Below are 144,179 nucleotides of genomic sequence, written 5' to 3' on the forward strand. Positions count from 1 at the left end.
TACACTGGCTGCAGGGCAGGCCAGCACCTCCAAGGCTTACAGGGCAAGCTCAGGCCATGTGTCCAATTTGGAGACCCAGAAGTTGAAGGGGGTAGACCCATCATTTAGTACGTGTAGGCGTGTGCACACATACTGCTCCACCATGTTGGTGAAATGCTGCCTCCTGCTAAGACGTTCCATATCAGCTGGTGGTGCTGGTTGTTGTGGCGTGCTGACAAAGCTTTTCCACATTTCGGCCATGCTAACCCTGCCTCCTGAGGTGCTGGCGGTGCCCCAGCTGTGTTGGCGACCTCTTCCTCGTCCTCTGCCTTCGCCTTGTACTTCCACTGTGCCCCCCGCTATCAGGTGGGAATGCCACCAGCATTGCGTCTACCAGCGTGTGTTTATACTCGCGCATCTTACGATCACGGTCCAGTGAGGGAATTAAGGACAGTAGCGTTTCCACCCAGTCTTCAGCACAAGTTAGAATGTGGGCAACTCGGCGGTTGTTGCGGAGACAATGCAGCATGTAATCGCTCATGTGTGCCAGGCTGCCCAGAGGAAACAAAAAGCTGTCCTCTGTGGGAGGTGTATAGTCTGTGTCCTCTGTATCCCCCCAGCCATGCACCATTGATGGCCATGAGCTGGTCTGGGTGCCACCCTGCTGTGAACATGGCTCCTCTTCCTCCTCCTCATCCTCCACCTCGTCATCCTCCAGAATTGTGCCCTGGCTGTACAATTGTGTACCTGGTGTTTGCGGGTGCAGGAACCCACCCTCAGAGCCACTTGTGAATAACTGGCCGGAAATGATCCCTCTTCCTCCTCCTCCTGTGCCACATCCTCTTCCATCATCGCCAGGAGCGTTTTTTCAAGGAGGCATAGAAGTGGGATAGTAAAGCTGAGAATGGCGTTATCGGCACTGGCCATGTTAATGGAGTACTCGAAACAGTACAACAAGGAACACAGGTCTCGCATGGAGGCCCAGTCATTGGTGGTGAAGTGGTGCTGTTCAGCAGAGCGACTCACCCATGCGTGCTGCAGCTGAAACTCCACTATCTCCTTCTGCTGCTCACACAGTCTGGCCAGCATGTACAAGGTGGAGTTCTACCTTGAGGGCACGTCGCATATGAGGCGGTGAGCGAGAAGGCCGAATTTACGCTGCAGCGCTGACATGCAAGCAGCAGGGTGAGAACGCCGAAAGCGCGCACAGACGGCCTGCACTTTATGCAGCAGTTTTGACATATCGGGTTAATTTTTAAAGAACCTCTGCACCACCAAATTCAGCACATGCGCCAGGCAAGGGATGTGCGTCAAACCGGCTAGTCCCAGAGCTGCTACGAGATTTCGCCCATTATCGCACACCACCAGGCTCATTGGCACCAACCACTCATCGGAAGTTGTTCAAGGCCCGTCCACAGCTCCTGTGCGGTATGGGGTTTGTCTCCCAAACAGATACGTTTTAAAACTGTCGTTTACTCCTTGCTGTACTGAAGTTGGTGGTGATGGTATTGCGCTGACCGGATGAGGAGCCGGTAGAGGACGAGGAAGCGGAGTAGTAAGAGAAAGCAACAGGAGGCAAACTGAAGCGCCCTGCAATCTTCGGTGGTGGAAGGAAATGCGCCAAACTGCTATCCGCCTCAGGCCCAGCCACTACTTCATTTCCCCAGTGTGCTGGAGATATAACGGCCCTGACTGTGCTTACTAGTCCACATATCCGTAGTGAGGTGCACCTTGCCACAGATGGCATTGCACAGTGCACACCTGATTTTGTCCCCCACTTGGTTGTGCAGGGAAGGTATGGCTCGCCTGGAAAAGTAGTGGCGGCTGGGCACGACGTACTGTGGGACAGCCACCGCCATAAGGCTTTTCAAAACTCTCCGTCTCCACCAGACGGAATGACAGCATTTCAAAGGCCAGTCATTTAGAAATGCTGACATTCAGGGCTAGGGATCGTGGGTGAGTAGGGGGATACTTCCTCTGCCTCTTCAGAGTTTGGGAGATGGAGAGCTAAACACTTCTGTGGGACATTGTGGAGATGCTTGGTGACCAAGGTGGTGGTGTTGCTGGCAGATCCTCTGTTTGCGGGGTGGCAGGTGGCACTGTCACTCCAGAGGTGGATGAAGAGGCCGAGACTGCAGCAGAAGAGGAAGCAGGAGGAGCCAGAGACCTTTCTTTGTTTTTTGAGGTGTCTACTCCACTGCAGCTCATGCTTAGCACTTAAATGCCTGGTGTCATGCCCGGCTCTGACTATGTGCGGAGGTCGGCCAGAATAGCAGCACGTGTTTAGTGTTTGTTTTGGAGTCGTGCTGGATCCGCCTCCCATCAGGTGCACTGGGTGGGGTCATTAGTTTAAATGGTTCTCAATTCCAGTGCTCTGAGCGGGTTATAGAAATCAGTCTGGCCTAGGAAGCAAGCTAGGAAGGAAGGTTGGGGTATCACAGAATTACCATTAATTCTAAAACTTCACTTTTAATATTCATAATTAAAATTTTAGACCCTTTTGATACAAAAATAAACAATAAACACAAAATAAAGCAAACAAAACTATATGTCACTTGTCTCCTAAATGGCAGGATGCCAAGTGAATAATCTATAGGGGCAATATCCCTAGTGTTTCCCCTATTGCTTTGGCCCTGCCTAGAAACGGAATAGCCACCCCGATAGGGGCGATCCAGTATCTCGTACCTCCTATAATACCCTGGAGGGCCCTGATACGGGTGGCAGATGGTGCTATTCCTATTTGAAGACCAATACTAGTCTACAAGTGAACCAAAAATAAAAAATTGTTATTTAATACACAGAACACCCCATTGTAATGACCGGCGTCACACAGGGAGGAAAACAGGGAAAGCCCTGCCCAAGGGAGAGAGAAAGGTGGTGACCCCTAACTCACCTTGCGGCTGGCACCTGACTGCCCTGACGTCCCTAGACGGGTTCCTCACCCGTGCGGCGATCACGTGCCTAAACCCTGGCTTTCCCTCAAATGAGCCCTAGATAGTGAATGGGCCGGTGGGATCGCTAGTCCGCACCACTGCACTAAGAGGGAAACACCAGGGAGAGGACAGACAAATACAAACAAACACAAACATCCAGGTGGGCGACCACAGCAGTCCACAAAGGTCCAACAGGGATCCGGAGGGTAGCGTTCTGAAACAACCATCCGAGAACGCAGCAACACAGCTCCAGTGGGTCAGAATAGATGTCCAGGCAGGAAGCTCTATCTCTGGCAACCAGAGAAGTGTGAGAGAGGAATATAAGGAGGTTTGGAAGTGCTGGACAAGGAACAGCTGAGGAGAAGGAGCTACGGATCCCTGAGTGAGCCAAAAGGGTTTGCAAAGCAAACCCAGAAAGCTACCATAAGGAAAACAGCCCTATCTTAAATAGAGCGTGCAGCCAACCGCTGCGACTTCCTGACCCCGGGTATAACGGAGTCAGGTGTGGTTCTCGATACCCTCGTGACAGTACCCCCCTCTCTACGAGGGGCCTCCGGACACTCAGGACCAGGTCTCTCAGGATGAGAGGCATGAAAAACCCGAACTAACCTGTCGGCGTTTACCTCAGACGTAGGAACCCACATTCTTTCCTCGGGACCGTAACCTCTCCAATGCACCAGATATTGAAGAGAGCGGCGGACCCGACGAGAATTAACAATTTTGGATATCTGAAATTCTAGATTACCATCCACGACAACAGGAGGGGGTGGCAGCGGTTATGGTTCTAGAGGTGGAACATATTTTTTGAGTAACGACTTATGAAAAACATTATGAATTTTAAAAGTCTGAGGTAACTCCAGGCGAAAAGCCACGGGGTTGATGATGGCTACAATTTTGTAAGGGCCAATAAACCTAGGACCCAGTTTCCAAGAGGGAACCTTCAATTTAATATTCCAAGTAGACAACCACACATAGTCATTCACTCCTAGGTCCGGACCTGGCGACCGTCTCTTATCAGCCATGCATTTGTATTTACCTCCCATATTTTTCAAATTAGCTTGCACCTTCTGCCATACCGATGAAAGAGATGACGAAAAACGTTCCTCTTCGGGAACCCCAGAAGACCCCCCCTCTTTGAAAGTACAGAATTGGGGATGAAAACCATATGCACCAAGAAATGGTGACTTGCCAGTGGATTCCTGACGACGATTATTTATGGCAAATTCAGCTAACGGTAAATATGATGACCACAACTCTTGGTTTTCAGACACAAAACATCTTAGATATGTCTCAAGGTTTTGGTTGGTACGCTCAGTCTGTCCATTCGACTGAGGATGGAAAGCTGAGGAAAAGGACAAGTGAACCCCCAAACGGGAACAAAAAGCTTTCCAAAATTTAGAAATAAACTGGGTACCCCGATCCGAAACAACATCGGAGGGGACCCCGTGAAGCTTCACGATCTCACTGACGAATACCTGAGCAAGAGTCTTAGCATTAGGTAGTGCGGGTAACGCAATGAAGTGTACCATTTTGCTAAACCTGTCCACTACTACCAAAATAACTGTTTTACCCGCAGACAAAGGTAAGTCAGTGATAAAATCCATTGACAGATGTGTCCACGGTCTATTGGGAATGACGAGTGGTAATAGAGACCCTGCAGGACGTGTATGTGAAACTTTTGCGCGCGCACAGGTAGAACAAGAAGACACAAAATCTAATACATCCTGACGCAACCTTGTCTACCAAAAACGACGAGATAATAGCTCCAAGGTTGCTTTACTACCCGGGTGCCCAGCAAGTGCCGAATTATGATGTTCCTTTAATAATTCGAAACGTAGGTTCAACGGTACAAACAATTTCTCTGAGGGGCAAGAGACCGGGGCGTCCCCCTGGGCCTCTAGCACCTTCCCCTCCAAAACAGAGTGTACCGCAGAGACAACCACTCCTCTTTGTAGAATGGGCACCGGATCACTCACAGTACCCCCTCCAGGGAAACAACGAGATAGTGCATCAGCCTTGGTGTTCTTTGCCCCAGGACGATAGGTAATCACAAAGTTAAACCTGGTAAAAAATAGCGACCACCTAGCCTGTCTAGGGGTGAGACGCTTAGCTGATTCGAGGTACAGGAGATTTTTGTGGTCCGTAATCACAGTGACTGGGTGGACTGCCCCCTCTAAGAAGTGACGCCACTCCTCTAACGCAAGTTTAATAGCTAATAGTTCCCTATTGCCAATATCGTAGTTCTTTTCTGCTGCAGATAGTTTTTTAGAAAAGAAAGCACAAGGACGCCATTTGGCAGGAGACGGACCCTGAGACAACACAGCCCCCACTCCCACCTCTGACGCATCGACTTCAACAATAAAAGGCTGAGAGACATCAGGTTGGACTAGTACAGGTGCTGAGGTAAACCTCTCTTTTAGAGAGGAAAAAGCAACTTTAGCAGCGTCAGACCATTTAGAAAAATCAGTCCCCTTCCTAGTCATATCAGTAAGCGGTTTTACAATAAGTGAATAATCTTTAATGAATTTCCTATAGAAATTCGCGAAGCCCAAGAACCGTTGTAGTGCTTTGAGGTTCTCAGGAAGATCCCAATCTAAAATTGCCTGGACCTTCCTAGGATCCATACGGAAACCTGACGCAGATAAAAAATAACCCAGGAATTGTATCTCCTGAACGGCGAAGACACATTTTTCAATCTTAGCATATAATTCATTCGTCCGTAGGACCTGCAGTACTTGTCTGACATGCGCCTCATGTGTTCTCAGATCAGACGAATAAATTAAGATATCATCTAGGTATATTACCACAAACCTGCCGATTAGATGACTAAAAATGTCATTAACGAAATGTTGAAAGACGGCAGGAGCATTGGTCAGACCGAAAGGCATAACTAGATTTTCATAATGCCCCTCAGGGGTGTTAAACGCTGTCTTCCACTCATCCCCCTCCTTAATACGAATCAGATTGTAGGCCCCCCTAAGATCAAGTTTGGAGAACCACCTAGCACCCGCAATCTGATTAAACAGGTCAGGAATGAGAGGAAGAGGGTATGGGTCTCGGATGGTTATCTGATTTAATTCGCGAAAATCTAAGCAAGGACGCAGGCCCCCATCTTTCTTTTTAACGAAGAAAAACCCTGCAGCCACGGGTGAAGAAGAGGGTCTGATGTGTCCCTTAGCCAAGCTCTCGGAGATATAATCTTTCATGGCTTGTCTCTCTGGACCCGAAAGATTATATAACCTGGTCTTGGGTAATTTTGCGCCGGGAATAAGGTTAACCGGGCAATCATAAGGACGATGAGGTGGTAACTTCTGACAACCTTTTTCAGAAAAAACATCCTCAAAATCCGAAATAAATGTAGGTAGGGTAGTTATGGAGGCGACTAAGCAATTGCTATTTAAGCAATTTTCTCTGCACTGCTCACTCCACTCCAATATCTCCCTGGCCTGCCAATCCACCACTGGATTGTGCGCTACCAACCAGGGAAGGCCCAGCACCACCGGAGTGGGAAGCCCCTCCAGAACATAACCTGAAAGCATCTCGTTATGGTGGTCCCCTACCCGATGGTGTAAATTATGAACGATGTGGGTGAGGTTTCTCTGAGACAGGGGAGCAGAATCAATAGCGAATATGGGAATGGGTCTCTGTAACGTACAGAGAGACAAACCCAAAGAGCGGGCAAAATTGGCATCTATCAAATTTACCCCTGCTCCACTGTCTAGAAAGAAAGAAATAGTCTCCGTCTTATCACCAAAAATAATAACCGCTGGCAACGCAAATTGCGATGTACGTATGGAGGAGACGTATACCCCCCGGCTGACATCCTCCACACAGCCTGGAGTTAGTAGTTTTTCCGACGGTCTTTTGTTTCTGAGGAAAGAAGGACAGACATTAATGAAATGACCCCTCTCCCCACAAAAAAAACAAACCCCACGCCTACGGCGAGCCTCAGGAGGACGGACCTGACGAGTAGTTCCTCCTAACTGCATAGGCTCGTCTAAGTCCGTACAGACTAACTGCTGCTTGGGAGGGGTTACCAATTTCTCCGGTTCTTTCAACCTGTCCCTAAGGCGTCTCTCTATACGGATAGAAAGGGACATAACCGCATCAAGGGAAACGGGGGTCTCATATAATGCAAGCGCATCCTTAACCCTTTCGGATAACCCAGAGCAGAACTGACTCCTGAGAGCCGGGTCGTTCCATTGAGTATCCGTAGCCCACCTACGGAATTCAGAGCAATAATCCTCTACCGGCCGCTCTCCTTGTAAGAGTCTCCGTAATCTTGATTCAGCCAGTGCTACTCGGTCAGGGTCGTCATATATGAGACCCAAGGCCCCGAAAAACTCATCCACTGACCGAAGAGCCTGGGAATCAGTAGGTAAAGAGAACGCCCAGGACTGCGGGTCCCCCTGCAGCAGGGAAATAACAACCCCCACCCGCTGATCTTCATTACCAGAGGAGTAAAGGCGCAGTTTAAAGTATAACTTACAGGCCTCACGGAACGTCAAAAACTTGTCCCTTCCCCCAGAAAATCTGTCAGGGAGAGGGACCTTGGGTTCCGCAACAACCTGGTTACCAGTAGCAACCGCTGGGCTTGCGGTCAGTTGTAATTGCTGCTGTTGCTGGAGGACCGACGCCTTCAATCCTACCACCTCCAAAGACAGGCCACAAAATTGTTTGGACAGAGCAGCAATTTGATCCATACTGGATTCTAAGTAGGTAAAAAAAATATATATTTTTTTTACCTACACAAAATAAGGGCCAGAGATAATGTAATGACCGGCGTCACACACAGGGAGGAAAACAGGGAAAGCCCTGCCCAAGGGAGAGGGAAAGGTGGTGACCCCTAACTCACCTTGCGGCTGGCACCTGACTGCCCTGACGTCCCTAGACGGGTTCCTCACCCGTGCGGCGATCACGTGCCTAAACCCTGGCTTTCCCTCAAATGAGCCCTAGATAGTGAACGGCACGGTGGGATCGCTAGTCCGCACCACTGCACTAAGAGGGAAACACCAGGGAGAGGACAGACAAATACAAACAAACACAAACACCCAGGTGGGCGACCACAGCAGTCCACAAAGGTCCAACAGGGATCCGGAGGGTAGCGTTCTGAAACAACCATCCGAGAACGCAGCAACACAGCTCCAGTGGGTCAGAATAGATGTCCAGGCAGGAAGCTCTATCTCTGGCAACCAGAGAAGTGTGAGAGAGGAATATAAGGAGGTTTGGGAGTGCTGGACAAGGAACAGCTGAGGAGAAGGAGCTACGGATCCCTGAGTGAGCCAAAAAGGGTTGCAAAGCAAACCCAGAAAGCTACCATAAGGAAAACAGCCCTATCTTAAATAGAGCGTGCAGCCAACCGCTGCGACTTCCTGACCCCGGGTATAACGGAGTCAGGCGTGGTTCTCGATACCCTCATGACACCCATCCCCCGTGTAGTGGAGGTAAGAAATTAGGAAAAAGACAGTGTACAATTATAACATGATTACGTATAACGTCCCTACACGTTTCGCCCTATTAATGTTGGGCTCCTCAGGGGACAAAAACCAAAAAACATACGGAGTGTTCAACACCATAGATTAAAGTAAGCAAAATAACAAAGTAGAAAATACACATGCGTGACCACAATACATTTAGCTTAGAGCACTGGTCACTATTTCTAGATAGATGTTAAGATATAACGTGTGGAAATCCAGCATTAAAAAGAGGCATTAAATATGCCAGAAGACCTTGTCGGTCTGCACACGAAAGTTTGTTTCGTCATCATCCAAGACGTTCTGTGATGGTCCTCCCATGTACTCATTTTGAAATGTAAGTGGTTGGGCATCAGTGCACTCTATCTCTTCCACTTCTGGGGCAGTGCTAGGTGGATGGCCCTGGGAAACCCTGCTAACAGAGTCATCAAAAGCAGAAGAGACTGCTGCATGACTTGGGGCTCAGACTGCTTGGCTGATTTGCAAGGGGGTGAGGTGAAAGACTGATGGACATGGGCTGCAGGTGCCAACTCTGATATTTCAGCGCAGGAGACTGGGTAGGAGACAATGTGAAGGAACTGGAGGCACCGTCAGCAACCCAATCTACTATTGCCTGTGCTTGTTCAGGCCTCCCCATTCGTAGAGCTGCATTAGGCCCGAACTGGAGGCACCGTCAGCAACCCAATCTACTATTGCCTGTACTTGTTCAGGCCTCACCATTCGTAGAGCCGCATTAGGCCCGAACAAATACCGCTGCAGGTTCTGTCGCCTACTCGCACCTGAGGAAGGGGTTTTACTTGTGCGTATAGCTGGTACAGATCGACCACGTCCTCTCCCTGCAACAGGAGCTCCACCAACAGCACCATGACCTGGGCCATGTCCCTTATTTGACGCTCTCCTCATATTTCTCAAATTTAGGATCATGCCCTAAATGGGTGTTTTTCTAAAAGCAGAATAGAACCACAGTATCTAAAGGGTGTATCTCACATGTACAGATGCAGACTAGGCCGCAATTAAAGTTTTTTGTCCAAAATGTGTTATTTTTAATAGCAGAATAGAACCATCGTATCTAAATGGTGTATCTCACACGTACAGATACAGACTAGGCGGCAATTTAAGTTTTTTTGCCCCTAAAGGGTGTTTTTTTAACTAACAGAATATGACAGCTGTATATAACGCTTGAATTTCATATGTGCAGATGCTGCAAGGGCTGTAAAATTGTGTATTTTGCCTGAAAAGGGTGTTTTTAAAAACCCAGAAAGTTATAGCTGTATTTCTAGCCTAAATTCCACACTGAAAAATGCTGCAAAAGCACCGGATGTTGGATATTGCCAAATAAGGGTGTTATTTTATAGCTTGGATCTGAATGTCACAAAAGCACATATACTGTGCTGGTGCACTGAGCTTGCATAAAATGGCCACCCTCCTAACTAACAGACGGATAAAAGGTATTTTTCTGTGTCACTGGGCTCAGGGCAGGGTATAAAGATTGTGCACTGCACCCACACAACTATATCTATGTAGATCGCTGAGTTCAATTGGAGTTCTGATTATAGATTCTGTCCTATTCTCTCCCTCACAGCAGCAGCAACCTCTCCCTACACTAGTAAGAGCAGAGTGGCGTGCAGTGCTAGGTGACTCCAGGTTATATAGAGGCTGGGTCACATGCTGCTCTGGCCAATCACAGCCATGCCATTAGTAGGCATGGCTGTAATGGCTTCTAGGGTCACACAGTTAAACGCTTGTTGATTGGCTGCTCTGCAGCCTTTTAAAAAAGCGCTAAGAAATCGCCGAACACCGAACCCGAACCCAAACTTTCAAACTTTTACAGAAATGTTTGGGTTCGGGTCCGGGGTCCAAAAATCCTAACGTTCGGTACGAACCCGAACTATACAGTTCCGATTCTCTCAACCCTATTCTTTAGCTCTGTATATACAAAATAATAGGGAGCTGATATCAGTGGTGCCAGGGCTGTTAGTACATCCAGTAATATTCTCAGCTGGCTAACTGCAGATATGGTCCAAGCTAAGTTAACTAACATAACTTATCTTAGCTCCAGGTCCAAATGGATTACACCCAAGAGTTCTTACAGAACTCAGTTCAGTTACTGCTGTGTCGCTGTCATAATTTTTTGAAATTCTCTAGACTGGTATAGTGCCATGTGACTGGTACAAGGCAAATGTGTTGCCAAATGGCTCTAGGCCCTCCACAGGTGATTATAGACCAGGTAAACCTCTTCTGTGGGTAAAATGTTTAAAGGACTCTTTAGGGACTATATTCAGGAGTATGTGACTGTAAATAATATCGCTAGTGATAACCAGCATGGGTTTATAAAGGACAGAAGTTGTCACACTAACCTGATTTGTGTTTATGAGGAGGTGAGCAGAAGCCTTGGCAGATGGGCAGCTGTGGAGGTAGTGAGGTGAGTAGAAGCCTGGACAGAGGGGCGGTTGTGGAGGTAGTGAGGTGACTAAAAGCCTGGACAGAGGGGCAGCTGTGGATGTAGTGAGGTGAGTAGAAGCCTTGACAGAGGGGCGGCTGTGGAGGTAGAGTTTCTGAATTTCGCAAATACATTTGATACTGTCTCTCGTAGATGTTTAATAGGTAACATAAGGTCTATAAGCTTAGAAAGTTTAGTTTGTGTCCAGAGATTTGGGGTCAATGATTACTACTCTGAATATTCACGGGTAAAAAGTGGTGACCCCAAGGTTCAGTGCTGGCTCCTCTATGATTTCATTTATTTATTAATGATATCAAGTAGAGATGAGCGAATCGAAGCTGATGAAGTGGAATTCGATTCAAATTTCAGGAAAAATTCGATTTGCAATGAATGCGAATTTCCTCGCACTTAGTGGTAACTAATAAAATTTTTCCTAAAATGGCTGCTGCACGTGTAAGGACATAGAAAAAGGAAGTCTAGGAAGGCGGCATCACCCAGACTGACATGAATGCAGCCAATCAGCACCCAGACAGTCCTGTGATGTCACAGCCCTATAAATACGATGGCCATCTTAGATTCAGACATTTTCCAGCGTTCTGAGTGCAGGGACAGCAATAGGAAAAACCTCATTGTGAATAGAAAAGCTGAAAAAAAAAACTATTCATAAGTGCTGTAAAAGGGGAGGAATCACTTCACAACATCTTAGTGCAGGGAGAGATGTCAGAAAGCGCTAGGGACAGTGCTAGAAAAGCGATTTACAAGTGCAAGAAAAGATTATTTGGGGATCCAAATAGCCATTATACACCTCTGTCATTCCAGCAATTTGTTCTTGTTATTGGGGTGCAAGTGTTATATTCAAAAGCGTTAAGTGGCCAATTTTGGTACAAAAACAAAAATATACACGCACTTCTCTGTTGCAGTTATTTGTGACAAAAGCGTTTATTGGCCTATTTCAGTACAAAAAAATATATACAGTAGAGCCCAAAAGTTTGGACACACCTTCTCATTCAAAGAGTTTTCTTTATTTTCATGACTATGAAAATTGTAGATTCACACTGAAGGCATCAAAACTATGAATTAACACATGTGGAATTATATACATAACAAAAAAGTGTGAAACAAATGAAAATATGTCATATTCTAGGTTCTTCAAAGTAGCCACCTTTTGCTTTGATTACTGCTTTGCACACTCTTGGCATTCTCTTGATGAGCTTCAAGAGGTAGTCATCTGAAATGGTTTTCACTTCACAGGTGTGCCCTGTCAGGTTTAATAAGTGGGATTTCTTGCCTTATAAATGGGGTTGGGACCATCAGTTGCGTTGAGGAGAAGACAGGTGGATACACAGCGGATAGTCCTACTGAATAGACTGTTAGAATTTGTATTATGGCAAGAAAAAAGCAGCTAAGTAAAGAAAAACAAGTGGCCATCATTACTTTAAGAAATGAAGGTCAGTCAGTCCGAAAAATTGGGAAAACTTTGAAAGTGTCCCCAAGTGCAGTCACAAAAACCATCAAGCGCTACAAAGAAACTGTCTCACATGCGGACCGCCCCAGGAAAGGAAGACCAAGAGTCACCTCTGCTGCGGAGGATGAGTTCATCCGAGTCACCAGCCTCAGAAATCGCAGGTTAACAGCAGCTCAGATTCGAGACCAGGTTAATGCCACACTGAGTTCTAGCAGCAGACACATCTCTAGAACAACTGTTAAGAGGAGACTGTGTGAATTAGGCCTTCATGATAGAATATCTGCTAGGAAACCACTGCTAAGGACAGGCAGCAAGCAGAAGAGACTTGTTTGGGCTAAAGAACACAAGGAATGGACATTAGACCAGTGGAAATCTGTGCTTTGGTCTGATGAGTCCAAATTTGAGATCTTTGGTTCCAACCACTGTTTCTTTGTGCGACACAGAAAAGGTGAACAGATGGACTCTACATGCCTGGTTCCTACCATTAAGCATGGAGGAGGAGGTGTGATGGTGAGGGGGTGCTTTGCTGGTGACACCATTGAAGGCATACTGAACCAGCATGGTTACCACAGCATCTTGCAGCGGCATGCTATTCCATCCGGTTTGCGTTTAGTTGGACCATCAACAGGACAATGACCCCTAACACACCTCCAGGCTGTGTAAGGGCTATTTGACCATTAAGGAGAGGGATGGGGTGCTGCACAGATTACCTGGCCTCCACAGTCACCGGACCTGAACCCAATCGAGATGGTTTGGGGTGAGCTGGACCGCAGAGTGAAGGCAAAAGGACCAACCAGTGCTAAGCATCTCTGGGAACTCCTTTAAGACTGTTGGAAGACCATTTCAGGTGACTACCTCTTGAAGCTCATCAAGAGAATGCCAAGAGTGTGCAAAGCAGTAATCAAAGCAAAAGGTGGCTACTTTGAAGAACCTAGAATATGACATATTTTCAGTTGTTTCACACTTTTTTGTTATGTATATAATTCCACATGTATTAATTCATAGTTTTGATGCCTTCAGTGTGAATCTACAATTTTCATAGTCATGAAAATAAAGAAAACTCTTTGAATGAGAAGGGTGTCCAAACTTTTTGTCTGCACTGTATATATGCAGTTCACTTTTGCAGTTATTTGCGCTAAACGTGTTTATATTCCAGTACAAAAAGAGAAATATATACACACACTGACGTAAATATTGGGGTTGCAGCGTTCGCCTGGCGTAACTATAGGGGCTGCGACCCTAAGCCAGGACAGGAAGAGTGGCGGCAGGAGAGGTAAGTTATTTTATTATTTTAGTCTGATCTGAGGTCTGATATGGGGGTCTGAAGGGTCTAATGGGGTAAATGGAGTCCTGATATGGGGGTCTGAAGGGTCTGATTGGGAGTCTGTTTAGGGGCATGAAGGGTCTTAATAGGGGTCTAAAGGGTCTTAATGGGGTCTGAAGGGTCTGATTGGGGGTCTGTAGGGTCTGATTGAGGGTCTGACTGGGGGTCTAGAGAAGACTAATAGGGGTCTTCAGAGGTCTAATGGGGGTCTGGAGAGGTCTAATGGGGGTCTGATTGGGAGTATGGAGGTCTTATGGGGGTCTGATTGGATGTCTGGAGGTCTAATGTGGGTCTGATTGGGGGTCTGGAGGTCCAAAGGGGTCTGATTGGGGGTCTAATGGGGGTCTGATTGGATGTCTGGAGGTCTAATGGGGGTCAGATATGGGGGTTTGGAGGTCTAATGGGGATCTGGAGGTCTGGTATGAGGTCTAATGGGGGTCTTATCTAAGGTCTGATATAGGGTCTGGGTCTGAAATGGAGGTCTAATGTGTGTCTGATATGGTGTCTGACAGAGTTCTAAAGGGGTCTGATCTGAGATTGGGAGTTCTCATTTGGGGTTTGATATGGGGTCTGATGGAGGTCTGATCTGAAAGGTAAGGGGGTATTTTTTAGTACTGACCCACTATCTGTATGGTACAAGTATGTTCAGGGGGACTGTTTCTGCAGTATAGTATTGGGGGGGGTAGGATGGGGTGCTAAGAAGGTAAGGAGGATGATGGAAGAGTAGGAAAGTAAGATATCTGTTTGTTAAACTCTTCAGGGATGAGACACAGCTGAAAAAAGTCACCATGGGGGTCTGGACTGAAGGGAGAAGATGAGGAAAGAGAATATCTACATCAGAAGAGACATCACCGGATGTAAGAGGTACATATGTGGCGCTGTGTGACCCTGTATGTTTTATAGCGTTGTATGTAATGTTTTCCAAGTATGTCTTTAAAGGGGTCGTCCGTTTTTTTTTCCGTACGAGCGCTGCCTTCTCTGCTCTGTTTACCTGCTCATCATTGCAATTGCTGCAGCGAGCAGGTAAACAGAGCAGAGAAAGCAGCTCTCATATGAGCACTGCCCTCTCTTCAAACAGCTGATCGGCCAGGGTGCCGGGAGATACTGATCTGATATTGATGACCGATCTTGAGGCTAGGTCGGTTCGAAGCGAACTTTGCGTGTTCGCAATCCGCCAAACATGCAAACATATGGAGATATTAGTGCCCGCCATATTCTTTTACTTTCTGAAGAACTTTGACCTATGACACATCCATCAGGTGGTACAGGACAGCCAATTGAGACGTTTCAGCTCATGGACATACCCCCAACTTATAAATAAACCTGATCTGGCCGCCATTTTACATTCTGTGTTTTGCCAGTGTAGGGAGAGGTTGCTGTGTGGAGCAGGGACAGGCTGTTAAGGACACCAAACGCTAGCTAATAGGGCCACAAAAGTCCTTTTAAGGACTGGTATAGGTGTGCTATTGATAGGTGTGATACACAGAGGGGTGCGATATACTTATAAAAACACATAGATCTATATAGTGATCACCTGGAAGTCAGGGGCCTAGGGGCTAGGGGCTTACAAGTGCCATTTTTATATAAGGTAAGGTTCCGGACGGGGTCGCTCTTATCAGGGCGGGTGGTCTGTGGTTAGGCTATCAGGGCCAGAATAGCACCCCCTGTAGGGCAATATCAGGGACAGTTCTTTGCACACCCTGTCCTTCAATACCACATCATCATCTAGCCCAGGGATAGATGTTTTTTGCTTTTTCTTCGGGATTCATGGATGTGCACTGGAACTCCCCGGATTGTGGGAGGACATATGGTTTCTGATTTAGTGCCGTCGAGCACTTGTTATTGCCGACCGCATCTATGCTTTTTGCTTAACTTTAATAATTGAATTTATTTTCATTTTGAGGGATATCTTTTCCATTTACACGTCCGCAAAATGGGTCCGCATCCGTTCCGCAATTTTGCAGAACGGGTGCAGACCCATTCATTTTCAATGGGGCCGGAATGTGCTGTCCGCATCCGCATTTGGGGATCTGCACTTCCGCATCCGTGCTTCCATTTCCGCAAAAAAATAGAACATGTCCTATTCTTGTGCGCAATTACAGACAAGATTAGGCATTTTCTAATATAGTGCCGGTGATGTGCGGAATGCGGAATGCACATTGACGGTGTCCGTGTTTAGCGGATCTGCAAAACACTTACGTACGTGTGAATGGACCCTCATAGTAACATTATTAAAGGTTACGTTTTATCTTTATGTATATTCTAATGGATTGCCTTCCGTGTACAATGTTATAATATACTTTCCATGTTAGACAGTATATTATAGGGCATCTGTATTGTGCGGCGGTTGTGTGCGGTTCTGCTGCGATACTGCAGGTATATAGAGGGACAAGCGTTATTGGAACAAATAATTTCTACTGGTGTGATATACCAGTCGCCCCCCCAAAAAAACTGATTGAAGCGGGGTGTTATATACCAATATACTTTCTTTATAGTGCATTTGGGTACTGTATAGTGCATTGCGCATGCGCGTACGCGAAAATTATATTGCTGATATTTTGCATTGAAAAAAATTATGAATGGAGATCGCTAATTCGAATAATACATCTGGTATGTCACTGTCCATGTTGTGGGACTATTTGTGCACTTCTAGTAATTATTTCTTGGCTGAAAATATGAGCTGAAGGTTTCTCAGGTTTGCCTGCCATTAAAATGAATGGGACCCGCCGCAAACTTGCGGTTCGCGAACATTTGATCGTGTTCGCTCCATCGCATTCGCGAACCGTCCCGGCAGATGTTCGTCCATCACTAGCATCAGTAGTAAAAAGAAGGACTGGAGGGAATGGGTTATGTTGAGAATTTGGTATGGGGGGGGACGTTTACATTTTTGCCTTTAGATAGCATAAAGGCTAGGTGCACCCCTGCCCCTTGCCATAAAGCACTGAGAAAAGGTGGGGGTAGGGGGGGGCCAAGCTGAACTCTTGCACCAGGGCCCATGAGCCTTTAGCTATGCAACTGTATACACAGTTCACTTTTGCTGTTTTTTGTGCTGAAAGCGTTTAGTGTCGTATTTCAGTACTACAAGAGAAATATATACGCAGTTCACTTCTGCAGTTATATGTGATGAAAGTGTTTAGTGGCGCATTTCGGTAGAAAAACAAAATGTATTCAGCGTTCAGCACTGCAGTAATATTTGTGTTTTAATATTGTGTGACGTATTTCAGTAGAAAAACAAAATATACTTGTGGTAGGGGCTGAGGTGTACATTGGTGTGGAGTCGGGAGGGATGCCTATCACCCTCCAAGATCTATCTGGCTGAACTGTGCCTGGAGCCAGTGCGGGGTAGGCCTGAATAAGTGGGCCACCCAAGAGAGTGGAATGAAAGAAAGAAGGGTCGGGAGGTGGGGCATGAAGCAACCGTCCTCAGGGTGAGGACGCGTGAGAGAGATATAGTCAGCAGCCCCGCCCACAAATACAGGCTGTAACCAGCCTTAATACTTGTGGTAGGGGCTGAGGTGTACATTGGCGTGGAGTCGGGAGGGATGCCTATCACCCTCCAAGATCTATCTGGCTGAACTGTGCCTGGAGCCAGTGCGGGGTAGGCCTGAATAAGTGGGCAAGAAGACTACCCACGCTGTAGGAGGGAAATAGTTAATTGAACCGAACGACACGGGAGGTAACAAGGGCCTGAGTGATTCAGGCCGGAGCTGGGCTGTTAAATGACCTGAGCGATTTGGGAAGGCACTGGGTAGTTAGTGACGTGACGGTCCAGGTGACGGCGGAAGAGCAAGCTTCGGTGATCCAGGATGAGAGAGGCAACGTGGGCCTGGGCGATCCAGGATGAGAGAGGCAACGTGGGCCTGGGCGACCCAGGATGACTGAGGTAGAGCGGGCCTGGGTGATCCAGAATGACAGAGACAGAGCGAGCCTGGACAACCCGGAATAACCGAAACGGAGCGAGCCTGGGCGATCCAGGAAGACAGAGGCAGAGCGAGCCAGGGCGATCCAGTATGACCGAGGTAGGGCGAGCCTAGGGGATCCTAGATGACAGAGGCAGAGCGAGCCTGGGCGAACCAGGATGACAGAGGCAGAGTGAGCCTGGGTGATGCCGAATTACAGAGACAGGGCGGGCCTGAGTGATCCAAGATGACAGGAGCAGAGCGAGCCTGGGCGATCCAGGGAGACAGGAGCGGAGCGAGCCTGGGCGATCCAGGGAGACAGGAGCGGAGCGAGCCTGGGCGATCCAGGTAGACAGGAGCGGAGCGAGCCTGGGCGATCCAGGATGACAGGAGCGGAGCGAGCCTGGGCGATCCAGGGAGACAGGAGCGGAGCGAGCCTGGGCGATCCAGGGAGACAGGAGCGGAGCGAGCCTGGGCGATCCAGGATGACAGGAGCAGAGCGAGTCTGGGCGATCCAGGATGACAGGAGCAGAGCGAGCCTGGGCGACCCAGGATGACAGGAGCAGAGCGAGCCTGGGCGACCCAGGATGACAGGAGCAGAGCGAGCCTGGGCGATCCAGGATGACAGGAGCAGAGCGAGCCTGGGCGATCCAGGATGACAGGAGCAGAGCGAGCCTGGGTGATCCAGGATGTCAGGAGCAGAGCGAGCCTGGGCGATCAAGGATGACAGGAGCAGAGCGAGCCAGGGCGATCCAGGACGACAGGAGCAGAGCGAGCCAGGGCGATCCAGGACGACAGGAGCAGAGCGAGCCTGGGCGATCCAGGATGACAGGAGCAGAGCGAGCCTGGGCGATCCAGGATGACAGGAGCAGAGCGAGCCTGGGCGATCCAGGATGACAGGAGCAGAGCGAGCCTGGGCGATCCAGGATGACAGGAGCAGAGCGGGCCTGGGCGATCCAGGATGACAGGAGCAGAGCGGGCTTGGGCGATCCAGGATGACAGGAGCAGAGCGAGCCTGGGCGATCCAGGATGACCGGAGCAGAGCGAGCCTGGGCGATCCAGGAAAACAGGAGTAGAGCGAGCCTGGGCGACCCAGGATGTCAGGAGCAGAGCGAGCCTTGACGATCCAGGATGACAGGAGCAGAACGAGCCTGGACGATACCGGAATGGAGAAACAGGCCGGCCAGCCCCGTGCCTGCCAACCATGGCTTCTCGGCTGGAGTGTACTGCAAAATAAATGAAAAATAGAAAACAATACATGCAATTATACCTAATTACAGTTGTAGATACCCCCAGGTCCGGTGTACTAAAGAAGAACTTGTACCAATTAGATTTATTATTAACATTATTCTTAAACACCGCTTTAGGAGAGCAGGGAAGAGAAGGAAGATGCGGGACCGGAGGACCGGGCGGGGAGCAAGGAAGGATGACAGAGGCAGCGTGGGCCTGGGTGATCCGGGATGACAGAGGCAGAATGGGCCTGGGCGGACCAGGATGACAGGAGCAGAATGAGCCTGGGTGATCCAGGATGACAGAGGCAGAACGAGCCTGGGTGATCCAGGATGACAGAGGCAGAACGAGCCTGGGCGATCCAGGATGACAAAGGCAGAACGGGCCTGGGCGATCCAGGAAGACAGAAACAGAATGAGCCTGGGCGATTCAGGATGACGGAGACAGAACGAGCCTGGGCGATCCAGGAAGACTACGGATGATGTGTGAGAGCGAGATAAGAAGCATGGAAAACAGACAAAAGATGTGTGCGTGATAGGAAGTCTGGATATAAGATGGCACTGCGGTCCTGTTCATGTTTGAAAAAAAATAATAATAATTTATCAGCACCCAAGTATAGACAACAAGCAATAACCAGCACCCAGGTGTAACACGGCGGTGCCACACGCATGTGCACAGGAGGGCGGCGCAGGACAGCTTGTGCCAAACCTGAGCATGCGAGGATGGCACTACAGCGGTGCCAGACGCATGCACCCAGGAGGGCGGCAGACACAGCCGCCAGACACGTGTGCACAGGAGGGTGGCACCACGCCACTGCGCCATAAACAAATGCACCGGGGCGGAAGACTTATGGTGTGATGCACAAGCACGGAAACAAGGGTAGAATTCCTTGTGGGGGGTGACCATGTGGACGGGTGGACTGGGGGACGGGGCTCCCCCGTCCCAAGTCGCAAGGTGAGCAGGAGACCCAGATGTAGGAGCAGGTATCGGCATGCGTTCCACGCTGGAACGCACGCCGATCCGACCACAAGAAGCCCGGAACATGGGGGCCCGGACAGGATGCTTCCGTAATGAGGGACCCGGAGGGGACAGAGCTTACCTGCCCTGGAGCCGCTGCCCTGGAGTCGTCTGGCCTGAGTGAGAGATCCGGCGCGCGCTCTACGCTGGAACGCACGCCGAGCAGGTGACTATTGGCCCGGGCCCGGCCGGATTCCGGCGTGCGCTCCAAGCTGGAACGCACGCGATCACATGACCGGAAGCCCAGGCCCGGCCAAGAAGCTCCGGCGCGCGCTCCCCGCCGGAACGCACGCCAGCCTGGGACAGCGCCCAAGCCAGAGGAAGGATGAGACCCTGAGGAGGGGGTAACCCGCAGGCCGGACCCTACCCGTCCCGCCGTCGCAAGAGGGAGGCTTAGTGCTCGGGTCCGGAGTGCATATCAAGCCAGGAGTAGGTGACCGCCGCTCGGAGGAGCCCCGGAAGTGACGCGCCGCGAACCGGAAGTGAGGAAGCAGGCATGAAGCAACCGTCCTCAGGGTGAGGACGCGTGAGAGAGATATAGTCGCGAGCCCCGCCCACAAATACAGGCTGTAACCAGCCTTAATACTCAGTGTATGCGTTGCAGTAATATTTGTGGTAAAATCTTTAGTGGCGTATTTCAGAAGAAAAACAAAATTTATTCAGCGTTTAGCACTGCAGTAATATTTGTGTTTTAATATTGTGTGACGTATTTCAGTAGAAAAACAAAATATACTCAGCGTATGCGTTGCAGTAATATTTGTGGTAAAATCTTTAGTGACGTATTTCGGTAGAAAATGAAAAATGTGTTTCCGGTTTAGGGCTCTTTCACACTTGCGTTCTTTTCTTCCGGCATAGAGTTCCATCGTCGGGGCTCTATGCCGGAAGAATCCTGATCAGTTTTATCCTAATGCATTCTGAATGGAGAGAAATCCGTTCAGGATGCATCAGGATGTCTTCAGTTCCGGAACGTTTTTTTGGCCGGAGAAAATACCGCAGCATGCTGCGCTTTTTGCTCCGGCCAAAAATCCTGAACACTTGCCGCAAGGCCGGATCCGGAATTAATGCCCATTGAAAGGCATTGATCCGGATCCGGCCTTAAGCTAAACGTCGTTTCGGCGCATTGCCGGATCCGACGTTTAGCTTTTTCTGAATGGTTACCATGGCTGCCGGGACGCTAAAGTCCTGGCAGCCATGGTAAAGTGTAGTGGGGAGCGGGGGAGCAGTATACTTACCATCCGTGCGGCTCCCAGGGCGCTCCTGGGTGACGTCAGGGCGCCCCACGCGCATGGATGACTTGATCGCATGGCACGTCATCCATGCGCATTGGGCGCTCTGACGTCATTCTGGAGCGCCCCGGGAGCCGCATGGACTGTAAGTATACCGCTCCCCACTACTACTATGGCAACCAGGACTTTAATAGCGTCCTGGGTGCAATAGTAACACTGAACGCATTTTGAAGATGTCTTCAAATGCTTTCAGTTCACTTGCGTTTTTCCAGATCCGGCGTGTAATTCCGGCAAGTGGAGTACACGCCGGATCCGGACAACGCAAGTGTGAAAGAGGCCTTAGCACTGCAGTTTTATGTGGTAAAGTCTTTAGTGACGTATTTCAATAGAAAACAAAAAAGTGTATTCGGCGTGAATGATATTGTTCCACTGCTTCATGTCCTGGAACAGATGCTCGTAAATCTGGCTGGTCAGGGGACTGGAGACATGGTGCCTAGATCTCACAGTCACATGAGCCCAGTGAGGGCAGAACTGGGAGAGGAGGGGGAGGAAGACATTGGAGTACAGGCAATGTGTAGCAAAATGTGTCATTTTTCTACTCAGAAGAAAGGAGAGGAGGAGCAGTAGCAGCCAAAGGAGCTACAGGGCGATGAAGAAGACCACAGAGGACTCAGAGACACTGTGGCAGTATGCAGTGGAGATGGAGGCCGGGAGTCCCTCAGGGTCACTTGCACAAATGGCCCGCTGCATGCTCACTTGCTTTCATAGTGACAGCAGAAATTTTACCATTCGGCAGAGGGATTACTTCTGGCTCTCCACCTTGTTGGACCCTCGCTACCGGTCCAAAATGGAGGCCTTTTTTAAACCCACTAAACCCGGGCTAGCAGTGTGGAATCAGAGCGAGTGTTTAGTGCGGCGGGGTTCCATAGTTACCCCAAGAAGAACTCGCCTGTCCACCCAAAATGTAGAGAGACTGACCTTTGTCCAGATGAATCAGGCCTGGACCAGCCAGGATTTCCACCCACCAATGCCTGATGCATCTGTTGCCACCTTAATCAAACCTTGACAAAAGAGACCAGTTTCTTCCGGCTACCTGCCTCAGCAACTACTCTGATGCTGCCATCCGCCTGATGCCACAAATCTGATGCCAAGTGCTCCTTCTTTCACCCACCTTCGTCAGTGGGTATTGGCATTGCTACCCACCTCCCCACTCTTTCACCGGGTCACTTTGTGGTCTCCTGTTGCTGCTGCCATCTCCACACTACGTCACCTTGCCATTTTGTGGTCTCCTCCTGATGCTGATGCTGCCTCCACATTAATAGTGCTTCCCGAGGGCTCCAACCACTCCACTGGACACCGTAAGCACTGCAGACCCCACGAACCGCCGCAGCTTGGTTGGGGTCTTGCCATCTCCTACCCACCTTGGACCTACGACAAAGCTCCAGGCTCCAGTGGGTGAACCTCTCTTCCTTCAGAGAGTGATGCATGAACAAGGAACAGGAACAGCTCTTTCAAGAGCTAGGGATTATAGCCAGGGGAGTATACAGCGTATAGCAATCCCCATACACATGAGACGAGGCTCTATGTTGAAAGTAAAACAGGAACTCTTTAATGACCACACAAGCATTGCCTTTTATACACATTTTCCAGCAAGGTTACCACCCCCATGGACCTGGTGGGGAACTGAGGACATAACATAGCAGCCAATCCTTTACAGTTTTACAGTTTAAATACAAAAACTATACATTCAACAAACACAATGGCATTGCCTGTGATATATTTAACAAAAGAGATGAACTCTGCCTGTGATATATTTAACAAACACAATGACTTAATCACTCACAGGCAGAAAACACACATTTTTCCCAACCACAGAAAACACCACATATCCCCATAAAAGTGACATCCCCTGATAGCCTCGATCTGAGTAAACAACCTATCCAAAAATTACCCAGATTGGTTCAAAGGTTCAGGAATGTCCTGGAAGTCTTATTTTTGCCCCACTGTGCACATGGTTCCATGCCCAAAATAGTTCCCTACACTCAACGGCAAAACACAGCTGGGCAATTTAATATTGCCGCCGCCACATGTGGACTCTGTTCCTATAAAGAGTCCAAGGGGCAGAAACAGTGCCTTTAAAATCTATTATGCCCAAATAGCGTCCCAGGGGCCATAGTCACAGCGCAAGAGGCTGGCAAGCAGGCCTCTCCAACTCCCAGTGACGAAGGTGCTTTCGTCACAACACATCTTTTAGGTGGGACAGGACATCCAATTGAGATGTTTCCGCATATGAACACACCCCCACCCTATACAAAGAACTCGATTTGGCAGCCATTTTACATTCTATCTTTTGCCAGTGTAGGGAGAGGTTTCATTTTGGAGCAGGGACAGGCTGTTAAGAACTTAGGGACACCAGACACTAGCTAATAGGGCCACAAATGTCCTTTGAAGGACAGGTAACGTTGTGCTATCGATAGGTGTGATACACAGAGGCCTGTGATATACAGTACAGACCAAAAGTTTGGACACACCTTCTCATTCAAAGAGTTTTCTTTATTTTCATGACTATGAAAATTGTAGATTCACATTGAAGGCATCAAAACTATGAATTAACACATGTGGAATTATATACATAACAAAAAAGTGTGAAACAACTGAAAATATGTCATATTCTAGGTTCTTCAAAGTAGCCACCTTTTGCTTTGATTACTGCTTTGCACACTCTTGGCATTCTCTTGATGAGCTTCAAGAGGTAGTCACCTGAAATGGTCTTCCAACAGTCTTGAAGGAGTTCCCAGAGATGCTTAGCACTTGTTGGCCCTTTTGCCTTCACTCTGCGGTCCAGCTCACCCCAAACCATCTCGATTGGGTTCAGGTCCGGTGACTGTGGAGGCCAGCTCACCATCACCCTTCTTCATGGTCAAATAGCCCTTACACAGCCTGGAGGTGTGTTTTGGGTCATTGTCTTGTTGAAAAATAAATGATGGTCCAACTAAACGCAAACCGGATGGAATAGCATGCCGCTGCAAGATGCTGTGGTAGCCATGCTGGTTCAGTATGCCTTCAATTTGGAAAAAATCCCAAACAGTGTCACCAGCAAAGCACCCCCACACCATCACACCTCCTCCTCCATGCTTCACGGTGGGAACCAGGCATGTAGAGTCCATCCGTTCACCTTTTCTGCGTTGCACAAAGACATGGATGTTGGAACCAAAGATCTCAAATTTGAACTCATCAGACCAAAGCACAGATTTCCACTGGTCTAATGTCCATTCCTTGTGTTCTTTAGCCCAAACAAGTCTCTTCTGCTTGTTGCCTGTCCTTAGCAGTGGTTTCCTAGCAGATATTCTACCATGAAGGCCTGATTCACACAGTCTCCTCTTAACAGTTGTTCTAGAGATGTGTCTGCTGCTAGAACTCTGTGTGGCATTGACCTGGTCTCTAATCTGAGCTGCTGTTAACCTGCGATTTCTGAGGCTGGTGACTCGGATGAACCTATTCTCCGCAGCAGAGGTGACTCTTGGTCTTCCTTCCCTGGGGCGGTCCGCATTTGAGCCAGTTTCTTTGTAGCGCTTGATGGTTTTTGTGACTGCTCTTGGGGACACTGTCAAAGTTTCCAAATTTTTCGGACTGACTGACCTTCATTTCTTAAAGTATTGATGGCCACTCGTTTTTCTTTACTTAGCTGCTTTTTTCTTGCCATAATACAAATTCTAACAGTCTATTCAGTAGGACTATCAGCTGTGTATCCACCTGACTTCTCCACAATGCAATTGATGGTCCCAACCCCATTTATAAGGCAAGAAATCCCACTTATTAAACCTGACAGGGTACACCTGTGAAGTGAAAACCATTTCAGATGACTACCTCTTGAAGCTCATCAAGAGAATGCCAAGAGTGTGCAAAGCAGTAATCAAAGCAAAAGGTGGCTACTTTGAAGAACCTAGAATTTGACATATTTTCAGTTGTTTCACACTTTTTTGTTATGTATATAATTCCACATGTGTTAATTCATAGTTTTGATGCCTTCAGTGTGAATCTACAATTTTCATAGTCATGAAAATAAAGAAAACTCTTTGAATGAGAAGGTGTGTCCAAACTTTTGGTCTGTACTGTACTTATTAGAGTTGAGCGAACACCTGGATGTTCGGGTTCGAGAAGTTCGGCCGAACATCCCGGAAATGTTCGGGTTCGGGATCCGAACCCGATCCGAACTTCGTCCCGAACCCGAACCCCATTGAAGTCAATGGGGACCCGAACTTTTCGGCACTAAAAAGGCTGTAAAACAGCCCAGGAAAGAGCTAGAGGGCTGAAAAAGGCAGCAACATGTAGGTAAATCCCCTGCAAACAAATGTGGATAGGGAAATGAATTAAAATAAAAATTAAATAAATAAAAATTAACCAAAATCAATTGGAGAGAGGTCCCATAGCAGAGAATCTGGCTTCACGTCACCCACCACTGTAAGAGTCCATTTTCATAAATTTAGGCCCAGCACCCAGGCAGAGGAGAGAGGTCCCGTAACAGAGAATCTGGCTTCATGTCAGCAGAGAATTAGTCTGCATGTCATAGCAGAGAATGAGGCTTCACGTCAGCCACCACTGCAACAGTCCATTGGCATATATTTAGGCCCAGCACCCAGGCAGAGGAGGGAGGTCCCGTAACAGAGAATCTGGCTTCATGTCAGCAGAGAATCAGTCTGCATGTCATAGCAGAGAATGAGGCTTCACGTCAGCCACCACTGCAACAGTCCATTGGCATATATTTAGGCCCAGCACCCAGGCAGAGGAGGGAGGTCCCGTAACAGAGAATCTGTCTTCATGTCAGCAGAGAATTAGTCTGCATGTCATAGCAGAGAATGAGGCTTCACGTCAGCCACCACTGCAACAGTCCATTGGCATATATTTAGGCCCAGCACACACACAGGCAGAGGAGAGAGGTCCCGTAACAGAGAATCTGTCTTCATGTCAGCAGAGAATTAGTCTGCATGTCATAGCAGAGAATGAGGCTTCACGTCAGCCACCACTGCAACAGTCCATTGGCATATATTTAAGCCCAGCACCCAGGCAGAGGAGAGAGATCCCGTAACAGAGAATCTGTCTTCATGTCAGCAGAGAATCAGTCTGCATGTCATAGCAGAGAATGAGGCTTCACGTCAGCCACCACTGCAACAGTCCATTGGCATATATTTAGGCCCAGCACACACACAGGCAGAGGAGAAAGGTCCCGTAACAGAGAATCTGTCTTCATGTCAGCAGAGAATTAGTCTGCATGTCATAGCAGAGAATGAGGCTTCACGTCAGCCACCACTGCAACAGTCCATTGGCATATATTTAGGCCCAGCACACACACAGGCAGAGGAGAAAGGTCCCGTAACAGAGAATCTGTCTTCATGTCAGCAGAGAATTAGTCTGCATGTCATAGCAGAGAATGAGGCTTCACGTCAGCCACCACTGCAACAGTCCATTGGCATATATTTAGGCCCAGCACACACACAGGCAGAGGAGAGAGGTCCCGTAACAGAGAATCTGGCTTCATGTCAGCAGAGAATCAGTCTGCATGTCATAGCAGAGAATGAGGCTTCACGTCAGCCACCACTGCAACAGTCCATTGGCATATATTTAGGCCCAGCACCCAGGCAGAGGAGGGAGGTCCCGTAACAGAGAATCTGTCTTCATGTCAGCAGAGAATCAGTCTGCATGTCATAGCAGAGAATGAGGCTTCACGTCAGCCACCACTGCAACAGTCCATTGGCATATATTTAGGCCCAGCACACACACAGGCAGAGGAGAGAGGTCCCGTAACAGAGAATCTGTCTTCATGTCAGCAGAGAATTAGTCTGCATGTCATAGCAGAGAATGAGGCTTCACGTCAGCCACCACTGCAACAGTCTATTGGCATATATTTAGGCCCAGCACCCAGGCAGAGGAGAGAGGTCTCGTAACAGAGAATCTGGCTTCATGTCAGCAGAGAATCAGTCTGCATGTCATAGCAGAGAATGAGGCTTCACGTCAGCCACCACTGCAACAGTCCATTGTCAGATATTTAGGCCCAGCACCCAGGCAGAGGAGGGAGGTCTCGTAACAGAGAATCTGGCTTCATGTCAGCAGAGAATCAGTCTGCATGTCATAGCAGAGAATGAGGCTTCACGTCAGCCACCACTGCAACAGTCCATTGGCATATATTTAGGCCCAGCACACAGGCAGAGGAGAGAGGTCCCGTAACAGACAATCTGGCTTCATGTCAGCAGAGAATCATTCTGCATGTCATAGCAGAGAATCAGGCTTCACGTCACCCAACATTGGAACAGTCCATTGGCATATATTTAGGCCCCGGCACCCAGACACAGGAGAGGTTCATTCAACTTTGGGTAGCTTCGCAATATAATGGTAAAATGAAAATAAAAATAGGATTGAATGAGGAAGTGCCCTGGAGTCCAATAATATATGGTTAAGGGGAGGTAGTTAATGTCTAATCTGGACAAGGGACGGACAGATCCTGTGGGATCCATGCCTGGTTCATTTTTATGAACGTCAGCTTGTCCACATTGGCTGTAGACAGGCGGCTGCGTTTGTCTGTAATGACGCCCCCTGCCGTGCTGAATACACGTTCAGACAAAACGCTGGCCGCCGGGCAGGCCAGCACCTCCAAGGCATAAAAGGCTAGCTCTGGCCACGTGGACAATTTAGAGACCCAGAAGTTGAATGGGGCCGAACCATCAGTCAGTACGTGGAGGGGTGTGCACACGTACTGTTCCACCATGTTAGTGAAATGTTGCCTCCTGCTAACACGTTGCGTATCAGGTGGTGGTGCAGTTAGCTGTGGCGTGTTGACAAAAGTTTTCCACATCTCTGCCATGCTAACCCTGCCCTCAAAGGAGCTGGCATTGACACAGCTGCCTTGGCGACCTCTTGCTCCTCCTCTGCCTTGGCCTTGGGCTTCCACTTGTTCCCCTGTGACATTTGGGAATGCTCTCAGTAGCGCGTCTACCAACGTGCGCTTGTACTCGCGCATCTTCCTATCACGCTCCAGTGCAGGAAGTAAGGTGGGCACATTGTCTTTGTAGCGTGGATCCAGCAGGGTGGCAACCCAGTAGTCCGCACAGGTTAAAATGTGGGCAACTCTGCTGTCGTTGCGCAGGCACTGCAGCATGTAGTCGCTCATGTGTGCCAGGCTGCCCAGGGGTAAGGACAAGCTGTCCTCTGTGGGAGGCGTATCGTCATCGTCCTGCCTTTCCCCCCAGCCACGCACCAGTGATGGACCCGAGCTGCGTTGGGTGCCACCCCGCTGTGACCATGCTTCATCCTCATCCTCCTCCACCTCCTCCTCGTCCTCCTCGTCCTCCAGTAGTGGGCCCTGTCTGGCCACATTTGTACCTGGCCTCTGCTGTTGCCAAAAACCTGTCACAAACAGACAGCTGAGAAGCTCTGACAGAGGCCTTTCAGAACCTCCTCCTTGAATTTCTGTGTTGTGGTATTCAGCTCCTCCTCTCGTCAGCCTCTCTCAGCTGTCATGTGTTAATTGCTTCCCTTTAAATGCCTCCCCAGAATGCTTTTCTGGGCGGCTTATATTACTTCCTGGAGTGTGTGTGCACGCTGATCTGTCCTCCTGTTTGCTTCAAAGTAAGTGTACCTTTATCTGTTAATATCTGTTTGCTGGATCCCAGGTGACCCTGACTCCCTCCGTGAACCTCCCTCTGAGTCACTTCGAAGAGACTGGCCTGAAAGTGCTAAAAATGACCCCTCTTCCTCCTCCTCCTCCTCCTCCTCCTGGGCCACCTCCTCTTGCATCATCGCCCTAAGTGTTTTCTCAAGGAGACATAGAAGTGGTATTGTAACGCTGATAACGGCGTCATCGCCACTGGCCATGTTGGTGGAGTACTCGAAACAGCGCAACAGGGCACACAGGTCTCGCATGGAGGCCCAGTCATTGGTGGTGAAGTGGTGCTGTTCTGTAGTGCGACTGACCCGTGCGTGCTGCAGCTGAAACTCCACTATGGCCTGCTGCTGCTCGCACAGTCTGTCCAGCATGTGCAAGGTGGAGTTCCACCTGGTGGGCACGTCGCATATGAGGCGGTGAGCGGGAAGGCCGAAGTTACGCTGTAGCGCAGACAGGCGAGCAGCAGCAGGATGTGAACGCCGGAAGCGCGAACAGACGGCCCGCACTTTATGCAGCAGCTCTGACATGTCGGGGTAGTTGTGAATGAACTTCTGCACCACCAAATTCAGCACATGCGCCAAGCAAGGGATGTGCGTCAAATTGGCTAGTCCCAGAGCTGCAACGAGATTTCGCCCATTATCGCACACCACCAGGCCGGGCTTGAGGCTCACCGGCAGCAACCACTCGTCGGTCTGTTGTTCTATACCCCGCCACAACTCCTGTGCGGTGTGGGGCCTGTCCCCCAAACATATGAGTTTCAGAATGGCCTGCTGACGTTTACCCCGGGCTGTGCTGAAGTTGGTGGTGAAGGTGTGTGGCTGACTGGATGAGCAGGTGGAAGAAGAGGAGGAGGAAGCCGAGAAGGAGGAGGTGGCAACAGGAGGCAAAGAATGTTGCCCTGCGATCCTTGGCGGCGGAAGGACGTGCGCCAAACAGCTCTCCGCCTGGGGCCCAGCTGCCACTACATTTACCCAGTGTGCAGTTAGGGAGATATAGCGTCCCTGGCCGTGCTTACTGGTCCACGTATCTGTGGTTAGGTGGACCTTGCCACAGATGGCGTTGCGCAGTGCACACTTGATTTTATCGGATACTTGGTTGTGCAGGGAAGGCACGGCTCTCTTGGAGAAGTAGTGGCGGCTGGGAACAACATACTGTGGGACAGCAAGCGACATGAGCTGTTTGAAGCTGTCTGTGTCCACCAGCCTAAATGACAGCATTTCATAGGCCAGTAGTTTAGAAATGCTGGCATTCAGGGCCAGGGATCGAGGGTGGCTAGGTGGGAATTTACGCTTTCTCTCAAATGTTTGTGAGATGGAGAGCTGAACGCTGCCGTGTGACATGGTTGAGACGCTTGGTGACGGAGGTGGTGGTGGTGGTGTTGGTGGTACATCCCCTGTTTGCTGGGCGGCAGGTGCCAACGTTCCTCCAGAGGCGGAGGAAGAGGCCGAGGCGGCAGCAGCAGAAGAGGCCGAGGCGGCAGCAGCAGAAGAGGTAGCAGGGGGAGCCTGAGTGACTTCCTTGGTTTTAAGGTGTTTACTCCACTGCAGTTCATGCTTTGCATGCAGGTGCCTGGTCATGCAGGTTGTGCTCAGGTTCAGAACGTTAATGCCTCGCTTAAGGCTCTGATGGCACAGCGTGCAAACCACTCGGGTCTTGTCGTCAGCACATTGTTTGAAGAAGTGCCATGCCAGGGAACTCCTTGAAGCTGCCTTTGGGGTGCTCGGTCCCAGATGGCGGCGGGCAGTAGCAGGCGGAGTCTCTTGGCGGCGGGTGTTCTGCTTTTGCCCACTGCTCCCTCTTTTGCTACGCTGTTGGCTCGGTCTCACCACTGCCTCTTCCTCCGAACTGTGAAAGTCAGTGGCACGACCTTCATTCCATGTGGGGTCTAGGACCTCATCATCCCCTGCATCGTCTTCCACCCAGTCTTGATCCCTGACCTCCTGTTCAGTCTGCACACTGCAGAAAGACGCAGCAGTTGGCACCTGTGTTTCGTCATCATCAGAGACATGCTGAGGTGGTATTCCCATGTCCTCATCATCAGGAAACATAAGTGGTTGTGCGTCAGTGCATTCTATATCTTTCACCGCTGGGGAAGGGCTAGGTGGATGCCCTTGGGAAACCCTGCCAGCGGAGTCTTCAAACAGCATAAGAGACTGCTGCATAACTTGAGGCTGAGACAGTTTCCCTGGTATGCATGGGGGTGATGTGACAGACTGATGGGGTTGGTTTTCAGGCGCCATCTGTGCGCTTTCTGCAGAAGACTGGGTGGGAGATAATGTGAACGTGCTGGATCCACTGTCGGCCACCCAATTGACTAATGCCTGTACCTGCTCAGGCCTTACCATCCTTAGAACGGCATTGGGCCCCACCATATATCGCTGTAAATTCTGGCGGCTACTGGGACCTGAGGTAGTTGGTACACTAGGACGTGTGGATGTGGCAGAACGGCCACGTCCTCTCCCAGCACCAGAGGGATCCACTAACACCACCACGACCATGTCCACGTCCGCGTCCCTTACTAGATGTTTTCCTCATTGTTATGGTTCACCACAACAACAAAAATATTATTTGGCCCAATGTATTGTATTCAAATTCAGCGGGATATAAATTTGAGGCCTAGTATTTAGGCGCTGGGTGACCGGTATGGATTTAGTGACAGAATTAGACTTGGAAATGCACAGTAGCGTGTGTGTGAAGTTATTCTGAATGACCCTATGTGCACCTTCAATATGATCTACCCTTTTAGGGATAGATTTCAAATAGCTCTGATACAGCAGAAACCACTAAATTTTAAATTGCTAAATTGGGAATTGTATTTCAACCCAGAACAAAAAATGTGCTTTGACGGACACTAAATAACTTTCCCAGCCACAACAGGACAGCGGTAACGAGAGATTTAGCGGGATATAAATTTGAGGCCTAGTATTTAGGCGCTGGGTGACAGGTATGGGTTTAGTGACAGAATTAGACTTGGAAATGCACAGTAGCGTGTGTGTGAAGTTATTCTGAATGACCCTATGTGCACCTTGCAATATGATATACCCTTTTAGGGATAGATTTCAAATAGCTCTGATATAGCAGAAACCACTAAATTATGAAATTGCTAAATTGGGAATTGTATTTCAACCCAGAACAAAAAATGTGCTTTGACGGACACTAAATAACTTTCCCAGCCACAACAGGACAGCGGTAACGAGAGATTTAGCAGGGATATAAATTTGAGGCCTAGTATTTAGGCGCTGGGTGACAGGTATGGGTTTAGTGACAGAATTAGACTTGGAAATACACAGTAGCGGGTGTGTGTGAAGTTATTCTGAATGACCCTATGTGCACCTTGAATATTATATACCCTTTTAGGGATAGATTTCAAATAGCTCTGATATAGCAGAAACCACTAAATTATGAAATTGCTAAATTGGGAATTGTATTTCAACCCAGAACAAAAAATGTGCTTTGACGGACACTAAATAACTTTCCCAGCCACAACAGGACAGCGGTAACGAGAGATTTAGCAGGATATAAATTTGAGGCCTAGTATTTAGGCGCTGGGTGACAGGTATGGGTTTAGTGACAGAATTAGACTTGGAAATACACAGTAGCGGGTGTGTGTGAAGTTATTCTGAATGACCCAATGTGCACCTTGAATATTATATACCCTTTTAGGGATAGATTTCAAATAGCTCTGATATAGCAGAAACCACTAAATTATGAAATTGCTAAATTGGGAATTGTATTTCAACCCAGAACAAAAAATGTGCTTTGACGGACACTAAATAACTTTCCCAGCCACAACAGGACAGCGGTAACGAGAGATTTAGCAGGATATAAATTTGAGGCCTAGTATTTAGGCGCTGGGTGACAGGTATGGATTTAGTGACAGAATTAGACTTGGAAATGCACAGTAGCGGGTGTGTGTGAAGTTATTCTGAATGACCCTATGTGCACCTTGAATATTATATACCCTTTTAGGGATAGATTTCAAATAGCTCTGATATAGCAGAAACCACTAAATTATGAAATTGCTAAATTGGGAATTGTATTTCAACCCAGAACAAAAAATGTGCTTTGACGGACACTAAATAACTTTCCCAGCCACAACAGGACAGCGGTAACGAGAGATTTAGCAGGATATAAATTTGAGGCCTAGTATTTAGGCGCTGGGTGACAGGTATGGGTTTAGTGACAGAATTAGACTTGGAAATACACAGTAGCGGGTGTGTGTGAAGTTATTCTGAATGACCCTATGTGCACCTTGAATATTATATACCCTTTTAGGGATAGATTTCAAATAGCTCTGATATAGCAGAAACCACTAAATTATGAAATTGCTAAATTGGGAATTGTATTTCAACCCAGAACAAAAAATGTGCTTTGACGGACACTAAATAACTTGCCCAGCCACAACAGGACAGCGGTAACGAGAGATTTAGCGGGATATAAATTTGAGGCCTAGTATTTAGGCGCTGGGTGACAGGTATGGGTTTAGTGACAGAATTAGACTTGGAAATGCACAGTAGCGGGTGTGTGTGAAGTTATTCTGAATGACCCTATGTGCACCTTGAATATTATATACCCTTTTAGGGATAGATTTCAAATAGCTCTGATATAGCAGAAACCACTAAATTATGAAATTGCTAAATTGGGAATTGTATTTCAACCCAGAACAAAAAATGTGCTTTGACGGACACTAAATAACTTTCCCAGCCACAACAGGACAGCGGTAACGAGAGATTTAGCGGGATATAAATTTGAGGCCTAGTATTTAGGCGCTGGGTGACAGGTATGGGTTTAGTGACAGAATTAGACTTGGAAATGCACAGTAGCGGGTGTGTGTGAAGTTATTCTGAATGACCCTATGTGCACCTTCAATATTATATACCCTTTTAGGGATAGATTTCAAATAGCTCTGATATAGCAGAAACCACTAAATTATGAAATTGCTAAATTGGGAATTGTATTTCAACCCAGAACAAAAAATGTGCTTTGACGGACACTAAATAACTTTCCCAGCCACAACAGGACAGCGGTAACGAGAGATTTAGCAGGATATAAATTTGAGGCCTAGTATTTAGGCGCTGGGTGACAGGTATGGATTTAGTGACAGAATTAGACTTGGAAATGCACAGTAGCGGGTGTGTGTGAAGTTATTCTGAATGACCCTATGTGCACCTTGAATATTATATACCCTTTTAGGGATAGATTTCAAATAGCTCTGATATAGCAGAAACCACTAAATTATGAAATTGCTAAATTGGGAATTGTATTTCAACCCAGAACAAAAAATGTGCTTTGACGGACACTAAATAACTTTCCCAGCCACAACAGGACAGCGGTAACGAGAGATTTAGCAGGATATAAATTTGAGGCCTAGTATTTAGGCGCTGGGTGACAGGTATGGGTTTAGTGACAGAATTAGACTTGGAAATGCACAGTAGCGGGTGTGTGTGAAGTTATTCTGAATGACCCTAATGTGCACCTTGAATATTATATACCCTTTTAGGGATAGATTTCAAATAGCTCTGATATAGCAGAAACCACTAAATTATGAAATTGCTAAATTGGGAATTGTATTTCAACCCAGAACAAAAAATGTGCTTTGACGGACACTAAATAACTTTCCCAGCCACAACAGGACAGCGGTAACGAGAGATTTAGCGGGATATAAATTTGAGGCCTAGTATTTAGGCGCTGGGTGACCGGTATGGATTTAGCTGACAGAATTAGACTTGGAAATGCACAGTAGCGTGTGTGTGAAGTTATTCTGAATGACCCTATGTGCACCTTGAATATTATATACCCTTTTAGGGATAGATTTCAAATAGCTCTGATATAGCAGGAACCACTAAATTATGAAATTGCTAAATTGGGAATTGTACTTCAACCCAGAACAAAAAATGTGCTTTGACGGACACTAAATAACTTTCCCAGCCACAACAGGACAGCGGTAACGAGAGATTTAGCGGGATATAAATTTGAGGCCTAGTATTTACGCGCTGGGTGACCGGTATGGATTTAGCGACAGAATTAGACTTGGAAATGCACAGTAGCGTGTGTGTGAAGTTATTCTGAATGACCCTATGTGCACCTTGAATATTATATACCCTTTTAGGGATAGATTTCAAATAGCTCTGATATAGCAGGAACCACTAAATTATGAAATTGCTAAATTGGGAATTGTACTTCAACCCAGAACAAAAAATGTGCTTTGACGGACACTAAATAACTTTCCCAGCCACAACAGGACAGCGGTAACGAGAGATTTAGCGGTATATAAATTTGAGGCCTAGTATTTAGGCGCTGGGTGACCGGTATGGATTTAGTGACAGAATTAGACTGGGATATGGCCAAAAAATAACCACACTATTGCTGGTTAAATGCACTTGGTGACGGGCGCAGCTTGCCCCTGATGTAGTATATGGCCAAAAAATGAACAGACTATTGCTGGTTAAATGCACTTGGTGTCACAGCTTGACGAACCACACTACTGAGGGTTAAATGCACTTGGTGACGGGCGCAGCTTGCCCCTGATGTAGTATATGGCCAAAAAATGAACAGACTATTGCTGGTTAAATGCACTTGGTGACGGGCGCAGCTTGCCCCTGATTTAGTATATGGCGAAAAAATGAACAGACTATTGCTGGTTAAATGCACTTGGTGTGATAGCTTGACCAACCACACTACTGAGGGTTAAATGCACTTGGTGACGGGCGCAGCTTGCCCCTGATGTAGTATATGGCCAAAAAATGAGCAGACTATTGCTGGTTAAATGCACTTGGTGACGGGCGCAGCTTGCCCCTGATTTAGTATATGGCCAAAAAATGAACAGACTATTGCTGGTTAAATGCACTTGGTGTGATAGCTTGACCAACCACACTACTGAGGGTTAAATGCACTTGGTGACGGGCGCAGCTTGCCCCTGATGTAGTATATGGCCAAAAAATGAACAGACTATTGCTGGTTAAATGCACTTGGTGACGGGCGCAGCTTGCCCCTGATTTAGTATATGGCCAAAAAATGAACAGACTATTGCTGGTTAAATGCACTTGGTGTGACAGCTTGACCAACCACACTACTGAGGGTTAAATGCACTTGGTGACGGGCGCAGCTTGCCCCTGATGTAGTATATGGCCAAAAAATGAACAGACTATTGCTGGTTAAATGCACTTGGTGTCACAGCTTGACCAACCACACTACTGAGGGTTAAATGCACTTGGTGACGGGCGCAGCTTGCCCCTGATGTAGTATATGGCCAAAAAATAAACAGACTATTGCTGGTTAAATGCACTTGGTGTGACAGCTTCACCCTGATGTAGGCTTTAGCCAAAAAACAACCACACCATTGAGGGTTAAATGCACTTGGTGACAGGCGCAGCTTGCCCCTGATTTTGTATATGGCCAAAAAATGAACAGACTATTGCTGGTTAAATGCACTTGGTGTGACAGCTTCACCCTGATGTAGGCTTTAGCCAAAAAACAACCACACCATTGAGGGTTAAATGCACTTGGTCGCAGCTTGGATGCACTTGGTCGCAGCACCGCACAAGACACAAAATGGCCGCCGATCACCCCAGAAAGAAGTGACTGACAAACGGTCTGGGCAGCCTAAAAACAGTGAGTGAGCATTTGAATTTCAGCAGCTCAATGATGCACAGCTGCAGATCGATCGATTAATCAAGTGAAGTCCTTTGGAGGAGCTTAATCTGCCTAATCTCAGCCCTACTGTCGCATCCGCAACCTCTCCCTACGCTAATCAGAGCAGAGTGACGGGCGGCGCTATGTGACTCCAGCTTAAATAGAGGCTGGGTCACATGGTGCTCTGGCCAATCACAGCCATGCCAATAGTAGGCATGGCTGTGACGGCCTCTTGGGGCAAGTAGTATGACGCTTGTTGATTGGCTGCTTTGCAGCCTTTCAAAAAGCGCCAAGAAAGCGTCACAAAAGCGCCAAGAAAGCGACGAACACCGAACCCGAACCCGGACTTTTACGAAAATGTCCGGGTTCGGGTCCATGTCACGGACACCCCAAAATTCGGTACGAACCCGAACTATACAGTTCGAGTTCGCTCATCCCTACTTATAATATATTTTCTAACATAGAAAGTATATTATAGGGCATCTGTATGCTTCCAGAAAATACTGATTAAGGGCTGCAATCTATCAGCTTCCACAAAATAGTGATTGAGAGTTTTCATATTCCTGCGTCCACAAAATTACTGCTTGAGGGTGATTTACCTTCTTCAACTAAAAACTGATTGAGGCCTTCCATATATCAGCTTCCACAAAATAGTGATTGAGTTTATTCATATACCTGCGTCCACAAAATACAGATTGCAGATTTTAATATACCTGCTTCAACTAACAACTGATTGAGACCTGCCACATACCTTCTTCCACAAATACTGCTCTTCTCTATGGACTTAGGCACAGGGTCATTTATAAAATGACAGGCAGAGGAAGAGGCAGGCTGTTCCGCAGAAGTGGTAGGGGTCGGGCAGGTGCACCAGGCTGGAGCTTAAGTGGGAAGTTGGAGAAGGCGCTTGCGATAACATCAAGGGGCTCACTCAGTCATCCGGCTCTGCACCCTCCTCATCCTCTGTCTCTGCACCCTCCTCACTCTCTGCTGTGTGCACCCCCAAAGACACCACCACCACCACCACCATAGCCCCTCTACTTGAGTCAGAGTTATTGTTTCCCCATCCATTCCCAGACCTTACCGATGCACAGCAATTCTTGGCATCGGATCAGGAAGAGGAGGTAGCAATGTCCGCCACCCAGCAGTCTGACAACAGTACCCAGATCAGCCCAAGGAGGGAGGTCCCCGCTGTTGCAGCCTACTCCGAGATTTCTAATGTTAGTGGTGGTGAAGGTGACGATGATGATGTGTCGATGGACGTCACGTGGGTGCTCACAAGAGAGGAGGAGGGGGGAGTTCAGAGAGAGAGACGGAGCAGCAGAGAGGAAGGAGAAGGAGAAGGAGGAGAAGCAGGCAGAACTCGCAGTGCATAAGAGGCAAAAAGTAGACTGCAAATGTATCTGGAGCGAGCCATCCACCATGCACGGTCACATCTTGCGCTCATAGGACGCTGGCACATGGCTCCGCAGTGTAAGCTTTTTTTAACGTGTCAGTTGCTGACAATAGTGTTTCCATCTGCAGCCTGTGCTGTCAACGCATAAGTTGCGGTAAGCTCAACATTCACCTAGGGACGACAGCACCTAGGCTCCCATCACCGAGCCCAGTGGCAGCAATGCCGTCAGAACCCACAAAGCCACACTCCTGGCGCTCCACGTCCTGTGTCTTCTCCTTCTCCACTCTCCTCCAATTTGTCCTCCACTCCACCTTCCTCTGTGCCGTCGTCGCGTTCATCTGGCACAAGGCAGGCTTCCGTGGACCAAATTTTTTCGAGCGTAAAAAAATGATGACGCCGAATAATCCTCTTGCCAAATGGCTAACCGCTGGCTTGTCGGAACTGCCATATAAATTGGCGGACTGGGAGGCCTTTAGAAAATGTGTGGCCATTGGCACACCGCAATGGAAGGTCCCCGAAAGGAAATATTTCTCCCAGGAGGGAATCCCTGAGTTACAGTGGGGGAAATAATTATTTGACCCCTCACTGATTTTGTAAGTTTGTCCAATGACAAAGAAATGAAAAGTCTCAGAACAGTATCATTTCAATGGTAGGTTTATTGTAACAGTGGCAGATAGCACATCAAAAGGAAAATCGAAAAAATAACTTTAAATAAAAGATAGCAACTGATTTGCATTTCATTGAGTGAAATAAGTATTTGAACCCCTACCAACCATTAAGAGTTCTGGCTCCCACAGAGTGGTTAGACACTTCTACTCAATTAGTCACCCTCATTAAGGACACCTGTCTTAACTAGTCACCTGTATAAAAGACACCTGTCCACAGAATCAATCAATCAAGCAGACTCCAAACTCTCCAACATGGGAAAGACCAAAGAGCTGTCCAAGGATGTCAGAGACAAAATTGTAGACCTGCACAAGGCTGGAATGGGCTACAAAACCATTAGCAAGAAGCTGGGAGAGAAGGTGACAACTGTTGGTGCGATTGTTCGAAAATGGAAGGAGCACAAAATGACCATCAATCGACCTCGCTCTGGGGCTCCACGCAAGATCTCACCTCGTGGGGTGTCAATGGTTCTGAGAAAGGTGAAAAAGCATCCTAGAACTACACGGGAGGAGTTAGTTAATGACCTCAAATTAGCAGGGACCACAGTCACCAAGAAAACCATTGGAAACACATTACACCGCAATGGATTAAAATCCTGCAGGGCTCGCAAGGTCCCCCTGCTCAGGAAGGCACATGTGCAGGCCCGTCTGAAGTTTGCCAATGAACACCTGAATGATTCAGAGAGTGACTGGGAGAAGGTGCTGTGGTCTGATGAGACCAAAATAGAGCTCTTTGGCATTAACTCAACTCGCTGTGTTTGGAGGAAGAAAAATGCTGCCTATGACCCCCAAAACACCGTCCCCACCGTCAAGCATGGGGGTGGAAACATTTTGCTTTGGGGGTGTTTTTCTGCTAAGGGCACAGGACAACTTATTCGCATAAACGGGAAAATGGACGGAGCCATGTATCGTGAAATCCTGAGCGACAACCTCCTTCCCTCTGCCAGGAAACTGAAAATGGGTCGTGGATGGGTGTTCCAGCACGACAATGACCCAAAACATACAGCAAAGGCAACAAAGGAGTGGCTCAAGAAGAAGCACATTAAGGTCATGGAGTGGCCTAGTCAGTCTCCGGACCTTAATCCAATCGAAAACCTATGGAGGGAGCTCAAGCTCAGAGTTGCACAGAGACAGCCTCGAAACCTTAGGGATTTAGAGATGATCTGCAAAGAGGAGTGGACCAACATTCCTCCTAAAATGTGCGCAAACTTGGTCATCAATTACAAGAAACGTTTGACCTCTGTGCTTGCAAACAAGGGTTTTTCCACCAAGTATTAAGTCTTTTTTTGTTAGAGGGTTCAAATACTTATTTCACTCAATGAAATGCAAATCAGTTGCTATCTTTTATTTAAAGTTATTTTTTCGATTTTCCTTTTGATGTGCTATCTGCCACTGTTACAATAAACCTACCATTGAAATGATACTGTTCTGAGACTTTTCATTTCTTTGTCATTGGACAAACTTACAAAATCAGTGAGGGGTCAAATAATTATTTCCCCCACTGTATATGGCCACGTTCAGCGTCAATTCACTATATCTCTGGCACATAGTGTCGGTGCAAGATACATCTGACCACAGACACGTGGTCTAGCAAACACAGGCAGGGAAGGTACATAACTTTTACTGTCCACTGGGTGAACCTTCTGATGGCTGTCAAGCATGTAACCGTGGCACCCGTGTGGATTTGGTGTCACCGCCACGGATTGCATACAGGCCTACCTCTCTTCTCCTCCTCCTACTCCATCCTCCGTCTCTTCCTCGGCTGACTCTTCCTTTTCCACTGCTACCGCCTCTTCCGCTGTGCCCCCCAAGCTCCCCAGAACCTATTTGATGTGCCAGGTGAGACGTTGACATGCTGTTCTGCGGCTGTTGTGCCTTGAAGTCAAGAGCCACACTGGTCCTGCACTGCTTTCAGCTCTACGGTTACAGGCCGATCAATGGCTAACCCCGCTCAATTTGACAGTTGGTAAAGTGGTGTGCAACAATAGTGCCAATCTGCTGAGTGTGCTGAAACAGGGCAAAATGACACACGTGCCCTGCATGGCACACGTTTTGAACCTAGTGGTGCAGCGATTCAATGCCAAATGCCCCGGGGTCCAGGACATCTTGCAGCAGGCCAGGGAAATCTCCATCAAACGTCTGATTTGTGACTGCTCAATGTGCTGAAACTCCACCTCGTTTATGCTCGACAGGCTGCTCCAGCAGCAATGTGCTGTTAACGAACTACCTGTACAAACTCTGCGGCAGGACAGGTTCTGGGGAGCTTGGTTTCTTTTCATCGCGCCAGTGGCTGCTCAGGCACGACACATGCAGACTTCTGCGGCCATTTGATGAGATAACCAAACTGGTCAGTCGCAGCCAGAGTACCAGTGACATTGTATCTTACGCCGTCTTTCTGGAGCATGCATTGCGTTGTGTCATTGATCAAGCCATCGAGGAGCAGGAGCTTTAAGATGAGGAAGTTGCAATGCTGAATGAATTCCCAGGGGGGCTACTCCATCTGAGACAAGTCAGCAGGAGTCTGAAGAGGAGTCAGAGTAGGATGTTGGCTGTGGAGAGGAGGAGAAAAAATAGCAGGCTTTGAAGGGGACTTCAAACTTTTCAGGGAATCCCTGGTGTTGTCTGTGGCTGGGGGTAGGGACCGAGGACGTCATTCTCCTAGACGATGATCAGGAACCATGGCGCTCAACCACTTTCAATTTAGTGCAAATGGGGGCCTTCAATCTCCAGTGTTTGAAGAGGGACCCCCGTATAAAAAGCATAAATGTCAAGTACTGGGTGGAAACGTACATAGACCCCCGGTACAAACACAAAATGGCGGACGTGTTTACGAGCATCACAGAGGGCTGACAGAATGCAGCATTTCCAAGGCCTTGCTGGGAGAGATACTTAAATCTGCTGTTGCGGGCACTGGCAGAGGAATTTTCACCCAACAGGTGCGGGTACCAATCCTACTGTGCCTGAAAAAAGAGGGAGGTTTAAAGATGTGTTGGTCATTTCGTATATGAGATCATTCTTGCAGCCAACCCATAGACAGCCTCCCTCCGGATCCAGCATCATGGAATGCCTAGACCGACAGGTGTCTGACTACATTGGGTTAATGGCCGATCTGGATGTTCTGAGAAGTGAAGAACCCCTTGACTACTGGGTGTGCAGGCTTGACCTGTGGCCAGAGCTGGCACAATTTGCCATGGAACTCTTGTTGGCTTGCCCCTCATCGAGTGTCCTGTCCGAAAGGACATTCAACGCAGCAGGGGGGATCATGACCGATAAGCGCACTCTCCTAGCTCACGACAGTGTGTACTACCTCACATTTCTAAAAATGAATGAGGCATGGATCTCGGAGGAATTCAACACCTGTGATGACCACGTGTAATTAAATTTCCTCATGCCAGCCCACACATATCCGCCACCACCCAGAACAAATAATGGTAAGTACATTATGTATATGAAAAAATGAAGGACGGCTCACCTCTGAGTTAAGATGGCAAGGTGCACCAAACTGATGTTGTACCCAATCACCAAAAACAATAGTAATATAATAAGAATGGGCACTCATATATCTAGTTCACAAAGTAGGCAAGCGACCCAGGCAATATACAATAATATATTAATTTATTATAACAGCGTATATGGACAGATAAATAACAATGATGTTACCATATACAATCGATATTGTAACCTAAACAGAGCTATATCCCTAATTTGAATGTAAAATGAATAAAACTCACATAAAACATGGAATAGTCCACTGTTATAGCTAATAAAAACCAGGGATCCGGTCCAGCTACAATAAATGGGACAATATATAGATCAGTTAGTGACTATTATCTAAAACAGTGGCTAACAGCAAATAATTCCCCAGAGATAATAAACTAAAGTAAATGGGGTGAATAACAGTTAAATCAATAGTGATATAGAACAATAATATAGTGTATGGTGTGATACCTATATAATAGATGGGGGTGTGAAGTAGAATGTGGAATAATTGATAAGAAAGTGTCTCTGGAGATTCAACAATATTGTGAATATTGCTGCGTCCCACTGATATTTCTATTCCTGGAATACAGTCTTTCTTTAATAATAGGACATATGATCTAAGAAGTCCGTTATATTTGCACAATTCTCTAAAGGTGCACAAAATCTTCAGCAGATATCTGCCTTGGCAACTTTTAAGCCCAGACCAGCCGACCACAGCGAACACAGCAGAATGGTTACACAATAATACAAAATGTATCTAACAATATTGCGCTGGTTCAAATGTAGCAGAGCCGAATTGGTTTACTCACGTACAGTCCTGCTCCCACTGTGGCGTCCCACGTGGTATAGATTCAGAATAGACTTGTCTTTAGGTAGCACACTCAAAGACTGCTTCGTTGTCTAATAGCAATGCTGTGTGCACCCGACTGTGAACGGGAGTACTAGCTGTATCACGCTACAAATCCACATCTGACACCTGGTGAGGAACAATTGGACCTGACAAAAATACTGGCTATAATTTTCATTATCTACTGGACTAAGAAAGCGCTTTCTAAAGGACAATTGAATCACGGTTTCCAAGGCTAATCCGAACCACAGCGTCTGACGGGTGAGATCCTTACCACCAAGTACTAATTCAGACAGGTGGAACACCCATTCCAATTAAAGAAATCAGATGTGGATTTGTAGCGTGATACAGCTAGTACTCCCGTTCACAGTCGGGTGCACACAGCATTGCTATTAGACAACGAAGCAGTCTTTGAGTGTGCTACCTAAAGACAAGTCTATTCTGAATCTATACCACGTGGGACGCCACGGTGGGAGCAGGACTGTACGTGAGTAAACCAATTCGGCTCCGCTACATTTGAACCAGCGCAACATTGTTAGATACATTTTGCACTATTGTGTAACCATTCTGCTGTGTTCGCTGTGGTCGGCTGGTCTGGGCTTAAAAGTTGCCAAGGCAGATATCTGCTGAAGATTTTGTGCACCTTTAGAGAATTGTGCAAATATAACGGACTTCTTAGATCATATGTCCTATTATTAAAGAAAGACTGTATTCCAGGAATAGAAATATCAGTGGGACGCAGCAATATTCACAATATTGTTGAATCTCCAGAGACACTTTCTTATCAATTATTCCACATTCTACTTCACACCCCCATCTATTATATAGGTATCACACCATACACTATATTATTGTTCTATATCACTATTGATTTAACTGTTATTCACCTCATTTACTTTAGTTTATTATCTCTGGGGAATTATTTGCTGTTAGCCACTGTTTTAGATAATAGTCACTAACTGATCTATATTGTCCCATTTATTGTAGCTGGACCGGATCCCTGGTTTTTATTAGCTATAACAGTGGACTATTCCATGTTTTATGTGAGTTTTATTCATTTTACATTCAAATTAGGGATATAGCTCTGTTTAGGTTACAATATCGATTGTATATGGTAACATCATTGTTATTTATCTGTCCATATACGCTGTTATAATAAATTAATATATTATTGTATATTGCCTGGGTCGCTTGCCTACTTTGTGAACTAGATATATGAGTGCCCATTCTTATTATATTACATTATGTATATACAGTGGCATAAAAGGCCTTTTCTGTCAGGTAAATGCCAAATTTTTGGGGCCTGTACTGGACGACAGTGATGAGAGGAATTTTGCTTATTGGAAATTGGAGATTTATGTATATATCCGTTCTCCGTCCCTTCTATTCTATTCCTAGCAAGTTGCCCTTGTTTCCCATATAACACGATTATTCTGTGTATTATTATACCTCTTCCAGTCCTTCATATACCCCAGGATCAACACACAGCCCTCGCAGATACTTATATATAAAGATAGTTTCCTTATAACATAGAGATGACAAAGCAATGGACATTATACATAAAGATACAGATAACACAATACATAGAGGACACCACCACACACAGCCACCTCCGTTCCTACCCACCCTGGATGCTAAGAAAATACAGTATATACAGTATAGACAGTAGATCCAGAGTGCAGCAATTAACAGTCTACTGGATCTACTCTTCTAACCAACTCACATCCAGTACCTGACCATTAGTAAATGTACATAAAGAGACTCATGCATAAACAGCATATATAATCTACTGGTAATACAATTGCAGACTACAAATATCTATATGTACACATATAAAGTCTACTGGGATATTATACTTATATACATACCCACATACGCAAACATATAACTTAGCTTGCTCCTGAAGTGCTGTTCATCCAAGGGTGTCCAGGAAGAGAAGCGAGAATGATTAATAAAAAATTATGGGGAATGTCACTGTGGTATTTTGCATTTGGAAACGTTAGACAGGAGAGGCCCTGCTGCCGCTTTGTTGACTCTAGATAACTTCTGTCTGATCGCACGTCCCTGTGACATCCACCATACATTTGGATATCTTCTCTATCAACTTCCGATGTTCTTTTCTGAGCCTACCATGTTGATAATGGTTATCAGCGAATCAGGGTTCCACGCCGGAGAGGGAGCGTGAGAGAGAGAGACCACATCCAAGGGAGGTTAATTGTTTCAAATTAAATATGATAGAATGGAAATATGGGACAAAGTATTGAAGCGGAAATGTGGGACAACTTGTTAAAGTTTAAGCATTGAATGACGTGCATGAATTAAAGAAGAATTTCAGAAATTTCAGTCCCTGTAACCTATGCAGAGCAGGGGTTTATTCACGTCCAAAATTGTAAAATGTCAACTCAAGAATGTAACAGAAAAATTACAGAAATTTATTAACCTGTCTACTTGGTAGAGCAGGGGTCTATGACAGAAAAAAATTGTTTAATGTTACTCGAAAATGTGAAAGAAAAATGTGTGAATTTTTTTTTAAGCTGTCAACTAGGTAGAGGAGGGGTATATTACACCCAAATATTGGTGAATTTCACCTGAAAATGTAACAGACAAATTAGTGTTTTGTTTTTTACCTTTTTTCAGACCACACATGGAGTACTGTGTACAGTTCTGGGCTCCAGTGAACAAGGCAGACATAGCAGAGCTGGAGAGGGTCCAGAGGAGGGCAACTAAAGTAATAACTGGAATGGGGCAACTACAGTACCCTGAAAGATTATCAAAATTAGGGTTATTCACTTTAGAAAAAAGACGACTGAGAGGAGATCTAATTAATATGTATAAATATATCAGGGGTCAGTACAGAGATCTATCCCATCATCTATTCATTCCCAGGACAGTGACTGTGACGAGGGGACATCCTCTGCATCTGGAGTAAAGAAGGTTTGTACACAAACATAGAAGAGGATTCTTTACGGTAAGAGCAGTGAGACTATGGAACTCTCTGCCTGAGGAGGTGGTGATGGTGAGTACAATAAAGGAGTTCAGGAGAGGCCTGGATGTATTTCTGGAGTGTAATAATATTACAGGCTGTAGCTACTAGAGAGGGGTCGTTGATCCAGGGAGTTATTCTGATTGCCTGATTGGAGTCGGGAAGGAATTTTTATTCCCCTAAAGTGAGGAAAATTGGCTTCTACCTCACAGGTTTTTTTTGCCTTCCTCTGGATCAACTTGCAGGATGACAGGACGAACTGGATGGACAAATGTCTTTTTTCGGCCTTATGTACTATGTTACTATGTTACCTGTCTACTAGTTATAGCAGTGGAACATCACACTAAAAAATTGGTGAATTTCACCTAAAAAAGTAACTGACAAATTAGTGAATTTTTATTAACCTGTCTACTAGGTATAGCAGTGGTATATAACACCCAAAAAGTAGTAAATTTCACCCAAAATGTTACAGACCAAAAATTAGAGAATCTCATCCGAGAATGTAACAGACAAAGTACTGAAATGACATAAAATAAAATAAAATATGTACAAATAAAAAAAAAAAATTATATCTATGAGGTGGAGGTCCATTTGGAGTATGAGTTTGAGGAGGCGGTGGATGTAGTGGTGTAGGTGGAAGCAGCGTTGGAGGAGGACGGAGTAGCCAACACTGTTTTTTAGTTTTAATTTTAATTAAAAAAAAAATAGGGTACACTACAAAAGAGTGTGAATTATCCAAAATACAAGAATGAGCAATTGCGCTGCAGTATAAAAATGGCTGGTTAAGGCCGGTATACATGTCTATTCTGCATAAAGTACAGACAAAACAAAGACTGGTTAATTTTAATGAACGTGAGCTTGTCTGTGATAACGCCCCCTGCCGTGCTAAACACACGTTCAGATAATACACCGGCTCCAAGGCGTAAAGGGTAAGCTCAGGCCATGTACCCAACTTGGAGACCCAGAAGATGAAGGGGACAGACCAGTCATTCAGTACGTGTAGGCGTGTGCACACATACTGCTCCCCCATGTTGGTGAAATGCTGCCTCCTGCTAAGACGTTCCATATCACCTGGTGGTGCTGGTTGTTGTGGCGTGCTGACAAAGCTTTTCCACATTTCGGTCATGCTAACCATGCCTTCTGAGGTGCTGGCGGTGCCCCAGCTGCGTTGGAGATCTCTTACTCAGTCGAGTACCGCCATGTGCCGAGCATAGCGATGCTCGAGGCGAACAGGTATTCAGCCAGCATGCTAGCTCATCACCATCACTAGTTACTAAGAGTTTTAACACCTATAACTACAACAGTGAACGCTGAATAAATTTTATTTTCCTACCGAAATACGTCACTAAAGGTTTCAACACTTATAACTGCAGAGCTGAACACTGAATAAATGTAGTTTTTCAACCGAAATATGTCACAAAAGATTTTACCACAAATATTACTGCAACGCTGAAAACTGAATAAATATTGTTTTTCTACCGAAATACGACAATAAGGGTTTTACGACATATGACTGCAGTGCTGGACACTGAATAAATTTTGTTTTTCGACTGAAATACGTCACAAAAGATTTTACGACATATACAGGGAGTGCAGAATTATTAGGCAAGTTGTATTTTTGAGGATTAATTTTATTATTGAACAACAACAATGTTCTCAATGAACCCAAAAAACTCATTAACATCAAAGCTGAATATTTTTGGAAGTAGTTTTTAGTTTGTTTTTAGTTTTAGCTATTTTAGGGGGATATCTGTGTGTGCAGGTGACTATTACTGTGCATAATTATTAGGCAACTTAACAAAAAACAAATATATACCCATTTCAATTATTTATTTTTACCAGTGAAACCAATATAACATCTCAACATTCACAAATATACATTTCTGACATTCAAAAACAAAACAAAAACAAATCAGTGACCAATATAGCCACCTTTCTTTGCAAGGACACTCAAAAGCCTGCCATCCATGGATTCTGTCAGTGTTTTGATCTGTTCACCATCAACATTGCGTGCAGCAGCAACCACAGCCTCCCAGACACTGTTCAGAGAGGTGTACTGTTTTCCCTCCTTGTAAATCTCACATTTGATGATGGACCACAGGTTCTCAATGGGGTTCAGATCAGGTGAACAAGGAGGCCATGTCATTAGATTTTCTTCTTTTATACTCTTTCTTGCCAGCCACGCTGTGGAGTACTTGGACGCGTGTGATGGAGCATTGTCCTGCATGAAAATCATGTTTTTCTTGAAGGATGCAGACTTCTTCCTGTACCACTGCTTGAAGAAGGTGTCTTCCAGAAACTGGCAGTAGGACTGGGAGTTGAGCTTGACTCCATCCTCAACCCGAAAAGGCCCCACAAGCTCATCTTTAATGATACCAGCCCAAACCAGTACTCCACCTCCACCTTGCTGGCGTCTGAGTCGGACTGGAGCTCTCTGCCCTTTACCAATCCAGCCACGGGCCCATCCATCTGGCCCATCAAGACTCACTCTCATTTCATCAGTCCATAAAACCTTAGAAAAATCAGTCTTGAGTTATTTCTTGGCCCAGTCTTGACGTTTCAGCTTGTGTGTCTTGTTCAGTGGTGGTCGTCTTTCAGCCTTTCTTACCTTGGCCATGTCTCTGAGTATTGCACACCTTGTGCTTTTGGGCACTCCAGTGATGTTGCAGCTCTGAAATATGGCCAAACTTGTGGCAAGTGACATCTTGGCAGCTGCACGCTTGACTTTTCTCAGTTCATGGGCAGTTATTTTGCGCCTTGGTTTTTCCACACGCTTCTTGCGACCCTGTTGACTATTTTGAATGAAACGCTTGATTGTTCGATGATCACGCTTCAGAAGCTTTGCAATTTTAAGAGTGCTGCATCCCTCTGCAAGATATCTCACTATTTTAGACTTTTCTGAGCCTGTCAAGTCCTTCTTTTGACCCATTTTGCCAAAGGAAAGGAAGTTGCCTAATAATTATGCACACCTGATATAGGGTGTTGATGTCATTAGACCACACCCCTTCTCATTACAGAGATGCACATCACCTAATATGCTTAATTGGTAGTAGGCTTTCGAGCCTATACAGCTTGGAGTAAGACAACATGCATAAAGAGGAGGATGTGGTCAAAATACTTATTTGCCTAATAATTCTGCACTCCCTGTATTACTGCAGCACTGAACGCTGAGTACATTTTGTTTTTATACCGAAATATGTCACTAAAGGTTTTACCACAAATATTACTGCAACACAGAATGCTAAATATACTTAGTTTTTCTACTGAAATACATCACTAAAGATTTTACCACATATATTACTGCAGCGCTGAACGCTGAATAAATTTAGTTTTTCAACCGAAATACGTCACTAAAGGTTTTACCCAGGCCTCTCGTCAGCACCCGGCATACCCGGGCAAGTGCCGGTGCCTCCTGCTCCTGGGGGGGCCCACTGAGCTGCTATAAGCACTTCCATCAATGACACTGATGTCATTTCACTTACGCAGTACCCCTCTGGTGGGCCCTCTCATAGTCACATGAGGCCAGCTGCTGCAGAGCTTCAGACCCGCCTCCTATTTACTGAGCAGCAGGTTACCTTACCAGCTTTAGACACGCTCCCTCTACACAAGACGTGTTGCCTGAGGAGAGAGACCGCAGGGCTGGAGCAGAAGTGTGAACACAGTCTATGAGTCTGCACTCTGACTGTCTTGTCTCTGTGGGTCAGGAGGGGGGTCAGGGAACTCTCCCAGCTGCTGCTGGATGCTGAAGACCAGCAGCTTCATGCTATTTGGTTGTTTTACTGCCTCATTAAGCAGTTTGCCTCCATGACACCTGCCTGTCCTATCCTGTCCTATCTCATCCTCATGGAGCCCTTGCTGTGTCCTTTCTTTCCTCATGTATCCAGATCTCTGCTCCACCCTCCTATCTCCTATTGTTGCCCTGCACAAATCTCCTGCCCCAACTTCTTATATGAATCCCCCTCAGAGCCCTTACACCTACTTGCTGTGTCCACCCCTCCTGTACATCCAGGGCCCCTGTCTCACTCCTCTGACTCTCATTATTGTGGCTTCGGAACCGCATTCACCATAAGGACCTTCTAACGTCACAGAGTCATGTGTCTGTGCCCCCCACCCCGTACTGTGCCCCTCAACCCATATTGTGCCCCCTTATACTCTGCATTGTGCCCTCTTACCACAACCCTGTACAGTGCCCCTAGTCACTCACTGTACTGTGCCCCCTTATATCCTTTTATCCGGTCACTGTACAGAGGTATAACGATCAAAAAAGAGGGTCAGTCAGCACATCCCAATGCACAGATACACGCTTCCATGGCTAGAAACATACAGCATAAAAGGGACAATGCAGCAGCACTCTGCAAACACAAATAAGGTTGAATAATGCCATAATTATAGAAAACATTCTGGTGCTAATGCTACGCCTATATTGCAAACGATTAATTAGAATAAGTATAAAGCTGTAGCCTGCTCTCATTACATTCATTAAAAGCCATTTGGCACCAGAAGAGGTATAGAGTAGGCTCAGCATGCATGTTGGTACTTGCATCCCTGGATTTAATGGAGGCCGTTATGGCACTTCTGCACTCCCCTCTCCTGCGATCCAGCAATGATAGGTATGTGAGGGAGCCACTGGGGGGTCATTACACAGTATAATGAACCCCAATGACCCTCCATTTAGTATAATGATTCCCAGAGCCCCCATTCAATATAATGACCCCTGTGAAAACATACAGTATAATGACCCCCAGTGACCAGAGTTGAGCGAACACCTGGATGTTTGGGTTCGAGAAGTTCGGCCGAACTTCCCGAAAATGATCGGGTTTCGGGATCCGAACCCGACCCGAACTTTGTCCCGAACCCGGACCCCATTGAAGTCAATGGGGACCCTAACATTTCGGCACTAAAAAGGCTGTAAAACAGCCCAGGAAAGGGCTAGAGGGCTGCAAAAGGCAGCAAAATGTAGGTAAATCCCATGCAAACAAATGTGGATAGGGAAATAAATAAAAATAAAATAAATAAAAATTAACCAATATCAATTGGAGAGAGGTCCCATAGCAGAGAATCAGGCTTCATGTCACCCACCACTGGAACAGGCCACTGTCAGATATTTAGACCCCGGCACCCAGACAGAGGAGCGAGGTCCCATTGCAGAGAATCAGGCTTCATGTCACCCAACACTGGAACAGGCCACTGTCAGATATTTTTAGGCCCCGGCACCCAGACAGAGGAGAGAGGTCCCATAGCAGAGATTCAGGCTTCATGTCATAGCAGAGAATCAGGCTTCATGTCATAGCAGAGAATCAGACTTCACGTCACCCACCACTGGAACAGGCCATTGTCAGATATTTTGGCCCTGGCACCCAGACAGAGGAGAGAGGTCCCATAGCAGAGATTCAGGCTTCATGTCAGCAGAGAATCAGGCTTCATGTCATAGCAGAGAATCAGGCTTCACGTCACCCACCACTGGAACAGGCCATTGTCAGATATTTAGGCCCCGGCACCCAGACAGAGGAGAGAGGTCCCATAGCAGAGATTCAGGCCTCATGTCAGCAGAGAATCAGGCTTCATGTCATAGCAGAGAATCAGGCTTCACGTCACCCACCACTGGAACAGGCCATTGTCAGATATTTAGGCCCCGGCACCCAGACAGAGGAGAGAGGTCCCATAGCAGAAATTCAGGCTTCATGTCAGCAGAGAATCAGGCTTCACGTCACCCACCACTGGAACAGGCCATTGTCAGATATTTAGGCCCCGGCACCCAGGCAGAGGAGAGAGGTCCCATAGCAGAGATTCAGGCTTCATGTCAGCAGAGAATCAGGCTTCATGTCATAGCAGAGAATAAGGCTTCACATCACCCACCACTGGAACAGGCCATTGTCAGATATTTAGGCCCCGGCACCCAGACAGAGGAGAGAGGTCCCATAGCAGAGATTCAGTCTTCATGTCATAGCAGAGAATCATGCTTCATGTCACCCAACACTGGAACAGGCCACTGTCAGATATTTTTAGGACCCGGCACCCAGACAGAGGAGAGAGGTCCCATAGCAGAGATTCAGGCTTCATGTCATAGTAGAGAATCATGCTTCATGTCACCCAACACCCGAACAGGCCACTGTCAGATATTTTTAGGCCCCGGCACCCAGACAGAGGAGAGAGGTCCCATAGCAGAGATTCAGTCTTCATGTCATAGCAGAGAATCATGCTTCATGTCACCCAACACTGGAACAAGCCACTGTCAGATATTTTTAGGCCCCGGCACCCAGACAGAGGAGAGAGGTCCCATAGCAAAGATTCAGGCTTCATGTCATAGCAGAGAATCAGGCTTCACGTCACCCAAAACTGGAACAGTCCATTGTCAGATATTTAGGCCCCGGCACCCAGACAGAGGAGAGAGGTCCCATAGCAGAGAATCAGGCTTCATGTCATAGCATAGAATCAGGCTTCACGTCACCCACCACTGGAACAGGCCATTGTCAGATATTTAGGCCCCGGCACCCAGACAGAGGAGAGAGGTCCCATAGCAGAGATTCAGGCTTCATGTCAGCAGAGAATCAGGCTTTATGTCATAGCAGAGAATCAGGCTTCACGTCACCCAAAACTGGAACAGTCCATTGTCAGATATTTAGGCCCCGGCACCCAGACAGAGGAGAGAGGTCCCATAGCAGAGATTCAGGCTTCATGTCATAGCAGAGAATCAGGCTTCACGTCACCCAAAACTGGAACAGTCCATTGTCAGATATTTAGGCCCCGGCACCCAGACAGAGGAGAGAGGTCCCATAGCAGAATTTCAGGCTTCATATCATAGCAGAGAATCATGCTTCATGTCACCCAACACTGGAACAGGCCACTGTCAGATATTTTTAGGTCCCGGCACCCAGACAGAGGAGAGGTTCATTCAACTTTGGGTTGCCCCGCAATATAATGGTAAAATGAAAATAAAAAGAGGATTGAATGAGGAAGTGCCCTGGAGTACAATAATATATGGTTAAGGGGAGGTAGTTATAAATGTCTAATCTGCACAAGGGATGGACAGGTCCTGTGGGATCCATGCCTGGTTCATTTTTATGAACGTCAGCTTGTCCACATTGGCTGTAGACAGGCAGATGCGTTTGTCTGTAATGACGCCCCCTGCCGTGCAGAATACATGTTCAGACAAAACGCTGGCCGCCGGGCAGGCCAGCACCTCCAAGGCATAAAAGGCTAGCTCTGGCCACGTGGACAATTTGGAGACCCAGAAGTTGAATGGGGCCGAACCATCAGTCAGTACGTTGAGGGGTGTGCACACGTACTGTTCCACCATGTCAGTGAAATGTTGCCTCCTGCTAACATGTTCCGTATCAGGTGGTGGTGCAGTTAGCTGTGGCGTGTTGACAAAACTATTCCACATCTCTGCCATGCTAACCCTGCCCTCAGAGGAGCTGGCTGTGACACAGCTGCGTTGGCGACCTCTTGCTCCTCCCCTGCCTTCGCCTTGGGCTTCCACTTGTTCCCCTGTGACATTTGGGAATGCTCTCAGTAGCGCGTCTACCAACGTGCGCTTGTACTCGCGCATCTTCCAATCACGCTTCAGTGCAGGAAGTAAGGTGGACACATTGTCTTTGTACCGTGGATCCAGCAGGGTGGCAACCCAGTAGTTTGCACACGTTAAAATGTGGGCAACACTGCAGCATGTAGTCGCTCATGTGTGCCAGGCTGCCCAGAGGTAAGGACAAGCTGTCCTCTGTGGGAGGCATATCGTCATCGTACTGCGTTTCCCCCCAGCCACGCACCAGTGCTGGGCTCGAGCTGCGTTGGGTGCCATCCCGCTGTGAACATGCTTCATCCTCATCCTCCTCCTCCTTATCCTTGTCCTCCTCGTCCTCCAGTAGTGGGCCCTGGCTGGCCACATTTGTACCTGGCCTCTGCTGTTGCAAAAAACCTCCCTCTGAGTCACTTCGAAGAGACTGGCCTGAAAGTGCTAAAAATGACCCCTCTTCCTCCTCCTGGGCCACCTCCTCTTCCATCATCGCCCTAAGTGTTTTCTTAAGGAGACATAGAAGTGGTATTGTAACGCTGATATCGGCGTCATCGCCACTGGCCATGTTGGTGGAGTACTCAAAACAGCGCAACAGGGCACACAGGTCTAGCATGGAGGCCCATTCATTGGTGGTGAAGTGGTGCTGTTCCGCAGTGCGACTGACCCGTGCGTGCTGCAGCTGAAACTCCACTATGGCCTGCTGCTGCTCGCACAGTCAGTCCAGCATGTGCAAGGTGGAGTTCCACCTGGTGGGCACGTCGCATATGAGGTGGTGAGCAGGAAGGCCGAAGTTACGCTGTAGTGCAGACAGGCGAGCAGCAGCAGGATGTGAACGCCGGAAGCGCGAACAGATGGCCCGCACTTTATGCAGCAGCTCTGACATGTCGGGGTAGTTGTGAATGAACATCTGCACCACCAAATTCAGCACATGCGCCAGGCAAGGGATGTGCGTCAAACCGGCTAGTCCCAGAGCTGCAACGAGATTTCGCCCATTATCGCACACCACCAGGCCGGGCTTGAGGCTCACTGGCAGCAACCACTCGTCAGTCTGTTGTTCTATACCCCGCCACAACTCTTGTGCGGTGTGGGGCCTGTCCCTCAAACATATGAGTTTCAGAATGACATGCTGACGTTTACCCCGGGCTGTGCTGAAGTTGGTGGTAAAGGTCTGTGGCTGAATGGATGAGCAGGTGGAAGAAGAGGAGGAGGAAGCCGAGTAGGAGGAGAAGGCAACAGGAGGCAAATAATGTTGCCCTGCGATCCTTGGCGGCGGAAGGACGTGCGCCAAACAGCTCTCCGCCTGGGGCTCAGCCGCCACTACATTTACCCAGTGTGCAGTTAGGGAGATATAGCGTCCCTGGCCGTGCTTACTGGTCCACGTATCTGTGGTTAGGTGGACCTTGCAACAGATGGCGTTGCGCAGTGAACACTTGATTTTATCGGATACTTGGTTGTGCAGGGAAGGCACGGCTCTCTTGGAGAACTAGTGGCGGCTAGGAACAACATACTGTGGGACAGCAAGCGACATGAGCTGTTTGAAGATGTCTGTGTCCACCAGCCCGAATGACAGCATTTCATAGGCCGGTAGTTTAGAAATGCTGGCATTCAGGGCCAGAGATCAAGGGTGGCTAGGAGGGAATTTACGCTTTCTCTCAAATGTTTGTGAGATGGAGAGTTGAACGCTGCCATGTGACATGGTTAGGATGCTTGGTGACAGAGGTGGTGGTGTTGGTGGTACATCCTCTGTTTGCTTGGCGGCAAGTGCAAACGTTCCTGCAGAGGCGGAGGAAGAGGCCGAGGCGGCAGCAGAAGAAGAGGTAGCAGGGGGAGCCTGAGTGAGTCCCTTGTTTTATAACGTGTTTACTCCACTGCAGTTCATGCTTTGCATGCAGGTGCCTGGTCATGCAGGTTGTGCTAAAATTCAGAATGTTAATGCCTTGCTTCGGTCTCTGATAGCACAGCGTGGAAACATCTCGGGTCTTGTCGTCAGCACATTGTTTGATAAAGTGCCATGCCAGAGAAATCCTTGAAACCGGCTTTTTGGGTGTTCGGTCTCAGATGGCGGCGGTCAGTAGCGGGCAGAGTCTCTTGGTGGCGGGTGTTCTGCTTTTGCCCACTGCTCCCTCTTTTGCTACGCTGTTGGCTCGGTCTCACCACTGCCTCTTCCTTCGAACTGTGAAATTTAGTGGCACGACCTTCATTCCATGTGGGATCTAGGACCTCATCGTCCCCTGCATCGTCTTCCACCCAGTCTTCCTCCCTGACCTCCTGTTCAGTCTGCACACTGCAGAAAGACGCAGCAGTTGGCACCTGTGTTTCGTCATCATCAGAGACGTGCTGAGGTGGTATTCCCATGTCCTCATCATCAGGAAACATAAGTGATTGTGCGTCAGTGCATTCTATGTCTTCCACCGCTGGGGAAGGGCTAGGTGGATGCCCTTGGGAAACCCTGCCAGCAGAGTCTTCAAACAGCATAAGAGACTGCTGCATAACTTGAGGCTCAGACAGTTTCCCTGATATGCATTAGGGTCATGTGACAGACTAATGGGCTTGGTTTTCAGGCGCCATCTGTGCGCTTTCTGCAGAAGACTGGGTGGGAGATAATGTGAACGTGCTGGATCCACTGTCGGCCACCCAATTGACTAATGCCTGTACCTGCTCAGGCCTTACCATCCTTAGAACGGCATTGGGCCCCACCAAATATCGCTGTAAATTCTGGCGGCTACTGGGACCTGAGGTAGTTGGTTCACTAGGTCGTGTGGCTGTGGCAGAACGGCCACGTCCTCTCCCAGCACCAGAGGGTCCTCTAACACCACCACGACCATGTCCGCGTCCCTTACTAGATGTTTTCCTCATTGTTACCGTTCACCACAATAATAAAAAAATTATTTGGCCCAATGTATTGAATTCAAATTCAGGCCTTTTTTTACAGACACCTAACACTATCTGGCTATCTATTTAGGTACCGTATTACACTAATACAGGCACAGCAGTAACGACAGATTTAGCTGAATATAAATTGTAGGCCTAGTATTTAGGCGCTGGATGACAGGTATACGTTTACGGACAGAATTAGACTTGGAAATGCACGGTAGCGTGTGAAGTTATTGTGGATGACCCTATCAGCACCATCAATCTAATATACCCTTTTATGGATAGATTTAAAGTTGGCCTGATACAGCAGAAATCACTGATTTAGAGAATTGCTAAGTTGGGAATTGTATTTCAACCCAGAACAAAAATATATCCTTTGCCAGACAGCAGACAGTATTACAATTTGCTAGCCACAGCTGAAACACCAGATTTAGGGTACTGGTATTTTGGCAATTGTATTTCACCCCTCAATAAAATAGCAAGCACAGCCAAGCCCCTGATGTAGGATATAGCAAAAAAAACAAAACACACTATTGATGGTTAAATGGACTTGGTGGCAGCTTGTGCTGGCGCACCACAAGACACAAAATGACCGCCAATCACCCCAGAAAAAAGTGACTGAAAAACGCTCTGGGCAGCCTAAAAACAGTGAGCAATTGAATATCAGAAGATGAATGATTCACAGCTGTAGATCGATCATTTCATTAAGTGTCTTTGCTGAGTAAATCCCTGTCTAATCTCGCCCTAACAGCAGCAGCTGCATCCTCTCCCTACACTGATCAGAGCAGAGTGACGGGCGGCGCTACGTGACTACAGCTTAAATAGAGGCTGGGTCACATGCTGCACTGGCCAATCACAGCCATGCCAATAGTAGGCATGGCTGTGATGGCCTCTTGGGGCAGTTAGTATGACGCCTGTTGATTGGCTGCTTTGCAGCCTTTCAAAAAGCGCCAAGAAAGCGCCGAACACCGAACCCGGACTTTTACGGAAATGTTCGGGTTCGGGTCTGTGTCACGGACACCCCAAAATTCGGTACAAACCCGAACTATACAGTTCGGGTTCGCTCATCCCTACCAGTAACCCCTCCATACAGTATAAACCCCAGTGTGGGGGCCACTGGGGGTTATTATTCTGAATGAAGGGTGACTGGGGGTCATTATTCTGAATAGAGGGCCACTGTGGGTTCATTATACTGTGTGAAGGGCCACTGGTGGTCATTATACTGTATGGGGGCCAGTGGGGGTCATTATACCTTGTGGGGACATGTAAATGTAAAAAAATGCCTCAAGGGGGCCCACTAGGATTTATCACCCAAGGGCCCACATGAAACTGTAGCCGATCATTGTTTTACCACTAATTACTGCAACAGTGAACGGAAAATAAATTTTGTTTTTCTACTGAAATACATCACTAAGGATTTTACCACATATCACTGCAACAACGAACACCGAATAAATTTAGTTTTTCCTACCGAAAAACATCCCTAAGATTTTTACCACATATAACTGCAGCGCTCAACGCTGAATACATTTTGATTATCTTCCGAAATACATCACTAAAGATTTTACCACATATAACTGCAGAGATGAACGCTGAATAAATGTAGTTTTTAGACTGAAATACCTCACCAAAGATTTTACCACAAATATTACTGCAGCGCTGAACGCTGAATAAATTTAGTTTTTCGACTGAAATATCTCACTAAAGATTTTACCAAACATAACTGCAACAGTGAACGCTGAATAAATTTTGTTTTTCCACTGAAATACGTCACTACGGGGGTTGCCACATATAACTTCAGCGCTGAATGCTGAATAAATTTAGTTTTTCTACCGAAATACGTCACTAAAGAGTTTACCACATATAACTGCAGCACTAAACACTGAATAAATTTTGTTTTTCTACCAAAAAATTTCACAAATATTACTGCAATGCAGAACGCTGAATATATTTAGTTTTTTGACCGAAATGCGTCACTAAAAATGTTACCACAAATATTACTGCACCGCTAAACGCTGAATACATTTTGTTAATCTACCAAAATACGTCACTAAAGATTTTACCACATATAACTGCAGAGCTGAATGCTGAATAAATTTAGTTTTTTTACCGAAATACATCACAAAAGATTTTACCACAAATATTACTGCAGCACTTAACGCTGAATAAATTTTGTTTTTCGACTGAAATACCTCACTAAAGATTTTACCACAAATATTAATGCAGCGCTGAACGCTAAATAAATTTAGTTTTTCTACCAAAATACGTCAATAAGGGTTTTGCCACATATAACTGCAGCAATGAACGCTGAATACATTTAGTTTTTCTACCAAAATACGTTACTAAAGATCTTACCATATAAAACTACAGCGCTGAACCCTAAATGCATTTTGTTTTTCTACCAAAATATGTCACTAAAGTTTTTACCACATATAACTGCAGCGCTAAACGCTGAATAAATGTTATGTTTTGACTGAAATGCGTCACTAAAGATTTTACCACAAATATTACTGCAGCGCTGAACGCTGAATACATTTAGTTTTTCTACCAAAATATGTCACTAAAGGTTTCACCAAATATAACTGCAACTGTGAACACTGAATAAATTTAGTTTTTCTACTGAAATACGTCACTAAAGGTGTTACCACGTATAACTTCAGCTCTGAACGCTGAATAAATTTTGTTTTTCAACCGAAATACGTCAGTAAAGATTTTGCAACAAATATTACTGGAATGCAGAACGCTGAATAAATTTAGTTTTTCTACCGAAATACGCCACTAAAAGCTTTCACCACATATAACTGCAGAAGTGAACTGCACATATATTTTTCTTTTTGCACTAAAATAGGCCAGTAAACGCTTTTAGCGCAAATTACTGCAAAAGTGAGCTGCATATATATTTCACTTTTTATACTGAAATAGGTCAGTAAACGCTTTTCGTGCAAATAACTGCAGAACTGAACTACGTATATATTTCTCTTTTTGTACTGAAATTGGCTAGTAAACTCTTTTAGTGCAAATAACTGCAAAAGTGAACTGCGTATATATTTTTATTTTTTTGTACTGAAATAGGACACTAAATGCTTTCGCCACAAATAACTGCAAGAGTGAAGTGCGCATATATTTTTCTTTTTGTACTAAAATAGGCCACTAAAAGCTTTTTAACATAACACTTTCACCCTAATAACAAGAACAATTTGCTGGAATGATAAACCTGTATAATTGCTATTTGGATCCCCAAATAATCTTTTCCTCCACTTGTAAATCGCTTTTTTAGCACTTTCCCACTTTCGCTTTCTGACGTCTCTCCCTGCACTAAGATGCTGTGAAGTGATTCCTCCCTATCCTTTCACAGCACTTATAAATAGTTATTTCAGTTTTCCTTTTCACAATGAGGTTTTTCCTATTGCTGCCCCTAGCGCCTTCTCATGTCTGTCCCTGCACTTAGAACACTGGAAAATGTCTGAATCTAAGATGGCCGCCGTATTTATAGAGCTGTGAAATCACAGGGCTGGCTGGCTATTGATTGGCTGCATTCATGTCCACCTGGGTGATCCCGCCTTCCCAGACTTCCTTTCTCCATGTCCTCACACGTGCAGCAGCCATTTTAGGAAAAATGTGATTCTTTACCACGAAGCGCGAGGAAATTTGCATTTGTTGCAAGTAGAAATTTTTCTGAAATTCAAATTGAATTACACTTCGTCAGATTCAATTCGCTTATCTCTAGTTACCACAAAGTGTGAGGAATTTCAGATTCAGTGCAGATCGATTTTTTTCCTGAAATTCTGAATAAATTCCACTTCATCAACTTCGATCCGCTCATCTCTAATCAACTTGGCAAATGAAGTTCAATGTGGATAAATATAAGGTTCTGCATCTGCGTTTGTAATAATCTAAGTGCATCAAATGTCCTTGGGGAAGTAAAATGGGGAGAATCACTTTTCGAGAAGGATTTGGGTGTACCTTTAGATAGTAGATTAAATAACAGCATACAATGTCAATTGTGGATTTTACTAGTTTCACAACGTAAAGTCATGATTTTATTAAAGACACGGAGGCAAGTATTGCATTCTCTTTCTTTACTGAAAATTCTAGCAGCAAAAACAAAAGAGGAAGAGAAAACTAGTGACCTAGGCAACAGGTCACTCCCCCTGTTACAGCCGATATAATAACCAGCCACTCCTCACAATCCACCTCTTTGTAATCATGCCATGCAAACAGGCCGACAACGAACTGGAACCGCGGGACTCCGAAGCAAACAAACACCCCACAGGAACTCGAATCAAATGAAACTGGAACCTGAAGCACACCGGGGCAACCTCAGAACTGCAGGCCCATCAACGCACGGAAAGAACGAACGGGAATCCGGACAGTCAGATTATTGAAGAATCAACCTAAAAGGGAAGGAAAAGAAAATATGCAAAATCAATGCCGCCCTACTAAACATGGGAGAGAACATACTGCATAGCTGGAAAACATATGCCAATACAATGTAAGGTATGATCAACTATTTCCCCTGAGATCTCATACTTACCATACCCCAGGAGGAAGCATGGGTGGGAGTTGCAAACTGGGTGGGTCAATACTCGCCTCTGTGTCTTTAATAAAATCATGACTTTACATTGTGAAACTAGTAAAATCCACAATATTATGGCAGACACGGAGGCTTCGTATTGCAAGTTCAAAGCTGCATGACCACCGTGGAGAAAACATGAGGTGACGGGCAAAAGTAGAAGTCTCAAAAGGTGGATTCACGCGACTAGTCGGACGCTTTTAAGATGTCTTGCAAGCGTGCCCCCAAAACCATCATAGAAGTGGCAGACGCACTACGGGTGGAATGTGCAGTAAAGATGAAAGTGTCCACCCCAGCGAGTGACAATACCCATATGACCCAGTGCGCCAAGGTGGCGCTAGACACCGGAGCAAAAGGGGGCGATAAGAGATAAAAAGACTGGGAGAGGCAGAAGATCGGTAGACCGCCGTCCTTGACTTATATTCGCGCAGGCAGGAAACCGAACACAAGGCTGGCCTAGTCGGGAAACTCGGGTAAGAGACCGAATGAGACGCAGTCTTGGTGCGCCTAGAGATCTCAAAGGTCACCCCTTCCGGAGTAAAAGACCTGTCGAAAAAATCTAAAGCCTGCACGTCGGAGACCCGTTTGCAGGACACCAGACACAAAAGGGACACCAACTTAGCCGGCAGTTGGCACAGGGAGAGATCCGCGTTAGAGGGCCAGGAGGAAAAAAGAGACAGAATGCTGAAGACATCCCAGGTAGTCGCATACCTGGGCCTAGGAGGACGCGCAAGGCGAGAACCCTTAAGCAGACGGCACACCAAGGGTGTTGCCCAACAGGGCAGCCGTTGAAAGCTTGGTGAGCCGAGGATATGGCTGATCTGTAAACATTGATGGTGCGATAAGCCCGACCGGCCTCGAATAAGGACGTCAAGAACTGAAGAATGGCCGTCACAGGGGCTGAAACGGAATCCAAGTCCCGTCCCACGCACCAAGTAGCCCAAGCCTTCCATGTGGACCTATATGAGCGTCTAGTTCCGGGGGCCCAAGCGTTAACCAATAAGCGTTGAGTCGAGATCGGAAGTCCCTGGAAATCCCAGGGGTCCTCGAAATCCTCCAAGCTAACAGGGGTAATGAGCCCTCCAGAAGAAGGGGGTGACACTGACTGAGGGGTCCCGACAAGAGATCCGGAAGGGCCGGCAACAGCCAGGGGATATTCACTGTCAACTCCAGAAGCTGGGGAAACCACACCTAAGACCTCCAAAACGGGGTCAGCAGAACCAGTTCGGCGCCCTGGTGGCTGACCTGAAGAAGGACTCTGGGAATGAGGGCAAATGGAGGGAATGCATAAAGCAGCAAGGTGGACCAGTCCTGGAGAAACACATCCACAAACTCCGCCGCGGGATCCAGGTGCCAGCTGTAAAAGCGCGGGAGTTGGGCGTTGAGCCAGGAAGCAAAGAGGTCGATGGCAAAGGGACCCCAGAGAGAAGATATATAGCGGAGAAAACCTCCACCTTCAACTTCTAGTCGCTGCTGTCCGACCAGTGGCGAGAACTCCAGTCCGCCTGGGTATTGTGGAGCCCGGGGAGATAGTGTGCCTGAACGATCAGATTCCTGGAAAAACAGAAATTCCAAAAATCCTGCTGGATCGAGCCAGCAACGCGGAACGAGTGCCGCCCATGTGGTTGACATAGCGTACAGCGGACACGTTGTCCATGCGGAGTCGTATGCAAGCATCCACGGTGTTTTTCGTGAAACTCCGGATTGCAAAGGAGCCGGCCAGCAGTTCGAAGGCATTGAAATGAAGGCCTGACTTCTCCAATGACTACAGGCCTCCTGTGGATACCCCGTTTCTGTGGGCTCTCCAGCCGAGGAGGCTGGCATTGGAGTCCACCGTGAGATTCGGTTGGGACACGAAGATGGCTCTGCCATTCCAGGCCGAGATATTGTAGATCCACCATGTCAACTCGTCCCGTGTCTCCATGTCCAGTGACACCATATCTGAATACGAGGCCACCCCGCGAAGATGGGCTATCTTCAGGTGCTGGAGAGCCTGATAATAAAGGGGGGCTGGGAAGACCACCTGAATGGAGGACGAAAGGAGGCCAATGATGCGGGCCAGGTGGCGCAATGACAGCTGACGGCGTGTCAATGCACGCAGTAACTCCTTGCAAATCATGGGGAGACTGCAGGATTCCGCTCCTGAATCCAATAGAAAACCGAGAAACTCTATGCGCTTGGATGGGGACAGACAGGATTTATCCAGGTTGAGGCGGAAACCTAGTCACAAAAGGAGGTCTATTGTTCATTGAAGGTGTGAAAGCAGCGTCTCCCGACTCTGGGCCATGAGGAGGATGTCGTCCAGATAAAGAATCAGACGGACACACCTGAATCATGAATGGACTCATTCTCAGCCTCCTCACCTGACCCGACTTCTGAGTCGGAGTCGCTCTCGGTTTCTGCTCTAGCACATTCCCATTGCCGCGCCCGTTCTGCCTGGCGTGGAAAGGCTCTTTTGTGTGATTAAAACACGCTATCCTGGGGGTGAGATACTTCACCGATCACATGGGTTCTGGAGGCCTGAGCATCATGATGGGGATGATCAATTGAGGGGAGCTCAGAACGTGCCGAGCGTGCACTTTGTGCCACGCCCTGGGCGCCAGAGGAGTGCACCAAGAGAGCTTGTTAGAAAGTGTGGGAGATGGTAGCAGAAACGGATCCCATGGCCGTGGCAATGGCATCTGCCACTGACTTTTGAAAGTCCAAAGGGTCCTCAGATATTGGGCCTAAGGGAATGGGCAAGATTTCCGGCACCCGGAGGACAAAGCGGGACGCGCTCCGCCTCCGAGATCTCGCAAGATTTTCTGCATCATGGCCGGAGAGGAGAAGAGAGAAGCCGGCGGGAAGCACGATACAGGCAAGGTAAAGGAACAGAGCGAATCACTCTGAGAGGAGACTGGACGAGGTAGGGAGCCGGAAAAAAGGGTCAGATGGTTAGGAAAAATAAAGAGGGGCAATAACAAGGAAAACCAGTGACAATGATAAATCAGCCCAAGAGCAAAAGCATATACTTATCTCCTGCTGTGAGCAGCAAAGAAAGAGGAGGATTGTGAGGAGTGGCTGGTTATTATACGGGCTGTAACAGGGGGAGTGACCTGTTGCCTATGTCACTAGTTTTCTCTTCCTGTTTTGTTTTTGCTGCTAGAATTTTCAGTAAAGAAAGATAATGCAATACGAAGCCTCTGTGTCTGCCATAAAATTAGCTGCTTGTAAGGCTAGCAAAATATTGGCATGTATTAGGTGAGGCATGGACTCGCGCGACCGGGATGCAATACTAACACATTTACCACTTTACAAAGCGTTGGTGCGGCCTCACCCGGAATGTGCAGCTCAGTTCTGGGCACCAGTCCATAGAAGCTGCAAAAAGTACAGAGAAGAGCGACTAAATTGTTGAGGGGCCTGGAGGGTCTTAGGAAAGATTTAAAAAAAAAAAATTATTTAGTCTTGAGAAGAGACGTCTAAGGGGGGACATTATTAACCTATTCAAATATATAAATGGGCCATACAAAAAATATGGTGAAAAGGTGTTCCATATAAAATACCCTAAAAAGACAAGGGGGCACTGCCTGCGACTGGAGAAGAAAAAGTTCAGTCTCCAGAGAGGTCAAGGCTCCTTTACTTGTAAGAACTGTGAATCTATGGAATAGTCTACCTCAAGACGTGGTCACAACATAACAGTGGGCAGTTTTATGAAGGACTTAGATAAATTCTTAAAAGTAAATAACATTAATTCTTATAAAAATATGCAGAAATCTGGGTCTCACTCGCCTTTTTCTAAAATTTGCTTCCCCACTTATCCCTTGGTTGAACTTGATGGGCTTATGTCTTTTTGCAACCATGTTAACTATTTAACTATGTAATATTTGCATTTCTTCTGCAACAAGGTACCTCTAAATTTGATAATGTCTATCTGCTCCTGAAAGAGATGTTTCTAAATGTGTCCTCACTGTTTGCATAGATTTATGGCTACAACTTTGTACGTGGAAATATGGATCATGGAAAATAAATAAAATATTATCCATGGCTTTGGTATACAGACACATGGTCAATATACTGTAATCATGTTTATACATCTTGTAGACCATCTCTTCATTTAGCGAGACATCTCCTGGTCTTCATGTTCGCCATAGAAGAAATAAACAGAAGATCTGACCTCTTACCTAATATCACTCTGGGATACAAGATCTATGACTCCGGTGTGTTAGAACACAAAGCTGTACAGAGTGCACTGAGTATACTGTCAGGACGAGAAGAAGCCGTCCCTAACTACAGCTGTGATGAGAAGAACAACGTGGTGGCTTTTATCGGACACTTGATGTCTTCCCCTAGTCTGTCCATAGCGGAGATAACTGGGATCTATGGCTATCCTCAGGTAAAAAAAAGACAAACACTTGCAATATGCTTTTCTTATACAGGGGACTGAAGGTGCAGGGAAGGTTGTGAAACAAGGGAATCAGTCACACCATGGCAATACACAGGGAGAACATACAAACTCCATGCAGATGTTGCCCCTGGTTAGATTTGCTGCCCAGTAACATTGTTACAGTATACTGCTGAAAAACATTAAAAACAAATTGTAAAACCCTTATAAAAGAGATGACAAAACATGAAAATAGAACAGCTAAACTAACCAGCAAACATATACCGTATTTTTCGCCCTATAAGACGCACCGGCCCATAAGACGCACCTAGGTTTTTGGGGAGGAAAATAAGAAAAAAATTATTTTTAGCTTTTGGTGGGTTTGGAACTAATGGTGGTCTGTGGGTGGCACTATTACTGGGGATCTGTGAAGGACACCGTTATGGGGGGATCTGTGGATGACGGACACTGTTATGGGGGGGATCTGTGGATGACGGACACTGTTATGGGGGGGATCTGTGGATGACGGACACTGTTATGGGGGGGATCTGTGGATGACGGACACTGTTATGGGGGGGATCTGTGGATGACGGACACTGTTATGGGGGGGATCTGTGGATGACGGACACTGTTATGGGGGGGGATCTGTGGATGACTGACACACTGTTACAGGGGGGGATCTGTGGATGGCACTGTTTTAGGGGGGGATCTGTGGATGGCACTGTTTTAGGGGGGGATCTGTGGATGGCACTGTTATAGGGGGGGATCTGTGGATGGCACTGTTATAGGGGGGGGATCTGTGGATGGCACTGTTACAGGGGGGGATCTGTGGATCGCACTGTTACAGGGGGGGGGAATCTGTGGATGGCACTGTTACAGGGGGGGGGATCTGTGGATGGCACTGTTACAGGGGGGATCTGTGGATGGCACTGTTATATGGGGGATCTGTGGATGGCACTGTTATATATGTGCCATCCACAGCCCCCAGCCCAAAACAGTGGCATCCACAGCCCCCCAGCCCATAACAGTGGCATCCACAGACACCCCCCCCCCTTAACTGTGCCATCTACAGATCAGCTCACCCACCCGCCGCCGCCCCCGCCTCTGCCGCCCCCAGTGCTAATATTACATGTCTTATTCGATTAAAATGTATTAGATATGCCCCCTCACTCCTATATTGCTAATCGTACCTTACATCCTATTCCTAGCTTATGTAATGCAGGCCGGGCGGCCGGCGCGTCACTCGCTGACGTCACTTGCCTGCGCCGCCTGCTTCATTCATAAAGTAGGCGGCGCAGGCACGTGACATCAGGGAGTCACGCTGCCGCCCGCCCGTCCTGCATTACAGAAGCTTGGAATAGGATTTAAGGTACAATTAGCAATATAGGAGTGAGGGGGCATATCTAATACATTTTAATCGAATAAGACATTTAATATTAGTATATCGGAGCGGCGGGGCGGGGCTATAGTACATTGATTGCACCGCCCCGCCGCTATTCCCGGCCCCCAGCTCCTCCTCCAGTCCCTCCCCCGGCCCCAGCGTACGCTACATCGCATCCAGCGATGTCAAATTGTCCGCATTCGCCCCATAAGACGCAGGGGCATTTCCCCCCGATTTTTTGGGGGGGAAAAGTGCGTCTTATGGGGCGAAAAATACGGTATGTCATAAGTAGAGTTAAGCGGACACCTGGATGTTCGGGTTCAACGGTTTCGGCCGAACTTCACAAAAAAGTTCGAGTTTGGGACCCAAACTTGACCCGAACGTGACCCTGAACCGGAACCCTATTGAAGTCAATAGGAACCCGAACTTTGGAGCACTAAAATGGCTCTAAAAATGCCATGGAAATGGCTAGAGGGCTGCAAATGGCAGAAAAATGTGGGTGAGAGGATGGCAAGTGCTCTGCAAACAAATGTGGATAGGGAAATGACTTTAAATAACATAAAATATGTAAAAATAAAAATAATAATCTAGATCTAGGAGGATGATGTCCATATGGAGTAGGAGGTTGAGGAAGCGGTGGAAGCGGTGGTGGAGGAGGAGGTAGCCTTCACAGTTTTTTTGTTTTAATTTAAAAACAATTTGTTTAAATTAGTGTACACCCCAAAACATTGAGAAATATAACCTGTGATAACCCCCTCCAGTCGTGCTAAAAAAACGTTCAGACAATACACTGGCTGCAGGGTAGGCCAGCACCTCCAATGTGTAAAGAGCAAGCTTGGGCCATGTGCCCAATTTGGAGACCCAGAAGTTAAAGGTAGCAGATCCATCAGTCAGTTTGTGTAGGCGTGTGCACACATACTGTCCCACCATGTCGCACGTCAACGTGATGTTCACGATCAATTTGAATATCTTCTCTATCAACTTTCAATGTTATTTTCTGCGCCTACCATGTTGATCAGTTGTTAGAGGCGAATCAGGGTTACAAGCCGGAGAGGGAGCAGGAGAAAGGGATGCCACATCCAAAGGAGGTCAATTGATGAAATTCAATGTGATCGAGCAGAAATGTGGGACAAAGTATTGAAGCAGAAGCTTCTAAGTTAAGGAGGAGGTGAGCGGCAATTACCCACTCCCGACTCGGAGAAGGTAGTGACGATAAATAGCAATACAAGACTCTTAAGATACATAGAAACATAGAATGTGTCGGCAGATAAGAACCATTTGGCCCATCTAGTCTGCCCAATATACTAAATACTATGGATAGCCCCTGGCCCTATCTTATATGAAGGATAGCCTTATGCCTATCCCATGCATGCTTAAACTCCTCCACTGTATTTGCAGCTACCACTTCTGCAGGAAGGCTATTCCATGCATCCACTACTCTCTCAGTAAAGTATTACTTCCTGATATTACTTTTAAACCTTTGCCCCTCTAATTTAAAACTATGTCCTCTTGTAGCAGTTTTTCTTCTTTTAAATCTTCTCTCCTCTTTTACCTTGTTGATTCCCTTTATGTATTTAAAAGTTTCTATCATATCCCCTCTGTCTCGTCTTTCTTCCAAGCTATACATGTTAAGGTCCTTTAATCTTTCCTGGTAAGTTTTATCCTGCAATCCATGTACCAGTTTAGTAGCTCTTCTCTGAACTCTCTCCAAAGTATCAATATCCTTCTGGAGATATGGTCTCCAGTACTGAGCACAATACTCCAAATGAGGTCTCACTAGTGCTCTGTAGAGCGGCATGAGCACCTCCCTCTGTCTACTGGCAATGCCTCTCCCTATACACCCAAGCATTCTGCTAGCATTTCCTGCTGCTCTGTGACATTGTCTGCCTACCTTTAAGTCTTCTGAAATAATGATCCCTAAATCCCTTTCCTCAGATACTGAGGTTAGGACTGTATCACTGATTTTATATTCTGCTCTTGGGTTTTTACATCCCAGGTGCATTATCTTGCACTTATCAACATTAAATTTTAGTTGCCAGATTTTTGACCATTCCTCTAGTTTTCCTAAGTCCTTTTCCATTTGGTGTATTCCTCCAAGAACATCAACCCTGTTACAAATCTTTGTGTCATCAGCAAAAAGACACACCTTACCATTGAGGCCTTCTGCAATTTCGCTGATAAAGATATTAAACAATATGGGTCCCAGAACTGATCCCTGAGGTACCTCACTGGTAACAAGACCACCCTTTGCTGCCTGTCCCTCAGCCACTGCCAAATCCATTCAACAATATGGGAGTCCAAGCCCAATGACTGCACTTTATTGATAAGCCTTCTATGTGGGACAGTATCAAAAGCCTTACTAAAGTCTAGATAAACGATGTCTACTGCACCTCCTCCATCTATTATTTTAGTCACCCAATCAAAAAAATCTTCTGGGATGACTCCTGTTGCCAGTGATTGGTTAAATAAATCTGTTAATGGTTTTGCTAGTTCACCGCTGAGCTCTTTTAATAGCTTTGGGTGTATCCCATCAGGCCCCTGTGACTTATTTGTATTAATTTTAGACAGTTGACTTAGAACCTCTTCCTCTGTAAAGACACATGCGTCAAAAGAATAATTAGTCTTCTTTCCTAACTGAGGTCCTTCTTCTTCATTTTCCTTTGTAAAAACTGAACAGAAGTATTCATTGAGGCAGTCAGCTAGTTCTTTATCTTCTTCCATATACCTTCCTTCTTTAGTTTTTAATTTGGAAATTCCTTGTTTTATTTTCCTTTTTTCATTTATGTATCTGAAGAATGCCTTATCGCCTTTTTTCCCTGACTGAGCTAATTTCTCTTCTGCCTGCGCTTTAGAAGCTCTTATAACTTGTTTGGCCTCTCTCTGCCTAATCTTATAAATTTGTCATCCACGTTTTTTATTTTTTTATTCCTAAATGCTATCTTTTTGTTTTTAATGATTTTGGCCACTTCTGCTGAGTACCACAGTGGTCTCTTCCTTTTTTTGCTTTTACTGACAAGCCTAATGCAATTTTCTGTTGCCTTCAATAGTGCCACTTTTAAGTAGTCCTATTTCTCCTGGACTCCAATGAAACTGTTCCAGTCTGATACGGACTCGTATACCACTAATCTAATTTTAGAAAAGTCAGTTTTTCTAAAATCTAAAACTTTTTGTTTTTGTGTGGTGTGACTCAGTCACGGTACTTATAGTAAACCACACTGACTGGTGATCACTAGATCCCAAGCTTTCCCCTACAGTAATATCAGATACCAAATTTCCATTTGTGAATACTAAATCTAAAATGGCCTCCTTCCGGGTTGGCTTCTCCACTACTTGCTGTAGAGATAATCCCAGTAGGGAATTTAGAATATCTGTACTCCTGGCAGAACTAGCTATTTTGTTTTTCCAGTTTACATCTGGAAGATTGAAGTCTCCCATAATAATAACTTCCCCCTTCAATGTCATTTTAGCTATTTCCTCAACTAGTAGATCATTTAATTCTTTGACTTGGCTAGGTGGTCTATATATCACACCTACACGAGTTACCTTATGATTATCAAGCTGCAAGGTAACCCAAACTGACTCTAAATTGTTCTCGCTAACTTGTATCAAATTAGATTTTATGCTATCTTTCACATACAGGGCCACCCCTCACCCCTTCTTGCCTTCTCTGTCTTTCCTGTATAGAGAGTACCCTGGTATTGATATATCCCAGTCATTACTCCCCTTGAACCACGTCTCAGTAACAGCCACTACATCTATATTCTCAGATGCCATTATAGCCTCAAGTTCATTGATCTTATTCCCTAGACTGTGAGCATTTGTAGACAAGACTCTGAGCTTGTCATTTCTTAACCTTTGTGCTACTGGCCTCTTCTGGCATTGTTCCGGGGGGCAGTTGGACTGCTGGATTATCACTCTTTTGCCCCCCTTTCCTAGTTTAAATGCTTCTTAGCAAATACTTGGAACTGTTCACCGAGGACATTCGTTCCCTTGAGAGAAAGATGCAAACCATCTTTCTTGTACAGTTCTTTTCCATTCCAACAAGAGCTAACATGAGACACAAAGCCAAACCCTTGGTTCAGACACCATTCACCAAGCCATACATTGAATTCCTTAATGCGAATCTTCCTGTCATGCTGAAGGTTCTGTTATTGGAATGATTATTAAAAAATTATAGGGAATGTCACTGGGGTATTTTGGATTTGGAAATGTTAGACAGGAGTTCGTACCGAACTTTAGGATTTTGGAACCCCGGACCCGAACCTGAACATTTCTGTAAAAATTTGGGTTCGGGTTCGGTGTTTACGGCTTTCTTGGTGCTTTTTGAAAGGCTGCACAGCAGCCAATCAACAAGCTTCATACTACTTGCCCCAAAAGGCCATCACAGCCATGCCTACTATTGACATGGCTGTGATTGGCCAACTGCAGAATGTGACCCAGCCTCTATTTAAGCTGGAGTCACCCTCCCGTCACTCTGCTCGGATTAGTGTAGGGATAGGCTGCAGCTGCTGTGAGGGAGAGATCATGGAGGAATCTTATGAAGAGCTGCTTCTTTACTCAGTGATCTACAGCAAATGTGTTTTGTGGGTGCAGTGCACAATTGTTTTAAGCCTGCCCTGAGCCAACTACTGCTGAAAACAAACTTTTTTTCCTTCAGTTAGTCAATATCAATACATAATTGGCAGCCATTTTATGCAACAATAGTGCACCAGCACAGGATATCTTCATGTCTGCAAGTCCAGAAATACAGCTTTGAGACACTGGGGTTAAAAAAAAAAAAAAAAAAACTTTTTTTCATATAGTGCACATCTAGGGATATAGCTGCATAAGTGACTGTTCAATTTAAGCCAGAAATACGGCTTTCTCATACTGGGGCATACTGGGGTGAAAAAAAAAATCTGTTTCATATACTGCACATGTAGGATTATAGGTGAATAAGGGACTGTTCATTTTAGGCCACAAATACGGCTTTTGCTTAATGGGGTTAAAAACCCCTCTGATATACTGCACATCTGGGATTAGAGGTGCATAAGTTACTGTGAAATTTAGGCCACAAATACGGCTTTCTCATACTGGGGCATACTGGGGTGAAAAAAAACATCTGTTTCATATAGTGCAGATCTAGGATTATAGGTGCATAAGGGACTGTTTATTTTAGGCCACAAATACTGCTTTTGCTTACTGGGGTTAAAAAAAACACTCTGATATACTGCACATCTGGGATTAGAGGTGCATAAGTTACTGTGAAATTTAGGCCACAAATACAGCTTTTGCTTACTGGAGTTAAAAAAAAAAAAACTCTGATATACTGCACGTCTGGGATTAGAGGTGCATAAATTACTGTGAAATTTAGGCCACAAATACAGCTTTTGCTTACTGGAGTTAAAAAAACAAACAAACTCTGATATACTGCACGTCTGGGATTAGAGGTGCATAAATTACTGTGAAATTTAGGCCACAAATACAGCTTTTGCTTACTGGAGTTAAAAAAAAAAAAAACTCTGATATACTGCACGTCTGGGATTAGAGGTGCATAAATTACTGTGAAATTTAGGCCACAAATACCGCTGTCATATATATATGCAATACCCTACATCAGGGTTTTTATTGGCGGTTAATTATTTTTAACAGACTAAAGCACTTTTTACTTTGCTTGGTGAACGCTAACTATGAGGCAAACATCTAATAAGGGACGCGGTCATGGTCATGGTGTTGGTGGAGCCTCTGGTGCAGGGAGAGGACGTGGCCGTTCTGCCACAGCTACACGTCCTACTGAACCTACTACCTCAGGTACCAGTAGCCGCCAGAATCTACAGCGATATTTGGTTGGGCCTTATGCCGTTCTATGGATGGTAAGGCCTGAGAAAGTACAGGCGCTAGTCGATTGGGTGGCCGATAGTACATTACCTCCCACCCAGTCTTCTGCAGATGCAGGGGATGATGAGGTCCTAGACCCCACATGAAATGAAGGTCGTGCCACTAACTTTCAGAGTTCGGAGGAAGAGGCAGTGGTGAGACCGAGCCAACAGCGTAGCAAAAGAGGGAGCAGGGGGCAAAAGCAGAGCAGCTGTCGCCAAAACAGTTCACCTGCTACTGGCCACCGTCACAGGGACCGAGCACACCAAAGGCAGCTTCAAGGAGTTCCCTGGCCTGGCACTTCTTAACACAATTGTCACGGATGAAGTTAGCAGATAGCTGGAACATATAAATAAACGAGTGACTGGCTTGATCCCATACTAAGGAGCTTATAGGCGAGCCCTATAATACCCTAAGAGCTCTCCTTGACTGCTATGCACATGCAAGGGTCTGTAGGGTAGACGATTGCATGCCCGCGTACCTAATACTGTGTGACACCTGAAAACCCTATAATAGTGAGGGGACACAACCACAGGCTACCTGCATTTAATACGGACGGAGTCAGGGTCACCTAGAATCAAGCCAGCAAGGAAACACAATAAAGTAAAATACTTATCTGAACAAACAGCAGAAGCAGTCTCCAGCAGTGAACACCTCATCCAGGAAGTAGTATAAACTGTAAAGTGAGGCAGTATGGGAGGGATTATAAAGGAAGAAGATTGGTCGAAATAAGTGACACCTGGCAGAAGGAAAGGAGATGAGAAAGTGAAACCAAAACAAAGAACATCATACAAGAGGTAGAGAAAAACGTCTGCCAGATTTTCTCACAGAACTGGCGGTGACAACAATGTGCTGACCACAAGACCCGAGTGGTTTGCACGCTGTGCCATCAGAGCCTGAAGCGAGGCATTAACGTTCTGAACCTTAGCACAACCTGCATGACCAGGCATCTACATGGGAGACACGGGCTGCAGTGGAGTAAGCACCTTCAAAACCAAGAAAGGGCCCCTCTTGCTCCCTCTTCTGCTGCTGCCTTGGCCTCTTCCTCCACCTCTGGAGGAACATTGGCACCTGCCGCCCAGCAAACAAAGGATGTGCCACCAACACCACTACCTCCATCACCAAGCCTCTCCACCATGTCACATGGAAGCTTTCAGCTCTCCATCTCACAAACCTTGGAGAGAAAGTGTTAATTCCCACCTAGCCACCCTCGATCCCTGGCCCTGAATGCCAGCATTTCTAAACTACTGGCCTTTGCAATGCTGTCATTCAGGCTGGCGGAGACGGACAGCATCAAACAGCGCTTGTCGCTTGCTGTCCCACAGTACATCATTCCCAGCCGCCACTACTTCTCCAGGAAAGCCGTGCCCTCCCTGCACAACCAAGTATCGGATAAAATCAAGTGTGCACTGCGCAACGCCATCTGTGGCAAGGACCACCTAAACACAGATACGTGGACCAGTAAGCAAGTATCTCCCTAACTGTAGAGTGGGTAAATGTAGTGGCGGCTGAGCTGTTTGGCGCATCTTTGCCTCCTGTTGCCTCCTCTTCCTACTCAGCTTCCTCCTCCTTTTCTACCACCTTCTCATCCGGTCAGTGACAGACCTTCACCACCAACTTCAGCACAGCCAGGGGTAAACGTCAGCAGGCCTTTCTGAAACTGATGTGTTTGGGAGACAGGCCCCACACCGCACAGGAGTTGTGGCGGGGAATAGAACAACAGACCGAAAAGTGGTTGCTGCCAGTGAGCCTCAAGCCCGGCCTGGTGGTGTGCGATAATGGGCGACATCTCGATGAAGATCTGGGACGAGCCGCTTTGACGCACATCCCTTGCCTGGCGCAAGTGCTGAATTTGGTGGTGCAGAAATTCATTCACAACTACCCCGACATGTCAGAGCTGCTGCATAAAGTGCGGGCCGTCTGTGCGCGCTTCCGGCGTTCTCATCCTGCCACCGCTCGGCTGTCTGCTCTACAGCGTAACTTTGGCCTTCCCGCTAACCGCCTCATATGCAACGTGCCCACCAGGTGGAACTTCACCTTGCACATGCTGGAGAGACTGTGCGAGCAGCAGCAGGCTATAGTGGAGTTTCAGCTGCAGCACGCAGGGGTGGCGTTTCAGCTGCAGCACCACTTTACCACCAATGACTGGGCCTCCATGCGAGACCTGTGTGCCCTGTTGCGCTGTTTCGAGTACTCCACCAACATGGCCAGTGGTGATGTCTACTAGGTATAGCAGGGGTATATCACAGCCAAAAATTGGTGAATTTTACCCGAGAATGTAGCAGAGAAATTAGTAAAATGTTTTTGCCTGTCTACTAGGTAAAGCAGGGATATATCACACCCAAAAATTGGTGAATTTCACCCGAATATATAGCGATTTATTTTTACCTATCTACTAGGAAGAGCAGGGGTATATCACAGCCAAAAATTGGTGAATTTCACCCGAGAATGTAACAGACAAATTATTGAAATTACATAAAATAAAATACAAATTAATTAAAAATAATCTTGATTTATATGGTGGATGTACATATGAAGTAGGAGTAAGAGGAGGCGGTGGATGTAGCGGTGTACAGTCGTGGCCAAAAGTTTTGAGAATTACATAAATATTGGAAAAGTTGCTGTTTAAGTTTTTATAATAGCAATTTGCATATAATCCAGAATGTTATGAAGAGTGATCAGATGAATTGCATAGTCCTTCTTTGCCATGAAAATTAACTTAATCCCCAAAAAAACTTTCCACTGCATTTCATTGCTGTCATTAAAGGACCTGCTGAGATCATTTCAGTAATCATCTTGTTCACTCAGGTGAGAATGTTGATGAGCACAAGGCTGGAGATCATTATGTCAGTCTGATTGGGTTAAAATGGCAGACTTGACCTGTTAAAAGGAGGGTGATGCTTGAAATCATTGTTCTTCCACTGTTAACCATGGTGACCTGCAAAGAAACGCGTACAGCCATCATTGCGTTGCATAAAAATGGCTTCACAGGCAAGGATATTGTGGCTACTAAGATTGCACCTCAATCAACAATTTATAGGATCATCAAGAACTTCAAGGAAAGAGGTTCAATTCTTGTTAAGAAAGCTTCAGGGCGTCCAAGAAAGTCCAGCAAGCACCAGGATCGTCTCCTAAAGAGGATTCAGCTGCGGGATCAGAGTGCCACCAGTGCAGAGGTTGCTCAGGAATGGCAGCAGGCAGGTGTGAGCGCATCTGCACGCACAGTGAGGCGAAGACTTTTGGAAGATGGCCTGGTGTCAAGAAGGGCAGCAAAGAAGCCACTTATCTCCAAAAAAAACATTAGGGACAGATTGATCTTCTGCAGAAAATATGGTGAATGGACTGCTGAGGACTGGGGCAAAGTCACATTCTCCGATGAAGCCTCTTTCCGATGGTTTGGGGCATCAGAAAAAAGGCTTGTCCGGAAAAGAAAAGGTGAGCGCTACCATCAGTCTTGTGTCATGCCAACAGTAAAGCATCCTGAGACCATTCATGTGTGGGGTTGATTCTCATCCAAGGGATTGGGCTCACTCACAATCAATTTTGCCCCAAAACACAGCCATGCATAAAGAATGGTACCAAAACACCATCCAACAACAACTTCTTCCAACAATCCAGCAACAGTTTGGTGAATAACAATGCATTTTCCAGCACGATGGAGCACGGTGCCATAAGGCAAAAGTGATAACTAAGTGGTTCGGGGACCAAAACGTTGACATTTTGGGTCCATGGCCTGGAAACTCCCCAGATCTTAATCCCATTGAGAACTTGTGGTCAATCCTCAAGAGGCGGGTGAACAAACAAATACCCACAAATTTTGACAAACTCCAAGAAGTGATTATGAAAGAATGGGTGGCTATTAGTCAGGAATTGGCCCAGAAGTTGATTGAGAGCATGCCCAGTCGAATTGCAGAGGTCCTGAAAAAGAAGGGCCAACACTGCAAATACTGACTCTTTGCATAAATGTCATGTAATTGTCGATAAAAGCCTTTGAAACGTATGAAGTGCGTGTAATTATATTTCACTACATCACAGAAACAACTGAAACAAAGATCTAAAAGCAGTTTAGCAGCAAACTTTTTTGTGAAAACCAATATTTGTGTCATTCTCAAAACTTTTGGCCACGACTATAGATGGAAGCGGCTGTGGAGGAGGACGAGGTAGCCAACACTGTTTTTTGGTTTTAATTTTTAATAAAAAAAAAAATTAGGGTACACTCCAAAAGAGTGGGGAATATCTAAAATACAACAATGAGTAATTGTGCTGTAGTATAACAATGGCTGGGTAAGGCCGGTATACATGTCTATTCTGCACAAGGTACGGACAAGTCCTGAGGGATCCATGCCTGATTTATTTTCATTTATTTTTTGTTAATTTTTTTTATTGTTTTTTCATATATATAAACAATAAAGTGACAATCACAGTACATCGCTGAGAGTGCGTCTAAACCTCTGACGCAGCAGAGGAATGGAGCCAAAGAAAAACATCAAGAAGTACAAGCAATAGAGCGTACATGGAGGTCAATATATGTAAGAGTTACATATGCATAGTCATACAACTTAAATTATCGCTCGGATATAAAGAAGCCTAGAAATTACTATCTGAAAGCTTCAGCTTAATACCAAAACATCGAACCCACAAAGGAAAGGGCCTATAAACATAAAAGGAAAGACAGATCTGATAAGACTATGAAAACCTCTATAACTCCTCCAAGCAGACCAAGTTGCAAGAAATTTCTTTCTTGTCCCTAGTTCCCAGGTAGACAATTCTTCCAGACGGTAGATTTGATCGACCCTAGATGTCCAATGGTCCAAGGAAGGGACTTCAGAAGTGCGCCACATGGTGGGAACCAGAAGGCGGGCAGCCGCGAGCAAAAATTTTAATAAACCATGACATTTATCATACCTAGTTAGGCCTAAAGATAGCAGAGCAAGTTCAGGAGAACAGGGTGCGTTCGAGTCGCAGATGGTATTACAGGTTCGGAAGATTTGATTCCACCATAATGAAATAGGGGAGCATTCCCACCATATGTGAAATGAAGGTGCCTTTTTCTGAGCCGCACCGCCAACACCGATCTGAGGCGTCAGGATAAAGGATAGAAATTTTGTCAGGGGTTTTAGTACCATCTCGACAGGACTTTGTATCCGTTCTCCTGAACTCGAACACATCTAGAGACCTTATGAGGAGCGATGAGTAATGAATCCATCTCTTTCTCTGAGAATTGCTTATCTAGGTCCTTCTCCCAATAACCTATAAACGAGGGTTTGACCTTAGTAGGTGGGTCAATAAGCTTTTTGTAGAGGAGAGAAATCAATTTGGGAGGGTATTTGACAGAAGCAAGTAAACTCTCAAACCAAGAGGAGGAGTGATCCTTGGGTAGGGAACGGGAGAGGTTAAGTAGTTCTTTTTTGAAATATTGAAGAGTGAGGAAATTGGGAGTGGTATCCAGAGCAAACGTCAGGGCCGGCTCCGGAAGGACACATCCATCTTTATCTAATAAATCTGATATGGGAATGTTTGAGTCCCTGAGCTGGGAGGGAGTGGAGGATCTTATCACAGATGGAGCCAAGGAAAAAAGATCTTTGGTTTTAAGGAGGGCCGTCAAGGGGAGTTGGTCATTGTATTTGGACGAAAACCAGTTCCATACTTTAATAGATGAGCGAATTAAAGGGTTGGGCATTCGAGGGAGTGGAGTAAGGGGTTTCCCTGATAGCAGAAGGGATCTAGGGGAGGAATCAAAGTTAGCAGTTTCCAAATAGACCCAAAATTTGTTAGGAGGGGAGCGAATCCAATCAATTATCCTACATAGATGTATTGCCTTTAGATAAAGTTCAGGATTGGGTAAACCTATTCCACCGAACCGTTTAGATTTAGTGAGAGTCGCTATGGAAATTCTGGGTTTCCTCTTTTCCCATATAAAGCGGCTGATGAGAGTATTAAGTCTCCTAAGGAAAATTCGAGGTATCTCAATGGGGAGGACCTGAAAAAGGTATGTAAGTCTAGGAAGAATTAGAGACATCACCATATTTTTCCGTCCAAACCAGGACAGGAAGTGGCCCTCGAGAGATTCCAATTGAGCAGGTGATAGAATGCAGCAAGGGTGTGTAATTCAAATGGAAAAGGTCAGGTAGGTGGGCATTTATTTTGATTCCTAGATAGGAGATAAGTTGAGTGGTCCAATTAAAAGGGGAGTCTGCCTGTAAATGTTTGATGGTGGTAGGGGGTAGGCCCAAATGTAGGATCTGCGATTTGTGGGGATTGATTTTAAAGTTAGAGAGTGAATTAAAGGTGTCTAATATAGTGAGAATTTTAGGCATCGACGTAAGGGGGTTGGTTGTTAAAATCAATAAGTCATCTGCAAAAGCAGCTAGTTTACATTCGTGAAGGCCCACCTTTAGACCCCGAATCGAGTCTTCTTGTCTGAGGGCCTGTAAGAGGGTTTCCATAACTAAAACAAAAATAAGGGGGGAAAGAGGACATCCCTGACGAGTTCCATTCTGAATTAGAAAGCAGTTGGACAATTGGTTATTTACTAGGACAGAGGCGGAGGCGTTATCGTACATTGCAAAAATAGCTTGTATATAAGATTCTGGAAAATTGAATTTCCTTAGGGTGAGCCTGATAAAGGACCAGTCAATCCTATCAAAAGCCTTTTCCGCGTCTGTACCTAGAAGAACCAATGGAAGTTTTTTGTTGGAGGCAAAAAAAAGGGCATTTAATACTTTGGTAGTATTGTCCTTTCCCTCTCTCCCTTTAATAAATCCTACTTGGTCGGGATGGACTAAGTCAGGGAGAATAGACTGAATTCTAGTCGCCAGCATTTTAGCTAATAGCTTCAAGTCTATATTCAAGAGTGAAATAGGCCTGTAGTTAGCGCAATTGGAGGGGTCTTTACCTTCTTTAGGTATGATCGTAATCACAGCCCTTGTCATGTCGGATGAGAGAGGGACATTTGAAAGCGTTTGGTTATATACCCGAATAAGATAAGGAGCTAAAGTGTCAGAGAAAGCCGAATAGTAGGTTGTTGGGAGACCGTCGGGGCCAGGACATTTGTTTTTAGGGGAGGATTTCAAGGCAATAGAGAATTCTGTGCTAGTAAAGGGTTTTGAGATATCCAATTGTTGGGCCATGGTTAGGGAAGGCAAGTTAAGAGAGTCAAAAAATGATTTAGTATGAGAAGGCGAGCCAGAGGGAGGGGCTAAATTATAAAGGTCTTTATAGAAAAGCCTAAACTGTTCCGCAATGGACTCAGGGGAAAAAAATTGGTGGCCCTGAGGAGACTTGATCAAAGTAACGTATCTAGCGTTTTTTCTTTTCTTCAAACGATTCATCATAAATCTGGAGGCCTTATTGCCGTGTGCATAGAATTTATGTTGGGAAGAGAGGTAAATTTTGGCCGACTTTTTATTTAACAGGTTTTTGAGCTCTGATCTGAGGGTAGAAAGATCAGAAAGGTGTTGGGGATCCAGGGAATGTTTGTGAAGGTTCTCTAAAGTGTGAATACGGTCTAATATAGAGGAAAAGTGCTGATCTGCGACCTTTTTCAAATGGGAACATTTACTTATGAAATGGCCACGAATGTAAGCTTTGTGAGCATCCCATAAAGTGTGTGGGGATATATCAGGAGAGTCGTTCTCCCTAAAATAGTGTTCCAGCAGGGAGGTAAAGTGTGTAACATGTCTATCATCGCTCAATATGGATTCATTTAATCTCCAGCTAGAAGACTTACCAGAGCAAGGCTGGGTGTGGAAGGAGCAAAACACTGGGGCATGGTCCGATATGGTGATGTCTCCAATTCTCGGGTTGGAGGAAAGATGTAGAAAATCTTTAGGTATGAAGACGTAGTCAATCCTACTGTAAGAATGACCTGGAGCAGAGTAAAAGGTATAATCAATTGTGGATGGATTCAAACATCTCCAAACGTCAACGAGACCCAATACATGCAGTTTTCTCTTCAATTTTTTGAGAAGTTTGATAGGGACAGAGGATTTTTTAGAGGAAGTGTCTGAAGGCGGGTGTAACGCCAAATTAAAATCACCAGCTAAAATAACTGTTCCTTCTCTAGTTTCTTCAATTAAGGAGAGAATTTTGAGGAGCCAAGGGACTTGATTATAATTTGGAGCATATATATTTACCAACGTAAACATTTTGTGACCTATAAGACCTTTTAAAATAAGAAATCTCCCCTCAGTGTCCGCAGAATGTGAGGAGTATTGGAAAGGGGTGTTTCTTTTGAAGCCAATGCTGACACCCCTGGAGGCCGCCCCATCCGAGCCACTATGAAACCAGACGGGAAATCTGGAATGGGAAAGATCAGGGAATTTCCCTTGTTTGTAGTGTGTTTCCTGAAGAAAAATAACTGAACACTTTTCCCTCCACAAAAGGGAAAGAATCTGGGTCCTTTTAGAAGGGGATCTCAAGCCCTTCACGTTGAAGGAAGATAAAGTGAAATCTGTCATGGTGGTTTAAATGCGGGGGGGGGGGGGGACGCGGAATAGTGGCAGCCTCCAGGGGGGCCAGGTATCTCATAGGGGCAAGTATATGACTCTCCGAGGAAAAAGACCATAATTTCAGGGTGTACCGTGTCACAATAAAACAAAAACATAACAGAAAATAACTATCAAAACACGGTCGCTCTAAGGCAACCAACTCAGGTAACATTTGTGAATTGTATAGGCAGAAAAATACCTAAACAATGGAGTTTTAGTATCAGGGGGGAAAAGGAGGAGATATCCTCATAGATAAGGACCTGCACGAGGACATCAATTAGAACAGATCTAGAGACCAGTGAATGTTAGGGTGAGGGATAGGTAAGGGGGGGAGGAAGAGGGGAAAGGGAGTTAGGAGAACAGGGAAGTGAAGGTTATGGAATAAGAGAGGGTGGATATGAAAGTAGTGGAGGGAAGAAAATGAATGGTTAATAAGCTACATTAATGAAAAGACCATGCGATTTTCTTGGGGGTGAAGAGGCTGCTCCTTCTCTTCAGTCTCTGTTGTTTCGGAGTACCGACTCTCTCCCATGGCGTCATCTTTGGGATATCTGGAAGAGATGCGATATTCGACACGGAGTCCCAACTAGCGATATCCAGTGGAGGGGTGTCCGTTGAGGAGAAGAAATCTTGTAGGTCTTCATGAGAAGAAATCCTGAAGGCTTTTCCGGAAAAGTTATAGGTCCATCTGTAAGGAATGCGCTTATCTCGGAGGAAGTCGGTGAGCGGCTTAAGGAATTTGCGCTTCTGGAGAGTGACCGGAGCTAGGTCTTGGAAGATAGAGATCTGGTTATTTTCAAAGGAAATATTCTTCATGGATCTTGCTGCTGTAAGAATCTTCTCTTTGTCCCCGAAGTTAAGAAAGCGACATATAATGTCTCTGGGGGGTTCGCTGCTTTTTGGTTTGGGTCTCAACGCTCTGTGAGCCCTTTCAATGACCATAGGAGAAAGATCGTCGCCATCTAGGATCGAGGTGACTATGGTTAGAATGGTAGGCACAATGTCTTCATTAGCCACCGTTTCCGGAACACCTCTAAAACGCAGGTTGTTCCTGCGGCCCCGGTTTTCTTGATCTTCCAAACTGACATATAGAGCATTGATGTGATTTTGGCACACCGATAAGGAGCGCGCCATAGCTGCACTGTGATCCAGCGACGCGGACTGAGTGGCTTCAAGAGCTTAAACTCTATGCCCCACATGGAGGATTTCCTGCGTCAGGCCGGCCAGCTCTTGCTGCAAGGGTATGAGCGCTTGCTTTATGAAAGTTCTAGATACCGGGAGGTCTCGGGTTAGAGATGTATCTCCAGATTCACTTTCTCCTTCTGATTGGGCCTCTTCTCCGCTGTGTGGAGCGCGTTCAGCCGTCGGCACCATCTTGGAGACGGTAGCTTCAGGGCCTGAGGTCTGTTTTTTAAGGTATTTAGCCATACCGGAGTTCGGGTTTGCGGCTTTAGGGATGGCCCCTTGGTCAGTGGGTCTTTGCCCTCCAATTTTAACCATGTTGCTGGTCTCTAACGCTTAAGTAAGCTGGAATCTCGGCAGGTCAGTGTACGGAGCTCAGCGGGACACAGCCATGCAGTTCGCCCCCACGTTGCTTTCATGCCTGATTTATTTTAATGAACGTGAGCTTGTCCACATTGGCTGTGGACAGGCAGCTGCGCTTGTCTGTGATGACGCTCCCTGCCGTGCTAAACACACATTCGGAGAATACACTGGCTGCAGGAAAGGCCAGCACCTCCAAGGCGTAAAAGGCAAGCTCAGGCCATGTGCCCAATTTGGAGACCCAGAAGTTGAAGGGGGCAGACCCATCATTCAGTACGTGTAGGCGTGTGCACACATACTGCTCCACCATGTTGGTGAAATGCTGCCTCCTGCTAAGACGTTCCATATCAGCTGGTGGTGCTGGTTGTTGTGGCGTGCTGACATAACTTTTTCACATTTCGGCCATGCTGGATTACTGCCTTCTGAGGTGCTGGTGGTGCCCCAGCTGCGCTGGCGACCTCTTCCTCCTCCTCTGCCTTCGCCTTCCACGGTGGCCCTGTTGTCAGGTGGGAATGCCACCAGCAGCGCGTCTACCAGCATGCGCTTGCACTCGCACATCTTACGATCACACTCCAGTGACGGAATTAAGGACAGTATGTTGTCCTTGTAACGGGGATCCAGCAGCGTGGCCACCCAGTAATCAGCACAAGTTAGAATGTGGGCAACTCGGTGGTCTTTGCGGAGACACTGCAGCATGTAATCTCTCATGTGTGCCAGGCTGCCCAGAGGCAACGACAAGCTGTCCTCTGTGGGAGGTGTATCTTCTGTGTCCTCTGCATCCCCCCAGCCTTGCACCAGTGATGGTCATGAGCTGGTCTGGGTGCCACCCTGCAGTGAACACGGTTCCTCCTCCTTCATCTCCTCCTCATCCTCCACCTAATTATCTTCCAAAACTGCCCTGGCTGGACAATTGTGTACCTGGCGTTTGTGTATGCAGGAAACCACCCTCGTAGCCACTGGTGAATGACTGGCCGGAAACCCAAATAAATGATCCCTCTTCCTCTTCTCCCTCCTGTGCCACATCCTCTTCCATCATCGCCAGAAGTGTTTTTTCAAGGAGGCATAGAAGTGGGATAGTAACGCTGAGAATGGCGTAATCGGCACTGGCCATGTTGGTGGAGTATTCAAAACAGCACAACAAGGCACACCGGTTTTGCATTGAGGCCAAGTCATTGGTGGTGAAGTGGAGCTGTTCCATAGAGTGATTTTCCCGTGCGTGCTGCAGCTGAAACTCCACTATCGCCTGCTGCTGCTTGCATAGTCTGGCCAGAATGTGCAAGGTAGAGTTCCACCTTCTGGGCACGTCGCATATGTGCCGGTCAGTGGGAAGGCCGAAGTTACGCTGCGGCGCTTACAGGCGAGCAACAGCAGGGTGAGAACGCCAAAAGCACATACAGACAGCACGCACTTTCTGCAGCAGCTCTGACATATTGGGGTAATTTTTCAAAAACCTCTGCACCACCAAATTCAGCACATGCGCCAGGCAAGGGATGTGCGTTAAACCGGCTAGTCCCAGAGCAGCTATGAGATTTCGCCCATTATCGCACACCACCAGGTTGAGTTTGAGGCTCACTGGCACCAACCACTCATCGGTCTGTTGTTCAAAGCCCTTCCACAGCTCCTGCGCGGTGTGAGGTTTGTCCCCCAAACAGATAAGTTTTAAAACTGCCTGCTGTCGTTTACCCCTGGCTGTGCTGAAGTTGGCGGTAAAGGTGTTACGCTGACCGGATGAGGAGGCGGTAAAGGATGAGGAAGTGGAGTAGTAGGAGGAAGCAACAGTAGGCAAACTCAAGCGCTCTGCAATCCTCGATGGTGCAAGGACATGCGCCAAACAGCTATCTGCCTCAGGCCCAGCCACCACTGCATTTACCCAGTGTGCTGTTAGGGAGATATAACGTCCCTGATCGTGCTTACTGATCCACGTATCCATAGTTAGGTGGACCTTGCCACAGATGGCGTTGGGCAGTACACACCTGATTTTGTCCACCACTTGGTTGTGCAGCAAAGGGATGGCTCACCTGGAAAAGTAGTGGCGGCTGGGCACAACATACTGTGGAACAGCCAACGCCATGAGGCTTTTAAAACTCTCCATCTCCACCAGACAGAATGACAGCATTTCAGAGGCCAGTAATTTTGAAATGCTGGCATTCAGGGACAGGGATCGCGGGTGGGTAGGGGGATACTTCCTCTTCCGTTCCAGTGTTTGGGATATGGAGAGCTGAACGCTTCAGTGGGACATTGTGGAGATGCTTGGTGACCCAGGTGGTGGTGTTGATGGCAGATCCTCTGTTTGCGGGGTGGCAGGTGCCACTGTCACTCCAGAGGTGGATAAAGAGGCCGAGACTGCAGCAGAAGAGGATGCAGGAAGCCAGAGACCTTTCTTTGTTTTTGAGGTGTCTACTCCACTACAGCTTGTGCTTTGCACTCAGATGCCTGGTCATGCAGGTTGTGCTCAGGTTGAGAACATTTATGCCTCGCTTCAGGCTCTGATTGCACAGCGTGCAAACCACTCGTGTCTTGTCATCAGCACATTGTCTGAAGAACTGCCACGCCAGGGAACTCCTTGGAGCTGGATTTGCTGTGCTCGGTCCCTTGCTGTGTTGGGCAGTAGCAGGGGTACTGTCTAGGCGATGGTCGCTCCGCTTTTGCACCCTGCTCCCTCTTCTGCTTTGTTGGTGGCTCTGTGCGACCATCGCCTCTTCCTCTGAACCTCACAGTTCACTCGCATGACCTTGATTCCATGTGGGGTCGAGGACCTTATCGTCCTCCACATCATCTTCCACCCAGTCTTCACCCCTGCCCTCCTTGTCGGTCTGCACACAGCATAAAGCCACAGCAGTTGACACCTATGTTTCGTCATCATCCGAGACGTGCTGCGGTGGTCCTCCCATGTACTCATCCTGAAACATAAGTGGTTGGGCATCTCCTCCACTTCCGTTGCAGGGCTATGTGGATGGTCCTGGTAAACCCAGCTAGAAGAGTCATCAAAAAGCAGAAGAGACTGCTGCATAACTTGGGGTTTAGACTGCTTGGCTAATTTGCAAGGTGGTGAGCTGAAGGACTGATGGACATGGGCTGCAGGTGCAAACGCTGATCTTTCAGCAGGAGACTGGGTGGGAGACAATGTGAAGGAACTGGAGACACTGTCAGCCACCCAATCTATTATTGCCTATACTTGTTCTGGCCTCACCATTCGTAGAGCCGCATTCGGCCCAAACAAATAACGCTGGAGGTTCTGTCGCCTACTCGCACCTAAGGAAGGTTTTTCACTTGTGCATGTCGCTGGCACAGATCGACCAGCTCCACCAGCAGCACCATGACCGGGGCCACGTCCCTTATTCGATGTTCTTCTCATTCTCCACAAATTTTGGATCTTGCCTAAAATGGGTGTTTTTTTTAATAACAGAATATAACAGCAGTATCTAACGTGTGTATTTCACACTGACAGATACAGCCAAGGCCAAAAATTTTGTATTTTGCCCAAAAGTGGGCGGTTTTTTATAACAGAATAGAACACCAGCATCTAACGCGTGTATTTCACACTGACAGATGCAGCAAACGCTGCAACTTTAGTATTTTGCTCAAAATTGTTGTTTTTTTAATAATAGAATATAACACCAGTATCTAACGCATGTATTTCACACTGACAGAAGCAGCCAAGGCCGCAAATTTTGTATTTTGCCCAAAATGGGTGTTTTCTTTAAAACCCAGAAAATTATTGAAGTATTTTAAGCTTGTCCTTCACACTGACAAATGCTGCAAAGGCACCAGATGTAGGGTATTGCCAAAAAATTTGTGTTTTTTTAAACCCATATTACTATTGCAGTATTTAAAGCTTGGATTTGAATGTCACAAATGCACATATGCTGGTGCACTGAGCTTGCATAAAATGGCCACCGCTGCCCACCTAACTAACAGTCGGATAAAAGTTATTTTTCTCTGTCACTGAGCTCAGGGCAGGGTAAAAAGATTGTGCACTGCACCCACACAACTAATTCTATGTAGATGAGTTAACAAGCACTTCAGATTAAAGATTCTGTCCTATTCTCTCCTTCACAGCAGCAGCATCCTCTCCCTACACTAATCAGAGCAGAGTGTGGTGCAGCGCTACGTGACTCCAGCTTATATAGAGGCTGGGTCGCATGCTGCACTGGCCAATCACAGCCATGCCATTAGTAGGCATGGCTGTGATGGCTTCTAAGGGCACAAGAGCAAAACGCATGTTGATTGGCTGCTCTGCAGCATTTCAAAAAGCGCCAATAACTTGCCGAACACTGAACTCGAACCCAAACTTTTACTGAAAAGTTCGGGTTCGAGTCCGGGGTCCGAAAATCCAAAAGTTTGGTATGAACCCGAACTTTACAGTTCGGGTTCGCTCAACACTAGTCATAAGTTAATCAAATACAACCACTGTGGGTTAGCTTTGTTCACATGGCTTTTTTTAGGTGAGTTTTAAATATTTTTTACCTGGAAGAGAGCATAGCAGCCCAATGTTTCCTTAAAGTGTACAGTACACACACAGATTTTTTGAGGTCGCTGATGTTTTTCTTTATTTTTTTAATCTAATGATGTGTAAAGGAGACCTTCAAGGGTTTCACAGAGTGTCCAAACTATGGAGAACTCATGTAGAAACCCCAATTTACTGTAATGTAGAAACCCAATATACTGTCTTGTCCCTATATATGTCCAGTAATATGGGGTCATATTCGAATTTGCGATATTTTGCAAATATTTAGTAGAATATTCGCCGAATATTCGCAAATTAGAATATTCGTTATATATTTAACTTTTTTTTTACTCGAAAAATCGACAAGGTAATAATCGCGTAATATGCAAATTTCCATAATGCAAATTTCTTTCAAAAATTTTTCAATTGCCGAGCAAAACATGATTCCTCCCTGCTTCTTGCTTGTGGGCCAATGAGTCATAGCACTATATCGAATATATTAGTTTTTCAAATATTCGTAATATTCTAAAACAAGAATATATAGCAATACAGCGAATATTCGAAAAAAAATGAATATAGAGCAATTTAGCTAATATAGTGCTATAATCTTGTTTGTCTAATAGTTGTAATTTTTTTCTCATCTGAAGTACAGATTGGAAAAAAAAAATCAACTATTGAAAAAAAAGATTATAGCACTATATTAGCTAAATTGCTCTACATTCGTTTTTTCGAATATTCGCTGTATTGCTATATATTCTTGTTTTAGAATATTACGAATATTCGAAAAAATGAATATATTCGTTTTTTCGAATATTCGTAATATTTTAAAGCAAGAATATATAGCAATATAGCGAATATAAAAAAACACGAATATATAGCAATTTAGCTAATATAGTGCTATAATATTTTTTTTCAATAGCTGACATTTTATTCCAATTTAAACTTCAGATGAGAAAAAAATTACAACTATTAAACAAACAAGATTATAGCACTATATTAGCTATTTTGCTCTATATTTGCTTTTTTACATGTGGTTTGGGAGAGCAGACTGATGAGGACCAAGCACCCTGAAACAGTGTTCTCTGCCAAGGCTGAATCTGCCATGAGGTGAGATGAGCATTTTAGAACTATTACTATGGGTGAGAATATCTGTATGGCACTTTTCATTTTGAAGTATGGTGTTTGTAGGTATGGAGGAGCACAGTGGGGACAGTATTGGGGGTAGCGGCAGGATAACACTGTTGGGACACCAGAAGGGGAAGGATGATGTAAGGACCTAAGATGTTTGTGTGGCAAACTCTGCAGAGACAAGATATTGCTGAAAGAAGTTATCATGGCTGTCTGGTCAGAATGGAGAAGATAAAGAAGGAGACATTTACTTTAGAGAAGACATTACTGGATATAACAGGAATGTAGCACTGTATTCTCCTATATGTTTCGTAGCACTGTATCTATTGTCCATTCAAATATTCCTTTTACAGTAAGGCTGGGGGGGGGGGGAGTTGGACTAAGAATTTTACATGGGTTACACCATTTAAAATTTCCCCTCAGGAAGCAGAAAAGCTAAATGCACCCCTGCTGTCTGCAGATGGAATCAAGTTTGACTGAGCGTATTTGCATATTTGTACCTATTGAACGTTAAGATTATGTATTTGCTCTATAAAAGAGAGTACTGATGCATATATTTCATAAAAGTCACTAACACTCTGCTGACCCCAATACAAACCTACTCTGCAATTAACATCAGCACAAAAACTGTACTTTGCCAGGAGCTTCCATAGCCGAACAGCTGTGTGCAAGCCTTCCAACACCCTGTACAATGCTTGGATGGTGTGGTGTAAAGCATGGTGCCACTAGACTCAGGAAAGAAGGGTTTATAGTTTATGGTAATAAGCATGTGCTGTAGAGTTGAACAAACTTCTTAAAAAATGTTTGTCTTCGATTTTGTCTTATCTGTCAAAAAATTTATTGAATTGATTCAGACCTGTTTTGAATTGTCAGAGTGACACTGATACACATAGCTATGGACAAACTTATGGCTGATGGTGTTAACAAACAGGATGCTTAAAAACACACTGCACTTTCACATTTGTTATGCTCTTTACAAAAGGTTCCAAAAAATGTCCCTTACTGGGGCAGAAGGCACTTAAACACACACAGTGGTATCAGGAAAAAACTGTGGCTTGTTATGAACAAGTGTCTCTGATGCCTTAACAGGGCAAATGCCTGATTGTATTTATACTAAACAGTGGATTGTTATAAACAAACCTTGAAAAATTCTGCCTTATTTTTTTAGAGCACAGCATGAAAATGAGAAGACAGTGGATGTGTGAGTGGCTGTTTAGAGGTAGTGTTACTAGTAGTGGTTAGAGTCTGTTACATTGTCAGATGACATTTTACCAATTTCACCGTATACAATCCCCTGCTCGGCATAGGTGACAGGGAATTCAATTTCAAAAATTCTTCTTTAATTGACGTTCGCCACGTCCTTTACTTGAAGCTTCGGCTTCAATAATATGTCCCAATTTTCCACTTGATCAACATTTAATTTCATTCATTGACCTCCCATGGATGTGGCATCTCTTTCTCATGCTCCCTCTCCGGCTTGGAACCCTGAATTGCCGATAACCGTGATCAATATAGTAGGTGCTAGAGTTGAGCGGACACCTGGATGTTGGGGTTCGGCTGGTTCTGCCGAAATTGAAAAAAAAATTGGGTTCAGGACCCGAACTTGAAGTCAACGGGGGACCTGAACTTTTGAGCACTAAAATGACTGTAAAAATGTCATGGAAAGAGCTAGAGGGCTGCAAAAGGCAGCAACATGTGCTTAAGAGCATGGCAAATGCTCAGCAAACAAATGTAGATAGGGAAATGAATTAAAAAAACATAAAAGACCTTAAAAAAATAATTAGAAATGATGTAGGAGGAACAGGTTGAGGAGGCGGTGAATGGGTGGATGTGGCTATAAAGGCTCACGTGGCGGTCTAGGTGGAAGCGGCGGCGAAGGAGAAATAGGTAGCAACACACATGTGTGTTATTTAGCATTTTTAATAAAGGGGTATCCCCCAAAATATTGGGACATATAAAAAAAAATGGAATAAGTGCACTTGAGTATAAGGATGGATGGTTGAGGCTGTTAGAACTGTCTATTCTGCACAAGGTACAGACAAGTCCTGAGGGATCCATGCCTGGTTGATTTTAATGAACGTGAGCTTGTCCACATTGGCTGTGGACAGGCGGCTGCGTCTGTATGTAATGAAGCCTCCTGCCATGCTAAATACACGTTCAGAGAGTACACTGGCTGCAGGGCAGGCCAGAACCTCCAAGGCATACAGGGCAAGCTCAGGCCATGTGCCCAATTTGGAGACAGAAAAGTTGAATGGGGCAGAAACATCAGTCAGTACGTCTAGTCGTGTGCACATGTACTGTTCCACCATGTTGTTCAAATGCTGCCTCCTGCTAACACGCTCCATATCAGCAGTTGGGGCCGGTTGTTGCGGCGAGGTGACAAAGCTTTTCCACATGTCGGCCATGCTAACCCTGCCTTCTGAGGTGCTGGCGCTGACACAGCTGCGTTGGCGACCTCTTCCTCCTCCCCTGCCTTCGCCTTGTGCTTCCACTTGTCCCCCGGCGTCAGTCGGGAATGCTCTCAGAAGAGCGTCTACCAGCGTGTGCCTGTAGTCGCGCATCTTCCGATCACGCTCCAGTGAGGGAATTAAGGACGGCACATTGTCTTTGTAACGGGGATCCAGCAGGGTGGCCACACAGTAGTCAGCACACACTAAAATATGGGCAACTCTGCTGTCGTTGCGCAGGCACTGCAGCATGTAGTCGCTCATGTGTGCCAGGCTGCCCAGAGGTAAGGACAAGCTGTCCTCTGTGGGAGGAGTATAGTCTACGTCCTCCGTATCCCCCAGCCACGCACCAGTGATGGGCCCGAGCTGCGTTGGATGCCACCCCGCTATGAACATGCTTCATCCCCATCCTCCTCCTCATCCTCCTCCTCATCCTCCAGTAGTGGGCCCTGGCTGGCCAAATTTGTACCTGACCTCTGCTGTTGCAAAAATCCTTTTTCTGAGCCACTTCTAAAAGACTGGCCTGAAAGTGTTAGAGAAGACCCCTCTTCCTCATCCTGGGCCACATCCTTTTCCATCATCGCCCTAAGTGTTCTCAAAGAGACATAGAAGTGGTATTGTAACGCTGATAGCGGCGTCTTCGCCACAGGCCATGTTGGTGGAGTACTCGAAACAGCGCAACAAGGCACACAGGTCTCGCATAGAGGCCCAGTCATTGGTGGTGAAGTGGTGCTGTTCCGCAGTGCGACTCACCCGTGCATGCTGCAGCTGAAACTCCACTATGGCCTGCTGCTGCTCGCACAGTCTCTCCAGCATGTGCAAGGTGGAGTTCCACCCGGTGGGCATGTCGCATATGAGGCGGTGAGCGGGAAGACTGAAGTTCCGCTGTAGAGCAGACAGCTGAGCGGCGGCAGGATGAGAATGCCGGAGGCGCGCACAGACGGCCCGCACTTTATGCAGCAGCTCTGACATGTCGGGGTAGTTGTGAATGAATTTCTGCACCACCAAATTCAGCACATGCGCCAGGCAAGGGATGTGCGTCAAACCGGCTCATCCCAGAGCTGCAACGAGATTTCGCCCATTATCGCACACCACCAGGCCGGGCTTGAGGCTCACTGGCAGCAACCACTCGTCGGTCTATTGTTCTATACCCCGCCACAACTCCTGAGCGGTGTGGGGCCTGTTCCCCAAACACATCGGTTTCAGAACGGCCTGCTGACGTATACCCCTGGCTGTGCTGAAGTTGGTGGTGAAGATCTGTCGCTGACCGGATGAGGAGGTGGTAGAAGAGGAGGAGGAAGCCGAGTAGGAAAAAGAGGCAACAGGAGGCAAAGAATGATGCCCTACAATCATTAAAAGGACGGACTTGCGCCAAACAGCTCTTCGCCTGGGGCCCAGCCGCCACTACATTTACCCAGTGTGCAGTTAGGGAGATATAGCGTCCCTGGCCGTGCTTACTGGTTCACGTATCTGTGGTTAGGTGGACCTTGCCACAGATGGTGTTGCACAGTGCACACTTGATTTTATATGACACTTGGTTGTGCAGGGAGGGCACTGATCTCCTGGAGAAGTAGTGGTGGCTGGGAACGACGTACTGTAGTAGTGGTGGTTGGGAATGACGTACTGTGGGACAGCAAGCGACATGAGCTGTTTGAAGCTGTCCGTCTCCACCAGCCTGAATTATAGCATTTCAAAGGCCAGTAGCTTAGAAATGCCAGCATTCAGGCCCAGGGATCGAGGGTGGCTAGGTGGGAATTTTACACTTTCTCTCAAAGGCTTGCGAGATGGAGAGCTGAACGCTTCCGTGTGACATGGTGGAGATGCTTGGTGACGGAGGTGTTGCTGTTGGTGGCACATCCTCTGTTTGCTGGGCGGCAGGTGCCAACGTTCCTCCAGAGGCGGAGGAATAGGCCGAGGCAGCAGCAGAAGAGGGAGAAGGAGGGGCCTGAGCCCTTTCTTGGTTTTGAAGGTGCTTACTTCACTGCAGCCCGTGTCTCGCATGTAGATGCCTGGTCATGCAGGTTGTGCTAAGGTTCAGAACGTTAATGCCTCGCTTCAGGCTCTGATGGCACAGCGTGCAAACCACTTGGGTCTCGTCGTCAGCACATTGTGTAAAGAAGTGCCATGCAAGGGAACTCCTTGAAGCTGCCTTTGGGGTGCTCGGTCCCTGGTGACAGTGGCCAGTAGCAGGCGAACTGTTTTGGCGACGACTGCTCTGCTTTTGCACCCTGCTCCCGCTTTTGCTACGCTGTTGGCTCGGTCTCACCACTGCCTCTTCCTCCAAACTCTTAAAGTCAGTGGCACGACCTTCATTCCATGTGGGTTCTAGGACTTCATCGTCCCCTGCATCGTCTTCCACCCAGTCTTCCTCCCTGACCTCCTTTTTGGTCTACACACAGCAGAAAGACTCAGCAGTTGGCACCTGTGTTTCGTCATCATCAGAGACATGCTGAGGTGGTATTCCCATGTCCTCATCAGGAAACATAAGTGGTTGTGCGTCAGTGCATTCTATGTCTTCCACCCCTGGAGAAGGGCTAGGTGGATGCCCTTGGGAAACCCTGCCAGCAGAGTCTTCAAACAGCATAAGAGACTGCTGCATGACTTGAGACTCAAACAGGTTCCACGATATGCACGGGGGTGATGTGACAGACTGATGGGCATGGGTTTCAGGCGCCACCTGTGCGCTTTCTGCAGAAGACTGGGTGGGAGATAATGTGAACGTACTGGATCCACTGTCGGCCACCCAATTGACTAGCGCCTGTACTTGCTCAGGCCTTACCATCCACCATCCTTAGAACGGCATTAGGCCCTACCAAATATCGCTGTAGATTCTGGCGGCTATTGGTAACTGAGGTAGTAGTTTCAGTAGGACGTGTAGCTGTGGCAGAATGACCACGTCCTCTCCCTGCACCAGAGGCTCCACCAACACCACCACCACGACCGCGCCCCTTATTAGATGTTTGCCTCATAGTTAGCGTTCACAAAGCAAAGTAAAAAGTGGTTAAGTCTGCTAAAAATAATTAATCGCCAATAAAAACCTGATGTAGGGTAATGCACTCAATTTATATTCAATCTATATGACAGCCGTATTTGTGGCCTAAATTTCACAGTAACGTATGCATGTCTAATCCCAGATGTGCAGTATATCAGAGGTTTTTTTCACCCCAGTAAGCACAAAGCCGTATTTCTGGCCTAAATGTGACAGTCACTTATGCATGTCTAATCACAGATGTGCAGCATATTAGAGGTTTTTTTTCACCCCAGTAACCAAAAAGCCGTATTTCTGGCCTAAATGTGACAGTCACTTATGCAAGTCTAATACCAGATGTGCAGTATATATCAGAGTTTTTTTTCACTCCAGTAACCAAAAAGCTGTATTTCTGGCCTAAATGTGACAGTCACTTATGCACGTCTAATCCCAGATGTGCACTATATGAAACAGATGCATTTTTTTTCATCCCAGTAAGCAAAAAGCTGTATTTATGACCTAAATGTGACAATCACTTATGCAAGTGTAATCCCAGAGGTGCAGTATATGAAACTGATATATTTTTCTCACCCCAGTAAGCACAAAGCCGTATTTCTGGCCTAAATGTGACAATCACTTATGCACGTCTAATCCCAGCTGTGCAGTATATTAGAGGGTTTTTTTCATGCCCGTAACCAAAAAGCTGTATTTCTGGCCTAAATGTGACAGTCACTTATGCATGTCTAATCCCAGATGTGCAGTATATTAGAAGTCTTTTTCACCCCAGTAAGCACAAAGCCGTATTTCTGGCCTAAATGTGACACTCACTTATGCACATCTAATCCCAGATGCGCAGTATATATCAGAGTTGTTTTTTTTTACTCCAGTAACCAAAAAGCCGTTTCTTTTGGCCTAAATGTGACAGTCACTTATGCACGTCTAATCCCAGATGTGCAGTATATATCAGAGAGGTTTTTCACTCCAGTAACCAAAAAGCTGTATTTCTGGCCTAAATGTGAATGTCACTTATGCACGTCTAATCCCAGATGTGCAGTATATATCAGAGGGTTTTTTCACCCCAGTAACCAAAAAGCTGTATTTCTGGCCTAAATGTGACAGTCACTTATGCAAGTCTAATACCAGATGTGCAGTATATATCAGAGGGTTTTTTCACCCCAGTAACCAAAAAGCCGTATTTCTGGCCTAAATGTGATAGTCACTTATGCATGTATAATCCCAGATGTGCAGTATATTAGAGGGGTTTTTTCACGCCAGTAACCAAAAAGCCATATTTCTGGCCAAAATGTGACAGTCACTTATGCATGTCTAATCCCAGATGTGCAGAATATCAGAGGGTTTTTTCACCCCAGTAAGCACAAAGCCGTATTTCTGGCCTAAATGTGACAGTCACTTATGCATGTCTCATCACAGATGTGCAGTATATTAGAGTTTTTTTTTAACCCCAGTAACCAAAAAGCTGTATTTCTGGCCTAAATGTGACAGTCACTTATGCACGTCTAATCCCAGATGTGAACTATATGAAACTGATATATTTTTCTCACCCCAGTAAGCACAAAGCCGTATTTCTGGCCTAAATGTGACAATCACTTATGCAAGTCTAATCCCAGCTGTGCAGTATATTAGAGGGGTTTTTTTCACGCCAGTAACCAAAAAGCCGTATTTCTGGCCTAAATGTGACACTCACTTATGCACATCTAATCCGAAATATATAGTATATATCAGAGTTTTTTTTTTTTTTACTCCAGTAACCAAAAAGCCGAATTTTTGGCCTAAATGTGACAGTCACTTATGCATGTCTAATCCCAGATGTGCAGTATATATCAAAGGGTTTTTTCACCCCAGTAACAAAAAAGCTGTATTTCTGGCCTAAATGTGACAGTCACTTATGCAAGTCTAATACCAGATGTGCAGTATATATCAGAGGGTTTTTTCACCCCAGTAACCAAAAAGCCGTATTTCTGGCCTAAATGTGACAGTCACTTATGCATGTATAATCCCAGATGTGCAGTATATTAGAGGGTTTTTTTCACGCCAGTAACCAAAAAGCTATATTTCTGGCCTAAATGTGACAGTCACTTATGCATGTCTAATCCCAGATGTGCAGTATATCAGAGGTTTTTTTTCACCCCAGTAACCAAAAAGCTGTATTTCTGGCCTTAATGTGACAGTCACTTATGCATGTCTGATCCTAGATGTGCAGTATATATCAGAGGGTATTTTCACCCCAGTAACCAAAAAGCTGCATTTCTGGCCAAAATGTGACAGTCACTTATGCATGTCTAATCACAGATGTGCAGCATATTAGAGGGTTTTTTCACCCCAGTAACCATAAAGCTGTATTTTTGGCCTAAATGTGACAGTCACTTATGCGTGTCTAATACCAGATGTGCAGTATATATCAGAGGTTTTTTTTCACTCCAGTAAACAAAAAGCCGTATTTCTGGCTTACATGTGACAGTCACTTATGCACGTCTAATCCCAGATGTGCACTATATGAAACAGATGTATTTTTTTTCATCCCAGTAAGCAAAAAGCTGTATTTATGACCTAAATGTGACAATCACTTATGCAAGTGTAATCCCAGATGTGCAGTATATGAAACTGATATATTTTTCTTACCCCAGTAAGCAAAAGCCGTATTTCTGGCCTAAATGTGACAATCACTTATGCACGTCTAATCCCAGCTGTGCGGTATATTAGAGGGTTTTTTTCACGCCAGTAACCAAAAAGCCGTATTTCTGGCCTAAATGTGACAGTAACTTATGCATGTCTAATCCCAGATGTGCAGTATATTAGAAGTCTTTTTCACCCCAGTAAGCACAAAACAGTATTTCTGGACTAAATGTGACAGTCACTTATGCACGTCTAATCCCAGATGTGCAGTATATATCAGAGTTTTTTATTTCTACTCCAGTACCCAAAAAGCCGAATTTTTGGCCTAAATGTGACAGTCACTTATGCACGTCTAATCCCAGATGTGCAGTATAAAGCCTCATGCACACGACCGTTGTGTGCACCCGTGGCCGTTGGGCCGTGTAACGTTTTTTTCTGCGGTCCCATTGACTTTCAATGGGTCCGTTGAAAACTCGGCTACTGCACCGTTTTGTCACCCGCGCCCGTGACCCGTGTTTCCTGGCCGTTAAAAAATATAACCTGTCCTATTTTTTTCACGGGAAACGGGTCGCGGCCCCATTCAAGTGAATGGGGCCGTGAAAAACGCGGTTGCACACCCGTTTGTCATCCGCGTCCGCCGCTCCGCCCGTTTATTTCTTCTTATGGCATGGGCAAATTGTCTGGCCAAAACTTGTGGCAATAAAATTGAAAAAAAAAATAGACAGGAAGTTTTAGGTGACAGGATATGCTAATTTCTAGTCATCTGTGGTAAACAGCTTCTGTATGGTGAGGCAGCTATTGCAGCAGGTGCAAATACAGCCACAATGCCACGATGGGATGTTGAAAAACTTATTTCCCTCGTCCAGGAGAGGCCGGAGCTTTGGGATACCCGGCATAATTCATATATTGACCGCCAAAAAAAGGATGCTTCGTGGGAGCAAGTGGCACGGAGCATGCGCCGAAGTGAATGGGCCAAGGCTGATAGCCGAGGCCGGGCCGAATTAGGTAAGTGTTATCAATGTAGTTGTGCTGTCCTTGCCCTCTGTGTGGCCCTAAGATGTAGTTGGAAATTCCCTGAGGGGACAATAGTGTTTTTGGGGTGGTCCAGCCTCCTTTTGCGGAAAGGCCTGTAAATGGTTGGTAAATGAGGCGTCTAATTTTTCCCCTATATTAATTATTTACCTCACAATTGTCTTCTATGTCATTTCTAAACAGTGAAACAAACCAAAACCCGCTGGGCAAGTTGCCGCGACCAGTTCAGGCGGGAGATGACCAGCAAAGGCCGGAGTGGGGAGGGATCGTCGCGTAAACGGGCCTATATATATACGGCCCAGTTGCAATTTCTGCGGCCAGTTATGGAATTGAGGCCGTAAGTATTTTTCACTTTTTTTTCCCAAATGTTTCATATTTGCACACTTACGTTTGTTTGGACAAAGCGAAAGTTTCCCTGTTAAAAATGGATACAGTTCAGTGGTTCTATTACAGACCTATACTTTCGGTGTGGCAGCCATGTCAGAACTGACTACATCCTGCTTTTAAACTACTGAAACTCCCAGCATGATAGAATAGCTGTAAGCTACTCGGTCCTGCTTGGAGTTGTAGTTGGCCATCAGCTGGTGTGCAACAGTTTCTAAATGCATGGTGTTGGTTGCCTACCTCAGTTTAGTGGTGGAGTCAAACCAGGGTCCACCGCTTTGGAGCTGAATGATGAGACGACACGTGAAGTGTGCAGATGTCGCCTCCCTTATCTGTTTTGTTTGTGTCAAAGCAATTTATTGTCCCTCCTGGAACATAGATGTTTTAAATTGGAACTTGAAAAGCGAATAGAGATGACACTTGCGCACTGCACGCATTATTTCCTCATACAGTAGATCATCGTGTTTGTCGGCTCCTAGTCACACACCAATGTTTATAAACGCTTTTCATATGCCTCCCATTTTAATGGGAGCCCGGACTAGGGTTTTTTGATTTTAAATTTTCGGGCGACATGAGAATTGTACCATAGCGACATATTATCTAAATTTCTTTTAGTTTAGAAATGGGTACCCTTTACCTATTGGCATTGTAATTTATATAGCAGAATTGGTATTGCACCGAACCCCACATGGTTTCCTACCATTCCTCCTATAATCTGACTATAACCACATTCTAGGCAAAAGTGGAAAGCTGAGGTTGCAACAACGCTTGAGCAGCAGGATTACAACTAGGACTATCATCATGGTCAAGTGTGGCCTGGTACATGTTGTTTATCTGTAAATGTAGTTCTACTAGGTTCTAATTACATCTTGGATATTTACATGTTGGTAGCGGGGCACATGCAGATGAGTTGGCCTCAATTTCAGCACTGGTTTTGGTCCTTGAATGCGGAATCCTCTTCAGAGGCTGGACAGCTCCAAGCAGCAAACAATGTTTTCCCTTTTCCAAAACAATAGGCCTTTACCAGACTTATCCCATCAATAGATTCCAAATGTATTTGAAATGGGATTTCCACATTTCACATTGAAGCAGTTTTTTGATGAGTAAATTAAAATTTCAGATGTATGCTGCCTGTCCGTATATTTATTCTATTTGCACGGTTCGTTTGCGCCTAATATAATCAATGTGCTTTTGGAATGTGTAACTCTAATGATCTAATGTGTTTTTTGTATTCATTTTTTTACATACAGTACTGTGGACAGTCTGGATCCATCCCACGAGTCTGAATCGTCGGGCAGTGAAACCCCTGCAGTCTTTTCCCCGCAGGCAAGTCCTGAACCAACCCCGACTCAGGACCCGGAGGACTCCACGCAGGCCGAGGCCCCCCTACCACTGGCCAGTCCACCCAGGATTGTCCAGCCTCAGCACAGACGGCGCCGCCAAGTCCCTCCCTCTACCTCTGGGCCAGAGATGGGAGGTTATTGATGCACGCGTCATCGATTTTCTGGCCCAGAGGAGGAGTGATGGCAAGGAGGAGAAGCTGTTGAGGGGACTGGGCCCGCTCCTGCAGCAGGTTCCTACAAATGAACATCCGGACTGCGTGGCCTCCATAGCCATCGTCATCAAAATGTTCGCTTGCCCCAACCATGGGGACATCATTGGCCGATTAAATAACATGCGCATTGAGATTGAAAATGCAGGCCAGCAGCCCAATCCGGCCCCATACCAATTCCCTCCCCAACCCACCCAAGGCCCTTCTTATGCCCCCCCTCAACAGTACCTTCCACCTCAGGGGCCAAGTCATTCTGTGGGGCAGCCCCTTTACCATCCCAGTATAGCAACTGGGGCACCACCACCTGCCCATGTTAGGCCACGGTCCTCTTTTCCGCCTGGGTCGTTCTCGCAGGACCTTCTGGATTTGTAATTTATGGTTGCATTGTTTGAAAAAGCATTTTATTTGTTCTTTGTTTATTGTTGTAAAAATACCATTGACTGTGTTTTGGGTGTGCCCAAAATTTTACTAAATTATGGTTTGGGTCCCAAATCATTGACTAGTGTTTTATTTGCACACTACACACAACATTCTCATTTGAAAACACAATGTAAAACGTAAGCTACACACACTGTATCTCACAAAGCCACACTTTATTTGGACAATCAACATCTTTATTTAGGGTTCCTGTGCAGATGAGGTATTAGAAAAATTTTGGACCCGAAGAGCCAAATATCAAGATGTTTCAGTAAATTACCATTTAGACAGAAACATCTTTAATATTTTTTAATAATTTTAAAAAATATGTGATGTCCAAAAAATCTCAGCCCGCAAGCCCACGTCAAGGGTCCTCATTATCTTGCGAGTCCCTACACTCAACTAACACAATCATTTATAGTAATTTAGCTAGAAAATAAAAAAAAACTAAAGAGCCCAGAAGATTTCAAAAACTGCCACGAATAGCGTCCCTCTGCCACGGCAAAGACCCCTCTGGGCTGATAAAGTAGTCTGCAAAGAGTTCCCGAACTGCAATGCCTGCAGTCCCAGGTCGTCTATGCAGGGTCCTTTCCAAACCCAAATCTGATGACGTAGGAAGATCTTCCATGTCAAGAGAAGAGGAAGCCTCGTGAATCCTGGTGAAGTTGTGTAGAACAACACAAGCTTGAATCACCAGGGTAGCATTCTCCGGATCCATCTGTATGGATGACAGAAACACCCTCCACTTGCTAGAGAGTATCCCGAAAGCGCACTCCACATACCGACGGGCACGAGTCAACCGGTAGTTGAAGATACGCCTCCTGACATCCAAACCACGCTTTGGGAAGGGCCGCATAACATGTGGAGTCAATGCAAACCCTTCATCCGCCACGATGACAAACGGAGCCGGCGGACCTGCATATCCGGGCAGTCTTCTGGACTCGGGCAGGGCAAGCTGGTTGGCACGAAGCCGCTCACCCATTCTAGAAGCACTAAAGATGCGAGCATCCGCAGTGCTTCCATAGGACCCGATATCTACCATTATAAACCGGTAATGACTGTCAGCAACAGCCATCAGCACTACCGAGAAAAACTGTTTATAATTGAAGAAACGGCTCCCTGAGTGTGGCGGCTTCTTCACACGGATGTGCTTGCCATCCATTGCCCCGATGCAGTTTGGTAACTGCGCAGAATTTTGGAAGCCCTCAGCGATCCGAAGCCAATCGTCCACCTTGGGCTGTGGCATCACCGTCTCTCGGAGTTGCTGCCAGATGACATGGCAAGTGTGTCGTACAATTCTCGAGATCGTTGAGGTCCCTAAAAGAAACTCAAAATGCAGGGATGCAAAAGAGTTCCCAGTGGCAAGGAATCTGTAGGAAAAAGGATATAAAAAAAAAAAACAGTCATCAACAAATCGCATGTAAGAACAGATTCAGGATTCTAGTATAATGCTGTATACACTACACGATTGAAAACACCATATGTCTAGTGGTGGGGAACCTATGGGACGGGTGCCATAGTCGGCACTCAAGGCCCTGTGTGTGGGCAGTACTACCACAACTAAGTGACAACAACTATGTTTAGCCCCTTTTTAATGCAGTAAATGCTGTGCAAGTGCACAATTATGTGAACATTATGCATGATGAGGACGTTAGCTGGAAATCTCGTGAGTTGCCAGCAGCACAATCATCCCAAATAGGGTCCAGACCGGTACATCGACTTTGACCAAGGTGGTGCACGCAGAGAGAGATCCTGACAGAGGGACCAATTTCATTCAGACACTACCAAAAACCACGGCACTCGCCAGTATTGGATGAAAATTGTTGACAGATTAATAACTCAGAAAGGAAGGTTACAGCTGCTGAATCACGGCGGACTGAGTGTATTAAACACCATTTTTAGCAAACGCCTGGCGAGTGCAGTGTATTTTTGGAGTGTCTGGAGGACGATAGCTGAACACAAGTTTGGAACTTTATCCAAATTGTAAAAATTAATCCAAAAATGATAGGTCATGTGACAGGGATTAATGTGTTAAGAAAAAACCATTAAACTCCCCCCAAATAAAAAAAAGGGCAAAGAAATGCTACTTCAGCAAACAGTAGCACATGTCTCACAGCAGCCATTTTGGAGCACATGTTACTCCTAACACAAGCAGTGCACATTTCTGTTGAAACTTAACAAGTACTATACTGCTTACCTCAACGTGACGATGAGCCTTTCCTCAGGAGTAATGCTGCGCCTCATATTGGTGTCCATAAAGGTAAGGACAGTACGTAGAGACGACAGCAAGCGATCAAATGTACCCACTGACATCCGACAGAAGGAAAAGAACTTCTCCGGATGGCGGCGAAGATCTTGGTATAGCGTATGGAAGTGTCCTTTCCGGTGCCGTTGTGAAACAATCGGATGGACCCAAAATCGTCGCCTTCTACTCGGTTCCTCATTCATCAAAGGAGTGCGCTGTCCCCAACGCCGAGAAACCAGCCAATGCAGCACGACCTCGTACTCAGAATCAGACATGGTGATACAGCAAAGAGAGCAGCCAAAATAACCACTGTACTCTGGAAAGACTACAGAAAATGGCCACAAATGCATACTCAGGTGCCCTTGATTTATACCAGTATCCTGGGTGGAGATATTAAAATGACATTTTTTTAACCATTCCAAGATTTCTGACGGGCCGCAAAAAAAACGGGAACACGGACACACGGAAGCACAACGGAAGCAAAAATGGCCACGGATCACGGAACAACGGAACCACGTTTTGCGGACCGAGAAAAAATACTGTCGTGTGCATGAGGCCTATATCAGAGGTTTTTTTCACTCCAGTAACCAAAAAGCTGTATTTCTGGCCTAAATGTGACTGTCACTTATGCATGTCTAATCCCAGATGTGCAGTATATCAGAGGTTTTTTTTCACCCCAGTAACCAAAAAGCTGTATTTCTGGCCTAAATGTGACAGTCACTTATGAAGTCTAATACCAGATGTGCAGTATATATCAGAGGGTTTTTTCACCCCAGTAACCAAAAAGCCTTATTTCTGGCCTAAATGTGACAGTCACTTGTGCATGTATAATCCCAGATGTGCAGTATATTAGAGGGGTTTTTTCACGCCAGTAACCACAAAGCCATATTTCTGGCCAAAATGTGACAGTCACTTATGCATGTCTAATCCCAGAGGTGCAGTATATCAGAGGGTTTTTTCACCCCAGTAAGCACAAAGCCGTATTTCTGGCCTAAATGTGACATTCACTTATGCATGTCTCATCACAGATGTGCAATATATTAGAGGTTTTTTTTCACCCCAGTAACCAAAAAGCTGTATTTCTGGCCTAAATGTGACAGTCACTTATGCATGTCTAATCCCAGATGTGCAGTATATATCAGAGGGTATTTTCACCCCAGTAACCAAAAAGCTGTATTTCTGGCCTAAATGTGACAGTCACTTATGCACGTCTAATCCCAGATGTGCACTATATGAAACAGATGTATTTTTTTTATCCCAGTAAGCAAAAAGCTGTATTTATGACCTAAATGTGACAATCACTCATGCAAGTGTAATCCCAGATTTGCAGTATATGAAACTGATATATTTTTCTCACCCCAGTAAGCACAAAGCCGTATTTCTGGCCTAAATGTGACAATCACTTATGCACGTCTAATCCCAGCTGTGCAGTATATCAGAGGTTTTTTTTCACCCCAGTAACCAAAAAGCTGTATTTCTGGCCTAAATGTGACAGTCACTTATGAAGTCTAATACCAGATGTGCAGTATATATCAGAAGGTTTTTTCACCCCAGTAACCAAAAAGCCTTATTTCTGGCCTAAATGTGACAGTCACTTGTGCATGTATAATCCCAGATGTGCAGTATATTAGAGGGGTTTTTTCACGCCAGTAACCAAAAAGCCATATTTCTGGCCAAAATGTGACAGTCACTTATGCATGTCTAATCCCAGAGGTGCAGTATATCAGAGGGTTTTTTCACCCCAGTAAGCACAAAGCCGTATTTCTGGCCTAAATGTGACATTCACTTATGCATGTCTCATCACAGATGTGCAGTATATTAGAGGTTTTTTTTCACCCCAGTAACCAAAAAGTTGTATTTCTGGCCTAAATGTGACAGTCACTTATGCATGTCTAATCCCAGATGTGCAGTATATATCAGAGGGTATTTTCACCCCAGTAACCAAAAAGCTGTATTTCTGGCCTAAATGTGACAGTCATTTATGCACGTCTAATCCCAGATGTGCACTATATGAAACAGATGTATTTTTTTAATCCCAGTAAGCAAAAAGCTGTATTTATGACCTAAATGTGACAATCACTCATGCATGTCTAATCCCAGATTTGCAGTATATGAAACTGATATATTTTTCTCACCCCAATAAGCACAAAGCCGTATTTCTGGCCTAAATGAGACAATCACTTATGCACGTCTAATCCCAGCTGTGCGGTATATTAGAGGGTTTTTTTTTCACGCCAGTAACCAAAAAGCCGTATTTCTGGCCTAAATGTGACAGTCACTTATGCATGTCTAATCCCAGATGTGCAGTATATTAGAAGTCTTTTTCACCCCAGTAAGCACAAAGCCGTATTTCTGGCCTAAATGAGACAATCACTTATGCACCTCTAATCCCAGCTGTGCGGTATATTAGAGGGTTTTTTTCACGCCAGTAACCAAAAAGCCGTATTTCTGGCCTTAATGTGACAGTCACTTATGCATGTCTAATCCCAGATGTGCAGTATATTAGAAGTCTTTTTCACCCCAGTAAGCACAAAGCCGTATTTCTGGCCTAAATGTGACACTCACTTATGCACATCTAATACCAGATGTGCAGTATATATCAGAGGTTTATTTTTTAACTCCAGTAACAAAAAAGCCGAATTTTTGGCCTAAATGTGACAGTCAATTATGCACGTCTAATCCCAGATGTGCAGTATATATCAGAGGGCTTTTTCACTCCAGTAACCAAAAAGCTGTATTTCTGGCCTAAATGTGACTGTAACTTATGCACGTCTAATCCCAGATGTGCAGTATATATCAGAGGGTTTTTTCACCCCAGTAACCAAAAAGCTGTATTTCTGGCCTAAATGTGACAGTCACTTATGCACGTCTAATCCCAGATGTGCACTATATGAAACAGATGTATTTTTTTTATCCCAGTAAGCAAAAAGCTGTATTTATGACCTAAATGTGACAATCACTCATGCAAGTGTAATCCCAGATTTGCAGTATATGAAACTGATATATTTTTCTCACCCCAGTAAGCACAAAGCCGTATTTCTGGCCTAAATGTGACAATCACTTATGCACGTCTAATCCCAGCTGTGCAGTATATTAGAGTTTTTTTTTTTCACGCCAGTAACCAAAAAGTCATATTTCTGGCCTAAATGTGACAGTCACTTATGCACGTCTAATTCCAGATGTGCAGTATATATCAGAGTTTTTTTTTTTTACCCCAGTAACCAAAAAGCCGTATTTCTGGCCTAAATGTGACATTCACTTATGCATGTCTCATCACAGATGTGCAATATATTAGAGGTTTTTTTTCACCCCAGTAACCAAAAAGCTGTATTTCTGGCCTAAATGTGACAGTCACTTATGCATGTCTAATCCCAGATGTGCAGTATATATCAGAGGGTATTTTCACCCCAGTAACCAAAAAGCTGTATTTCTGGCCTAAATGTGACAGTCACTTATGCACGTCTAATCCCAGATGTGCACTATATGAAACAGATGTATTTTTTTTATCCCAGTAAGCAAAAAGCTGTATTTATGACCTAAATGTGACAATCACTCATGCAAGTGTAATCCCAGATTTGCAGTATATGAAACTGATATATTTTTCTCACCCCAGTAAGCACAAAGCCGTATTTCTGGCCTAAATGTGACAATCACTTATGCACGTCTAATCCCAGCTGTGCAGTATATCAGAGGTTTTTTTTCACCCCAGTAACCAAAAAGCTGTATTTCTGGCCTAAATGTGACAGTCACTTATGAAGTCTAATACCAGATGTGCAGTATATATCAGAAGGTTTTTTCACCCCAGTAACCAAAAATCTGTATTTATGACCTAAATGTGACAATCACTTATGCAAGTCTAATCCCAGATGTGCAGTATATTAGAGGGGTTTTTTCACGCCAGTAACCAAAAAGCCATATTTCTGGCCAAAATGTGACAGTCACTTATGCATGTCTAATCCCAGAGGTGCAGTATATCAGAGGGTTTTTTCACCCCAGTAAGCACAAAGCCGTATTTCTGGCCTAAATGTGACATTCACTTATGCATGTCTCATCACAGATGTGCAGTATATTAGAGGTTTTTTTTCACCCCAGTAACCAAAAAGCTGTATTTCTGGCCTAAATGTGACAGTCACTTATGCATGTCTAATCCCAGATGTGCAGTATATATCAGAGGGTATTTTCACCCCAGTAACCAAAAAGCTGTATTTCTGGCCTAAATGTGACAGTCATTTATGCACGTCTAATCCCAGATGTGCACTATATGAAACAGATGTATTTTTTTTATCCCAGTAAGCAAAAAGCTGTATTTATGACCTAAATGTGACAATCACTCATGCATGTCTAATCCCAGATTTGCAGTATATGAAACTGATATATTTTTCTCACCCCAATAAGCACAAAGCCGTATTTCTGGCCTAAATGAGACAATCACTTATGCACGTCTAATCCCAGCTGTGCGGTATATTAGAGGGTTTTTTTTCACGCCAGTAACCAAAAAGCCGTATTTCTGGCCTAAATGTGACAGTCACTTATGCATGTCTAATCCCAGATGTGCAGTATATTAGAAGTCTTTTTCACCCCAGTAAGCACAAAGCCGTATTTCTGGCCTAAATGAGACAATCACTTATGCACCTCTAATCCCAGCTGTGCGGTATATTAGAGGGTTTTTTTCACGCCAGTAACCAAAAAGCCGTATTTCTGGCCTTAATGTGACAGTCACTTATGCATGTCTAATCCCAGATGTGCAGTATATTAGAAGTCTTTTTCACCCCAGTAAGCACAAAGCCGTATTTCTGGCCTAAATGTGACACTCACTTATGCACATCTAATACCAGATGTGCAGTATATATCAGAGGTTTATTTTTTAACTCCAGTAACAAAAAGCCGAATTTTTGGCCTAAATGTGACAGTCACTTATGCACGTCTAATCCCAGATGTGCAGTATATATCAGAGGGTTTTTTCACTCCAGTAACCAAAAAGCTGTATTTCTGGCCTAAATGTGACTGTAACTTATGCACGTCTAATCCCAGATGTGCAGTATATATCAGAGGGTTTTTTCACCCCAGTAACCAAAAAGCTGTATTTCTGGCCTAAATGTGACAGTCACTTATGCACGTCTAATCCCAGATGTGCACTATATGAAACAGATGTATTTTTTTTATCCCAGTAAGCAAAAAGCTGTATTTATGACCTAAATGTGACAATCACTCATGCAAGTGTAATCCCAGATTTGCAGTATATGAAACTGATATATTTTTCTCACCCCAGTAAGCACAAAGCCGTATTTCTGGCCTAAATGTGATAATCACTTATGCACGTCTAATCCCAGCTGTGCAGTATATTAGAGTTTTTTTTTTTCACGCCAGTAACCAAAAAGTCATATTTCTGGCCTAAATGTGACAGTCACTTATGCACGTCTAATTCCAGATGTGCAGTATATATCAGAGTTTTTTTTTTTTACCCCAGTAACCAAAAAGCCGTATTTCTGGCCTAAATGTGTCAGTCACTTATGCATGTCTATTCCCAGATGTGCAGTATATTAGAAGTCTTTTTCACCCCAGTAACCAAAAAGCCGTATTTTTGGCCAAAATGTGACAATCACTTATGCATGTCTAATCCAAGATGTGCAGTATATTAGAGGGGGTTTTTTTTCACGCCAGTAACCAAAAAGCCGTATTTCTGGCCTAAATGTGACAGTCACTTATGCAAGTGTAATACCAAATGTGCAGTATATGAAAGTGATATATTTTTCTCACCCCAGTAAGCACAAAGCCGTATTTCTGGCCTAAATGTGACAATCACTTTTGCACGTCTAATCCCAGCTGTGCAGTATATTAGAGTTTTTTTTTTACCCCAGTAACCAAAAAGACGTATTTCTGGCCTGAATGTGACAGTCACTTATGCATGTCTAATCCCAGATGTGCAGTATATTAGAAGTCTTTTTCACCCCAGTAAGCACAAAGCGTATTTCTGGCCTAAATGTGATATTCACTTATGCACATCTAATCCCAGATGTGCAGTATATATCAGAGTTTTCTTTTTTACTCCAGTAACCAAAAAGCCGAATTTCTGGCCTAAATGTGACAGTCACTTATGCACGTCTAATCCCAGATGTGCAGTATATATCAGAGGGTTTTTTCACTCCAGTAACTAAAAAGCTGTATTTTTGGCCGAAATGTGTCTGTCACTTATGCACGTCTTATCCCAGATATGCAGTATATATCAGAGGGTTTTTTCACTCCAGTAACCAAAAAGCTGAACTTCTTGCCTAAATGTGACTGTCACTTATGCACATCTTATCCCAGATGTGCACTATATGAAACAGATGTAATTTTTTTCACCCCAGTAACCTAAATGTGACAATCACTTATGCAAGTCTAATCCCAGATGTACAGTATATATCAGAGGGTTTTTTCACCCCAGTAACCAAAAAGCCATATTTCTGGCCAAAATGTGACAGTCACTTATGCATGTCTAATCCCAGATGTGCAGTATATAAGAAGTCTTTTTCACCCCAGTGAGCAAAAAGCCGTATTTCTGGCCAAAATGTGACAATGACTTATGCATGTCTAATCCCAGATGTGCAGTATATTAAAGGGTTTTTTTTCACATCAGTAACCAAAAAGCCATATTTCTGGCCTAAATGTGACAGTCACTTATGCATGTCTAATCCCAGATGTGCAGTATATATCAGAGGTTTTTTTACCCAGTAACCAAAAAGCCGTATTTCTGGCCAAAATGTGACAGTCACTTATGCATGTCTAATCCCAGATGTGCAGTATATTAGAAGTCTTTTTCACCCCAGTAAGCACAAAGCCGTGTTTCTGGCCTAAATGTGACACTCACTTATGCACGTCTAATCCCAGATGTGCAGTGTATATCAGAGGTTTTTTTCACTCCAGTAACCAAAAAGCCAAATTTCTGGCCTAAATGTGACAGTCACTTATGCATATCTAATCCCAGATGTGCAGTATATATCAGAGGCTTTTTCACTCCAGTAACCAAAAATCTGTATTTCTTCCCTAAATGTGACTTTCCCTTATGCACATCTTATCCCAGATGTGCACTATATGAAACAGATGTATTTTTTTCACCCCAGTAACCAAAAAGCCGCATTTCTGGCCTAAATGTGACAGTCACTTATGCAAATCTAATTCCAGATGTGCAGTATATATCAGAGGTTTTTTTTTACTCCAGTAACCAAAAAGCTGAATTTCTGGCCTAAATGTGACAGTCACTTATGCACGTCTTATCCCAGATGTGCACTATATGAAACAGATGTATTTTTTTCACCCCAGTAACCAAAAAGCCGCATTTCTGGCCTAAATGTGACAGTCACTTATGCATGTCTAATCCCAGATGTGCAGTATATTAGAAGTTTTTTTCACCCCAGTAAGCACAAAGCCGTATTTCTGGCCTAAATGTGACACTCACTTATGCATATCTAATCCCAGATGTGCAGTATATATCAGAGGTTTATTTTTTAATCCAGTAACAAAAAAGCCGAATTTTTGGCCTAAATGTGACAGTCAATTATGCACGTCTAATCCCAGATGTGCATTATATATCAGAGGGTTTTTTCACTCCAGTAACTAAAAAGCTGTATTTATGGCCTAAATGTGACTGTAATTAATGCACATCTAATCCCAGATGTGCAGTATAAATACGAGGGTTTTTTCACCCCAGTAACCAAAAAGCTGTATTTCTGGCCTAAATGTGACAGTCACTTATGCAAGTCTAATTCCAGATGTGCAGTTTATATCAGAGGGTTTTTTCACCCAAGTAACCAAAAAGCCGTATTTCTGGCCTAAATGTGACAGTCACTTATGCGCTTCTAATCCCAGATGTGCACTATATGAAACAGATGTATTTTTTTTTCATCCCAGTAAGCAAAAATCTGTATTTATGACCTAAATGTGACAATCACTTATGTAAGTGTAATCCCAGATGAGCAGCATATTAAACAGATATATTTTTCTCACCCCAGTAAGCACAAAGTCGTATTTCTGGCCTAAATGTGACAATCACTTATGCATGTCTAATCACAGAATTGCAGTATATTAGAGTTTTTTTTTCACGCCAGTAACCAAAAAGCCATATTTCTGGCCTAAATGTGACAGTCACTTATGCATGTCTAATCCCAGATGTGCAGTATATATCAGAGGTTTTTTACCCCAGTAACCAAAAAGCCGTATTTCTGGCCTAAATGTGACAGTCACTTATGCATGTCTAATCCCAGATGTGCAGTATATTAGAAGTCTTTTTCACCCCAGTAAGCACAAAGCCGTATTTCTGGCCTAAATGTGACACTCACTTATGCACGTCTAATCCCAGATGTGCAGTATATATCAGAGGGTTTTTTCACTCCAGTAACCAAAAAGCCGAATTTCTGGCCTAAATGTGACAGTCACTTATGCACGTCTAATCCCAGATGTGCAGTATATATCAGAGGTTTTTTTCACTCCAGTAACCAAAAAGCTGTATTTCTTGCCTAAATGTGACTGTCACTTATGCACGTCTTATCCCAGATGTGCACTATATGAAACAGATGTATTTTTTTCACCCCAGTAACCAAAAAGCCGCATTTCTGGCCAAAATGTGACAATCACTTATGCATGTCTAATCCCAGACGTGCAGTATATTAGAGGGGTTTTTTCACGCCAGTAACCAAAAAGCCATATTTCTGGCTTAAATGTGACAGTCACTTATGCATGTCTAATCCCAGATGTGCAGTATATATCAGAATTTTTTTACCCCAGTAACCAAAAAGCCGTATTTCTGGCCTAAATGTGACAGTCACTTATGCATGTCTAATCCCATATGTGCAGTATATATCAGAGGGTTTTTTCACCCCAGTAACAAAAAAGCCATATTTCTGGCCTAAATGTGACAGTCACTTATGCACGTCTAATCCCAGATGTGCACTATATGAAACAGATGTATTTTTTTTCACCCCAGTAAGCACAAAGCCGTATTTCTGGCCTAAATGTGACAGTCACTTATGCATGTCTAATCCCAGATGTGCAGTATATATCAGAGGGTTTTTTCACCCTAGTAACCAAAAAGCCGTATTTCTGGCCTAAATGTGACAGTCACTTATGCATGTCTAATCCCAGATGTGCACTATATGAAACAGATGTATTTTTTTTCACCCCAGTAAGCAAAAAGCTCTATTTCTGGACTTGCAGGCATGCAGGAAGGCCTGTGCTGGTGCACTATCGTTGCATAAAATGGCTGCCAGTTATGTATTGATATTGACTAACTGAAGTAAAAAAAAGTTTGTTTTCAGCAGTAGTTGGCTCAGGGCAGGCTTAAAAGAATTGTGCACTCCACCCACAAAACACTTTTGCTGTAGATCGCTGAGTACATAAACCAGTTCTTGATAAGATTTCTCCCTGATCTCTCCCTCACAGAAGCTGCAGCCTCTCCCTACACTAATCCGAGCAGAGTGACGGGCGGCGCTACGTGACTCCAGCTTAAATAGAGGCTGAGTCACATGCTGCAGTTGGCCTTTTGGGGCAAGTAGTATGACGTTTGTTGATTGGCTGCTTTGCAGCCTTTCAAAAAGCGCCATAAAAATCGCCGAACACCGAACCCAAGCCTGAACTTTTACCTAAATGTTCGGGTTCGGGTCCGGGTGCCGAAAGCCCTAAAGTTCGGTACGAACCCAAACTTTACAGTTCGGGTTCGCTCAACTCTAGTAGTGGTAGCTGTGTTAAGGTAATTGTAGTGGCAATAGAAAGAAAAGCAGCTGAGTCAGTGACAGCAGTAGTCACACAGTACAAAAAATGATGGAAGGCAGGTAGACAACAGCAGTGGAATGATGGAGCCGACAATAGCCACCATCATCAATCTATTCATCAGCCACACATTCAGTATGTGAAAATCTTCATGGATCCATGCCTTGTTCATTTTGACAAATTTGATGTTTTCTACACTGTCAGAGGACAACTTTCTCCATTTGAGTGTGACGTCACCTACCATACTGACAGCCTTTACTGTGATGACACTGAAGTCTGGACAATGTAGTACAGTGAGGGCAACCTCGGCCAGTTCAGGCCACAGTTCCAATCTGCCTCCACAGAAGTCCATGGAGTTAGGAAACAGAGAATGCGCTGGGGAAATGCCACAGTCATTTAGAAAACATTTAGAAGACAATTAAAAAAAAAAAAAAGGATATTGTCATATATTTTTAATGTTATTTGCTAGTTTTATAGAGCTAGGCATGTATACCTGAGTTAGTCTGTCAGTTATTGTCAAAAGATGTGTAATTACCTTATAATGACAGCTTTCATGAATGTCTCCTGTCCCTTTCCAATGGTCTCTTAAAAGACCGTTGCTATGGCTTGTCTGTCTCCGACTAATCACAAACAGAAGACGGAGGGGCGGTCCTCCACACTGCGTGGCTGCCTTAGTCTTCAGGGTGAAGAGGCGTGTCTCTCAGTAATCCAATCTGATTGGCTGGCAGGAAGCTGCTGGCTACAGCAAGTGTGTATGGGAAGTGAGGGAAGGCAGTTTTGGCCTCAGAGAACTGGCAGAGGAGCCATCTTGAGAAGATCCTCATATTGTAGGATTCAAAACAGCCGTAACTAAGGGGAAAACTCAAGGAAAACAGTGGTATGTGAAGAAACGAAACATTGCTTTATGCATAATGCTGCTGCAGCAGTAACATGTGCTAATATAGATTTTTGGGATGAAGACATGACAGTTATCTTTTATAGTTTAGTGTTCTCATTAAGAGAAACAAAATAAGAGTATTGCAGGTTTGATACCTTTTAATGACTAACAAAAATAGAAGTAATGATGTTACATAGCGAGCTTTCGAGACATCGCCAGTCTCTTCATCAGGCGTACTACAAGAATATATGAAGAAACAGCAATATATATACAATAAGAACAGAGGGGGGATGAATGGACATTTGAAAAAAAAAAACAGAACAACATATCAAAGATCTTGAGAATGAGTCCTTAATTATCTTACAGATAAGGGGTGTGAAAGTTTCATGGTCTCTAAATTGAAGTTATCTCAGAGACCTGGTGCCCCGACTATGTCTTCAGAAGACTCTTTAGATCTTGTAGTGTGTCATAAATCCCGGGGAAAAATTCAGTCCAGTATTCAAAGTATCAAGCAGTGTTATAAATTTGTATTCCCAAATTCTTCTAGCTCTTTGGGATTTGAAGTTACCTTTTAATATGAGAACTTTCATGTGTTCAACATTGTGTCCTGGGCTACAGAAATGCTTAGCCACAGGAAAGTGCAGCTTCTTCTCTTTAATTGTGTGGTGGTGGGACCTCATCCTTGCATTGAGTCTCTGTCCTGTTTCTCCAACGTAGAGAGGCCTCCAACAGGACATTTAGTGCAGAGAATCAGATAAACAACATTAGATGTAGAACATGTGAATGTCCCAGGGATCTTATAGTCCTGCTGTGTGTTGGGGATACAGATCTTATCTGTTGTCATTATATGGGAACAGGTTTTGCATCTTCTTATATTAAAGGGATGGGTTCCTTTTTTTGTGGTACATGGCCTTGAACTTGATCTGATCAGAATGTTCCTTAGATTTGGAGGTTGTCGGTAAGCTAGTAAGGGGGGGTCTGGGAAGATTGTTTTTAGTCGTTCATCCTTACCTAGGACATGATGTAATCTTTTGGCAGTTTTCCTCAGTACCTCTAGTTGTGGGTTGTAGGTCACAACCAGAGGTATGCGCTGGTTCTGTTTCTTTTCATTGTATTGGAGAAGTTGACTTCTGGGGATCTTGCTGGCTCTTGTGATCTGATCTTCAATTGAAGCAGGATGATAGCCCTGGTGTAAACATGTCCTTTTCAGATATTGTAAATGCTCATCCCCGTCTGATGGGCTGGAGCAGATTCGGTTATATCTGACGGCTTGACTATAGATTAGAGGTGGGACGAATCCAATATTTTTCAAATCCGAATCTGAAAAGGTTATCGAATCTTTTGAATCTTTCGAATCTCGAATCCTACGAATCCTGTACAGAACAATTGTGTGAACGGTGTAAGAAACATAGTGATCCAAAGTCAATATTCTTTCCTTACTTTTTTTAACAAAGTACTATTCGTCACCAGTAAAGAAGGTAACCTTAAAGGGAACCTGTCACCAGGATTTTGTGTATAGAGCTGAGGACATGGGCTGCTAGATGGCCTCTAGCACATCTGCAATACCCAGTCCCCATAGCTCTGTGTGCTTGTATTGTGTAAAAAAAACGATTTGATACATATGCAAATTAGGGTCCATTCACACGTCCGTTTTTTCTTTCCTGATCTGTTCAGTTTTTTGCGGAACAGATCAGGACCAGTTCTGGACCCATTCATTTTCAATGGGTCCTGAAAAAAATCGGACAGCACAATGTGTGCTGTCCGTTTCCGTTGTTCCGTTCCGCATGTCCGAAAAAATATAAAACATGTCCTATTCTTTTCCGCAAAAATCGGATCCTGGTACAATACAAAGTCAATGGATCCGCAAAAAACGGAAGACATTTCAAAGAAATCCAAACAACTTTATTTGCTTATTGAAATTTATACATGTTTCTGTTTTTTACGGATCCGCAAAAAACGGATGACATACGGATGACATACGGAAACATTTTCAGGAACAACGTATCCGCAAAAAACGGACCGAAATTCGGGATATAGAAAAATACTGACGTGTGAATGTAGCCTTAAACTGAGATGAGTCCTGTCCCTGACTCATCTCACGTACAAGACTCATCTCAGGTTAATTTGCATATGTATCAAATAATTTTTTTACACAATAAAAGCACACAGAGCTATGAGGACTGGGTATTGCGGATGTGCTAGCGGCCATCTAGCAACCCATGTCCTCAGCTCTATGCACAACAAAATCCTGGTGAAAAGTTCCCTGTTAGGACAACTGAAATGAGAGGTATATGGAGGCTGCCATTACTTGAGCAATAACAGTTGCCTGGTTGTCCAGCTGATCCTTTTCCTCGAAAACATTAGCCATAGGCCCTGAACAAGCATGCAGCAGATCAGGTGTTTATCAGACATTTTTGTCAAATCAGATAAGATTACCTGTATGCTTGTTTCTGGTGTGATGCATACACTACTGGTGCCAAATAGACAAGCAGGGCTGCCAGGCAACTGGTATTGGTTAAAAAAGGAAAAACGTAGCAGCATCCATATACCTCTCACTTCAGTTGTCCTTTAAAGCACCTGAAGTTAAGGGGATTTGGAGGCTGACATGTTTTCTAAACAATACCAGTTGCCTGGCTGTCCAGCTGATCCTCTGCCTGTGATGCTTCTGTGAGCATTTATACCTGGCTACCTAATAGTGTGGGCTACTATACCAGGCTACCTAATAGTGTGGGCTAATATACCAGGCTACCTAATACCTTTACTTATGTCTTGCCAGCATAGTCAGTGTTATATCTGTTTGGTGCATTCTCTCTGTGTGTTCTCCATGATTGCTACATTCTGTGTAGTTTGCTCTTGTGGTGCATGTGGACCGCGTCGATATCCTCCATTGTATGCATATTTTGCTGGGGTTAGTCGATTACTGCGGTCCACATGCGGTCGGGCTGCTCCCCTAACTAAAGACACGCTACAGTGCCATGGGCTGAGCAGCTCCTCCAGAATTGCCACTAATTTTTTTGTTTTTCATTTTCTGTCTTGTTAGATTTGAGTGTGTTTGCCTTTACTTGGCACTCTAGCACTTTTTTGCACCTGGTAACCTCCCTCACATGGTCTGGTGTGGGTGTGGCTCACGGCCTGGCTTCATCCACATTGTACAACCACAGCATTTATGCTGGGCAATTGTGGGGAGCTTGGCTGTGAGCTGAATTATATCATCCCCAGACCGTGTTCACACCATAGTCAGAGCAGTGGTTAGGACCCCTTGCCATGCTGAGAAACCGTGACGTGGTGCATGTGGGCTCCGATATCTCCATGACTGGAACATATTGGCGAAAGTCTCAGCTTTTAATACCTTTACTTATGTCTTGCCAGCATAGTCAGTGTTATATCTGTTTGGTGCATTCTCTCTGTGTGTTCTCCATGATTGCTACATTCTGTGTAGTTTGCTCTTGTGGTGCATGTGGACCGCGTCGATATCCTCCATTGTATGCATATTTTGCTGGGGTTAGTCGATTACTGCGGTCCACATGCGGTCGGGCTGCTCCCCTAACTAAAGACACGCTACAGTGCCATGGGCTGAGCAGCTCCTCCAGAATTGCCACTAATTTTTTTGTTTTTCATTTTCTGTCTTGTTAGATTTGAGTGTGTTTGCCTTTACTTGGCACTCTAGCACTTTTTTGCACCTGGTAACCTCCCTCACATGGTCTGGTGTGGGTGTGGCTCACGGCCTGGCTTTCATCCACATTGTACAACCGCAGTATTCATGCTGGGCAATTGTGGGGAGCTTGGCTGTGAGCTGAATTATATCATCCCCAGACCGTGTTCACACCATAGTCAGAGCAGTGGTTAGGACCCCTTGCCATGCTGAGAAACCGTGACGTGGTGCATGTGGGCTCCGATATCTCCATGACTGGAACATATTGGCGAAAGTCTCAGCTTTTAATACCTTTACTTATGTCTTGCCAGCATAGTCAGTGTTATATCTGTTTGGTGCATTCTCTCTGTGTGTTCTACCTAATAGTGTGGGCTAATATACCTGGCTACCTAATAGTGTGGGCTACTATACCAGGCTACCTAATAGTGTGGGCTAATATACCTGGCTATCTAATAGTGTGGGCTACTATACCAGGCTACCAAATAGTGTGGGCTACTATACCAGGCTACCTAATAGTGTGGGCTACTATACCTGGCTACCTAATAGTGTGGGCTACTATACCAGGCTACCTAATAGTGTGGGCTAGTATACCAGGCTACCTAATAGTGTGGGCTACTATACTAGGCTACCTAATAGTGTGGGCTACTATACCAGGCTACCTAATAGTGTGGGCTACTATACCTGGCTACCTAATAGTGTGGGCTAATATACCAGGCTACCTACTAGTGTGGGCTAATATACCTGGCTACCTAATAGTGTGGGCTACTATACCAGGCTACCTAATAGTGTGGGCTACTATACCAGGCTACCTAATAGTGTGGGCTACTATACCAGGCTACCTAATAGTGTGGGCTAACTATACCAGGCTACCTAATAGTGTGGGTTACTATACCTGGCTACCTAATAGTGTGGGCTACTATACCAGGCTACCTAATAGTGTGGGCTACTATACCAGGCTACCTAATAGTGTGGGCTATATAGGCTATAGTGTGGGCTACTATACCAGGCTACCTAATAGTGTGGGCTATATACCTGGCTACCTAATAGTGTGGGCTATATACCTGGCTACCTAATAGTGTGGGCTACTATACCAGGCTACCTAATAGTGTGGGCTACTATACCAGGCTACCTAATAGTGTGGGCTACTATACCAGGCTACCTAATAGTGTGGGCTACTATACCAGGCTACCTAATAGTGTGGGCTACTACCAGGCTACCTAATAGTGTGGGCTACTATACCAGGCTACCTAATAGTGGGCTACTATACCAGGCTACCTAATAGTGTGGGCTACTATACCAGGCTACCTAATAGTGTGGGCTACTATACCAGGCTACCTAATAGTGTGGGCTACTATACCAGGCTACCTAATAGTGTGGGCTACTATACCAGGCTACCTAATAGTGTGGGCTACTATACCTGGCTACCTAATAGTGTGGGCTACTATACCAGGCTACCTAATAGTGTGGGCTACTATACCAGGCTACCTAATAGTGTGGGCTACTATACCAGGCTACCTAATAGTGTGGGCTACTATACCAGGCTACCTAATAGTGTGGGCTACTATACCAGGCTACCTAATAGTGTGGGCTACTATACCAGGCTACCTAATAGTGTGGGCTACTATACCAGGCTACCTAATAGTGTGGGCTACTATACCAGGCTACCTAATAGTGTGGGCTACTATACCAGGCTACCTAATAGTGTGGGCTACTATACCAGGCTACCTAATAGTGTGGGCTACTATACCAGGCTACCTAATAGTGTGGGCTACTATACCAGGCTACCTAATAGTGTGGGCTACTATACCAGGCTACCTAATAGTGTGGGCTACTATACCAGGCTACCTAATAGTGTGGGCTACTATACCAGGCTACCTAATAGTGTGGGCTACTATACCAGGCTACCTAATAGTGTGGGCTACTATACCAGGCTACCTAATAGTGTGGGCTACTATACCAGGCTACCTAATAGTGTGGGCTACTATACCAGGCTACCTAATAGTGTGGGCTACTATACCAGGCTACCTAATAGTGTGGGCTACTATACCAGGCTACCTAATAGTGTGGGCTACTATACCAGGCTACCTAATAGTGTGGGCTACTATACCAGGCTACCTAATAGTGTGGGCTACTATACCAGGCTACCTAATAGTGTGGGCTACTATACCAGGCTACCTAATAGTGTGGGCTACTATACCAGGCTACCTAATAGTGTGGGCTACTATACCAGGCTACCTAATAGTGTGGGCTACTATACCAGGCTACCTAATAGTGTGGGCTACTATACCAGGCTACCTAATAGTGTGGGCTACTATACCAGGCTACCTAATAGTGTGGGCTACTATACCAGGCTACCTAATAGTGTGGGCTACTATACCAGGCTACCTAATAGTGTGGGCTACTATACCAGGCTACCTAATAGTGTGGGCTACTATACCAGGCTACCTAATAGTGTGGGCTACTATACCAGGCTACCTAATAGTGTGGGCTACTATACCAGGCTACCTAATAGTGTGGGCTACTATACCAGGCTACCTAATAGTGTGGGCTACTATACCAGGCTACCTAATAGTGTGGGCTACTATACCAGGCTACCTAATAGTGTGGGCTACTATACCAGGCTACCTAATAGTGTGGGCTACTATACCAGGCTACCTAATAGTGTGGGCTACTATACCAGGCTACCTAATAGTGTGGGCTACTATACCAGGCTACCTAATAGTGTGGGCTACTATACCAGGCTACCTAATAGTGTGGGCTACTATACCTGGGCTACCAATAGTGTGGCTACCTAATAGTGTGGCTACTATACCAGGCTACCTAATAGTGTGGGCTACTATACCAGGCTACCTAATAGTGTGGGCTATATACCAGGCTACCTAATAGTGTGGGCTACTATACCAGGCTACCTAATAGTGTGGGCTACTATACCAGGCTACCTAATAGTGTGGGCTACTATACCAGGCTACCTAATAGTGTGGGCTACTATACCTGGCTACCTAATAGTGTGGGCTACTATACCTAGGCTACCTAATAGTGTGGGCTACTATACCAGGCTACCTAATAGTGTGGGCTACTATACCAGGCTACCTAATAGTGTGGGCTACTATACCAGGCTTCCTAATAGTGTGGGCTACTATACCAGGCTACCTAATAGTGTGGGCTACTATACCAGGCTACCTAATAGTGTGGGCTACTATACCAGGCTACCTAATAGTGTGGGCTACTATACCAGGCTACCTAATAGTGTGGGCTACTATACCAGGCTACCTAATAGTGTGGGCTACTATACCAGGCTACCTAATAGTGTGGGCTATTATACTAGGCTACCAAATAGTGTGGGCTACTATACCAGGCTACCTAATAGTGTGGGCTACTATACCAGGCTACCAAATAGTGTGGGCTACTATACCAGGCTACCTAATAGTGTGGGCTACTATACCAGGCTTCCTAATAGTGTGGGCTACTATACCTGGCTACCTAATAGTGTGGGCTACTATACCAGGCTACCTAATAGTGTGGGCTACTATACCTGGCTACCTAATAGTGTGGGCTACTATACCAGGCTACCTAATAGTGTGGGCTACTATACCAGGCTACCTAATAGCTACTAGTGGGCTACTATACAGGCTACCTAATAGTGTGGGCTACTATACCAGGCTACCTAATAGTGTGGGCTACTATACAGGCTACCTAATAGTGTGGGCTACTATACCAGGCTACCTAATAGTGTGGGCTACTATACCTAGGCTACCTAAATAGTGTGGGCTACTATACCAGGCTACCTAATAGTGTGGGCTACTATACCAGGCTACCTAATAGTGTGGGCTACTATACCAGGCTACCTAATAGTGTGGGCTACTATACCAGGCTACCTAATAGTGTGGGCTACTATACCTGGCTACCTAATAGTGTGGGCTACTATACCAGGCTACCAAATAGTGTGGGCTACTATACCAGGCTACCTAATAGTGTGGGCTACTATACCAGGCTACCTAATAGTGTGGGCTACTATACCAGGCTACCTAATAGTGTGGGCTACTATACCAGGCTACCTAATAGTGTGGGCTACTATACCAGGCTACCTAATAGTGTGGGCTACTATACCAGGCTACCTAATAGTGTGGGCTACTATACCAGGCTACCTAATAGTGTGGGCTACTATACCAGGCTACCTAATAGTGTGGGCTTCTATACCAGGCTACCTAATAGTGTGGTCTACTATACCTGGCTACCTAATAGTGTGGGCTACTATACCAGGCTACCAAATAGTATGGGCTACTATATCTGGCTACCTAATAGTGTGGGCTACTATACCAGGCTACCAAATAGTGTGGGCTACTATACCAGGCTACCTAATAGTGTGGGCTACTATACCAGGCTTCCTAATAGTGTGGGCTACTATACCTGGCTACCTAATAGTGTGGGCTACTATACCAGGCTACCTAATAGTGTGGGCTACTATACCTGGCTACCTAATAGTGTGGGCTACTATACCAGGCTACCAAATAGTGTGGGCTACTATACCAGGCTACCAAATAGTGTGGGCTACTATACCTGGCTACCTAATAGTGTGGGCTACTATACTAGGCTACCTAATAGTGTGGGCTACTATACCAGGCTACCTAATAGTGTGGGCTACTATACCAGGCTACCTAATAGTGTGGGCTACTATACCTGGCTACCTAATAGTGTGGGCTACTATACCAGGCTACCTAATAGTGTGGGCTACTATACCTAGCTACCTAATAGTGTGGGCTACTATACCAGGCTACCTAATAGTGTGGGCTACTATACCTGGCTACCTAATAGTGTGGGCTACTATACCTGGCTACCTAATAGTGTGGGCTACTATACCAGGCTACCTAATAGTGTGGGCTACTATACCTGGCTACCTAATAGTGTGGGCTACTATACCTGGCTACCTAATAGTGTGGGCTACTATACCAGGCTACCTAATAGTGTGGGCTACTATACCTGGCTACCTAATAGTGTGGGCTACTATACCTGGCTACCTAATAGTGTGGGCTACTATACCTAGCTACCTAATAGTGTGGGCTACTATACCTAGCTACCTAATAGTGTGGGCTACTATACCTGGCTACATAATAGTGTGGGCTACTATGCCAGGCTACCTAATAGTGTGGGCTACTATACCTAGCTACCTAATAGTGTGGGCTACTATACCTAGCTACCTAATAGTGTGGGCTACTATACCTAGCTACCTAATAGTGTGGGCTACTATACCAGGCTACCTAATAGTGTGGGCTACTATACCTTGCTACCTAATAGTGTGGGCTACTATACCTAGCTACCTAATAGTGTGGGCTACTATACCTAGCTACCTAATAGTGTGGGCTACTATACCTAGCTACCTAATAGTGTGGGCTACTATACCTAGCTACCTAATAGTGTGGGCTACTATACCTAGCTACCTAATAGTGTGGGCTACTATACCTGGCTACATAATAGTGTGGGCTACTATACCAGGCTACCTAATAGTGTGGGCTACTATACCTAGCTACCTAATAGTGTGGGCTACTATACCTGGCTACTTATCCTGGGGGAAACTATACCTACAGGCTACTATAACAGGCTACCTATACCAGAATTCAAGTGATATAGCTTACTACTGCACTTGAATTGCAAATGCACCTCTTCTGTGCAGGTCCTGTTCAACTACCAGGGCATATCTTATGTGTTTTGACTGGGAGGTTTATATTACTGTGTTACTTACTAGAGGGGGTTCTATACTAAGGGGCAGTATCTAGTCTACTAAGGGGGCATTATATTGAGGTGGCAGGCATGAGAAGAAGGGAGCAGTGACAGGGGGCAATACAAAATGTAGGATTAAAGACTTTTTTTTTTTTTCTTTATGTCACTTTCAGGCAGAGTGTGCCAATAGCACCCCATATGATGGCATCATCTCAACCAGCATCAAACATCTGGAACTATTTCAAAATATCACTGAAATGCAAATTGCACCCTGTGCCCGGCAAAGACTCCCATACCACCTCAGCCATTTAGACATAGGCCCTGAGAAAGCAGGCTGTTGGATTTTCTATCTACTTGAGACTCAGGTTTTACAGGAATTTTAAAGATCATGTTTGCACCTACTGGTATGTGATTAAGAGATGCAGGAAAGATCAACAGGACAACAGACAACCCGTATATAAACATGGCACACTCCATATCCCGGCCTCAAGCTAAAACAATGCACCCTCCTCCATATCCCAATTTACTAAAGTTGTTCGTTCAAGGAAGATTTTTTTTTCAGGAAAACCAGCATATGAACTCGTTCTGGGTCCAGTCTACTTCGTTTCCTATCAACCATGATGCCTGATGTGCTGAATAGTCTTTCGGAAATTACAGTGGAAGGAGGTGTAATTAAGAACTTTTTAGAGAGTGTTCTCAAATTCTGATATTTTTTGTTTTCCTTCCAGTACTTGAAAATATCAGAGGATGGCTGAATCAGTGGTTCTGCTAAGTAGACATTTATTTCTTCCTCCGGAGATAGAGAATGCTCGCTGCTGCTGGAAGATGGTACCACCATCAATTGAGAATAATAACTCCACATGCTGTGACCTCCTTGTTGTTCAGTTTGTGATGTTTGACTGTTATCTGCTCCTAGTCCTTGTGCTGATGAATGTCGATCAGTGTCCTCGCCTTGCATACTTAGATCTGAACCTGTAATGTCAATGGCCAGTGTGGATTTAGCTTCCTCAAGTTTTTCTTTATTAATAAACACAGTTCCCTTGAATCAGGGATCCAGTAAAGTACCAAGAGCATAGAATTTTTCAGACTCAATAGAGTGATAGCGCTTTTTTATTGATGCAAGCAAATCATTTCTGAATCCCTGTATGGAAGCTATAGTAGATTTGAAATTCTGCAAAGCACAAATTGTACTGTTGACTAAAGGAATTATTTCAGAGATTGTCACTTGGCTTGAACTGGCCACAAAAGTAGCTCTATCAAACGCATCAAGGATTCGTATCACTTCTTCTATAATTGTCCACTGCCGAGCACTAAGATCTACCTGAAAATTTAGGTCAGAAGCAGATAGTAAAACAGCTGGCTTTTGTTCCAGTTCCATCTAGTTGGTTCGTCTTGTATGAGACGATGAGGTTTCAAATTTAACTTGTCCTGAGCGGATCGTAAGGTTTTCATGGCTTTTGAAGAGTGTTTGTAATGTCCTACAATACTCCGGCAGGATGCCATAATTTCCTTAATTTCACTCTTGTTCAATAAACCATTTTTCAGAACTAATTGAAAGGTATGAGCCAGGCAAGCCAAGTGGTGAAACGGATTGCGCTGTAAAGCTGCTACCACATTTAGACCATTGTCTCTCATGACACACACAACTTTTTGTGACAGATTCCATTCTGTCATAGTGCTGGTGATGAAAGCTTCTATGGCAGATGCTGTATGTGCAACCTCAGGAAAGGGAATACATTCCAAGCACAGGTGATGATACAGAAAGTTGTCATCTATGAAGTGAACTGTCAAACTGAGATAATCATCATAAGATGTAGATGTCCACATGTCTGTTGTTACTCCAATAAAATTGGTTTTCACTAGAAGGTCCTGAACTTTTGTCTTTACCTCTTCATACATTTCTGGAATTACCTTTTCTGCAATGTGTTTCCTGCTTGGGATGACATATCTTGGCTCTAGGTGGTTTATCAACTTTCTGAAACCTTTATCCTCTACTATGGATAGTGGTTGGTTGTCCTGACAGATTATTTCAGCGACTAATCGTGTAACTGTTTTAGCTCTTTTGTCTCCTGGTTTGAAAATTTGCTTTTTGTCTAGAAAGGCTGGCATAGTCCATTGCTGAGAAGGTGGTGTTACTGCTTTGCGTTTCACTGGGGGTGGTTTGAACGGACTTTCAGTAAACGATGACTCTGCTGATCCTGAACTAGGAGCTGGACTAGACGTTGATGCCGGACTGTGAACAAAAGCTAATTCTTCATCTAGGTCTTCAGATGTTAAATCCTCACTGACAGACCGAGGGGCTGAGGGTGAAGCTGGAGGCAATAGTGGCGATGGTGAACGTGTGCCTTTCAGTTCCTGAAATTTGGAGAAATGTTTTGTTTTCAAATGTTTCCATATAGCCGGGCACAGGTTGCAATTTGCATAATTTTCATTCAGTGATATTTTGAAATAGTTCTAGATGTTTGAGATGATGCCATCATATGGGGTGCTATTGGCCCACTATGCCTGAAAGCGACATAAATAAGTTCCCTTGAATCGGGGATCCAGTAAATAAGTTCCCTTGTTCCAGTAAATAAGTTCCCTTGAATCAGGGATCCAGTAAAGTACCAAGAGCATAAAATTTTTCAGACTCAACAGAGTGATAGCGCTTTTTTATTGATGCAAGCAAATCATTTCTGAATCCCTGTATGGAAGCTATAGTGGATTTGAAATTCTGCAAAGCACAAATTGTACTGTTGACTAAAGGAATTATTTCAGAGATTGTCACTTGGCTTGAACTGGCCACAAAAGTAGCTCTATCAAACGCATCAAGGATTCGTATCACTTGTTCTATAATTTTCCACTGCCGAGCACTTAGATCTACCGGAAAATTTAGGTCAGAAGCAGATAGTAAAACAGCTGGCTTTTGTTCCAGTTCAATCTAGTTGGTTCGTCTTGTATGAGACGATGAGGTTTCAAATTTAACTTGTCTTGAGCGGATCGTAAGGTTTTCATGGCTTTTGAAGTTTAACCCCACATTTTGTATTGCTCCATGTCACTGCTCCCTTCTTCTCATGCCTGCCACCTCAATATAATGCCCCCTTAGTAGACTAGATACTGCCCCTTAGTATAGAACCCCCTCTAGTAAGTAACACAGCAATATAAACCTCCCAGTCAAAACACATAAGATATGCCCTGGTAGTTAAACAGGACCTGCACAGAAGAGGTGCATTTGCAATTAAAGTGCAGTAGTGAGCTATATAGCTTGAATTTTATTTTGTTATTGGTAGCCTAGTATAGTTGCCCCCAGTGTAGGTAGACTGGTAGGTATAGATGCCCCCAGGATAAGAAGGCAGGTATAGTAGCACACACTATTAAGTAGCCTGGTATAGTTGCTCACAGTATTAGGTAGCCATGTATAGTTGTCCACAGTATTAGGTAGCCACTAGCCAGGTATTGGTGTTGTCAAAAGTACCTACCTGCACAAGAAACAAGAAGGACCAGCTGTGTTGCTCCAGGCAAGGTTGATGTCCTGCTAAGCGGCTCCAAACAAGGTCGGGTCTGGTCTCCACTGCAGGCAACAGTGGTACTTGAGCGGGACCTGCACAGATGTCAATATGCAATTGAGAATAGTCAGTATATGGAGCCTGGTATAGATACCCCCATTTGTAGGTAGCCAGGTATAGTTGCCCCCAGGATAAGTAGCCAGGTATAGATGCCCCAGTATAGGTTAGACAATAGCCAGCTATAGTGCTTTAGTATAGCCAGGTATAGTACCCCAGTAAAGGTTAGCCAGGTATAGTACCCCAATAAATATAGGTTAGCCAGGTATAGTGCCCCAGTGTAAGTTAGATAGGTATAGTGCCCCAGTATAGGTTAGCCCAGGCGAGTGGCGTACACACATTCCATGGGGCCCCAGTGCGAAACTGATCCATGGTGCCCCTTCCCAGTCAAAGCTACCCCCCCACTGCAACTGCGACCCCTGTATGTATGCGCCTGCCCCCATGTGCCATACAGTGCCCTTGTGTGCCCTCATGTGCCATTCCTTGCCCCATGTTCCATTCCTTGCCCCATGTGCCATTCCTTGCCCCATGTGCCATACATTGCCCCCATTTGCCATATAGTGCCCTCATGTGCCATATAGTGCCCCATGCGCCATACTAAAATGCCCCCATGTGCCCTCATGTGCCATACAGTGCCCCCATGTGCCATTCCTTTCCCCCATGTGCCATTCCTTGCCCCTATGTGCCATACAGTGCCCCATGTGTCATTCCGTGCCCCCATGTGCCATTCCTTGCCCCATGTGCCATACAGTGCTCCCATGTGCCATTCCTTGCCCCATGTGCCATATAGTGCCCCATGTGCCATACAATGCCCCATGTGCCAATCCTTGCCCCCATGTGCCATACAGTGCCCCCATGTGCCATACAGTGCCCCCATGTGCAATACAGTGCCCCTATGTGCCATTCCTTGCCTCCATGTGCCATACAGTGCCCCATGTGCCCCACATTGCCCCCATGTGCTGTACAGTGTCCCCATGTGCCGTACAGTGTCCCCATGTGAAGACTCTGAACCTGCAGGCGGACTACGGGCACACTCCTCCAACATGAAGTGCTCCTGCTCCAGGCTGTAGTACCTTCATAAGAGAATCGTAAGTGTGGCTGGGCGCTGGGGTGCTCAGTGAGGCTGAGGCAGGCTCCAGCAGTTGCCGTCCACAGGTGCAGTCTGAGGAAGTTCGGGGCTTGCTGGCATCTATTCTCTCTGGCGGTGAGCAGCAGACTGCTCTCGCAAGGCGCGGGGACGTGATGACGTCGCAGGCTTGGCGGGATTCGGCGCATTCGAATAACGGAAATGACGTCGGGATTCGAGTCCACGAATCCCACAAATCCAGCAAGATTCGAGGGATTTGTGGATTCGACGAATCCCCCGTCCCATCTCTACTATAGATGATGGACTTTTTAATATGTTTGGGGTGGAAGCTGTCCCATTTGAGGTATGTAGGCCGATCAATAGGTTTCCGATACAGGGATGTCTGTATTGAGCTGTCTTGAAGTTTTATGGTGGTGTCCAGAAAGCTGACTTCTGTGTGGGAATAGTTGAAGGTCAGGTTTATGGTGGGATGGAATTTGTTGAATTGCTCATGAGATTTTAGCTCATGTTCAGAGTCGGTCCAGATTATTAGGATGTCATCAATGAAACGGAAGTAGGCCAAGGGTTTTTTGAGACAAGATACCAAAAAGTCATTTTCCAGTTTTGCCATGAACAGATTTGCATATTGCGGTGCCATTTTACTGCCCAGTTATCTTTTATTTAATTATTTGGAAAAAAAGGACACCTAGTACGGATGAGCAAATTGAGTCAACAGGGAGACTATCTTGAGTATCTTCCATAGAACATTGGGTTTTGTTGCGTCTTCTTAGGAAAAAAGAAGACACCCACTAGGTTGGGCAGTGAAGACAGAAATTAAGCAACTGAAAGTCTTCTCTGAGCTGCAAGGAGGATGGTCAGGAGGAATGCATTGTCCCCTGGTTCCAAGGCATGATGTCAGACTGAGAGGTGACATCCACATCATCCTGCTGTGACTGAGAGGAGGTGTGAGCTATCGTGTCCACAAAGTCATCCTCTTTGTCATCAATAATAATGTGCCACTTATCAGAAGCAATGAGGGAGAACTATCGCCTGCTGCTACTATTACCACTGGCCAGACAGCTGGTGCTGCAACTGTTGTTTGTACTACAGGGTGAGTCAAAAGTCACCCTTTTATTTCAGAAATAAAAGGGAAAATTAAATATCTAAATACCCCAGCAAGTAATGGGTGAGGGGGCCTATCTTTTAGGCTATGTCCTTAACATGGCCGCCATCTTGAAAGCAGCCATTTTGGTTCTAAGGCAAATATTTCCAATGGGAAGGGGGTCATGTAGGGTATCAAAGAAGGCCATAATGTTCACAGAAATCTATTGCCATAATCAGATTTGCAATATATCTTGTGGTTCAAAAGTTATCAACACAGAAACTTGCAACAACAACCAGAAACCTTCCCTGTGATGCACAACTATTTGTCCTGTTCAGGGTGTTGTTTCTGGTGCTGACAACAGAGCTGAAGGCTCAAAGCTTTTGACCTTATTGTGTTGATAACTTTTGAACCACAAGAGATATTGCAAATCTGAAACTGGTAAAAAAAAAATAATATATATATATACTTTTATTGCAGCATAACCTATTATGTAATAATGCTCTGTGTCCTGATGCAATATAATACGTTAACTAAAACAGGAATATAAATTATTATTACTCACTAGTAATGCCTGGTATCTAGATATAATATAATACATTCGAATAAGAGCAGCACAGCAGTATAAAGGTGTAGGCGGAGTGCCAGCGGCTGTGAAGGCGATCCCCCTTCAGTGAAGTAGCAGGAAAAATTCCACGGCACATCCAAGGCATAAAATAAAATTTGGCTTTATTCACCAGACCGCAACGTTTCGATCCACCTCCTGGGATCTTTCTCAAGCACTGCTTGAGAAAGATCCAAGGAGGTGGATCGAAACGTCGCGGTCTGGTGAATAAAGCCTAATTTTATTTTACGCCTTGGATGTGCCGTGGAATTTTTCCTGCTAGATATAATATAATACATTTGCAGCGCTGCTGTACAGATGACTATTTTGATGCTAGTGCAGGTTGCATGGCAGTTACTATTTGTGATATTTTGAACATCTGCATTTAAAGTGACCTGTTCAGCAACACGGCCAATGCAATACTGTGCTTATTAGACACAGATCGTTGATCCAGGGAGTTATTCTGATTGCCTGATTGGAGTCGCGAAGGAATTTTTTATTCCCCTAAAGTGGGGAAAATTGGCTTCTACCTCACAGTTTTTTTTTTTTTTTCCTACCTCTGGATCAACTTGCAGGATAACAGGCCGAACTGGATGGACAGATGTCTTTTTTCGGCCTTATGTACTATGCTACCTGGGGACCTATGGGGCAATGTTGTTATTAAATAACTGCACATATTGATGTCCTTGTATGATCTATTGGTGATTGTTGGAGATGTTTTATCTCATCATCTTGGTAATGATACGCTCCGTGGCGCCATTTATTATCATCGTATATTTTGTAGACGTGGATCACTATATTGGGGATAACGCCCCTTGCAATGTTCTCTGTATCAATATCCATCTTGCCTTTTTTTCTTTAGAATATATATTTTTTTATTTTTTTATTATTAAATAAAGATTGCTATATATTTTTGTATAATTGGAGTTCCATAGCTTTTTTTTTGTATATGGTAGCTAAATTAAAGCAGGTTTTGAGAATAAAAAGGGGAAAATGTTCAGCGTTTTAAGCAGAATGTTTGCTCCTGATGTCGGAGGTGCTGGCAATAAGCCTATAAAACACATATCAACTGTAGAAACTTGAATTGTTTTTAAAGGCTTGTTGTCCATTTACAGAAACAAAATAGGTTGTTGTGATATTTTCTTGCTTGCAGATTTTGCAGTGCAGCATGAACTTATCACTGGCAGCAGCTATATGACACAGACCTCTCTGAATGACCCGTCCCTTCCTATGCTTTCCCCGATAAAACCCTGAATCTACCTATTTATGTCCCTATACTGTCCCTATACATTACCTACCGCACACACTGTAATTGGATCTTGACATATACAGCCAAGACACATGCTCGGAGATGGCTGCACACAGACTAGCGTCTCCGGCATTCTGAGCAAAAGGACGTCCCAGAATCCTGCCCTCTGCCTGGCTGACAGGCTGTCCATTAACCTCTCAGCCAATCAGGGCTAGCACCTCCTCCCCCACCCTCCCAGGGTCATGTGATCTTTCATCTTCCCTTCTGTTTTCCCCACCAATTTCCACAGTAAAATGGCCTTGGTAGCGTTTTGGCGCTATGTGTTTGAAGTAAATCGACAAAACTTCAGATTAGTTTGAGAGCAGGATGTTTGTGAAATTTCTCTAATGTTTTCTTGTCCTGTTTTCTCCCTACAGATCAGCTATGGAGCGATGGATCCCATCTTCAGTAACAAGCTCCTATTTCCTTATTTCTATCGCACAGTCCCTGATGGGTCCACTCAGTATGAAGCCATTGTCCTCCTACTGGAGAACTTTGGCTGGAGCTGGGTGGGGATGGTGACAGTAGATGATGATAGCAGCCAACGAGTCAGCATGGAGCTCTACAATGTAATAACACGGAGCGGGGTCTGCATAGCTTATAGAGAATACGTCAGTAATTCTGCCTATTTTGAAACTATGGCCTCCAGGAAGGTGTTATATCAAATACAGAAGATTGACTGCAATGTGATTATATTTGTTGGTAGCTCATATGGCTTACCATCATTGGACTCAATATTGTCAGATGACTTAAATCCTAGAAGAGTTGTAATCATACTCACAGTTATTTTTCCTGAAAGATTAATCTTTTTTACTACATTTCATGGATCTTTGCAGTTCACTCTTCAAAAGGGAATAATTCCAGGATTACAAGAATATTTACTCACAGCCAGTTCTCTAAAATATCCAGAGGTTGAGCTGATGTTTGATTTATGGAATGAATTTCTTTATTGCAGCTCTGGACAGTATTCATCTTATAGGCCATGTAATGAAAGAGATGTTCTAGGTAATGTGGATCGCTCCCGGTATGATGTAGACAATTTCCGTTACACATTCAGTGTGTACTCTGCAGTGTATATTGTGGCTTTTGCCTTACATCATCTGATCTACTCACATAAAAGACAAGAACATCTCCAAATATTTACCACCCAAAATGACAAATGGAAGGTAAAATTTTCAGACTTTTCCAACATTTTCTGTTATATTCCAAACTCCAGTAACTCTAGTAATACACATAATTCTGTGTGACTGTCTGCTGTAACCCTCACTATCACTAAAGTAAGGAGACCTTATTTAATAAAATGTACTTAGTCAATGAGAGGAGCGGAAAATGGGGAGATTGCATGGTTGCCCAACATGGTGGCCCGACATATGTGCCCCATTTTGCCACCCATTTGTTTCTGGCCCTTATGTTGATGACAGTTTTGTGATCCACTTGCTAATTGGGGCACCACCCTACCCTGACAGCATTACTGGGGGTGATGCCAACCATCACAGCAGTCCCATGCAGAGCTCAGTGCTGTACTGCTAAGTGCTGAAGAGCAGTTTGCCAAACCACTGAGAGGAGGGGCAGGAGAGGTGATATAATGCAGAGTATGGAACCAGAAGGAGAGAGTATGGAATAACTGCATATAGTACCAGAGAAGACTCTTGAGGAAGCAGTAAGAAAGTAGGACCTTGAGGCAAGAAGTGCCTGGAGGGAAATCTTTAAAACATATGGCGCCTGACTGGACCTGTGTAGCAATAGCCAAATGTAGCCACTGAGAACTGGTGAGAGATGTTGGTAGCCATCGCTGTGTCAGTGGATGTGACAGAGTTGAAATTACAGCAGGAAGTAAGAGACTAACCACCATGAAGCCATCCAACCAAGTCTATCAGATTGTGAGGATTAGTAGAGAAGAGACACAGTACCATACCTGGAGAGAGCTATACTGCTCATTAGGAGACATTATCAATGTTTAACATTTATTGTGAAATCTAAGGTTTGGAAAGATTTTAGAGACTCCTAGGAATATGATTACTAGAGATGAGCGAATTGAAGCTGACAAAGTCGAATTCGTTCAGAATTTCATAAAAATTCAAATCTGAACAAATGCGAATCTCCTTGTGCTTCGTGGTAACGAATTTTAATTTTTCTTAACATGGCGGCCGGCTACAATGGCAGCTAACATGGCGGCCGGCTACAATGGCAGCTAACATGGCGGTTACACGTGTGAGGACATGGGGCAAGGAACTCTGGGAAGGTGGGATGACCCATAGTGCCATGCATGCAGCCAATCAGCAGCCAGCCAGCCCGGTGATGTCACAGCCCTATAAATACTGCGGCCATCTTAGATTCTGCCATTCACAATCGTATTTCGTTCAGGGACAGACATTTATGCTACAGCTAGGGAGAGTGAAAGAAAACCTCATTGTGCAAAAAAAAAACTGAAAAAGTGATTTAATATTGCAGGGAAAGGATAGCGAGGAATAATTTCCCAGGCAGGGAGAGACGTGTGCAGATGCTAGGGAGAGTCGTAGGAAAAACCTCATTGTGAAAAAGAGCGATTTATAAGTGCAGGGAAACATTATTTGGGGATGCACATAGTCTTCTAATACCTCTCTGTCCTTCCAGCAATTAGGTATTGGGGTGCAAGTGCTATGCTGAAAAGCCTTTAGTGGCTTATATCAGTGGAAAAAGAGAAATATCTCCTCTGTTCACTTCTGCAGCTATATATGGTGAAAGCGTTTAGTGCCCTATTATACTACAATACGAGAGAAATAGACGCCGTTCACATTTGCTGTTATTTGCGCTAAAAGCGTTTTTTTTGTCATACTTCACTACAATCCAAGAAAAATAGACCCAGTTCACATTTGGTGTTATTTGCACAAAAAACATTTTTTTGTCACTTTTCTGTACAATACGAGAGAAATAGACGCTGTTCACATTTGCTGGTATTTGTGCTAAAAGTGTTTGTTGCCATATTTCTAGAGAAAAAGAGAAAAAATAGACAAAGTTTATATTTGCTGTTATTTGCGCAAAATCTTTTTTTTGCCATATCTCACTACAATGCGAGATAAAAAAACGCAGTTCACATTTGGCGTTATTTTCACTAAAAGCGTTGACTGGCCTATTTCTGTGCAAAAAGAGAAATATATACGCAGTTCACTTCTGTTTTTATTTGCGCTGAAAGCGTTTAGTGTCGTATTTCAGTACTACAAGAGAAATATAGACGCTGTTTACTTTTGCGGTTATTTGCGCTGAAAGCGTAAAGTGTCCATTTTCAGTACAAAAACCAAAATATATTCGTAGCTTTTAGGGGTGTTTTAATTTTCTTTTTAATTTTTTTAGTTCAGCTAAAAATATGTCAGACAGAGAAGTGCCAGGCCCTGCACAGAGGAGTGGCAGAGGCCTGAATCTATCTGGCGCAGGCAGAGGTCGCAGCAGAGTAAGGGGGCACAAAGCAGGAGTGGGTACAAAACACAGAAGACATACAAGTATTCCATTCACGTGTCATCTCTGTTTTATGTCCGCTCCTGCTTTTTTTGGCATTAGCGATACTGATGGATTACTGATCAAATGCTGACCGAGTGAAGGCGGATGCTCCACAGACAGGATCCTTTTTTGGGGGTTATTGTTCTGACGGATCAGAGGAAGGGCAAAATAATCAGTGACGTCAACACAAACTTACTGCTGACCCCCTCTCCACTCTGTCGGGGGCTCTACTTGTATAAGCGTTTAATAGAACAGGTTCTGTAGACATCTATGTGGAATCAGCTGACGAGGGTGTAAAACCAGTTCGCTTCTTCTTGACGCTTACATTGACCTGTAAGGCTGAGTTCATACTTGAGTTATTTGGTCAGTTTTGGCCCCGACCCAAATAAGTGAAGTGTGCAGTGATTCTAAGTGTGACGCCTGTCATCTGCATGTCATACGGACTCACAGTATTATTTCACTACCACTGCAGACTCCCTATGAGTGTTACTGCAAGGCACAGTGTTCTACACCTCTATAAAAGATCTCTGCAGCCTGGAAATAGTCAGATCAAAGAAAAATTTATTCGGAAAATTCGGTGAACCGGCTAAATCGAATTTTTGAAAAATTAGCTCATCTTTAATGATTACTGTAACAAAATGCACAAATCAAAATCTCAGACTCATGTCTATTGCCTTTAGCTGAACCAATATATAAGAAGAGTTAATTTTATAACTTCTGGTGGAGATTCCATTCACCTTGATGAGAAAGGAAACTTTCCGACAAGATTTGATCTGGTAAATTATCAGGTATTTGCTAACCAAACCATGGAGAAACAAACAGTGGGACATCTCCATGAAGACAAAGGTCATCATCAGCTTCTTATAAATGAGAGCTCAATTATTTGGAAATCACAACTTCTCCAGGTGAATTTAGTGTCTGATTCTTTATTACACATTAACAACTGTCATCTGTTTATCCAAGACTAAAACGTTTAACAGACCTCTTCAGTGTGGCTGGACCATAGTGGGGTTCATACTTACCTGGACCCCACCTCTAGATCCCAGCTGCAGCTCTCCATGGCTGCCTCGGCAGGTACCAGGTCTCTCAGAATGAAGATCCTGTTGATGGGCATCACAGTGATGTGCCAGTGATTGGCTGCAGTGGTCACATGTCACCTGTTAATAGGGTATTGATTCCCAGAGACCCAGGACCTGCTTAGATGACCATGGAGTGATGCTGCCGGGAACCAGCAGCGGGGATCAGGTAAGTATGAACCCCTCCACTGGTCCAGCCAAACTGAAAAGGTCTGTAAAAAAAAGGTTTAGTCTTGATAACCCCTTTCAAAATACATACCCATTATAGGTATATTGATGTGGACCCCCGTAATGCTGCAAAAAAGCTCTTCTGGTCTCAACTTCATGTATACGTCAGGCTGACATAAAGCTCAAATCGAAGAGAGTCTTATAAATACGGTGGAAGAATGAAGTTTAAAGGAGTTTTCCAAATGCAATTTATCTACAGGGCCTGCGAACCCTCAGTTAGGTCATTAAAATAAAATTTAGCTTTTATGAAATCCAATGTTTGTACTTTTTGTTTATCTTTTGCTTTATAGGCAATTTAATCTGCACTAAATACCCAATTCTGCTTAGTTGTAAGCTGCCAAAGGTTCAAGTTACCTTGACAGCTAAAACTAAGCCAACGGGGTAAGGCTTGCTGACCGCCCCTCCCCTGCCTGAGCTCACACACTGCTCCCCCTCCCCTCTCCAATCTTCTGCTTCTACAGGTTAGACTGCTGACGGCTGCACTGACATAATAGGAGAATTGGAGACATTTGAAAATGGATGAGGAAATGGATGGTTGATCATTGGCTGAGGACAGAATACGCTAGAATGCTGGAGCACGCCCAATAGTATTACTGATCGCATTATTGTTTGTGTGTTTGTTTTGTGTTTTGTCCGTGGGTTGACATGACGCCCAGCACGTCATTATGGGGGGGGGGGGGGCACCACCATTTGCTACTAGCTTACCCTATCAGTGTGGTGATGTGGGGAATAGGACACATCATCACTTGGGGGAGATTTAAACTAGATGGCGTGGCAATGCATCCATGTTTGCCACACCCAACTTCAATTAGTTTTGCTGCTACATACAGAACCCAGCAGCACACCTGGTCGGGAGTCCCCTGAAACACATAGGGACTTTGATTATTCTAATCCTGGGAACCTGACTAATCTCTTGACAGCAGGACTGGTACCACCTGGGTCAGGGCTGGACATAGGGCTCCCAGAATAGTGAGGAAATGTCCAGAGGGGTGGCCCCTGTTGGGCAAGGTGCTCTGCTTAGCTGGAAGAAATAGTTCAGGCTAGGCCGAGCAGGGTGAGAGGAGGGATAGCCTCATCCTGCTGTTACCTAGAGAAAAGAGACCCGCACGGTGACCCCTTCCTATTCACTATTGTACTCCCACACACTGTCTTGTATCTACAGAAGTGGTAAGACTGCTCCATTTTTATTTATTGAGCACCACTGGGTTAATAATCACTATTTAAATGCAGCATTATGTAAGCAACTGGTACGGCCTACCGTATGGTCAAAATATAGGAGGAGATTTATCAAACTGCTGTAAAGCTGAACTGGATTAGTTGCCCATAGCAACCAATCAGATTCCACCTTTTATTTTCCAAAGGAGCTGTGAAAAATGAAAGGTGAAATCTGATTGGTTGGTATGTGCAACTAAGCCAATTCTACTTTACAGCAAATTAATAAACATGCCCCATAGTTTTTACTAAGATTTTATAAAAGTTTTGTTTTAATATAATCACCAGGGGTGAGTCAATCACACTTCAGATCCGAAGTCAATTCGTTCTCCAACTTCGTTTTAATGCTGTATGGGCTTTGCTGAGTCAAACTTTGTTGGACAATACTTTGATGAAGAACTTCGGCCTTCGATTCTACAACTTTAAAAACATTTTAAATTCGAAGCCGGCGTCGGTACCGAGGTACTAGTCTGTACTGAAGCCGGCTTTGGATTGTTGTTTAAAAAAGACAATGCTCTTTACCGAGGTCTCTTCGACTCCGTACAGCATTAAATTCAAATTGGGGAACAAATCGACTTCGGTTCATGGATTTGAAGCGTGATTTGTTCAACTCTAATAATCACCCAACTGTGGGATCGCAGGTCTTCCAGTTATATTATGTGTACTTTTTGGTGTCATTTGCATATTCAACCAGGATCTTAATTGACCATGTATTGTCTAAATATTGTTGTCTGAATTTAGCAAAAATTGGGGCACAGACAGAGGATGGTGGAAAATAGGAAAACAAGTATCACGTCCATGTTAAATTGTTCACCACTCCGGCTGTTCCATCCCGGTCTTCCCTGTGGTGATTTTGCAGCTCTGATGCCATGTCTACAACACCTGACTGCTGCAACCAATCACTGGCCTTCAACAGTGTACCCGTAAGCTAGTGATTGGCTACAGAAGACATATGTAATTGAGGTGAGGTCATCACTTCAGCCCTACACATAAAGATCAGCCAGGAGGAACAGAATGGTGGTTCATACAAAGGCCGGTCATTGATTTGACACATTTATTTATTCAATGAGTGACTATGTAAATGAAGGCTGGCTACACATGGCCATGATACAACATGTACTAATAAAACTACTGTGGATCTAAGTTAAAGGGGTTGTCCGGGTTCAGAGCTGAACCCGGACATACCGTTATTTTCACCCCGGCAGCCCCCCTGAGCCTAGCATCGGAACATCTCATGCTCCGATGCGCTCCAGTGCCCTGCGCTAGATCGCGCAGGGCACGGGCTCTTTTGTTTTTAATAACACACTGCCGGGCGGTAACTTCCGCCCAGCAGTGTGTTCGGTGACGTCACCGGCTCTGAGGGGCGGGCTTTAGCTCTGCCCTAGCCGTTTTACTGGCTAGGGCAGCGCTAAATCCCGCCCATCAGTGCCGGTGACGTCACCGGGGTTCCTGTCAGCCCCATGGAGAGCCCGGTACGTCACCGGAACTCTGAAAAATGCCTTTGCCCTGCGCGATTTAGCGCAGGGCAAAGGAGAGCATCGGAGCATGAAGTGCTCCGATGCTCATGTCAGGGGGGCTGCTGGGGTGAAAATGGAGGGCTGTCCAGGTTCAGCTCTGAACCTGGACAACCCCTTTAAAGCGGTTGGCCATTTTCTAAAATAACTTCAATAAAGCTGTAACAGACAATGTCCTATGAAACCCCAAGCCTTATCTCCGCTTTCTGTTTCAACGTCCCTCTCTTTCCATGGATGGACCTGTAAACTGCAGCCACTGGTGGCCGCTGTTTTCCTGGAGATCAAAATGGTGAAGGTCACAAGATTTACCCGTGTGGCTCCTGCCATTAATGTATTCTCTTCTGCTCTTGTGCCGAACATTATTTAACTCATGCACAGATAGATGCAGTGGAATCTGCTGGACCTGTTTATATACTGAATGCTTTCAGGGCAAGCACAGAAGAGGAGATGCTTCCAGGGCAGCAGTCATTTTGATAGATTATGTGACTAGTGCCAATTGACCACAAGTGTTAAGAGTTGCAGTTCCCACAGTGGGGTTCAGAGCTGTACATCTTCAATTGGATGTCCAATCCATTATATAAGTGTGATGTCTGCTAGAGGCAATATACCCTCCCCACAAGCAACAAAGTCCATAGCCATAAACAAGTGTTACCTTTGCTATCACACACAGTACCTTGTAATTCTAAACAGTCTACAGATGGCTGTCCTCTATCCCTCAGGGGTTCTCCTAGCACACCTGCTTTGCTCTGGCAGCCATAGGAATGTTTTTTTTTCTTTTTCCTTGGTGCCAGATTCTGTCAGGCTCACAAACTGTAGCTTCACCCTCAGCTTGAGCCAGACTGATCTGAAAAATGGTCTCCATGCCAGATAGTAACTTTTTGTTGCTTATAGGCAACAATTTGGGATTACACCGTGCATAATAACAAATGTTAAACTCTAACACCTGTGTCTTGAGGTGTTACTTTACTTCTGTACTTTCTTCCCCGCCCCTTTACTGCTATATTATTGTGACCATTTTTGAACTTTTTAAAAAGTTACAAATGATACATCTGTCTTAAATCATCCAAACCAGACTGACAGGACCCGCTCCCCCCCCCCCCCTTGTTTTCCAAACTGGTGTGAGTGGAGTTACAATACAAATTAAATGTCTCTAAACTATGCAATATGACAAACCCCTATTTTGTCACTATTGAAGCCTGAAGCCTGGAGTGCCCGGCTTAGGAATTCCCCCATAGTGCCAGTCAGAGCTCCGTGCGTCCTTGCAGCCTCCTCATTTCGCTTTGGTGTATAAGGGACCACTCTTTGATGAATTATTCCTTCTTGTCTTTAGTCTATTTGGTGTTCTGTGACTTCACCTCTGCTATCATTTTGTAGTAGTAGAGGTTTCCTCTGAAACCTGTCACTTGTCTGTGATACATGGTCTTAGATTATCCAGAACTGACCTTATATTTTTCATTAGGGAAACGACTGTGTATCTTGAAACATTAGTAAATGTCAGAGCTTTGTCAGGTTCCACTATTACACCAATATTCTAATGGCTCCAACAGAGTCAGCACTGTGTATATTAGAATAAATCCACCACACAAGAAATGAAATGATAAATACACAGTACACAATTAATCTAAATATATATTTTATAAATTCTTCCTAAATCATGTTACAAAGTCAGTAGCAGTAGCATACATATACAAAAGAATAGATCCACAATGGACGTGTAGCACTCCAAAAAGAGATCCCATCAATGAACCAGGCGCAGACCAATACTACACCCCATACAAAATCTAATTCCCAACAGATTAAATAGATCAGGCATGCTCAACCTGTGGCCCTCCAGCTGTTGCAAAACTACAACTCCCATCATTCCCTGACAGCCTACAGCTATCATCCTACAGAAGGACATCATGGGAGTTGTAGTTTTACAACAGATGGAGGGCCGCAGGTTGAGCATCCCTGAAATAGATGAATAAATATTCAAAAGTGCCTAGTGCAAAACATATAGTACAAAATTCATTAGGCAATAACACTAACTGATATGCTCAAACCCCTTTAACTACCTCAGCCCCCCTAGCTTAAACCCCCTTAATGACCAGACCACTTTTTACAATTCTGCACTACACTACTTTCACCGTTTATTGCTCAGTCATACAACTTACCACCCAAATAAATTTTACCTCCTTTTCTTCTCACTAATAGAGCTTTCATTTGGTGGTATTTCATTGCTGCTGACATTTTTTTGTTATTAATCGAAATTGACCGAAATGTTTGCAAAAAAATAAAATTTTTCACTTTCAGTTGTAATATTTTTTTTTACTACATTTCTATATAAATTTTTCTCTAAATTTATTGTTCTACATGTCTTTGATAAAAAATTGAATAAGTGTATATTTATTGGTTTGCGCAAAAGTTATAGCGTTTACAAACTATGGTACAAAAATGTGAATTTCCGCATTTTGAAGCAGCTCTTACTTTCTGAGCACCTGTCATGTTTCCTGAGGTTCTACAATGGCCAGACAGTAGAAACGCCCCACAAATGACCCCATTTCGGAAAGTAGACACCCTAAAGTATTTGCTGATGGGCATAGTAAGTTCATAGAAGTTTTAATTTTTTGTCACAAGTTAGCGGAAAATGATGATTTTTTTTATTTATTTATTTTTTCCTTACAAAGTCTCATATTCCACTAACTTGTGACAAAAAAAAAAATAACTTTCATGAACTCACTATGCCCATCACGAAATACCTTGGGGTGTCTTCTTTCCAAAATGGGGTCACTTGTTGGGGTTTTAAACGGCCTGGCATTTTAGGGGACCTAAAGCGTGAGAAGAAGTCTGGAATCCAAATGCGTAAAAAATGCCCTGTGAAATCCTAAAGGTGCTCTTTGGAATTTGGGCCCCTTTGCGCATCTTGGCTGCAAAAAAGTGTCACACATGTGGTATCACCGTACTCAGAAGAAGTAGGGCAATTTGTATTGGGGTGTATTTTTACATATACCCATGCTGGGTGAGAGAAATATCTCTCTAAAAGTCAACTTTTCCCATTTATTTTTATACAAAGTTGTCATTTACAGAGATATTTCTCTCACCCAGCATGGGTATATTTAAAAAGACATCCCAAAACACATTGCCCTACTTCTCCTGAGTACGGCAATACCACATGTGTGACACATTTTTGCAGCCTAGGTGGGCAAAGGGGCCCAAATTCCAATGAGTACCTTTTAGGAGGGCATTTTTAGGCATTTGGATTCCAGACTTCTTCTCACGCATTAGGTCCCCTAAAATGCCAGGGCAATATAAATACCCCACATGTGACCCCATTTTGGAAAGAAGACTTCTCAAGGTATTCCGTGAGGGGCATGGCGAGTTCATAGAAGTTTTTTTTTTTTTTTTGGCACAAGTTAGTGGAAATTGTTTTTTTTTTTTTTTTCTCACAAAGTCTCCCTTTCTGCTAACTTGTGACAAAAAGTTAAATTTTTCATGTACTCAATATGCCCCTCAGCGAATACCTTGGGGTGTCTTCTTTCCGAAATAGGGTCACATGTGGGGTATTTATACTGCCCTGGCATTTTGGGGCCCTAAAGCGTGAGAAGAAGTCTGGAATATAAATTTCAAAAAAATTTTATGCATTTGGATTCCATGAGGGGTATGGTGAGTTCATGTGAGATTACATTTTTTGGTCACAAGTTAGCGGAATATGAGACTGTAAGAAAAAACAAAAAAACAAAAACAAAACAATTTCTGCTAACTTTTGACAAAAAAAAACATGCCCTCAAAAGTGATCTTTTTAAAGCGCCGCAGCGATTTTACGGTGTTTTTGCAGTGATCAGAAAAAAAAAATTCTGTCACTGCGGTGGGGCGGACTGAACTCACGTGTGCACACAAGATCAGGCCTGATCGGGCAAACACTGCGTTTTTGTAGAGCCTATAGAACATGTCCTATTCTTGTCGGCAATTGCGGACAAGAAAAGGCGGTGTCCGTGTTTTGCGGATCCGCAAAACACATACGGACGTCTCAATGGAGCCTTACATGGGGGTGATCAATGACAGAGGGGTGCTAAAAGACAGGGGGTGATCAGGAAGTCTAATATGGGGTGATCAGGGGTTAATAAGGGGTTAATAAGCGATGGTGGTAGTGTAGTGGTGTTTGGTGCTACTTATTACAGAGCTGCCTGTGTCCTCTGGTGGTCGATCCAAGCAAAAGGGACCACCAGAGGACCAGGTAGCAGGTATATTAGACCCTGTTATCAAAACAGCGTCTAATATACCTTTTAGGGGTTAAAAAAATCACATCTACAGCCTGCCAGCGAACGATCGCCGCTGGCAGGCTGTAGATCCACTCGCTTACCTGCAGTTCCTGTGAACGTGCGCGCCTGATGCGAGATGACGCGCCGGCGCGTGAAGGTGCCTTAGTCAGCCTCCGGAACGCAATCCTGCGTTAGGCGGTCCGGAGGCGGTTAAAGGGGTTCTCCGGGAATTGAGAAAATGAAAATATGTAAATATTACTTTATTTTAAACATATTCCTAAATACCTTTCATTAGTTATAATGGCTCGTTTTGTCTAGGGGGCAATGATTAGGAGAAATAAAATGGCCGCTGTCCTATTAGTGCACACAAAGCATCTCCTGATCACACATGAGGACCAGCTACTTTACAGCACTGAGGTAAAGAGCTGCATCATCCTCCTCCTCTCCTACTTGTCAGGGATTATGATTATGAATACAGATGAGAAGATCCAGCCGTAGCAGCATGACATAGGTGTGCGTGCCGCGTTCCTCCTCCTGCCGAGCCCAGCCGTGACTTGTGGAGTGCAGAAGTGCCGATTTGATGGCTGGAGTAGTCGGGGCCCTGATGCCCTGTGACACTGCCCTCACTATTACGGCTTGTTTCCCTTCTTGCCAGATCGTGATACGTGCCTGAGTCCTGTGTGCGGCAGAGATCGTGGCTCGGTGCGGATACTTACCTCCGGTGCGTGGCAGGAGACTCGGGTGACATTGTGCCTTTCTCCCTGGGACTGCGGGGTATAGCTGTGGACCGTGGTGGTGCCTGGTGTGGATGCCAGATGTGGAGGTCGTTGAGCCAGAGGTGACCTGGTGTCCTGGTCCTGCCGACTTCTGTTCTGCACCTGAGAGGGGGTGAGACCGTAGATGATTGTCTGCTGAGGCCTCTATTGCCAGCCGCCGATTGTCGGGTGCCTGCTCTACCTGTTTGTGGTTTGAGTGTGGACGGATTTGTGCCCAGAAAAATATCTTGTGCTGTTGGGTGGTCTGATAAATCCGTTCATTCTTCTGGGTGGAAAAGGACGTCTTTGGGATCTCCCTTTTGAGGCCTAGACCGTGAAATCTGAGGGAGGCTTGCACCCTTGGTACTGTATGTGAATCATAGGATAAAGTCTCACCCAGCAAGTCACCTGGATATATAGCGGATACTGTTTATATGACTCTTTTCTACAAGCCGAATCTGATCGTCATTTTCAAGTGGGGATAAAGGGCAAGCTCTATCCTAGATTTCGTCCCCTGATAAAATCAGGTCTCCTTTTTCTGTAAATTGGATCCTGATGTTAGTTCTACTCCAGGGATTTTTGAGAGGAGATAATTAACTCAAAATTTTATCCCTCCGGCTGCTCCGCTGTGTATTCAGAGACTTCCGTCTTTATTCTGTAAACCGTAACTTGTATTGCCGTCGGAGTGTTTATGTATCCAGCTGAATATGTTTTGCTTTATGTTCTCAATCTATATGTATCCAGTATTTATTTATTTTTTTAACATGTATCCAGCTTTTCTATTTTCTGAGCTATATATGTACATGTGCTATATCTATGTGTGAATACTTATGTCTCTATGAGCACAGAATAGATTCTCTGGGTCCTATAGTCAATACGGGGCATTTCTCAAGCCGGTCCGGATTTATAGTGGATCTGGTATTGGAAGTCCCTCTGTATTTCATATTGTCTGGACCCTATATTAGTCCTTTCTATCTGTGAATTGTTCGTCTAGTGATTACCTATTAGGTCTTTTAGACATGCCGCCTAAGTATCGTAAATCTAGAGGGGTACCCTCGCCAAAAGGCAGTTCGGGGGGGGAGCCCCCAGGCTCGACTAGACAAATTCTTGAATTCCCCACCACCTAAAACTAGGGGAGGTGTTCAAAGATGTGTTCCACAGGCTGAGCTGGGAGAGGTTAATACGGATTGGTCAGAATTGGGCACTGTAAAATCTAGTACGCCCCAGAGCGAAGGGTTGGAAAGTATTAATAAAAAACTCTCGGACATATTGGGAGTAGTAAATTCCACCAGCACCTCCGTTGCAGAGTTGGCCTTTTCCCTCTCAGTAGTACAAGGAGATGTTATTATGGAATCAGCAGTTATTGCTGTCACTTCAGAGAACCGTGTATTAAAAAAAGAGATTAGAAGAGGTAGATCAAGATCGCTCTTGGCTCGGAAGAAAAGTGATAGACCTGGAGGATAGGTCCCGTAGATACAACTTGCGAGTGGTGGGTTTCCCAGAAGGGGTAGAACAGGGTAATCCTGCCAAATTTATTTAAAAAGGGCTGGTCGAAAATGTAGGGCCAGATCAGGATGCATCTACCTTCTGTGTGGAAAGGGCCCACAGAATCCCCTTTAAAAAACCTCCTCCAGGGGCTCCCCCTGGACACATATTTTGATGGTAATCTGATATCTATATACCCAGATTTTTCACGAGAGACTCAAATTAAAAGAAGATCTTTCCTTGACGTTAAAAAAGATTGTCTGTAGCCAATATTAAGTACTCAATGTCATTTCCAGCTAAATTAAGGGTGGTACACAATGATTCTGTCTGTTTTTTCTCTACACAGGCGGATGCGGTTCAATGGCTGAACTCGAAGGGGTTATAATGAGAATACAAATGTGGGGAGGAGGGAGGTCAAAGGGGGGAAATGGTGGGGGGGAGGTTTGGTGGAAGGAAAGAGGTTGATGGGTACTGTGAAATACCTTGTCAGCCATGTAGTTTTTTTTTTTGGGGGTGGGGTGTAAGGGAGATATTGGCTGTCGTCACTTGCTTTTCAGGTCTGCATGTCTCTCTCCTAGATGGGGGACTGGGATTTGCATTTATATCTAGCTTATTCCAGTAATATTCTATTTTGGAATGTGAGAGGGTTGGGAGACAGAGTGAAGAGGACGGTGGTGTTTGATCTTGTGGCCCGTCATTTGCTGGCTATTGTTGTATTACTAGATACCCACGCAACAGTAGATAGGCTCTATACATTGAAAAAGGAAATGGGCTTCTTTTGAGCATCACGCTTATTTTCTTCGTATGCAAGAGGCATCAGCGTTTATATTCACCGCGGGGTGGAGTTTCAACCTGTAGATAATATGATAGATGAAGAAGGGAGAGTTGTATTCCTCCATGGTTTTTGGAAAGGGCAGGAGATGATATTGGCGTTTATTTATATTCCTCCACCATATACATCAACTGTCTTTTCTCTATTATCTAAATACATAGCCACAAAAAATCTATGTGCATTATTAGTAGCTGGAGATTTCAACTCAGTTCCTGATCCTGAGTTGGATCGCTTCTCCACCTCTTCTGGGCAAAGTCGGACTGGATTGCCTTTGAGTACTATTTGCCAGGTG

This window comes from Bufo gargarizans, unplaced genomic scaffold, assembly GCF_014858855.1.
Source record: "Bufo gargarizans isolate SCDJY-AF-19 unplaced genomic scaffold, ASM1485885v1 original_scaffold_1893_pilon, whole genome shotgun sequence".
NCBI classification, from domain to species: Eukaryota; Metazoa; Chordata; class Amphibia; order Anura; family Bufonidae; genus Bufo; species Bufo gargarizans.